The sequence below is a fragment of the Medicago sativa genome, chromosome 5 (assembly GCF_051527215.1).
Source record: "Medicago sativa cultivar Bolivia chromosome 5, Bolivia_mono, whole genome shotgun sequence".
NCBI classification, from domain to species: domain Eukaryota; kingdom Viridiplantae; phylum Streptophyta; class Magnoliopsida; order Fabales; family Fabaceae; genus Medicago; species Medicago sativa.
The window spans coordinates 17216777-17360353 of NC_140753.1; the positions used below are offsets into that span (position 1 = coordinate 17216777).

Here is a 143577-nt window from a genome sequence, read left to right on the forward strand (position 1 = left end):
CCTACATATTTTTGTTTGAGACGCTAGATCCAAACAACATCTTTCTTATTTTGTTTGAGACATTAGATCCAAACAATCATCCTACAAAGTGAAACCTAGATCTCAAGTCTAATGGGTTTAATAGTTTGAGATAGGAAAGATCCAACCTTTCTTGTGTGATCAAGAATTGTAGAAGCCTGCTGAGGTTGATAATACAAGTGTACTAGACTGATCTGGTGTGATCAAGACCTTATAGTGTTGGTTAGAAGTTTCTACCAACTGTATACTATAGTGGATAATCTCATACGAAGTGTGGGGACTGGAAGTAGCCGGCTTTGGTGAACCAGGATAACTCTCCTGTGTTATTCTTCTTTCTCTTTCTCTTTTATTTTTACACCATATACACACACTATCACTTCTAACTAACTTTCCAGAGTTCTCTGGTCCTTCTATTGCTTTATTTATTCCAGTCATATATCCAGAGTTCTCTGGTCACTTTATTGCTTTATTTATTTCAGTCATATATCCAGAGTTCTCTGGTCACTTTATTACTTTATTTATTTCAGTTATATATCCAGAGTTCTCTGGTCACTTTATTGCTTTATTTATTTCAGTTATATATCCAGAGTACTCCGGTCACTTTACTGCTTTATTTATTTCAGTTACTCATTCCAGAATCTTCTGGTCCTTGTATTACTTTATTCATTTCAGTTATATAATCCAGAGTTCTCTGGTCCTGTTCATTTATTACTTAATTATTTATTTAAGTTATATTATTACCTGCTTAACCCTTACCAAGAATTTTCTTGAGTAATTATTTTCTTTCAGAATTAAAATTAAAAAGGGTCACAATTCAAACCCCCCTTTCTTGTGACTATTTCTTCCACTTCAAATATTACTTAATTTAGAAAACTTAAAGAGTGCTCCGGGGGCACTCGTTAACAAGATCCTTTGTATTTATATAAAATGCCGAACAATGTTTCACTAGGGACTACGAGATTGCACAATATGAAGTTGCTCTTAACGTTAGAGTTGTTTTAATGATGTTCGATTAGACTAGATATTAAGTGTTTTGATGGTGTTTATTGTTTACATGTTCATAGTAATTAGAATCTAGTCATCTATCTATGATCTTAGGTTCCATCAAAGTGTCTTGTGTGTTGAGTTTTTGTCAAAACTTTTTCTAAACGTCTTTGAATCGATTCATTGATATCATCTTATAGTTGATAAGATAATAAATATTTTACCATTAATCTTCTAATCTTTTTATTGAAATTCAATTTTTTGTTTGTTCCTAGATTAGCAATTTTTAAGAGGCCCGAATAAGTCAGAAAAAAAGTATATCAAAAACAAATAAATTGTAATATTGCAATTCAAACAATTATACGTTTGATGCTCCTCCTTTTCTTTTTTTATAAAATTTGCTTAAAAAAAGGGTTGATTGATAATATGGATTGATATTATATTGTTGTTGTAACGCCCCCGGATTTTGATCCAAACATTACGTCTAAATCATTTTCTTTTTCTGAAAAACACTACTATTTATTTATTTCATCAATAATTATTCTAGCAAAACCTATACAAAATTCTTAACATAATTTAATTAAAATTCTTAAAATAAATATCCTTCTAATATTTCTTCTAAAGTTACAATTCGATTAAAAAACCCAATTTTTGTCCCCGCATACGCTTTCATCACACATCAAACTTCATATATCATTTTTGGTACCTACAACATTATATTAATGTAAGGGTCAATTTCCTTATCCAAATTGGTTCATACTCAAAGCACAAGAAACAATGTCATAAAATAGATAATATCAAAACTTATCAATCAAAAAGAATTAAGAAAAATACATTCAAGTCATATGCTTCAAAGTAAGGTTCACACATATCTTATTTGAAATAAAATAGTTTCAAGTCTATCATCAATCACATGTATACAACAGACTCAATGCAATTATGCGTAAGATGCATGCTCTTATAACTATATGATCCGGATATAACCCGCCACACAAGCACCACACAGAAATATAATTGCAATTCCCGCCACTAAGGCATCCACACAGAATATAATTGCAATTCCCGCCACTAAGGCACCACACAGATGCATATGCCATGCATGATCATGAAAACGCAGACTAAAACCCGCCACTAAGGCACCACAGAATATAATTATAACCCGCCACACATGCACCACAAAGATATATAATATCAACCTGCCACTGAGGCAATTACAGTCAAATATTAACGCATCACCAAACACACAACCAAAAGTCAATCATTTCACAAACTCACATTTTCATCTTTCTCAGCATCACAAAATCATATAAAACATAATAAAATAAAATAATTATATCATTCCCCATCACACAATTATCATATAAAACATAATTAAATAATCACATTTAGAAAAGATTAAATTTTAACCTTAAAATACATTTTTAATTATTTTTCTTTTTAACAGACAAGAATTGCTACCTCTACTTAATAACACAGCCTAGCACTTAATATGGACGTATGGGGAAAAAGCCCTTACCTTATGGTGCTTTTCCTTTGAAAGACGTCCCTAAGATTAATTCCGAACAAAACGCACGAGCCTGTCCTAAGATTGATTCCGACCAAACGCACGAGCGAGTCTTTGAAGTGCTACATGAATATAGACATACAATTGGAGCGGTTGGTAACAATAAGCCAAATCTTCAAATGAGAAAAGGACTTAATAATAGAATATGAACGAGAATGGAAAAGGGACAACACCATGACTTTACCTTAAGATTTTATACACAGACGAAGTTGTTGAATGAGCAAGGGTTACGCGATGATGAGAAAGTGGCGTGACGGTTTTCTTTTGTGAAGGCTAGAAAATTATTGTCTCTTGACCTTACGTTGAAATAGCTTGAGCAGTAAGAAGGGTTTTATTTTACTCAAATGAATTCGTCAAGAGGCCACTGAATAAGGGAGCAGTAGTATCGCCGTGAAAGATAAAGGGATAGAGAGATCATGCACTTTGGTTTGGGTCAAAAGGAATCAATAACCACTTTCCCATGTAGCCGAGTTATAAGAAAGGAGGGGAAAATCAATTAGGCACGTTTCTCTCAAAGCCAATTGCACGTGGATACTCATGGATAGGTATTAGTGGAATGATTCAAAGAAGCAACTAAGTGAAGGCCAATAGCAATAAAAATGAATGGAGAAATAATAGGAACTGATTTTAGTTTCCTTTAAATCCTATTCAACGTAATCCACGTCTCACTACCAAAAAAATAGGCTTAGTGGAGTTGCATAAGTAATGGCTCTAATTTTTTTTTTCCGTTATAATTATTTCCAGTAAAATAATTAGACTCAAAAATCAATAATTCAAAATAACTTATAAGGCAAGGACGTAAAATGAATAAGTAGAAAATTATCCCATTATAGTGACATCAATTTGATCAATCAAAATAGATAAATTAATTACTAATAGAGTGTTTCAATTTCTTAAATTCTTTGCAATAAAATAAGTTGTTGAATAAATTATAAATCTAGAAAAAATACTATGATCGATAAAAATATCGGGATGTTACAGTTGTGGTATACATATGGCATTATTCTATGATTTAGTTCTCATTTCATAGTGAACAATGACCATAATTGTTGTATGTTTGTTCACATTTTATAATATGGGGGCAATCTGGCTTTGAAGATCGACATCAGGAAAGCTTTTGATGCTCTCAACTGGAACTTCTTAATTCATGTGCTTCAATGCTTTGGTTTTAGCCAGCTCTTCTGTGATTGGATTCTCACAATTCTCCATTCAGCTAAACTCTCCATAAATGTCAATGGGAAGGCTGTTGGCTTCTTTCACTGCACCAGAGGGGTGAGACAGGGTGACCCCCTCTGTAATACCCCGCATGTAAAAATTCAGTATGAGTTATTTATCTTAGGATTTTTTTAAGGGAAAGGCAAAATGGTAATTGCACATAAGACTTTCCGGACCGAATCAAATTATTCCAACGGATCACAGTGAATGTAATATTCCGCTTAAAACTTTCACGGCATTTTATCAGATATTTTAGTTGAGGAAGAGTTAGGGGTGGACAGTGGACGGGTGTGGACGGGTTTCGGGCTCAAAAGCCAAATCCGAACTAATCCGCGGTTGACAAATCCACACCCAAACTCGACCGTCTGTTACAGCGGGTTACACTATTACGGTTTATCGGTTTCGTCGGTTCATTCGGTCGGATTTACGCGGGTTTACAGAGGAAGAAAGAAAAAAACTAAAACCCAGATTCCATTGATAAGAGAAGAGAAGAAGCATGAATTTGTTTAGAAACTTAAAGTTAAGAGATATCTATATTCCATTTGTAGCAATCTTCTCGTGGAGACTCAACAAACTTGTGGATGTTGTGATTTCGGAGTACTTTAAAACTTTGCAACGTTGATAGCTAATGCTCTCTCTGTGTTCATATATACATGAATCTATAATAGAAGAACTTTTATTTATTACTTAGAAATGTTAAGAAACTAGAAGCATCATTGAAGATTTGTTTTTATTTTTTTATGGAAGAATTAAACTGGATAGAAGTTTGATGTGAGTTTCTTTCATTGAAAGATGAAAGTGAAGAAGGTAACACGCTTTCTCACAAAACAAATATACAACTTTATAGAAATATTAAAGAAATGGAGACATCAATTAATTTATTTGAAGTTGGAATCATAACACTGACCGAGTGTACAGCTGTCTTGTGAGAAAAAGCCTGTTTACATACCTGCTAGCTAGGCTGCTACTACACGTGCTACTGCACGTGAATGTTTGGAATAGCAATATGCGGACGGGTTCGGACAAATAGCGGGTGTAGATTTCTAGACCGTATCCGTCCAAGTTAATCCATTCTTAACCGTTTCTTCAACCCCCGACAAACCGTCTAACCCGGTTTGACCCGACCGCTGCCCCTTTTGGCTTGCGGGTCAGTCGGTTTCGGGCGGCCATCTGTCCACCCCTAGGAAGAGTGTAGAAAAGGGCATTTTGGTCATTACTCATCTAAGGACTATAAAAGGTCAAGCATACAAAATATCTTCATTTTTACCCATTCTTTTCTCCCTCATCAAAAAAAAAAATATATATCTCCTCCCCTCTTCTAACTCTCTCTCTCTCGGCCCTTTTTCTTCTCCCACCTAATTCTCATCATTCTTTCCAAATTTAAGCTAAAATCAACATACAAGCAAACAACTTTGATCCTTATCATATTGTGACCTAGTTAGCAAGTTTTGAGTCCTCGTGTTGGTGAACCAGGCCTTGGACAGAAGACATGAAAAGAGAGCTGAAGTTTGAGTACAAGAAATTTGAAAGTTTTAGCTTATGATTTTGGATTTCTACTTGGAGCATTAGAAGGTAATCACAAATAATATGTTATTGCTTTTGGATTCTGTGATGACCCTGTATTTTTGGCTGCTAGTAGTATCAGTTTTAGTGTTGTTGCTGTTGGGATGATATGTTGAACTAAAAGTGTCTAAATTGAGGTATAAGTTGTTTTCAAGGAAATTATCATAAATGATTATTGGATGAAACAAGTTAGACTTTTGATGCAAGTGGTTTATGTGAAGTGTAATCATGTTTGGTTGTATTCTGACAAATTTGAACATAAGTTGAATTGTTTAGAGGGAATAAGTTGTCATATAAGCTGTTTTGATCAAAATGCCTTAAACGACTAAGTTGTGAGTTCAAACTACTGTATAAGTGGTTCATAGGGCTAATAATACATGTTGGAACTTCTGTGTTAAAGGTTGGGTCGAAATTTATGTGATAGAAGTTATAAGTTGCTAGTTAAGCCGTTGAAGAATAGCTTAAGTTGAAAGTCAAGTTGTTTCAAGTATTATTTTCTGAAGAACAGCTTATGAGAGATATGTTTAATTGACATATGAGTAATGGAAAAATGATAAGCTGTTTTAGTAATGTTAAAAGTGCTTAAATCATAATTAAGCTGTTTTAGAAGTGCTTAAATAGCCAAACGGCGAACTTCTGGTGCAGGGACTGAAATGGAATTTTTTCTTGTATGCTGGTTGATTAAGTAAGAATATGTCACAAGTCAGTTGAGTTGTTTCGGAAAGGGAAAGACCTATAAGCTAAGGCATAAGCTATTTTGGGAAAGTGATTATAGAGTTTTGGCGATAGCAGAGCTGCAGATTTTGGGATAAGCTGCTTGTAATTTGCAGGAATGATTCACGGTGAGTTCCTTTAGTTAGAAAACTTCCCTTTGGGTAGTTAAATTATGCCTTTAGAATAATAGAATATGATTTAGTACATTAGTACATAATTTAGTGACAATATGATTAAGATTTATACCCTTGCTAGAGTACTCTAAAATAACTTTTATGTTGATAAATATGATTATGGTAATGTAGAAGTTAGAGGAAAAATATTATGATAAGTTTTACGTGAGAATGAATAAATATGCAATTTCGGCTAACGTTACGTAAAGTGAGAATTGTTTGATTTTATTATTTTATTTCGACTCTTAGCTAATATAAATTACACTTTTAAGGTAATATAATGGTTTGGCTTGGCTAAGACTCCAATTCTCATTATTGCCGAATATGTAGCCGAAATTGTATTATTCATATCCTCTAACCATACACTATCATAGTGTATATTTATTTGTGTAAAGGAATGTTTAGAGTAAATTAGCCATGAAAACAAATCATTCATGGGTAGATTTCCAATCATTGGAAAGTAAAGAATTCTAAGTATGAAAGTTCGGCTTAATTAGTCTGATTTAATTTATCAGGATATGGGGAAATTTTATAACCTTTTAAGAATGGCATATGACAACGATATGCCTAGAACCTGAATAGGTTAGTATCAGAATTAATTTCAGAAGAAAGACGAAATTTACTACGTCTTTATTTTTAGACTCAGAATGTTGTATTATAAGAAAATCAGTTAAGATAAGTTATTCCTCTTTAACTCCCCGTCAGTAATGGAGTTGAAGATTAACTCAGTTATCAGAAAATCAGTTCAAGTTATAATATTAAAACATGTTTAAGTTGTGGTTTTCGTTATCCCGCCAGTTGGATACGAAAGGTTCCCGCCAGTTGGAACGGGCACTATCCGTGAGGATGACCCCACAATAATCAGAGGAGTCCGGTATCCCCGTCAGTTGGGTTCCCACCAGTTGGAAATATTTATATATATACCGGTTATCAGAGGAATAAATTCTGGGGTTACTCCACCTGGGTTTATTCGTAAAATCAACTCAGATAATATTGTTTGTTCAACGCTAACATTTCTAACATAATATGATAGACATTATGACTATAATTATGAGTATGATTTCAACATTAGTATCAGGATTGAATCAGTATTTCAATCACTATTTCAGATAGCGATCCTAGTTATTCCCCGATCGCTCAGTTATGCTTGACAAACTGTATAAATCCAAAAAGGGTTGAGTTTAGAGACAGATGGCGATCCTAGGTTCCCTGAGATTGCCTACAGCCTAGGATAGGTGGAACTCACTGAGACATCCCGTCTCACCCCAATCCCTTTTATTTTTTCAGATCAGCAGGTTGTACGTGGCAAGGAGACAATACAGGAGGCTGAATGATATATTTCACATGCTCGTGTTGTAATAGTTCAGATTATTTATTATGGTTTCAGACGTGTATTTAGAAAGCAAATGTACGATCCTGCAGTGATGTATATATTTATTCAGTCGAAATTTTTATTTATTGTAATTTTAATGTATCCAGTATTAAGTTTAACGCACATGCTAAATATTCTAGATAAATTTAGTATGGGTGTTACACCCTCTCACCTCTTCTTTTTTGTTTAGTTGAGGAGGTAATTATTAGAGGAATTGAAGCTTTAGTGTCTGATGGAAGGCTCACTCAGATGTGTTATTAGACAGATGTACATTCCCAGCCACTGCCTCTATGCAGATGATATCTTAATCTTCTGCGAGGGCACTTTGAGCAATGTTAGACACATTATGAATTTATTTAATTCATATGGTAGATACTCTGGTCAAATGGTGAATGCCCAGAAAAGCAAATTTTACTCTGAATCTCTTCCCATGTCCAGAATGCACACTATCAGCTCTATATCTGGTTTCAGACATGGAAGCATTCCTTTCACATGCTTAGGTATTCCTTTGTTCAAGGGGAAACCTAAGTCTTGCCACCTGAGACCTATTGTAGACAGAATCCAGTCTAAATTCCTTGCTTGGAAAGGAAGATTGTTGACAATTATGGGGAGAGTGCAATTAGTCAATGTTGTCATCTGCAGTATGCTTACTTACACCTTTCATGTTTACAAATGGCCCTCAAGTTTACTCTTTGAAGTGGCCAAAGCAATGAGGAACTTCATATGGAGTGGCAGTTTTAATCAAAGGAAACTTTGCACTATCTCTTGGGCCAAGACTTGTAAACCAAGAGAAAAAGGAGGATTAGTTGTGAAAGATCCCCTCAATATGAACCAAGCTTCTCTACTTCATTTAGCCTGGCAACTTCTGATGAGCAGTGGGCCCATATCTGCAGGAACAGATTTCTTAAGGAAGGAAGACCTAAATCTCACTATATCACTTCTTCAGTTTGGCCTGGCATGAAGCAACATATTAACTTGATTTTGGAGCAATCCATTTGGTCTGTTGGCAATGGGAGCAGCATAAACTTTTGGACAGACAACTGACTTGATAGATCAATTGCTGACTACTGGAACATCCCTCATTCTTTACTGCATCCTCTTAAATTTAAGGTCTCTGATTGCATTGTGAATGGTAATTGGTGCCTCCCTGAGAGTATCTTGACTAGAGATGTTGAACTAGCTGTCAAAATCTCTAAAATTACCTTACCAGTTGAGGACATCTATGATAAACTGCATTGGAAAAATTTTACTGATGGGGAACTCTCCAATAAAATAGCTTATGCTCACCTAAATGGCAATGGACAAAGTGTGGCTTGGTCTAAACTTCTGTGGAACACCTATATCCCTCCTTCTAGAGCCTTCATAACTTGGAGATGGTTGCACAACAAAATTCCCACTGATGAGAATCTCAGGAAGAGGGGATGCAATATTGTTTCCATATGTTGCTTTTGTATGAAGCAATGTGAATCTTCTCAACACATTTTTTTTGGAATGCACAGTTACTTCTCAACTCTGGGAATGGCTAAGTAAAGGGACTGATCAACAGTTGAACTACACCAATTGTACTACTCTCCTGATGGGGAGAGTGGGGGTGGGAAGCAAAGTTGTGCAGCAAGTTATCAACTCTACTATTATCCACATCATCTGGGTCATATGGATGGAGAGAAATCAAAGATATTTCCATAATAAGAAGACTGCATTGACAACCATGTTCAATAGAATGCTTGCAGAAGTGAAGCTTAGCTACAATTTAAGTTTGGTTCATGGTGTCTACTCTATGCAAGACTACAAAATCTCTACTCTGTTTAATATCCCTTTCAAAACCAGAAGGGCCAGGCACTTGCAGGATATTGCTTGGAGTCCACCTGGGGCTGGCACAGTCAAATTTAACTGTGATGGCTCTTCTGCAGGTGTCATTCCTTGTGGTGCCATAGGGGTTGTGATTAGAGATTCCAGCTTGACATTTTTAGGAGCCATCACTAGTAATATTGGTCATGCTTCTGCGATTGAGGCTGAGTTTTGTGCCTGTATGATAGCCATTGAGAAAGCAATGGAAATGTGCTTAACTGATATTTGTGTGGAGACTTATTCTCTAAAGGTGGTGAATGCTTATCATAAACAGATTGGGATCCCTTGGCAGATGAGAATTAGATGGCAAAATTGCTTGCGGTTTTGTAACAGCATCACTGCTCTTGGACGTATATTCACAGAGAAGGCAACTTGGTTGCAGACGCTTTAGCTAAAAATGGACAAGGGCTATCCTTGTTCTCTTCTCAATGGTGGCCTACCCCCCATCCATTTATCCAATCTCTGCTGGATAGAGACAGCTCAGGGCTGCCATATTCTAGAATGAGCATGAGTTGACTGCCCCCTCCATTTGGTTGGTTTGGGTTGGTTTTTGTTGTTTTTTTGTTTTGTTTAGTTGGCTTGTCTCTTTTTGTACTATGATGTAATACGGTTCAGGCCTCTCCTCGTTACTTTTATTGAATTCTAGCTTTATCAAAAATAATGGGATCATTTGATATACGTTAGCCTATCTTTGGTTGGATGTTGAGTTTTAGATTTTTAGTACTAAGTCAAGCAAGTTGGTAGCACCTTAAATGTTTTTTTTTGAGAGAGGTAGCACCTTAAATGTTGGTTTATTGAAACTACTCATTTCCATCATAAACGAAAATGTGATCATCATTATAATTTGTTTCTACATCACAAATTGGCAAATTCATTTTGTTGCTCAGCCAAACTCAAAGGAAAAACGTCATTTTTTTTTTTGGAGAGGATCTTCAATCTTTTTTTTTTTTTGAGAGGATCTTCAATCTTAAAAATATATAAATATAACCACAATATTGAAGCCAAAACCACAATGGAAAAAACATTGATATCCCTATAGTTCCACGTGGTTAAGCTACTGATCAACATGTATAAGAAGACTCACCATCAATTTCAAAACACAACACTTTCATTAGAAGAAATAAAACCACCGAACTTCCCCTTTTTACTACCAAAGACATCATATCAATTTGTTACTCAACAGTAGGTATATAATAGTTGCCACCTTTTCTTCTTTTTATTGAGTTTTGATGAATTACGATATGTCATGGTCATGCAATGCAATGCAATGCAATTCGATGACTAAAGCAAATTTGAAAAGAGTCATTTTCTTATAAAAATATTATCAAAATATTATATTTTATTTTCATTATGAAATTTTATATTTTTCAATAAAAAATATATATTTTTAAAAGCATAAATTTGATAGTTACTATAAATTTTTGTTGTGTGTAAACAATCATATAGCTTGGACAATTTTTTTGGGACCAAAATAGTTAACGTCACATTAAAATTACAGATAAATATGTAGTCACATAATTTTCTATACAAAATAAGTTAGATATGATTTTGACAAATTTAACAATAGTTATAATGTAATTGTAAAAAACAAAACAATAAATATGACGTATAATTTTTTTTTTAGAATAATGATTAATATAGCGAAGAAAAACATCACGAATTTATCACGACACCGCACACTCACGTATTACCACTAGTTTTTTTTTAAAGAACCACTAGTTTTATTGTTCACTCTCGTATGTTCTCCTCATTCAATATGGATTTTGTTATCACTTATCTATGGTCTTTTGTCTTTCATCCACGTGCATTTCAACTTTCATGGCACAATGTGATTCACTCTCCAACTCATCCATCTATAATTACAAACAAGGACCATGAGATAAGTACACTCATTAAAGTGGATTAAACCAAGAAGAGATCTCCATGATATATACTTTCACATACTTATACTTTAGCCGTGATAGTCGTTACTTTACAAACAGGTTGTTTTTAACTGTAGGGACAAATTCGCCAATGCTATATTCTTGATATATAGCACCGCTCTTTTTTTACTTATGTTTTGAATCATCGCATCGTCAATAAAATAAAGAATTAATGTTGTGTAGTTTATTTTTTGGGTGTAAAATGCAGCGTGTTTGTTTTGACTTTTGAGTATATTCTTAGGGCCGATCTAATGTATTTTTAGACCTAAAGTGAAATTTAAATAGACGCCTATTAAGTGCATTTAGAGAGAATAAGACAAAAATAAGAAGAAAAAGTTCAAAAGTTCCCTCAATCGAAAATAATTCTATATGACATGTGTCAGACACTAATTAAATATGAGTATTTTGTCAGCTAGAAATCAAACTTTGGTTTGTCACATTGTGAGAGTGTATCCTCTTTCGCTATAATCAAATTCGTTAGTGCGTGAATAATATATTATATATACACACACACACACACACACACGTGTGTGTGTGTGTGTATGCGCGCACGCGCGCAGGCGTGCGTACGTGTTGAAAATAATATTTAATATAAAATTATTTACCAATTGTTAGAGATCTTAAAATAAAAATAAAAATATTGAAATGATACAAATGTAAATTATTTCTTTATGTTTACAGATTTTGATTATACACTGCTTGTCTTAATATATTTATAACAACAAGAATCCGAAGGCAAAAAATTTAAGGTTCAAATAACCAATAAAATAGTTAGCATTGAAATCGAACTTGCAACATGAACTACGACTCCTCGTTTACATACGACTTGAGCTTCGAGTAAACATGTTTACAAAATTTGACGTATGAAATATTTTCCAAAGACAAAAATACGAAGCGTATATAATATTTGTCCCTTAAAATAAAAGGTATATATTAACATGTTGGGTCTTCTGTACTATTACTTATTTTAGTGTTCATGTATTAAAAGACCCAACATATTAATAATACCTTTTATTTTAAGGGACAAATATTAGGGGGTGTTTGTTTCACCTCTATAAATTAGATTCCCAGGAATTTAAGATGGGAATCATTTATTCCCATGTTTGGTATACATGCACACAAAAATGTTCCAAGGAATAAAACATGCCCAGTAATTTTCTTTCAACTATGTTACTCTCTTTTTATTCCCGGTGTAAATGGATGGGAATGATGTATTCCTGACGGTTGACACAAGTTATTTTTTAAAAGTTCATTTTTACCCTTTAAATAACGGCAATGCAGACCCACTACATGCACGTCTCTGCACACAATTTATGTGCCACATTTTCCATTTATGCGGTTGAACACTTTTTCTTCTTCATAAGCTTAATCAATTTTTTTGCTCAAAAAAAAAAAAGCTTAATCAATTTTTATCACTTGCTTTTATTGATTGAATGTAGGTGGTGCATTTATTTATTTATTAACCGAAGGTTTTAGAACAATAAAACACTCATGTTATTTTGATAGCATTGATAAAAGTGGACATGGATAAATTAATGTATGATTAACTAAAATTGTCTAACAAATTAGTTTATATTGTTGCTACAATGACCAACAATAATTTAGAAAAATGAGCACATGTCTAGTCTAGTCTATTTTACACAGTAAGGGTATTTTAATAATTACATCATTTTCTTAAAAATGATTCCTGGGGTTCCAAATCAACAACCAAACACTTTTTTCAAACTTTCCTAGGAATGAAGTTTCCAATGTTATAATCCTGGGAAAGTTAATCCTGGGAATATATTTTGATTCCATGAAACAAACGCCCCCTTACTATATACGTTCGTATTTTTGTCTTTGAAAATTATTTTATAGTATACATTAAGGCTGGTATCTACGAGAGCTTCGAGGTACATATATTTCATAGTAAAATTTTCGGTCCTTTAATGTTAAATAACTCAGTGAACATCTAAACTTTTTATTTACCATGACTTTATAACATCTCTATTTTACATGTAACCTCATTTTAAACCAATATTTTGTTACTCAATAAAATCATGCAGGATGGGATACTTAAACCAACCATCTTTAGGTTACTCAGCACATCGCTTAATCTTTCTACAAATTTTTATTTCATTAGTTCTTGTATCTCTCTTAGTGGCTAGTGGTGACAAGAAAACAGATCACCGACTTTTTAGGTTGATCGCGGTGGTTATCCAATGCGATTTTCTGCTGCTGATCGTACCTTGATGCCTCAAGGTCTCGCCCAACCCAACGCAACGGTGGCCAACGATGGTAGTGGGCAATTTAAGACAATTCAAGAAGGTATTAACTCGTATCCAAGTAATCATTGAGGAAAATATATTATATACATTAAGGCTGGTATCTACAATGAGTATATTATTGTCGATCAAAACAAAAATAACATTATATTATACGGTGATGGCACTCACAAACAATCATCACCACTCCCGTTACCACAAACGAACACATTCATTTTGGAAAATGTCATTTCATAAGAAAAACATCATTTCATTGTTTATAAAAATCATACTAATTTTTTTTTTTACATTTTATTGTAAAAAATAATCAAAATTCTCTATTATGAGTACTAAAAATTCAAAAAAATTAAATTTTATTTCGTCGACGTTTTTGGTAAATAAGATTTAATTATTATAATTATAGGTGATAGAAAACAATTTTTCTCTTCAAAAAATAACACATTTAACTATTAATTTATTGATTTGGTGTACCAATACACTCAAAATTTTGAGTATACCATAGAATTTGCGTTAATTAATTAATTCAATTTTTTTATATTAATGTAGTTGTTTATTAGATCTCTCATTCTATCCGTTTATTATATTGAATTTAATGTAAAAAAGAATAAATTTTTTTTTTTGAAAACACGGTATCCGATCCAATGACCGACTAAATCGAGGGGATCAATCCCACCGCCCACTTGCGGGGACCCCATTTAAAGCCTGAGCAAGCTCTGTATGGACTTGCCCACCGAAATTGGCACCATAGGAAATCGAACCTGAGACCTTGAGAGGAGCAAACTCCAAGATCCCAAGTCAACCACTAGGCCAACCCCAAATGGGTTAAAAAGAATAAAACATTTATAGGAACTTTGTAAAAAAAAAAACATTAACAGGGATTTTTGTTAAAAAAACTGCACCTAAACATATAATGCAAAGTTTGGGTATTTTTTTCCTTCACGTATAGTGAATGAGAAATATATATATATATATTATTCTAGTTAAAAAAGGGTTAAATATGTTTTTCGTCCCTTTGTCAAAAAAAAAAATGTTTTTCGTCCCTATAAATATATCAATTTTTCGTTTTAGTCCCTCTAAAATTTTCATTCAGCTTTTAGTCCTTATAAAATTTTCAACCAACACTTTTGGTCCCTATTTTTAAGTAAATCTTTGTATTTTTTAATGAAATTGTGCAGAAATGTATATAATATTGTAAAAGTCGCTCCCAAAAAAAATTAGATTTTTTTAACAAAACATAAATTAAATATGATTTTTTTTATCACCAAACATATAAAAATTCATATTTAATTCATGTTTTAGTAAAAAATTCTATTTTTTTTTGGGAGAAATATTTATAATATTATTAATTTTTTGCAAAATTTTATTCAAAAATATGAATTCCGCATAGAGTTTACTTTAAAAAAGGGACCAAAAGTGAAGATGGAAAAAATTTTGAGGACTAAAAGTTGAAGAAATTTTTTGGAGGGACTAAAACGAAAAATTGACATATTTATAAGGACCAAAAACATATTTAACCTAAAAATAATATCTCATTTTTTTCGTTTTGTAATGTATCAACAAAACATTAATGTTTATTTTAATTATATCATTTATCGTTTATAGTTTTCTGTTCTCCCCTAATTATTTTAATTTATCTTAGAGATTTCATTAATAAAAAAAGTAATTTTATAAAGTAAATAATTTCCGTTTAAAAATTTATTACACACGACATCTTTAAATCGGATTTCCTCTTTTTTTTTTTGGTACAAAATCGGATTTCCTCTACAAGCAAGAGATAAAGATTAAACCTTACGTCAAAAAAAAAAAAGATTAAACCTTTAATAACTAAATTAAGAATCAAAATCTCTTACGTCTATCATCATTCATTAGTTGTAATTAAATCACTAGTGTGTATATCCGTGCGGTGCACGAAAAAATTTCTTTAAATTAAATTAAAAATATATATATATTATATTGTTTTAAACTTAACATAAGATTTTGAAAATAAAAAGTGTAAGGAATAGTCTCTAAATTTGATTCACTTCACATAATTTGTATAACTCATAGCTTTCAACTACCACACTTAATTCGCTAAATTACAGACCAAAAAAAATATTTACAGGTCAACTCATTCTTCTAGCTTGTTAAACTGCATTCTCTATTCCAAGGCCTTCACTTGATCATAATTTCACAATCTTCTTTTCTTATAAGACATTAAACTACCATCTTGCTTCAATCTATCGAACATTACCTGAAGAAATTCAATACTAAAACAAAGAGAAAAAAAATCTCAAAAGAGGATTGTGGAAAGTGCATATAAGCAAAATTAACAAGCACAAACACCAAAAAAAACTAAAAAAAGGAACAAAGCACAAACACCATAAGCAAACACGCAAAGAAAAAGAAAATGAAAGCCCAAACCATTTGTCATATATATGATGATGTTGTGTACTTGCTTCAATTTGTAATATTTTCCATTATAAAGCTACTAATTAAAAACACATAATATACGTATGTTATTAGGAGTAACAAAAGACAACAGTTTAAAAGTGAAAATATTAATGTAGCAGGAGCCAAGTTTCTTGTCCGTATCCTTGAGATCTTCTTTCATATCCAAAAAATCTTCAACCATAATATTTGCAAACCAAAGAATTTTCAAACCTGCCACACAAAAAAACAAACATAAAAAATCATAATAACAGTATAATTTAACATATGGTAATTAGGGAATTAAGTTACATAAGAGATATACTTGTGAAATTGCTTGTTTTTAAAACACTTTTTGAACTCGACGTTGGAAACACTTGGTAACAAAAGAAATAAATATTTTTGACTATGTTGTAAAATGAAAGTTTAAACTCTGTCATGTTTGATAAATTGTTAGGTATCTCTTAGCAACAAACATGAAGCATAAATCTAAACTTTTTTTTATGCATGTTTGACATGACCTAATAAGATCAACGCTAACCCACAAATGAAACTAAAAGTAGGCTTAAATACATCTTATATCACTATCATATATATGATAGGATTGACGCAAGTTCATAAATAAAACCTGTATTAAACCAATGAAGCTGAATAACAAAGCATAACATTAAACCAATGAAGCTGTTTGCGTTTTCTGTGATGCTGGCTTGTAGGAGTTTTATTTGTTTAGGGTTGCGGGTTGTAACTTGATAGGTAGCAGCTGTCTTTTGTTGTTCCTGGGCCTGTTTTGGTGGTTTTGTGGTGAGGCAGGGATATGCTTTTGATATCTAACTTGTATATGTCGGCCTCACTTCCGGTTTTTTGTTGAGGGGTGGTTTTTTAAAGGGGTTTTTGTTCGAGCCACTGTATGTATGGCAACCGATTTCCCCTTCTTTGTATTTTTTTTTCCACCCAAGCTTGTTAGTGCGCCTTGCACGGGCTTGTTGGTAATAATATTTTGCCGTTTCAAAAAAAAAATATTTATTACGAAGAAAGAGAACTATGAACATATGAAATATTCTTTCAAAAAAAAAAAAATAACTTATGAAACATAGACATGGATGAAAAAAGGGAAACCCCGACAATAAATAACCCAATATACTATGTAGGGAAAGTTTATAACCTACCTCTTTATCCGTCAAGAAGATTTCATAATTAGCTTACATTCCTTATTTAAAGGCAGAGTTCAATGCCTTTATTATAGTAGTCTGCATATTTTGTTCGAAGAAGAGTGTCAATTCGAGTTTTTTGAATGCGGTGATAAGGAGAGAACATAAATCAATACTTACCTAACAAAGAGAGAAGAAAAGAAACATAAGATCGTCAGAGATTGAGAGGAAAAGGTGGCAGCCAGTGTAGCAGATCGACATAGGAGAAAGAGAAAGAAAGAATAGAGGTGAGTTTGTGTGGGCTTTTGGTAGCAAATCTTTCTGGATACATCTTCTCTCTTACACACAACCCTTATGTGTAGAAAACCGAGTAAATTGAGATAAATGCAAAAGAGAATCTGAAGAGGAAATATTATTATTTTTTTTAAAAAAAAGGAGAGGAGCTACCGTTTGCATTGGAAAGGAAGAAAGGAATAGGTGTGGTGGGATGGCACATTGGTAATGGAAAGCCCATTAATTTCTCATGTGGCTCGGTTATTTTCAAGGCAAAGTTTGAATTGTTTTCATGCGTTTTGCTATTGATCAGAAATATTATAAAAAGTAAAAAAAAATTAATTAAAAAACCAATAAGGAAAGATTACTACTAATAGCAAGTCTAAAATGAGCAAAGCACTCTTATTTTGTTGACAAATGTCACACTTGCCATAATACTAATTAGTTTGCTTTATTATTATCTATATAGATTTGTAATATGGAAAATAGAAGTATCCTTTATATGATTAATTATTATGCACCGATGTTGTAAAACTTTTTTACATATACTTCAAAATACAATATCATGCAGTGATTTTTCATTTTATATAAACAAATGTCAGTTGTTATGTTAGACCATCTATAATGGGGAGTCCTTCCCCTATTTAGCATCATGCTAAATAAGCACCCCAATTGTAACACCAATTAATATGGTGCTTATAGAGATGAGTGCTTTTATAGGCACCCTCTCTCCTATTATTCATGGGTCCCACATGTGCAATTAATTTTATTTTTTTGCTCTATTCAATTGTTGTATTATTTTAATATTAAAAAGTATATTATATATTAGTTGCAAGAGTAATATTTAATCGATCAACATTAAATTTTCAACCAAAACTTTTTTTAAAGTAACAAATAATTTACCTATCTGAATGGGAAAAAAAAAAAACATACAGTAATTGGATTTAAGCAAAACAACAAATAATTTGCTATCATTTTTATATTGTTTTTTTTCAAGTTTTAACTTTTTTTTATAATTTATAATTAAATTATTTAAATATTTTAAAATTATATAATTATGAATGAATATATAAATTATTCTTAAAATTTAATGATATAAAGTTATTGCAGGGACCCAATTTATAAATTATTCTTAAAATTTGAGGTGCTAGGTTGGAGAGATTGTGTGCTTATCAGGTATTAATTATAAAACGAATGACGTGTACAGTTGAGACCCGTTTAAGCACCCAAATGGAGTGCTGCATTGTGGATCGTCTTAGTTTTTGAGATCGAACTTAACACCTTCCCCTTCAAAACTCTTTCAATCTCACTTAGTTCACCAATTAAATTATCTATGTGAGATGTATCACTTAAATTATCTATGCACGTGTAGAGGAGTTGATAGAGGAGTGTAGGGATCTTTTACTCACAGTTACTTTGCAGGATACTTCTTCTGACAGGTGGGTTTGGTTACCGGATCAAAGTGGTGGGTACACGGTTCGTGGTGTGTACGACTTGTTGACATCGCAGGCACAACCCCTTGTACATCAAAGTTTGGAGTTAATCTGGCATAAACAGGTTCCTCTGAAAGTCTCTATCTTCGCGTGGCGTTTGTTGAAGGACCGGTTACCTACAAAGGAAAATTTGGCAAATCGTGGGATTCTCTCTATGGAGGAGCGGTCGTGTTTAGCTGGGTGTGGGCAGGTTGAGGATTTGAATCATTTGTTTTTGGCTTGTCCTTATTCTGGTGCGTTGTGGCCTTTGGTGAGGGTTTGACTTGGAGTATCAGGGGCCGAGAATCAGGTTATTTCAGACCATTTCTTGCAATTTATTCAGTATGCAGGTGTTTTGAAATCGCGGCGTTCGTTTTTTCATCTTATTTGGCTTCTGTGTGTTTGGGTTTTGTGGAATGACCGAAACGACAGATTATTTAGGAATCATCAGAGTTCTCTTCAGCATATGTTAGATAAAATAAAATCATATTCTTTGTGGTGGCTGAAAGCTAGTAATGTTGTATTTAGTTTTGGTACTCATAATTGGTGGTCAAACCCGCTCGTATGTATGGGTATTGACTGATTGTTTTGTATTGTTAACTTGATTGTGTTCTTTTCCGTGTTTGTTTTGGCACACCTTGTGCTAAATCAATTTCGGTGTTTGTGTTAATATAATTCATTTTTGCCTGTTCAAAAAATATATATATATATATATATATATATATATATATATATATATATATATATATATATATATATATGGGTTTTGCTACAAGCCACCCTTTGGTGGTGTCTTTTAGCAAGTCACACCTCAAGGTGTGATTTTCACTTTTTAGTTATAACTTTGCTAAAAGACACCTTCATAAAAGTAAGTTGGTGTCTTTTCGCAAATGCTCATAGAGTAACTTGCTAAAAGACACCTTCACAAAAGGTGTCTTCTAGCAAAACCCTATATATATATATATGCACGTGTAGAAAACTTTACACCGCCGGTGTATCAAAATTAAATCCATTTTGTTGTTAACGAATGAATTCTTACAGCACAACAAACCAAACCCATCATCCTTCACGCAAGTAAACAATTGATTCCTCTTCTCAACTCTCTCTCTCTCTCTCTCTCTCTCTCTCATCTTGCTTCGGGCCAAACTTGACCCGGATCAAAACCCGTTTCATGCAACCACTGATTTCACGTTGTTCAAAACAAAAACTGTCAAATACTAGAATTTAAGTCGACCCTTTGACTAGAAAATCACACCAACGTTAAAAAAATCGTTTCTTTCTTTCTGGGTTTTGGTTTTTGAGCTGAAAAAATGGTGGGTTTGTTTTCTAGATTCTCTGTTGGAAAGAATATCCATCGACGAACACAAAGTGCCCTGGTTAGAAAAAAAATGATTTTGTGTTTTTTGTTTTGTTTTATGTCTTTCTATTTTTAGTTTTATGATCATCACAATTTGTGGAAGAATGTTTTGTAAAATGTTCTGTTTTTGGTTTTGTGTATTCATATGAAAGCCTTGTTCTTTGTTTTTTTTATTGTTGGATCAAATTTGGGTGAAACAATTTGCTTTGACTATTTGACTTTGATTGTATTTGAAGAAAGTCAATTAAGTTAAATGATATTGATTTATGAATGTTATTTTTCCCTTGTGATGATGTGATTTGGTGTTGGATTGGAAAATTTAATGTGAAGTTTATGGAATTGGGTTTAGAAATATAGCTCTATTTGGATAAACAGTTTATTTGAGCGCTTTTATGCATATACTATTTCAATAACAAAGGATAAAATAAAGGAAAGCTGTTTCCGAATCCGCTATAAGTTTCTTTCATAAGTTATCCTGTAGAGCTTATGAAAATAAGCCGAGACCGGTTTATGGGCATATAAGTTGTTTTCATAAGCTATCTTGCAGAGCTTATGGAAATAAGTTGAAAACAGTTAATGTGCATGTCATAAGCTGTTTATATAAGCTTTTCCAAACAGTCTCACGGGTGTTTATGCTAGTAGATAAGCTCAAATAAGTTAATCAAATAGACCCTAATAAAGTTAAGCTGTTTCCATATGAGCTATAAGTTGTTTGGATAAGTTAACATGTAGAGCTTACGGAAATAAGTTGAAAACAGTTTATGGAGATGTCATAATCTGTTTCTATAAGCTCTCCCAGATAGGGTACCAGTGCTTTTGCTAGTAGATAAACTCAAATCTAAACATGTCCTATGTTTATTTGTCTGTTCGGTAAGTTATGTGGACGAGTTTTAATTGGTGACACTGTGTTGACTTCATATTGTGCAGGATGAGAGGGAAGTGGCGCCTGCAAACTCAGAGGTGGAAGCTGCTGTAGCTGCAAGTGCTGCTACTGCAACTTCTCATGGAATTGAAGTGGCTGTTGAGTTTAAGCCAGTTGAACATCCCGTTGAACCCCTTGATAATGATCGACCAATTCAGTGCCCGTTGCCAGAACCATCTATTCTTAATGTAAGACGAATATATGGTTTTCTTATCATGCTACTATATATCAAAATTGTTTGTTTGAATTTTGAACTGATATAAATTTAAGCAGCTTAGACCGTAGAACTCTATTATTGTTGTTAATCGGTATATGGGCGACAAAAAGTGTGTCAAGTCTGGTTGTGTTGTTGGGTTAGTGTAACTAGACTTTGTCTTTCATCTGTGTCCAATATTTGGATTTTATCTTGCCGGTGTTTTCAAATCCATATGATACTTAATTTGCAATATTTGCATGCTATAATGGTCACCTTATTCTGGATTAAATACTTGAGCTCCAAAACAAGAAGCCTTATTGAATTGTGCATTTCAAAAGCTTGCCGGTTTGTTATTTTTTTTTGGATTAATGAATATGCTGCCATGTGAAAATATAAGAAGTATGATATGCTGTTTAATGCCTTGGTAATCAGATAAGTTAGAGTGTCGAGAAGGGTTTTACTTAGCTATTCCATCAAGACTACTTAGAGCAATTATTTAGAAAGCTCGACATAATTGCACAAATTACTAACAACAATATTATGGGATGTTGTGGGTATCTTACTTCAGAGAAATCTTTTGTTCTGCTTCTTAAAATGGTTCTTGTGTTAATGTTCTCGTTGCAGCATGTGCCTTTTTTTATATGTTAGTGGTTTTTTGTTGGGGAGGGGGAAATTGTTAGCAAGAGGGATCAAACCTTTGACCTCCTTCTTGATACCCCTTCAGCGTCCTGAGGGCTACATCTTTGAGGTCGCACATGTGACTTATTAGTGTGACTACAACAAAATAAAACATGACTCGGTTATGGAGTCTATCCTTTGATACAAGTAGGTAGCTCGGTTAGTGATTAAGGGACACCAAAGGAGTTTTAAGCAGAAGGTCCAGGGTTTAAACCCTGAAAACTGAGATAACCACTACTTGTTAGTCATTGACTCGAGTTATTTCTTTCCCTTCTATCTTCAAAAGCTAAAGCAACGGGTAGGGTTGGAAGTGGACTATTATAAATTCAATAATAGTAGATGCCTACCTGGATTAGTATTTTTGCTCCGTTACTTTTGTCTTGTCTTCCCTACTTCTGTTGGCACAGTCACAATTTCTCAATTAAAGCATCTAGCATACATTTAAGAAATTAATTGCTAATGATTCTTTTGGTTGTAAACTGCAACGAAAAGCTTATTATTGCACTTGGTTAAATATAGACCTTGCATATAAATAAGCATGGTGGTTAAACATACCAATTTAAGCACAGTGGTTAAACATACCAATTTAAGCACAGTGAACTATATTAATTGATTGTTACCATTTAGCTTTTGTGGTTCTGAAATCTTATTCGTCAATAATCAGGATGGAAGAATATGGAAAGAACGTGCATCTGCTACCGTGCGTAGAAGAGGCGACCTGCCAGTAATGAAGGAAGGGGGAGGAGCCCTTGAGTCTGAAGGTCCTGCTCCTCGGCCGCGAAGATCTCACTCTAATCGAATGATCCTACCATCTCTTAGTGCTCCTGAGCATAATCTTCTAAAACTTCTTGAAGAGTCAGGCATCTAAACTGGTATTGTTTTTAATGTGGTATTTTGGTGTCATGAATTTCATCAACTTATATGTGGTATACATTTTTTGTCATCCTTTACTTAGCTCAATGTTATATACCCCCGAATATGCGTTATGTATATCCATATGTATAATAATTACAAAGGTACATTTTTACTCGCTGTTTTATATGATGACTCGAGTAATATAATTTGAATTTCTTCTTTCGGTCCATTGTTAAGTTTGAGCTTATTTCTGCCTTCCTTTATGTAGTGTGTACTCTTGATAAATGCTTCAGTTTACTTAGGCCATGCTTGATAGAAGTTAAAACTAGTGAATAGTGTAAATGATCAATGGGTTCAATTACTATGGTTTTGGTGTATAAGGCCTAATCATTGTCAAGCTATTCATATGGTCTGTTTGAATTTTCTTTTTAAAAACCAAAATAAAAAACTGAAAAACTTGTTTGATTAGGCTTTTTCTAATACTGTTTTACAAAATTGTATCTTACATTATTGTTTTTAAAGCTAAAAAGTTAAAACAGATAATATATGGTTTTAAAAATTAAAAAAAGCAAAGCCCAATCAATAATGAGCTCATAGTGTCTCTTATTTAGCATATTTTGATTCTTCTTGTCACATTTCCTTTGCTTTTATGATTCCCAAAATATGATTTTAAAATCTTCTACCTAACTGTTGGAATCATATGTTCAAAACCAAGATCATGAATGGTATTTTTCTGTTGACAACTTTTTTTTTTTTTTGACAACTATGATCATGATTCATGAATGATATTTTGGTCATACCTTATCCAATCTTACATGAAAAATATTTTCCACTTTACATCAAGGGTAGTGGTTCTGTTAAATGTCACTGATCAAAATGTAAATGATTTCCAAAATTCTCAAGCTGTTGCTGTGAGCTGTGTGACATTGATTCATTGTTATAGTAAATTATCTTGTTTACATGAGAGGTGTCATTATATCAATGAATTAGTACATTTTGGTGGAAAGTATGTGAAACAATGTTCATGCTGAGTCATCTAATATAATAACCACTAAGCAACCCCTAGTGCGACTATAGTATTGAAAGCACCCAAAATGGATTTTTCTTGATACATTAATTTAATATGGGCACTGCCTGTGTTGCATATAAAATTGGAGTAAATAGGTTATGGGAGTGTTAATGAAATTAGTTGTTATTGTCAAGAGTGGCATCATCTGCAACAACTTCAACCACATTAGTTGAGAGTATTACGTAGAAATTCCTTGCAAAATTAGTTTTCATCTACAACAAATCACCAAAAGATTGGTACGTTTAACTAAATGTTGATATCACAGTAACACTTTTTTCAATAAAATCGCCAACCACTTGTCTGTTTTGTTTCTAAATTAAGAGTTAAACTTTAATTTATGAGGGGTCTATGTATATTTAATTTATGAGGGGTCTATGTATATTTAATTATGTGAAACTTTGTGACTCTGGAAGCATGGGAGTTGACAGTCGTGGCTCCCACCATAGTTGCAATTGCAGAGTTTTTTTTGTCAAACTCGATTCTTGAAAGAAAAAAAAAAAAAATTAATGAATCAAAAGACATGCATTGTCGATGTAAAATAGTTTTACACCGATATCTAATAAGAATTCATCACTTTTTATTACCATGCGATTTTTGTATGATTATTTCGAAACTGATTGTGTCAAGGTTGATGCACAACAATTAAACTCAATAAATAATATAAGGACGGATGATTAAATTTTGGATTGTATCCACCATAGGCAGTGGCCAAATTAAATTACTCAACAATTTGCGTCATTGATTTGAGATCAGTCAGTTCACATTACACATTTACTAAATCTTTATAAAATCATGGTAACCATCATCAATTTCGGATCGGACGACCAAAATCAGTAACTGCTACGTCTAATGTAAATCCAAACATGGCTTCATTGGCACTCCACTAATTAGATAAACTTATCCAAATGTACAAATCAACAGCTATAGTTTTTTCTTTTTCCTGTGGGAGTCAACAACTATAGTTGTGGGTTCTAGTGTAATGGTTGCAAGTACTTTTCAACCATATTATTCAATTATTGACCTGAAACTCATCTTTCTACCAACTAGGAAGCATGCAAATGCAGATCATATGGATAATCTGATTGATCCTGTCTGTTTCCACCAAATCAGTGGTTTTTTACTTCTGATTTACAAAATTTAAATCTATAACAGCACTCATGGTTAATATAACAAATTAAAAACCAATTATCAAATACCATACTATACAAGACACTAGCACAAGTAATTAAATTTTTGGAACTATTATAGTAACACTAAAAACATGAACTTCACTAATTCATACAGCACCATGTGAAAACAAAAGTACTACACAGGAAACTCACGAGCCAGCTGAAAAACATCCTCTGTTGTTGGATTCACAAGATGTTTCCTAGGACCACGATGGCTTCCATGATTCATCCATGTCTTCTTTTGCCATCTCTTTCGCGGTTCCCGAGCTTGATCCTCTCCTGTTACTGTGATTTTAGGCACTGTGACTGTGTTTCTTGAGTGAACTATTGATATCATGGAAGTAGCTATGACAAGAAGGAAAAGAACAAAACATGTTAGTGAAGCTCTCACTTGTTTCACCATTTTGCTTTGTTGTTGTTGATGCTTTTTCTTGTTTTGTGGCAATGGGGGGGTTAATATATAAGAGTAAAAGAGAAAGGATAATAAGTTTGCTTTGGAATGAAGTCACAAGGTAAATCATTGTTGTGCTAAAAATGTGTTTGATGGTTTGGTGGGACTGTTTTAGATTGGGTTTTGTTGGTGGGTTTAGTAATTGCCACTTATGATGTCGTCACCTAAAGTCAGAATTCACATGTATAATTAAAGATACACTTTATGTGATTTGAGTTAAAATGTAATCTCAATTATATGAAACATGATTGAAAATGAAAAAAAGCATTCCCTCTCTAGAGTGGTGTGCAAGCAAGGAATCATGGAATCACATGCTGGCATATTAACCATTAACTGTTTTTTAATTGGATCGCATCATTTTGATCAAGAATTATTTGATTTGCAAAAATGTTTGCTTATTTTTACTAACTAGTATTAACAAATATTACAATTGCTCACAATGGTTAAACAAAAAACTGAATTGTTAAGTCTCAAGTAGTACAAAATAGCCGAAGACCACTTTGCTCTATAAATAGTTCCCAAAATATTCAGCCCTCTTTTAAAAAAAGACCCACAAAACAAATTAAGAACTTGCCATTTAGGTTAATACCATTTATTGACCACGTATAAAAAAATAATTATTATAATTGTCGTTAAATTAGTTATAAATATAAAATTATATATATACATAATATTAGGGGTGCGCAAAAAAAAAAAAACTTAACCGAATTACTGAACTGAACCGGACTAAACTAAAAAAAAACCGAACCATTACTAACAATTCTAGAACTGAACTGAAAAAGTTTGGTTCAGTTCAAAACAGTTCGGTTCGATTCGAAACAACTCGGTTCGGTTCGAAACAGTTTGATTTAGTTTTAAAAACTTTTAAAATTCAATTTCGTTTGTTTTTTTATATATATTTTTTCAACAAGACCAATAACAACAGTTTGGTTCGACTCGGTTTGGAACAATTCGGTTCAGTTTGAAATGCAAACAATTCGGTTCGGTTTAATTATTTTAAATTTAACAAACAATTCAGTTTGATTCACTTCACTTTTCATCCCGAACCGAACCATACCCACCCATACATAATATCATACCTATGGTCCACGCATTAAAGGTTGTCAAAAACCTCTGGATACATAACATTGTTTGTAGTAGTACAAACTTGACCATCCTCATCCAAAATCAACAACTTCAATCCATTTTTTGTACAGTTAAAACTCTATAAATTAATAATGTAAGGACCGGAGAAATTTATTAATTTAGAGAGTTATTAATTTATCGATAAATTAATAATTATTAATTTAATGAGTTTTTAAGTAATTATACTGTACATACCAAACAAAAAGGCAAATTAGTCTATGCCTCTTAGAATTACGTTGCAGCGAACCTTGAGACTCAACGTAAATTAGTAACTACTGTGTTCATATGCATTAGAAATCAATAATTACTTTTGAAGTACAGTAAATGTAAATAAGAGGAACAAATGTGTTCAATGTATTCTTAATATATTTTTTCAGTTTCTATGAATTATTAATTTATGATTTTCTTGGGACCGAAAATTATAAAGGGATCTCCCGAAAAATTATTATCTTATTATTTTATCAAGTTTTTCAATTTTTTACATTGGCCCAAGTCGGGACCGGACAAATTTATTATTTTAGAGAGTTTATTAATTTACCGAGTATTAATTTAAAGAGTTTCTACTGTAGTTACTTGGATACAACAACATATAATTGGTCATGTGTAAAAATAGATTTTGGTAAGTACAAACCAACCTTTCAAAGTGATTGACTTTAACTTTTGTTGATAGTCACAACAAAGAGTAGTGATATTTTGACAACCATTTTCGTACAACCTTTGAGACAACTTTGTTGTTCTCTCTTCTCATTGGTCAAAAACAGTAGATAGAGAAAAAGGAAGAGAGAGAATAAAAACATAATGTGAGTATGAGAGATAAAGTTGTACAAAAGTTGTACTAAAATGATTGTACAAATTTCATTTCTCCACAACAAAAGAAAGAGAAATAAGAAACCGCCTTCTTTAAAATTTAAATGTCAATCTTTAGTTAGAAGACACCAAATCCATCATTGGAATAAGAATTGTCACCAATATTTTCACCGGTTGTTACAATTGCTCAACATTTTTGTCGAGTATATTGACTTGCAAAAATGTTCCATTGCACAAATCATTTGCTTGGTTAATATTCCTTAACAACATTATTAAATTGGAAAATTATAAGTACATAGAATTATTATAAAATAATAAATAATAAGAAATAAAGTACAAATCAATTTAATACAACTCTAAACAAATATCAAAGAAAAAATGTTCCATTGCACAAATCATTTGCTTGGTTAATATTCCTTAACAACATTATTAAATTGGAAAATTATAAGTACATAGAATTATTATAAAATAATAAACAATAAGAAATAAAGTACAGATCAATTTAATACAACTTTAAACAAATAACAAAGATTGTAACCAAAAAACAAATAACAAAGATGAAGTAAACTTATCGAATTTGATTGAGACATGTAAATGCATTGAATTTAAGAGTATTTCGCCATTACAACTAAGTTATCTGATACGATTTGTCTCATAGTTAGTTGATACAACAATCACTTTTTACTAACACCGCATGTGAAGAAGAAAAGTCTCATGAACAACTTTATGAATGGTCAAAGAATTTAATACTCTTTATATTTTACACATAAATATTTAGAATTATATTTGTTTTGCAATAGTCTACAACTTAAAACCCTTATGCAACTCTCTCTTCCCTCTTTTAAATCGTTCCCTTTTAAATGCCAAGACTTGGATAATAGGTGTACGGCTATTATAAGCAAAAGCAAAAGTCCTAATTATTAGGATTGATTAACATAAATCCCTTAAAGTAGAAATTACAAAAAGATGTGTAGAATACCAAGTAAATTGCAGCAAGCATGCTTACTTATAATTTAAAATTTAAAACCAACATATTAAATTTAAAGATAAAATATGTTTTTAGTCTCATAGATTATAATTTTTAAGGTTTAATCGTTACAGACATTTTATGCAATTTTTGTCTCGATTTTTTTAAATTTCACAAAAAAAATGTTTTTAGTCTTGTATTTAATTTCTATAACAAAAAATTAAGGACCAAAATTAAACAAAATTTTATGAACTTAACTTAAAAATTGCAAGTATTGTAGAGACCTAAAAGAAAATTAATATGTAAATTAACCAATACAAGACAAAAATCACAATAATTTTTACTTATACGAAATGTAAATTAAACCAACAACAAAGGATAAAAATTGACAATAGCTATTAGAAAATTTGGACAAAATGCATTTCAAGAAACCAATTTTATCCATAATTGAGTGTTTACTAAATAGATTAATAATGTATTTTCCAATGTAAACTAATAGGTTATTTGCAATAAACTTATTGTCCATTTAATTTGTTTACGACTATTGTCTTGATAATTTTTATTGTTGAAAAAGTTTTCTCTATAATTGTTAGAGACTAGAAGTATCAAACCACTATAAATAAATATATCAATCATGTAGTGATATTTTTACTTTCTTAATTATCCTAATTTTCGACAATTGAACTTGTTTGAGATAGCTCAATGTTTATTATTTGGGATAACCGGATAAAATTACATACCGACCGATTGAAGAATATTTTTTCTTTCGGGGTAGCGAAGGCTACCCCTCCTACATGAAAGGAACCGCCCCTGCTTGCAGTATATGCCCAACTTTCCTCATTGAGAATGCACTTGATAGTAGCAAGAAGCAAATAACAAGAGTCCTAGGAAGATTATTAGATAACATAATAATTTCTAACTTAAAATAAACATAAGAGGTGGTATACTTTAGTGAAATCTTTGAACCCTTTTAGTGTATTCCTTTGAGTATTCACCAAAAAGTTATCATCAAGAGTAACCGTGGTTCAAAACACAATTAAGTCAACAAGATGGGGAAAAGACATCAGGATTTGTAGACAAACAACATTTTTTTTAAAGAGCAGACAAACTGTAATTTTAAATATCACAACAATGTTAATGGTGAATAATTCATCTATCATTCTAAGTTGGTGATTTATATATGTGTTATTATTATGAAAATTTAATATTTTGTATTTAGTATTAGCCTGCACCAAACTTTTTGTGAGGTCATCAACAAACTTCTTGCCTTTCTCTCTTAATCTACATGCAAGAAGTGACGTTCTAACTTTGACTCCATCTTATAATCGTGAACTCCATTAAAAGTAGACAACTGCCATTCATTATCTTCATTCTATAAATTAGCACGCAACTTAAACAAACACCCATGTTTCCTTAAACTTGTGCCTTTATGCTTCACTTTCCTCTTGGAAGCTTTGTACTCACCACTCCTTTCACAAGCCAACAATAACATTGGTTTCTTAAAAAATATTAATAATTAATTCAATCATTAAATGCAACAAAATGCAACAAAATGAAAAAAAAATTGCAAAAAACAAATAATGGTCAACAACGACAGTAAGTGCCGTTGGGGACAATGACAGATTAAATGCAACAAAATGAAAAAAAATTGCAAAAAACAAATAATGGTCAACAACGACAGTAAGTGCCGTTGGGGACAATAACAGTTAACAACCATAGGCACCTACAATAGTTAACTGTCGTTACGAGTTTATGTCAAGAGTTGTAAAAATGTGGCAGAAAGTTTGAACAATGTAAACGAGATACAAGATGCATTACTTGTTTCTTGACGTCAAATGATTGTAGAATACTACCAACAATCATTTTTCAATGAGAGAGGGAAAAAAAGTTGGTATAAAAATAATGAGGTGGAAGTAGGTTTCTAGATATGTGAAATTTGTCGAGAAAAATGTTGCAAGACAATAACTAAACGGGCCTAAAGTCTACAAACATACCATTGTACAAGATTGCTCTTTAGCCTTCAAAGATTGATATCACACACCTGGAAATGACCTTTAATACCCCCAACAACAGTTGGGAGTGTTGGGGGTAGGGGTGGGCAAAAAAACAACAACCGACCAAACAACTGGACCAAACAAAACCAAACCAAAAAACCCGAACCATTACTAACAATTATGGAACTGAATTGAAACAATTTGGTTTGGTTCAAACCATTTCAGTTCGATCCAAAACAGTTCAGTTCGGTTCGGAACAATTTGGTTTGGTTTTAAAAAAATTTAAAATTCAATTTCTTTTGGTTTTTTTATATTTTTTTTCAATGGTACCAATAATAACAGTTCAATTTGGAATAGTTTGGTTCGGTTCGAAATGCAAATAGTTCGATTCGGTTCAATTATTTTAAATTTAGAACATAGTTCGGTTCCGTTTTCTTACCAAACCGAACCATGCACACCCTTAATTAAGAGTATTTTGGTCATTTTTAAGTGTGTGATAGGAGGTTTCTTTTTAGCCCCCCTCCCCCAATATCTCTTCAGGCCCCCCAAAATTATAAAATTGTCCTTAATAACATTTCTGGTATATAAATATCGGAGGTTCATTTTTAAAAATTTCGATTTGGTGCTTCCGGTAGATAACTCTCGGAAGTACTTCCGGGAGTTATCTACCGGAAACACGAAATCAAAATTTTTAAAATGAACCTCCGGTATTTATTTATTGGAAGTGTTATTAAGGACAATTTTGTAATTCTGGGGGGTCTGAAGAGATATGGGGGGGCCTAAAAAGAAATCTCCAAACAGCAATCTTCAACATTGTAACCCAATGGGCCTTAAGAAATTTATGCATAAAGCCCAAGATAAGGAAACAAACCAAACTCTAGTACTTACCATTATTATTCTTTTCTTTTTGACGAAGCAAAACAAATAACATTTAAATTATTTTATTTTATAAATTATAAATATAAAAGCAGAAAGACCTTAAAACAGAGAATAGAATTTCGCATTTGTTTCTTTCTTTGTTTTCAGATTTTTCTTCTTCTCTCGTTTGAATCGCTGCCATGGCTGCACTGCAATACCTTGAATCGCTTCGAAGTTCTCACCCTGAACTCGGTGAATGGTACAATTCTCTTGCGGATCTGTACCAGAAGAAGTTATGGCATCAGCTCACTCTCAAGCTGGAACAGTTTCTCGCTCATACCGTCTTCCAGGTCCAACTCTTCGATCTTTTCACTCCAAATACCCTCTCTTTTCACTCGAAATTACTCCAATAGTTTAATTTTTGTTATTTAGTTTTAATTTTGCGGTTTATTAAAATTAGGGTTTCTGTTAATTTGGGAGTTTAGTTGAGACGGTGACGATTTTCATGATGTTAGGGTTTTGTATTTTGTTTTGTTTTTTAGGGTTTGATTGGAATTGTGATAAAGATGGGAACTTTTGAGTGAATGGGTTTAGGGTTATTTCTTTTGGATCCAAGGATGTTAGGTAGGGTTTAGGGTTATCTTGTTGATTTAGTTGTTTATGAAATTGAATTTTGGGTGTTGGGGTATTTAGAATTAGGGTTTTGTTGGAAACTGAAATTTTGGGTTTTTTTGTTTTGTTTTGGATTTGTATTTTTGTTTGGGGAGGGATGTGAATGGTTGGTTAAGATTTTAGCGGTCTTTTTTGTTTTGTATATTTTGCTTTTAACGTCATTCAAGTATTGTAGTGTTTGCTTTGAAGTTCTTAACTTATGCAGAAAGCTTCACTTTTTGTTATATTATTATGGTTTGAGATATGGTTACTAAGCCTTCTTGAAAACTTGATTGATAAGTTAAAACAATAAATGACCAAAGATGTAGATATTTTGGCTTAACAAGATCAAGCTACCCTTGCAATCTTTTTATAAATGGTTCGAGTGATCAAATGTATCATAAATTGGTGTAGTTTTTCCCCCATTTGTCGAATGGCTTAGGTAGTTTGGGCATGCAGAGAGAAGACCTGTAGATTCCGTCGTAAGGAAAGTAGATCAGATGGAGGATGGGAAGACCTTTAGATTCTTTAGTAGATTATGCAGTAAGGAGAGTAGATCAGATGGAGGATAGTCAGATCAAAAAAGGTAGAGGAAGACCTATAAAATGTATAAGAGAAACTATTAGGAAAGATTTAGAGATCAATGAGTTGGATCCAAATATGGTTTATGATAGAACATTCTGGCGTAATTTGATCCATGTAGCCGACCTCGCTTAGTTGGATAAGGCTTGGTTGTTGGAGTTGAGTGTCTTTATTTTCAACGAGGATCTTTGTCACAAACCATTGCATCCTTAGCCTGTCTAATATTTTTATCACATTCTTTGCTTCTGAAGGGATTTAAATTTTTTCAACTAGCAAATCTTCTCCATCATTGGAAACCATTGTTCAATCTATGTTTAGAATACATTTGAATGTTTCATAACAATTGAAAATTTAAAATGAAGAGTCCAGTCCAAATTTTCATTTGATTTTAGTTCGGAGATGCAAAATTTATGTTTAGCTTCATTCTTCAATGGTAGTGATTGTTTAACTAATGCTTCCACTCATCTATTGCCTTCTGTGTTTGCCATTGATATCCCTGTTTCTTATTTCTTCTAATATCATGTTTCCATGACTTTTAGTGTGATAATTTACTCTGCAGTGCAAGTTTTTATTGTTGTTTATAATTATTTGTTTGACGGAGTATTCTTACCTAGGATCAGGCTGGTGATGCTCTGATACAATTATATAACAATTTCATCACCGACTTCGAGACCAAAATCAACCTTCTCAAGTTGGCACATTTTGCTGTGATGGTTTCTCGACGGTATTCTGAGAAAGAAGCTGCCATTGGTTATCTTGAAGGGGTCATTGAGAAACTGCAAGCCACTAGAGAGCAGCGCATAGAAGAGCCTATCCTATACATTAAGATGCAAATTGCCTTATTCAAGCTTGAGCAAGGTGACCAAAAGGAATGCAAGAATCTTCTGGAAAATGGGAAGAGTACACTCGACAGCATGACAGATATTGATCCAACTGTGTATGCGAGCTATTACTGGGTATCATCTCAATATCACAAATCCCGTCAGGAATTTGCTGAGTTTTACAAAAGTGCTCTTCTCTATTTGGCATACACATCAGTGGAGTCTCTCTCTGACTCATTCAAGCTGGTATGTTAGCAGAATTGTCTGCAATGTTTTGTTGATTTATTTATTCCTTTTGTGCTGTCTCAAATTATAGCTATTTTCTTGCACCTTACATTAACATAAGAGCATGTGTTTCACAGTAGCCAAACATCCATTTTCTAGGGAGTTTCTCTCCTTATCAATCTGGATTTTATGATTGGGTTCTTTACATCATAGAAACTTAGGAGACGTAGCTAAATTATAATGAAACATTGTGTTAAAAAGTTGTCTTATTCTATATAGTAGTTATGCAACACAGGACAGAGATATGATATGTGGCAGATGTTAGAATGTGATTTTTTTTGAAATTGTAAGATACGCACAACTGTAATTGATTACCGAAAACTACTTTTGAATTAGTTTAACAGCGACATAAATCTTAATTTAGAAGAAGCAGTATTTTAAAATTAGCTTAAGTTATTGTAATTGTAACAAAATGTTAAAATGTTTCTTAGTATTGTGTTGTGGTATTCCTATCTGTATGCCAATATATAAATTCAAAAAAGGGCAAAAAAATTACCATTAGAAAGTACCTTAAAGTTCAGGAATGCCCAACATTAATCTGTGTCCAACACGAATGCAATGCAACACAACATAGTTTTGAGCTGTTCGTGCGTCCTAGGTCTTAATGGTAGTTAAGATAAGTAAAGCTTCAAACTGCTCTTCTTCAACTATCATCAGAGACAAAGGGTAACCTAATTGGTTTTTCATAATTATTTCGATCATTACATTTACACCACAAAGATTTCTATGCTGTCCTTACTTTTTAAATTAATACACAGGACTTATAATAAGGGTTATGTTTTTATTGAAAATTGGTATTTTGATGTTTCTGCTTTAAGTAGTGGTCAGAGGAGAGTTCATAGTAGTCCAACTTGTCTATGATTTTTTTTTCTATTTACCAGCAGATATGATATTAGTTAATGCAGGATTTGGCATTTGACTTGTCCCTTTCTGCTCTGCTGGGGGATAACATCTACAACTTTGGAGAGCTACTTGCCCATCCTATTGTGAGTATTTACATCATAATTTTTTAAATGCTTCTTATCTGGAATTTCTTCACTCTGCTTGTTGGATAACGCAATATATTATACTTCGACAGATTAAGAGCCTTCTAGGGTCAAAGGTGGAATGGCTCTACTATATTCTGCAGGCATTTAATTCTGGTGATTTGGTTCGATATCAAGAATTATGTCAGGTGCATAATGATGCTTTGAGTGCTCAACCAGCACTAGTTCAAAATGAACAGAAGCTGTTGGAAAAGATCAACATTCTGTGTCTGATGGAAATTATATTCAGGTATATATTCATTGAACATATTGTCGAAATCATCACATTCGGAAATGATGTTGAAACTGTTTGTTTTATTTCCAACTCAATTGATGGTGGCTATTTGCAGCCGGCCTTCGGAAGATCGAACTATTCCCTTGAGTGTTATTGCAGAGCGAACAAAACTTTCTATAGAGAATGTGGAGCATCTCCTTATGAAGAGCCTATCTGTAAGTTCGACTTGAAGTTCTCTAATATATTTTTTCTTTATAACCATACAAAGTAGTAAGCTTTCAACTCGTGGGTTGGGCAATAAATGTGAAGTTTTTGCATTACATTGTGTTACTCTTGTTTACCCTGCTTCATTTGTCAATCGGCTTATGTAATTTTTTAAGGTGTTAATCTTTAATAATAATGACATTCAGTAGCGTTGATCTTTAGGATGTGAATGTCATGTTATCACCAGAAGAATTAGGCTGTTTTCTGGTTTTACCTAAATTAAGTTGATTCTTCTGTTTTTCTTACCATGCTAATGCTTGCTAGTTGCTTCCATCTAATGACAAATTTTGCTATTCAAATTTGGAAAAATGCTTTTATTTTTTGTATTTTGGAAATGTTACAACCTGTTTGAAATAGTTTTTGTTTTCAGTTTTTGAAATATACAAGTCTTCTTCTCACAATAGTTATCCTTTTACATGTTTTAGGTTTTTAGTCCCAAAATTAAAAAATTCAAAATAGTTTCCAAAACTGTAATTTTAAAAATAGTTTAGCAAACAAGTTTTTAATTTTCAAGTTTTTAAAAACTAAAAAAGAGTTTTTGGGAAGTGTTTCAAACAGGCTCTTAGTTTTCACTTTTTTGTTCTTTTTCTTGTCCTTTTTTAACCTTCCATTGTTAATGTTGAAATTTTGGTGTTCCAACATACTGTTTCGCTTGTCTTTCGATTCCTATTTCAGGGTTTCCGTTAGAAATTGCTCTGGTTTGGAAAAATGCAGTGTTCTATTTACCTAGATGTTCATAATTAAGGATGTATAAGCAAATTTCATTCTCTTTTTTATGCAAAGCATTGCATACTCCATTTTAAAAAAAGAAGTTTGCCTTTTTGTTTTGTTTGTGAAGTTGGCAAATGTGTTAAATTTTTAAGCCTTATATGAACAAATTTATTCCAGGTTCATCTGATTGAGGGTATAATTGATCAAGTGGAGGGCACAGTACATGTTTCCTGGGTGCAACCAAGAGTTCTGGGTATTGAACAGATAAAATCCTTACGGGATCGATTGGACGGTTGGACCGGAAAAGTACACACGGCGTTGTTGTCCATCGAGGCAGAAACACCTGATTTAATTGGATCGTGAATTTTCTGTTCTTGTTTCTTGTCAATTGTAACAATTTCTTATGTTAAAGCGAACATCCTGAGGCAACAAAAGACGAAGATACTTCCGAGTTACATGGGCATATATAGCCAACTTATGCGCTTCATTTTGTTTTGTCTGCTGCTTTTGAATGATTGCTGGAAATAGCAACCTCTTGTACTTCGCTTAGAAATTATTGGTTCTATATGGTTGCATGCCTAGAGACATGTTGCATCAGTTTGAAACAGGCTGTTTTCATGACAAAACTATGTACCTGGAATTTTTCTTAGATACGGCCATTTTTAATCACTTTAGGAGTTCTTTTAATTCTATTATTAAGCTGAGAGACTATTTTCTTTTGCCAAATCTTTTGCGTATGTCTTTTGTTGCTGCTATTAATATTATTGTGTTATAAATGTTCTGCTGTCTCAACTGATAAAATTACTTAGCAGTTACCACCGGAGTCAACAAATAGTACTGCATCATGTTCAGATTATTTTTGGTTAAGTCGTTCTTCCCAAATTGGCTTTTTTCTGGGCAAGAGTTCTGATAGTAAATTTTCATCTAGGTTTGTTGCACTAGCTCGATAGATAATTTGAACTCAGCTTGCAGCACTGTCTGCTTTGATTTTTCATTTTGTTTTGATGAAGATTCAATTTTATCTTCAATCTATAAGCAATTATTTTATTCTCTAAATTATTATGTTTGGAATTTCTCCTATTATAATTTAGCTCTTGCAAATAATAATAAAAGTCAACGGGTTTTCTAATACAAAGTTAACGGGTTTTCTAATACAAAAAGAAAAGACAATTATCTACATCTAGTTAACGAAATTTCAACATAGGATGCCCTCAAATGTAAAAAAGAAAACATAGGATGCTTTCTAATACAATGTTTATGGTTTTTATCATTTACAAAAAAAAAAAAAAAAAAAAAAATCACGAAAAGGATATAGTTCTACTTTGCAAACATATACAAAATGGTTGAATATAATTCTCTTTTTGAGAATGGATGAATGTATTATTTGTTAAGAACATGCATGCTTGATGTGGAAATGTATTAGTATAATCACTTAATTAATTTTTTACTAACATACATGCTTGATGTCGACATGCATTAGTTAAATGTGGATAATTTTGTCTTTAACTTTATATTAGATTCTATAATTAGTTAAATTTTTACTAGTATTTTTAAAATTTATTCTATAATAAAAGGGAAATTGCTAAAAATCAAATCAAATTAGGGCTCAAGGGCTTAATTTAATAAATTGTAGGCGGAAAGTGCAATTAAACCTGCACATTAGGAGGATGAAATGCATTTTACCCTATTTTAATTTTGGTAGATTGTTTGCTATTGAAGGCTACTTAGTATCCAGTAATATTATATTAGTTTTAAAATATAAGTGGAATATAACTAGGTGTCATATAACTAATATAAAGTGAAAAATATAATTAAAACTAAAATATTATATGTACTACTCTATTTCTTTTCTTTTTTGTAGATAAGGTGTAGAAATTAAAAAACCTAACACTGCATATATGATTTATGTATACATGTTTTAATGCTTTGGTGTCTTTAATGTATCACATGGAACTTCAGCATTTAGCAAAGGCCAGTCTATAATGTTACAGAGAGTACAGAAGTGCATTAACGACAAATACACTGGGGAAAGGCACGTGATACACACATGGCAACTACTAAGTCATAAAATTTGATTTGATTGGATCCTTCAAATGTACTCACTAGAAGTTTGTCCTTATTTACTTATTTATATTTGACGAATTTAATTTTGAGTGAATTGATTTTGTAAAATTAATTTTTGGATAAAAATGAGTTGACTATAAAGTGATTTATGTTGAGAAATATTTATGTAAAAGTGAATTTAACAATAAATTTAAGGCTAAAATCAATTTTAGAAGTTACAAGTTATAAATTCCAGGTTCAAGTTGAAATGATTCTACAAGCAAAATCAAATTTTCTTTTAAATCATCCAAACATGAGATTGTGTATGGTTCTACATTGGACATAATTGATTTGGTTAAAATTGAGTTAAACATAATTGATTTATGTTTGGATGCTATAACACATAATTGATTAAATAAAATGAATGTTGTTTGGATAGTTTTGACTCGGCTCATCTCGTCTCGTTTTTAGCGGGCTTAGACGGGGCGGGCCTAAACGGGGCGGGCCGACCCGCTTTGCCATCCCTACATATTAATAGGGAGATTAGTCACTTTAATCCCTGGATAGAAAAGGAGTCGTCACTTTAGTCTCTGAATGCAGATAAATTGCAAAATAGTCCCTGAATATAGACTCTGTTAGTCAATTTAGTCCCTGAATGCAGACTCCGTTAGTCAATTTAGTCCCTGAATGTAGACTCCGTTAGTCACTTTAGTCCCTAAAATTGACCAACAGAGTCTACATTCAGGGACTGTTTTGCAATTTCTCTGCATTCAGGGACTAAAGTGACTAATTCTCCATATTAATAAGAAAACCATTTTGTACTTTTTTTGAAAAGTCTTTAAAGAATAATATTCATATGAAACCCAGATTTACCAAAATTGTACTATCCACCGACAAAAGACACAGAACCATATTATTCAAATAATTAATAATAACCTTGATGATGTGACGTTTGTATTTATTCAAAATATTTAGAAATTTTACTGTGTTTAAAAAAACGAAAACTACAATGTTTAGTAAATTTGTCCATTTATAGTTGCTTTCAAAAGAATTTAATTCATATATATCTCAATGTACAAGTTTTTTTTACACGAACATCAATTATATATATAATCATCAAAATCATTGAAAATGTCCGGTTTTAATTATAACTATGTTAATAATAGAATTATCTCAAGTAAACAAAACTTATGAAACTAAATAAATAAATAAAAATTATCAGTTTGGTTTTTGTAAAAAAAGAAAAACAAAGTTGATTTTGATGGTAAGAAATTGCCTCGTATGAGTGTGAAATCAATTTTCATTGTCGATAGTGACGCAAGGATCGAACTCCGAATCCTTAACTCAAAGACGCACTCATTTACTGCTAGGCAGCATAGATATCTGACAATATGTACAAAATATATACACCTATTAAAATGATTTTTTTTATCCACATTGTTGAAATTTGAGGCTTAACTCATTATTACCAAATTGGATTGTGAGGTGTTGATTGTCCCCACTTATAAACACATTTACAGACCATATTTTGTCTGATGGAAGATTCTTTAACGCACGGCCTCAAGACCAACACTTTTGGCTTGATTCGTAGACACAAATGGAGGGTGACTCAACAGATCTTTGAGAGACGCTAATACCATGTTAAAAGTTGGAGTCTAACTCATTTTTATAAAACCGACTTGTACGATGAGATTTTCTAACACATATGATTGAAAAAGTAATATAATGTCTAAATGACTTCAAAGGGACTATTAGCTTGTGTATTGTGTACTACTTGTGTGAGTGAGTGTGACCACCATGTCGTATGTTGTGATTTTCATGGCAAAGAATCTTAGCGAAACAAAATATCTCCTTTACTCATTATTCAGCACCAAAAGCAAAATGAAATATCTCTTTCAGTCAAACAATAATAATTGCTCACTTTTTTCATAAACTTCTCATACTTTTGTGGAATTGCTTCTTCAAAAAATAAAAAATTTATGTGATTATTATCGAGAAATAAAAATGAATTTCCTTATTATGGTTTATAAAAAATATAAAAAAATTTCCTAAAAAAATCTTGCAGGAGGAAAAACTTTATAGTACATCTTATGTTTTTAACTGTGGTTTTACTGTCCTCCTTTCCAAATTATTACCATAGTAAAAGTAAATTTTTCCAACAAGTCTTGAAAAAACGTCAGAACCAATGAATAGTGCTTCCACATGCAAAGAGAATGCAAACATGCAGATACACGACAAAGGTTTCATCCTAAAAAGAACTCTACCAAAACAAAACCATCACCAACAACTTTTCACTTTTTAGTACATAAAAACATCATAGAAAATAGCACCTAGCCAGCATGTTACATTTTTTCCAACAACCAATAGCAAAACAGGTGAAAAAAAATTCTTAAAAGACAATATATTTACTCTTGTCTAACATAAAAAGATGAACTCATATCTGTAATTGAATCCTCAGGTGGACCATAGTAATTTTCATCTTTCTCTTCATCCCATTTAAGAACCTCTTTTATGTACTTGAATGCTTCATCAACAGTTATTCTTTCCCTTGCCCTAACTTGTGCAACAAAAAGTTTCTTTCCCGTGATGGATGCATAAAGGTCTTTGAATTTCATCGCGACGTAGAAGTAAGCTTGATGTGCTAGTGATTGGTTGTTATCGTGTGCGCGAACGGGAGAAAAATCGTTGAACCATTCACAAGTGTTGAGGGATACCCTTCTCATTTTTTCCTCGAAGACGTCGTATTTGTTAAGAACTAGTATTAAAGGAGTGTCTTTGAAACAAGGGTGTCTCACCATTGTTTCGAAAAGCTCCTTGCTTTGAATCATCTTGTTTTGGAGAAGTGTTCCGCTGCCATTGCTGTCTGGTGCAAGAGATAACTGATCGTAGTCGCTTAGAGAAACGCAAAAGACCACTGCTCTAACATCTTCAAACATTTCAACCCACTTGCAACCTTCGCTCATGCCCTTGGCATTCACCCTTATGAGTTGGTACCTGAGATATCAAAGAAATGTTGTTAATATGTACTTAATGGGAAAAAATGGTGCGGTTCTGAATATGAACTACTTTTTTCGTCCTAGATATTCAATATGCTTACTTTGTCATTGGTTGCAACTGAGCATCAAGGTTATCTGTATAAGCTTCGAACTTTGGGCTACGTTCATCGAGCGAGAATTCCATGAAAGCCAAACCATTTCCCTGAGTAACCCCTTCTGCATATAGTATGTCCCTTTCAGAAGGTTCATAGTCGTTGCTAGATATCTCAACAGCCTGAAAAAAAGCAAGCACATTATCTAGCTATACAAGTCAATACCTTAATCTCCCCAAGGCTGAAAATGAAAACATTGCTACTATAATAATAACCGTTTCTATTATGATGCATAGCCAATAAACTTAGGTCATGTTTGGATAAACAACTTAATTAAGCGCTTACAATAGAAGTGCTTATCATATAAGAGCTAATGTGTAAGTTATTTTTATAACAAAAGATAAAATAGTGAACTGTTTTCATATAAGCTATAAGCTATACTGGAGCTGGCGAGCTTAGGAAATAAGTTGAAAACAGCATGTCATAAGCTGTTTTCATAAGCTTCATTAAATAGTCCACAATTGATTATGACTGTAGATAAGCTCAAATAAACCAATCTAAACCATCCCTAATTATAGCATCTGTAAATTTTATGTTCAGAATGAATAATGGCTAAAGAATAAGATTTAAAAACACTGTAGTCTGTAATTTTAAGAAGACTCCGGTTTCGAGGATGATTAGATAAGCAATTACCCGGCTTAAGAAGTACTCCGCAACATCTGGAAGGAAGTGAAGCTCATCTTTTCTTTTGAAGGTCTCTTGTATCGCTGGATCTTTCCACACTTCTTCGACTAGTGGTGCATATTCACGTGTCGCTGCAGGGAAGAATGCATCTAAATCCCCAGTGGCTATAATGTCCAGGAGCCAATCGGAAAAATGCTTCAGCCTTGGGTTGAGAGAATAGATGCATTCGCTAGTATTACTAGCTTCACCATTGCTACCTGAATAAAGATTGAAATGAGGTAAAACACCAAAAGGTTTCTGATATCATTACAGGATGATGACTATAAACGTTAGCCGCAGAATTAACATTAACACCGACCGAATCTATATTCATAAACGGAATAATTTGCAGCAGATCAGTCATTTCTTAAATAAAATAGAAACCATGCAAGCATGTATGTACGCATATATTACCAGCTTCCATAATATGAGCAGGAGAACCTTGTCCATTCATTCTAGAAACTGCCTCCTCTTCAAAACGCTCTCTTCCATCAAGTAAAATGCTAAGATATTTGTACATGTTACTCTGTATCATCAGTTTAACGTCCTCCAGCTCTTGATCAGTAAATTTGTTCCCATACAAAAATTTGGCCTGCTCAGCAATTATAAGATCACCACAGAAGAGAATCATGTTATAAGAAAATCAATATTAAACACCAGTCATGTTTATACAAAAATTGTTTAGTTATATATGTGTATGTGTGTTTTAATATTTATATTGAAGTACTTGTACACTCGTATAGTATTCATATTCATGCAACATAGTTCTACACATTTGAAATAAAAGTCATACCTGCTTAAACATAGTGCTAGTTCCAGACCCTTGAATTCCAAGAAGAAGAAGCTTCTGAGTTTTTTTCTGTTCAAGATATTTAGGAACTGTGGTATAATTACTAGCCTCGTCTCGTGATCCATGAGGCTGTCCATGAGGATAGGGTAGAGAGAAGAGGGCAGAAACGAATCTTGTGGATGCCTGTCAAGAAAAAAATAAGTAAACATCTCCTTCATTATTATTCTATACTCTCTAATCCTACAAGTATTTAAGTGAATACCTTCTCCCAAATGTTTCCTCTTATATTCTTTTGACCTTCCTCCTCGTAACGACCATCATCATAAACCCAAAAGTGAGTATCACGTGGACACTGCACATTTGCCAACTGAAAATTCAAAGAAAAAGGTTATTCCATTGAATTCATTGATGCCAAAATGCTATGATAATGATAAGGATCATCCGAATATTAAAATAATGGCAAAAACACTCTATTGGTAAATATAAATTTTGTTCAAATTTAAGCTTACCCTGAGTACCCTCAGTTCGAGTTTTGTAATCTCTCTACCATTGATGTAAACCTCAGTGTTCCCGTTACTAGCATCAGTGCTAAGTTTGCCAGAGAAATTCAAGTTTGAACTAATGATTCTGTCAGGTTTTTCCCCTTCCTATCAAATGAATAACGACAGAAATTAAAGCCTGCTCTCTGATTACAAATAAAAATATAGCAATTTTATCAATGTTGTCTATTGCAGATTGCAGAAAATAGCAGTTTGTTTAAATTTGCTACGCTACAGTTCTGCCAGTCTCTATTTGACAACACTTTGTACTAAATAGCGTGACGCAAAGTTTCTTCAAATTCTGTTACGTTATAGGACTTATTTGACAACACTGAATTTGATAAGTCAAACTTATGATTTTGGAGATAAAATTGAAATAGTCAATTCTATCCCAACTGAAAACATAATATTCCATACATGGGAAAATGAAAGCAGAAATATTCTCGGTAAATAAAGCATAAATCATCACCTTTCCCCATAGACCAGATTCTTTGTCGTACCAATATCTACCAGGCTTCAGTTTGCGTGGAGGTAAGGGACATCCAAGTAAGTCTTCCATCTCATCAGGCTTGAGGAGAAATCCGTTGACACTCAACTGCTCTGGCTGTAGCTGATTAGCCGAACATTCTTTCTCCGCTTTCATAATTTGCTTAACTTCTAGAGGACTCAACAGTCGGGATAACACCCTCGAATATTTCCCCAATTTCAGACGCTTCGATTCGTCAATAGGCTGGCCAATGCATGTTACACATTTGCGCCCTTCAGGCATTGATCCCATTGCCCTGAGCACACAGCTGCTGCAATACTTTGCATTACAAACTATGCAAGACTCTTTAGTTTCCCACTTCCCTTTACCACACCTATAACAAACTCTTATTTTCTTTTTCTTCTTTTCTTTCACAACTCCAACATACTCCGGATACGCCGGCTTCACAACCTCTACCACCTCTTTCCTCTGAGTCCTTTCAACGGTATTAAAAGTTACAACAGGCATCCTCTTCGCCTCATTAATCACCGGCTTAGAAGCAGCAATTGAAGGATTATGAACCGAAGCCGGTGAAGCTGAAGGGGAACCGGAAGAAAGATCCGGGTTTAGTAACACAGAAACCACAGATTCTGAACTTCCAGACACCCTTGGACTATGATTAGGAGACCCCGTCACACCGGAAATACGAGACATCGGCAAAGGGATTCGTTGAATTGCTCTGAACTTCACATCTAGCGGCTCAACTTTCGGTACTTCATAAGAAACCGGTGGACCTAAATATTCCGAAGCTGTTGAATAATCAAGATTAGAAGCGTCGTCAGGAACAGAAGCGCCCGGCGGAAGCATCTTCTTCACCACTTCCCTCCAATTATCTCCCCTATTATGATCCATATCTATGTAATCACCAACACCACTTAAAAACCTCAATGTTTCAAATTGTTAAAAAATTTCAGCATCATCAATAGCTACTACTACACCTTGTTCCCTCTAAAATATCCAAAAAAATTGTAACTAAATAAGATTTCAACACATGAAAGAATAGAGATATACACTAAAAAAAACAATTCGATGTTAAAAATATTCAAGGAAAAAGAGGTGAATTGTGTTACTATATAAAGTGGTTTTAGGTTTTGGCTATTACACCTATGAAGAACATGTCACAGTCATGATTCATGAAGCAGCCGCAATCAAACATTGAAATTTGAAAGCCTTCATAATTGAATAGCATTATATATATTGAAAAATTAAATTAAAAAAAATGAAAAATAAGCAAGACCAAAATCATATAAAAATTGACTAAATAAACAAAATTCAAATCAAGGTATCTAATCTAAACATGAGTTGAGACAAAAAAAACAACATAAGACTGATAAAGATGTGAAGTAGCTACAGTCAAAAACAGACAAAAACAAAGGAAAACAAACAATCTAATCAATGTTTTCAACCCTTTGAATTAGTAGTATTAACAAAACAAGAATAGTCATTATAAGTAATAGTTCTTTTAATTGTTGAAAAACTCAAGAGTCCAACGACTTTGTTTAATTAATACCATCTTAAGAAAATTAATTAAGAAACATACCATAATGTTGGAATTTTCAGCTAAGAATAAGAGACCAAAGAAAAAGATAATATTTTTGAAGAAAAAAGAGTTTCAACTTTGTAGTGAGAGAAAGCGTTTGAGAGTGTACCTTACATAAAAGGATGAATCTGATCTTTAAATCTAAGGTGGTATTGCTTTTGAAGTTGAATAGGTGAAAAAGAAAGCTTTTTCAAAACCCACTACACATTTGATAAAGGAAATGAGAAAGAGAAAAATGGTGGCTAGTAGCTCAGAAAGAAGTTAGTAGCAGAAGTTGAAGAAGAAGTGAAGATGAAGTAGAAGTAGTGTAGTAGTAGTAGTGACATGGGTCCCACTTAGGCCCCCATTGTTAAGATGTTAATAATCTTAATGTTTGAGTTGTTGCCTATGTTGTGCTTCTTCTCTAATATGTTAATAATCTTGTGCTGCTTCTCTGCTGCTCCATCCGGTTCTATATATAAGAAAAAACTTGTTCAACAAAAATTGATGTATTTGATTGAAAATTTAGATCAAATATACATAAATTTTTATCGATTCAACTTTCTTTATGTATAGAATTGGAGAGTATGTGATATTGTTAAGTAAATACAACTCCAAACTATAAAGACATTTGATATGTTGAAGTGAATCGTAATTTTTCACTTCTATGTACTTAATGTGTTAGTGGATTTTTCTGATATGTTATTTTAAGAAAATATATGATATGATATCTATGTTGCTATGATCTATGTGTACTGTTTTTTTCTATGTGTGTATGTATGATGTGATTCCTTGTTAATGTTAGTTATTGTTACTCCAAATAGTTAATTATGTTAAAGCAAAAATTGGTCGTGAAGAGGAAGACAACGGAACTCGTGGGGCTACTGTCACAATCACACTTACAAAGTTACACACCTACACATTACCCCCACGCGCCATTTTCTTCACCCTACACATGAACAGTATCACTTGTATATTTATTGATAAAATAAAGAGAAATAAATATTTGTTTCTTTTTGTTCTCTCTCTAAATCGGAATTGGATTATGTATCGTATGTCATGTTGTTACAGTTTTCAGTTGTTCGAGCTAGATCGATGATTGAGATCGTTCATTGTAAGAAGATAGTTGTGTGATTTGAACTGAACTCTAATCGATTACTAACATTAATTAGTGTGTGAACTTGGACTATAGACGATTGCGATATGATTAAATTATGTAAATGTTGTTCAGAACTAATTTTTTTTTAAATAATCATAAGTATGAAGTAGATGCATTGTACTACCTCATAAACAAATGTATTGATGAGAACAAAATTTAAATGATGCCCTGAAAATAGAGGGGAAGAGAGTAAAAGGAAAAAAAATGGAAGACAAAACAGAGAGGTAGAAGACGAGTAGAAGATCGTATCAAACCTGCTTGTGAAAGTCGAGAATCATGAGACCCAAGGTGTGGATGGATGGCGGTTTTCGAGCTATGTTGACTAAAGTTCCGGAGAGAATGGAAACCGAAGATACTTGGTAATTGGGAAAGTTTTTTTTGTTTCTTTAGAAGAGTAATTAGGAAAGGTTTTAGTGAGAGATAAAATGAAGGCTACATTTTTATATATGTAATAACCATCTCACATTAACACAAGCCAATTTAATTTATTACTATGTGGCGGTGGGTTGCCGTCTATGTGGGATGCCCCGTATGCATTTAACGTCCACCTCATACTATCTAACAATTTTTTTTTTAAACAAGCAAAATATATTAAAGGATCTTGACTAAAATCGAAAATCTGCCTAGACTAGAATGTTTGACGTTTTCTAGTTGACGGATATTTTTGTCTATTCGTAAATTATACTCAACAAAATAATATGATGTAAGAACTAAAATGTTTGTCCTCTTCGAATTGGATGATGATTTTTTCTTATTCAAAAATTTCATGATTAAAATCATTTTGTCAATTACCAATTTAGTAGTTAAATCATTTTCACTAAGGGACAATGACGTTGTGTAATGTGATTTTTCTCAGTCACATCAATTCGTCGAGTAACTTGGAACTCAAATTCATCCTCATACAAATACTAAACACAAGAAAGACAAAAATTAGCAAACAAGGGAAATCAATTAAGATTTATTTCAGCTTGATGCTTCACTAAATGTCTTCACAATCATAAAGTCATAATCTTATTCAGGTGAATTGTCTTTAGAAGCATTTCACCCACAAAGAAAAAGGAACAGTAGCAAACTCTAATTTAAAGACTCCTTAGTTAGAAAACTCATTAAATGTTAATGTTCTAAATTATGCGAGATGCATCATGCATGTGGGTAGCGCTTAAGTGACATAGTTTTTGATGATATTTGTTACACTGTTTCTATTACTCTTTTTTTTTTTTATGGTGGTCGAGGTTTGAACCCCGAATCTTACATATATTATGTATTGTCTCTATCAGCTAAACTCACGAAGACTTCTATTACTCTCATCTAAATAATTTATTTTAAATATTTATCAATAATTCTCTTTCATCTAAAATACACCTATATTAACATGGTCACTCAAAAATTAGGCACTGTTTGGTTCTAAGGAAAGAGTGTGGATGGAAAACAGCAAGGAAAGAAAGATTATAGAAAACCATTCTTTCCATTGTTTGGTTGATATATAAAGAGGAAAGAAACCTTGCTTTTTGGTGGACCCCACTGCAGAAAGCTTTCCCCCCAAAACAGCAAGGAAACATATGGAATGCTATTATTTTTGTGCATTTACAAAATCGCCCTCATCTTTGAAGACTATTTACAAAATCGCCCTTATTTTTTTTTATTCTACTTTTTTGTACTAATTTTTAACATAAGGGCTTTTATGTCATTTAATATAATCATAACTTTCTTTCCTCTCACTTTCTTATCACTTTCATTCATACCAAACAACCTAACAAATCATCTCACTTTCCATTCACTTTCCTCGTACTTTCTTTCCTTTAACAATCTTTCCTCTTACTTTTTTTGGTGATCCAAACACAAATAACTTTTTGGTTACATAAAAAGTTGCACCGGAAATATTATTTGAGAAAATAGGAGTACGTAACTTTTTAAAGAAAAAGTAAAATCACCTTTGTTTCTTTAAAAGTAGTTAAAAAAAGTAAGGAAAAGTAAAAAAAGCTAGATTCTTGAAGCAGAGATCAGTGACACTCACGCTTTAGAAATGGAGAGTGCGATTCTTTTTCCACCTCATTTATTACTATCATTTGAGTTTCAAACTTCAAAACTTCCAACTCGTTGACAATGTAAAGCCAAAGTCACCACGTAATCTTTTTTTTTTGACCGAAAGTCACCACGTAATCTTTTAGATGTGAAAAATCTAAGCAAGGATCTACCGGTGTATAAAAGAGAAATGATATTTATACAATTTTTTGGTAATTTTATTTTTCTCATATTTAGATGATGTTAATATCTTATCACTTTCTAAAAAAATATTTGTTATTAAATTTTTTTTATAATTGTTATATTATTGTTGTCATTAAAAAAGATAATTATGGTTTGTTTAGTTTGTTACTTTTGAAAGTTACATATCAATACTTATAATTTTAATTTATATCAAAAAACTTATATAAAATATTGTTGTAATTTACACGCAATAATTTACACGCAATAAAAAAAGCAGAAAATGAACGTGAGTGCTCCTTTTTCTGTTAATATAATACTATTACATTGTTTAATCAATGTAATCAATTCTATTTAGTGGAATAAAATTTGATTGTCTAGTAATGCAATATAACACAATTTTGTACGAAAATGGAGACCCTTTCAATCTTAATAAAACACCAATCACAGAAAATGGCTAGTCTTACGACCAAATTATAATAATCAAACTTTTTTTTGGGTAAAATAATAAAACTTAATATACATCTACCGTAAATACTTTTTACGTATTCTTCGACTTTGAAAACTAGTTTGTACTGATTCTATTGGATAAATATTGTACCCAAAAAAATAAGGAAAATGCTAACAAGTGCCTTAAGGACATTGTTTAAGCATCTAAAAGTAGCAATTTTTGCATTAGAAATTGTACGGTTATGACTTTAAAAAGTGTTTGACTTGTATTTTCAAGACATAGTTTCTTTTTTGGGTTCCTTAAACAATGCCCTTAGGGCACTTGTTAACAAGACCCAAAAAATAATTAAGTTGGGGGAACTCACGAGAGAAATGGTGCAACTGATCCCCTATGTATATACTAAATAATTCGAGAATTTAATAAAGGATGCATTGTTAAAACCTGATCTCATATGCATGTATTTTTTGTTCCCATAAAAAAGGATGCATTAATATAACTATATTTTTTAAAAAAAATGTTATGATTGTGAGTCGTGTATATTTTTTTAATTATGTTTTTATCAATTGAGTCAAAATAGCTTTTCCCATGGTAAATGCAAATGTGTTACCACTTTAACGTCAAAGCAATGATCATCTAACGCATGATTTACATGAACAATGGAAGGGTGCGTAATTATGTTCATTCATTTCCATTACCTTGTAACAGAATATTTGTGTTCAATAATGAGTTAGACTCCCCATCAATTCTTTAATTTTAATATTACTACAGGATTCACTCTTTTTTTGGCTTTTTAATTTTTCTATAAGAGTTTTTTGGGGCTTTTGTCTAAACATGGGCACTTGGCTTTATTTGATTATTAAAGAGGAACTACGGGATAAAAAGAGGGAGTATGTATAGAGAAAATGAAGGGATGATTACAGATTTAAAAGAAAAAAAATGAGATCATTAGTGTCGTACTCAAATGAAATGAACAGAAGCAAGTGATTGGACTCGAAGTGAATTCCACTTTGAAAAAATTTGAGTTTAATTTTTAGGTGGAACAATTATTGAATATTAACAATATTGTTTAGAGTGTACTGAATTTTTTTTCTTCTTCTTGTTTCCTGACGGGATGACTGAGCCCAATAATATAGCTAGGGTGAAGCCTAAAGTAAAGTTTAAGAGAGACATTTTTACTTTTAAGTGACATAGATTTAAGCCAGTCCTTTTTCTAATATGAAAGGAATTTTTGTCAATATATGCATTTTCTTATAATTGTCAATAATAATGAGAAAAATTCTCAATTACATGAATAATTTTGCAAAGCCATTCCTTTCATTGCAGCACTTCCATGTGACAATATCTTCGATGCAGTGAAAAACATATTCAGTTGCCACCAATTTTCATGCAGAAAATCAACAATTCTAATATGAATTTCATAAAATGTCAACAAAGTTCACCAAATTGCAAAGATAACCATAAGTTTTAGTCCACTGAGTGTACTAGAATGAGATATGAGACCCTATTCCTAAATAGAAACCTTCCTTCATATACACATGCCTATCTAATATAGACTTAAGTAGTATCCTAAAATAACTCTTGATCATATCGTCTATGATGTTGGGATTCGAAAGTTGTTGTCCAAGAGGTCTAGCCTCGAGCCCTCGACTGCAGCTGGTTAACGCCACATGTTCTTAGAGAGTATTGGAAATTCGGTTGAAACTAAAATTGAGGTGAAGGATTACCCCATATCTGCTCTTAATTCAACTCCACATTGTTTCTCACTAGAGTTACTAGTACCACTTCCCTTCACGTTGAGATTTGTGTTTCTATGTATGTTGTTGCTAAAGGTTGGAACAATATGTGGCTTGAATGTGATTCCATGTTAACTATTCAAGCCTTCTATAATCTCCATATTGTTCATTGGAAGTTACATACTTGGTGAAAAAATTGTGTTCAACTTTTAGGAAATTTAAATTTAGAGTCATTCATTTTTATAGGGAGGGGAATGAATGTGTTGATAAGATTGCTAATGCAGGTTATTTTGTTGATGGTCGAGTTTAGTTGGATATTCGTTCCATTTTCTCTGGAGAAGCCTTTCTTGGAGATGGACTCCACTTTTCGAATTACTGGTTCCATTAATTTGCTTTTGGTGGGTTTGGTCTAAATCCTCTGGCTCTATCCTTCAAAATTTCAGTGTAACTTATTAATTACAACTTAACAGGTTTCTTGGTAAATTGATTTAATGCTCCAAAACTGTCAGAAATTATTTTATGCAGAAAGGCATTTGGTATATCACTTCAAGTAACAAATTTGAAAAATAAGAAATAGAAAATTATTGCATGTAATCGACTCCTATAATTAAGTAGAACAAATTTCATAAATGAATTCAACATGTATTGTTTTTGTGCATTGTTACAAGATTAAGTAGTTTCACTTTCTAAACAAGATGGAAGAATTGTTACAAGAGAATAATAACAAAAAATTCGAAATAGAGGAACAGAACCCTATCATAGCAACGGCAATGCAATATGAATAACTGTAAACAAATCTAAGCCCTCTCGCCTCTGATTCTGCCAACAAGTTGTATATCCTTGGGCATAATAGTAACACTCTACTCTAGACATGAATGGCACAAAGGTTAGTATATCATCAAATAAACCAACGATATAAGTTTATGCTGCTTCTTGAATAGCACTGTTAGAGTTTCAGAATCTATGCTGGAGTTAGTTAGAGATGTTGAGATAACCTATGAATGAATGAACTTTGATTTCTAATGATTATCATTTGTTAGTCGCTTAGCTATAACTGTCCTATGACAGTTAGACGCAGTTATATAACTATAAGCTAGGGTGACAGATACAAGCTCTATAGTCATCCCTTTAATATACTCAAATCTTGAAGGAGAGGTAGGGCCTTAGTCATAATACTATTAACAAATTATTAATGGATAGGAACATGAGTGACTAAGAGTTGCTTGTTGAGCACTCTTCCCTGACAAAGAACAAACCCAGTTCCATATGCTTTGTTCTAGCATGTAGGACTTGATTATGTGCTAGTGATATAGTGCTCATGTGTTACAAAGTATTGTCAGAGTTGAGAATTTGATGCCCAACTCAGTGAGAAGATATCGAACCTAGAGAATATTAGATTTGGCCAATGCAAGACTCCTGTATGTATTCAGCTTTGGTGATGGATTTGGAGATGACTGACTGCTTTTCAGCCTACCAAAAAATTAAATTTGATCCCAAATATACACATGAATCAGACGTAGACCTTATGTTATTTGGGTGGTAACCCCAATCAACATAGAAATCGGCTAGGACAGGTACATAAGGGGAATATGATAGGTTTGGGATGTTGACCCCAAGTGATAGTCCCTTTGAAATAACGTAGGATTCTTTTGACTGCAAGGCCGTGAGAGTCCATAGGATTTGCCATGAGATGACATACCTTAACCTTATTGACAGAGAAGCAAATGTCTGGCCTGGTAATGGTGGCATATGTAATCAGGGTCGGTCCTAAGATTTTTGATGTCATGGACGAAACAATAAAATTGTACCCTTTAATTATTCCAATTTTTTCTTCTTGCATTTTTTTTTTGTAAAAGATTCATTTATAATCAAAGTTTTCTAAAAATATATTTTCAATAAAAATAATTAAAGTGAATTAAAAAGAAATATATTTATATAACACTAACTACTAAATAAAAATAATAATTTTGGAGTACCTAAAATAATGGTGCCCCGGGCTGCCGCCCACCCTCATAACCACCCTTGCATGTAATGCACCCATAATGGACCTATAAAAAAATAGGGTCAAAGAAGGATTTTGTGCCAATTTTAGAGAGCTTTGCAATCTACTACCATAGGAGATGGAAGAGTTAGCCTCTAGTCTCTCGAATATTTTACCTAAGTAAGAAGGAGATACCCGTTCAGTATATATTACATTAATACATTAATAACTGTCCGATCTTGATCAAGCAGTTAAAAAAAGTATTTAATTTTAATTTATTATTCTGTTATCAAATCAGAACCATCCGATCATGATTTGTCGGTCGAGGATGCATGACTGCATGAATGCAGCAAATTACCGACTGCACTCAATCACAGTCCATATATATATATATATATATATATATATATATATATATATATATATTTTTAAAAAAGTACTGAAATTTTTAAAAAAAAGTTTATAAAAGGACTGAAATTTAAAAAAAATTGCAGGACAAAAAATATATTAAAACCTAAAAAAAATATCTAAAATACTAAGAGGTTCATTTATTTATTTTGTTTTTGACAAAAAGTTCATCATTTATTTAAAAATATCTAAAAAGTTCATTTATATATTTGTAGCATATGCATATCTAAAACTAAAATCCAAACATACACATGTCGATATATAAGAGGTCTTTAACTTGCAAGAAGACTTTAGTGGGACCAAACATTATCCTATCCTCATATCCTTTGTCCCATTATCCCATAATGTAACATTGTGGTCTCAAATCTTCTTCGAAATTTCATGGATCACATTCAAATTCTCTCTAAAAACAAACACTCTTCTCAAAATTCACATTTTCTTTTCAGAAGAAAAAAAAAAACTACAAAATTACACAGATATTGCTTTTCACACTTGTTCACAATAACCAGCTCATCAACTTTCATTGCAACATGTATCATATGATTCATATCTGGTGAAAAACTTTATCTTTCTTTAGTTCTTTCGTATTACATTAAAATGTTACATTTATACATCACTTGTATCTTATTATTAGAAGTGAATAAATAGGTTACAAAGTGTATTTTTAGTTTTAGCAACATAACATGAAACTGTCACTGAAAGGATGACAGGGACAATTGTCCTTAGCCAAACCCATTTTTCATCACTACCAAATAATCAACCACATAGCATTGAATTGAGCAATAGTTTCAATGAGAAAAGATGGTTATGTTTACTCAAAAGATGCAATAGCATGGAAGAATTTAAGCAAGTCCATGCCCATGTTTTGAAATGTGGTATTTTCTTTGATACATTTTGTATGAGCAATCTTGTTGCAACTTGTGCTCTAACAAAATGGGGTAGCATGGATTATGCTTGCTCAATCTTCAGCCAAATCGACGAACCGGGTAGTTTTGACTATAACACAATGATTAGAGGAAATGTTAATAACATGAAATTAGAAGAAGCTTTGTTGCTTTATGTTGATATGATTGAAAGAGGTGTTGAGCCTGATAAGTTCACTTATCCTTTTGTTTTAAAGGCTTGTTCTTTATTAGGCGCGGTAGATGAAGGAATTCAAGTTCATGGTCATGTTTTTAAGATGGGTCTTGAAGATGATGTCATTGTGCAAAATAGTTTGATCACCATGTATGGTAAGTGTGGGGAGATAAAGAATGCTTGTGATGTGTTTAATGGAATGGGTGAAAAGAGTGTTGCTTCATGGAGTGCTATTATTGGTGCTCATGATTGTGTAGAAATGTGGAATGAATGTGTAATGCTTCTTGGGAAAATGAGTAGTGAAGGAAGGTGTAGGGTTGAAGAAAGCACACTGGTTAATGTGCTCTCTGCTTGCACTCATTTAGGGTCTCCTAATCTTGGAAAGTGTATACATGGGATCTTGTTGAGGAACATTAGTGAACTCAATGTTGTTGTGAAAACTTCTTTAATTGATATGTATGTCAAGTGTGGATGTCTTGAGAAAGGTTTACGCGTATTCGATAATATGTCGGAGAAGAATAGATTTTCTTACACTGTAATGATATCTGGTCTTGCGATTCATGGACGTGGTAAGGAAGCTCTGAAAGTTTTCTCGGAAATGTTGGAAGAAGGTTTGGCACCAGATGATGTTGTCTATGTTGGCGTATTGAGTGCTTGCAGTCACGCTGGTCTTGTCGACGAGGGTCTACAATGTTTCAAAAGCATGCAATTTGAGCATAAGATTGAACCAACGGTTCAGCATTATGGTTGCATGGTGGATCTGTTGGGAAGATTTGGGATGCTAAAGGAAGCCCATGAACTCATAAAGAGCATGTCAATTAAGCCTAATGATGTGATTTGGAGGAGCCTTTTAAGTGCTTGTAAAGTTCATCATAATTTAAAAATCGGTGAGATTGCAGCCGAGAATCTTTTCATGTTGAATCAAAACAACCCAGGCGATTATTTGGTGCTAGCTAATATGTACGCAAAGGCGCAAAAGTGGGACGATGTGGCCAAGATCAGAACAAAATTGGCCGAACGAAACTTGGTACAAACACCCGGGTTTTGTTTGGTTGAAGCAAAGAGGAAAGTGTACAAGTTTGTTTCACAAGGCAAGTCTATACCTCAATGGAACACCATTTATGACATGATTCACCAAATGGAATGGCAGTTGAAATTTGAAGGGTATATACCAGATACATCACAAGTTTTGCTCGATGTAGACGATGAAGAAAAGAAAGAGAGATTGAAATTTCATAGTCAGAAGCTAGCAATTGCTTTTGGATTGATACATACATCTGAGGGTTCTCCTTTAAGAATAACAAGAAATCTTAGGATGTGTAGTGACTGTCATACTTACACTAAATACATTTCCATGATCTATGAAAGGGAAATTACTGTAAGAGATCGTTTCCGTTTCCACCATTTTAAAAATGGAACTTGTTCATGTAAAGATTACTGGTGAATTTCATTATGTTTATGATTATTTTGTTCTTAAGGTTCCTTTAGAAATTAAGGGTGGTATTTTCCTGCCTCAATTCACATTTCTCGTACACATTTGTTATTGTTGTTATATTTTCACGGAAGAAAGAAGAAACAACGGTCTTTCATTGCAAATCTAAAAAGAATTTATCTTCTGCACTTGATAAAAATCTTTATATAAAATGTATTAACCCAGATAAATAATAATTCAGTAGTTGTCTATTGATTTTATCATGGAGAATTTAATGGCCAATGATCATCTTAAAATACATGGAGAATGGTTAGGGAATGCTTAACAACGAGACTGAGATTAGTGGCGAAAGGGGTGCTGCAATGTCCTGGTAGTTGATCTCTTTGTGAACATAGCATGGAGAATGAGTGACAAATCATTTTTTGGTTGTAACAAAGCTATACAAATAATTAAATATGGGAATACGCAAATTTATGGGACCTGATAAAGGCATAGTTACAAGGTTGCACATAATTGATCTTTCAATTGCTAGACATTCTGAGCATACATAAGCTTGATTTTGTAACTATACTTTGGTTCTTGTAGAAAAGAATGAATGAGAAGATTTGGGAGGATGTGGAGCAAAGGCCGGATATGTCTTTCATGCTGGTGCGAGATTTCCTGCATAATCGGCAACAGGTCTGCGAGTCCACAACAGGGAACCGTGGTGAGTCTAGGCAGGAGGAAGTTCCCCGATGAAGCAAACCAAATGTCGGTGAGTTGAAATGCAATGTGGACGCTGCAGTGGTTACCAACCAGAACATATTTGGAATTGGCATGTGCATCTGTAACGATCATGGTCAGTTTGTTGCTGCAAAACAGTTGTGTTTGATGGTGTCCCTTTAGCCCGAGGTTGCAGTGTGGGGGCTTGCTGAGGCGATCAAGTGGATTGGAGAGTTGGACTTTGACAAGGCGTCGATTTAACTAGATTGTAAACCGGTGATTGACGGCATTTTGTCCAAATCCAACTTATCAAACTGAATTTGGTCTTATTTTCAATCATTGTAGAGCATGTCTTAATCGATATTCAAACTTTGGTGTAAGTTTTATTCGGACGCAAGCTAACTATGTCGCTCATAAGTCATAACCTTGCATGGCCGTTACACTTATATGCTACTCCCTATGTTTTTTTTTTATTTTATTCCATTATTCCACCACCATTTTTTTTATAGGTACTTCTGGTAGTATTAGGCTAAATCAACGCAACATTTTATATGGAATGAAATAAGTTAATTTTGTGACCGAAAATAAATGTTTGTTTGTTTGTAAAAAAAAAAATATGTTTGTCTGTTGGTACAATATTAATTATATATTTTATTTATAAGTGCAAATTTAATTTGAAAACCAATTGAAATATTATTTCATACACTTCACCGTAAAATTTTCTTAAATAAGTGTTTTTGAAGGAATATAAATATATTTGTAAATGTAATTTTTAGCCTTGATGTCTTCTCTATCTTGAGTGAGACATCATCATCCCACTCTAAATTTATCTCATAATAGAAATTAAATTAAATAAAAGGAGTTTTGAAATCTCATATCATAAAAAAGTGAATTATAGATATAAATTTATTTTTAAGTATATTATTAGAGTGAAGTTCAACTATAGGGTGAGCCTTGTCCTTAAAATTGTAAGTTTGAAATTCTGCAGTGTGCTCCACTCTAAATCTTAAATTCGAATTATCTAGTTTCCAACATTCTTTATGTAGGATCGATCCATATGGTTTTGCTGCTTTTCCTTCAGGTGGACCTTAGACTAATAGTTGATTGATCTTTTGGATTAGTCGGTCGATATGAGCTTTCAAAAATTATCCTAAATTAATAATTCTGATAAACAATTAATTACTCACATATTTTTTTTTATCAAATGGTTAAAAATCCATCTTAAGCTAAATAAGTGATGAATAATTTACCTACCTTTATATTATTTGCTTTTTTGAGAAAAGACTTTTTTGAATATAACAAAACAGCTCAACCAACGCAAGTGCGAAACAGTGTCGTCTTGTTCTTCCTCCACCAGCATCGTTCTTTCTAGGGTTCGCAACACAATTCCATTCGAGTGAATCACGTGCCTGCAACTGAAAGATGCAGAAATTGGGAGAATTCAAACTACCTCATTTCTTCAATTACCCACCTTACTTCACGTAATTCCCCCCTTTTTTCCTTCTATTTCATTTTTTTACTTTTCAAATTTACCAAAACAAAATATCAACTTTGTTGGTTAATTCCTTTTTTGTGCATATTCAAATCAACCAAGTAACTTTATTTCATATTTAAATTAAAAATTTCATTTTTTTGCATAATGCTTGTGATTATGATTTGTTGATAGTGAGAAAGTGATTGGTTTGGATTGTGACATTGGTTTCTTCTTTTCAGGCTGCAGCCAGTAAGGGAAACTAGAGAAAAGCAGATACAATTATGGAAAGAGCTTATTTTAGATTACTGTAAGACACAGAAAGTTTTTGTGATTGGTCTTGGAGAAGAGTTTCCTCTATTTACAAACACTGTAATTGAAAGTAAGTTTCGATTCAATTTCATGCTTTCTTTATGATTTCTGTTTGTAAATACTTTGCCTGTTTGGATTCACACATTTGAGTTAGACACTGTTTGGATAAATGAATTATTTGCAGATCATGATAAGTGCTTATGTATAAGCTATTAGCAAAAGATAAAATAATGTTAAATTGTTTCCGTATAAGCTTAAAAGTTGTTTTCATAAGCTATCTATCTCGGAGAAAGTATGAAAATTGTTTTCGTATAAGCTAAAAACAGCTTATGAACACATGAGCTGTTTTTATAAGTTCTCACAACTTATACTAGTGGATAAGCTCAAATAAGCCAATTCAAACATACCTCTTATCTACGGGGATAAGCACTTGTGAGACTATTTAGGAAGTTTGTTGAAACAACTTACGATATGTCCATAAACTGTTTCTGATCGTTTTCATAAATTTTGCCAGGATAGCTTACGAGAAATAGCTTATAGCTTATATAAAATTGTTTTGACATTATTTTTTTCTTTTGCTGTAATAATAGCTTATACATAAACACTTATATGGTAAATGCTTATACTATAAGCGCTTAATTAAGCTGTTTATAGAAACAGGCTTTGTTTGATTTTGTGTTTTGTTTATTTTCCACTTTTTTGTTGAATGATTGTTTTTAGATTTTCGATAGTGCAGGATCTCTTACTAATGAAGCTAGAGAAGCGTTCCTTTCAGCCTTAGTTTCTGAGGGTATGCTTCATGATTTTTATTTAGATTTGCAGTACTTGTAATTGGGTTGAGGGAAAATGTCTCAAGTTTGTTATTCTGTTTGACAGGACGAGCAGAATGGATGGATAAAGGTCATAGAAAATGTCTTATTCTCTGGCATCGGATTCAAGATTGGGCCGACATTTTACTACAGTTTGTAAGTTTAAATATCTAGTTTGATAATCACTCATTGAAGATAGTTATTTAGTGCCTTGTGATTGAATTTACTGTAATACCGATAGGCAAAAGATAATGGCCTGGAAGATGGTGTTGTGACGATAGAGGAAATACGCTTTGGGACTGAATCTCAAGGAACAGGTAATGTGCTGAATGATACCCGTACGTTGTATTTAATACTATATTTTGAGATAGGTCAAGTTTGGCAAATATATATTGTTCATGATGGTATTTAGTTCTTGATGTTGATACTTTTTTTGGAATAGGTGAGCTACACTCTATCACAAAACAAACATTTAAAATTTAAAAACTGTAAACAAATTTTACTGCTAATGAAATACTTGAGTTGGTACAATGACATGGCACTTTTCTTGTTTATAGTATTATGTAAATGCTTAACCCTCCAAATGGGTAAAATATAAGCTCAATGCTAAAATATCTAACAAGGCTAATCTCATTTAATACCGAAACACAAGCCAATACCGAAACACAAGCCAGTGAAAATGCTAGGCTTGAACTTTACAATTAACATAACTTTTCTGCCATATATCCTAAATGATTTCATTCTTAAGAGTGAAAGTCATTCAATTTAAAGTAGTTAAAATCATCATTGCACATTTAATAATTGCTTAAACATTTAGTTCAAGCGGTCCTTTGGCATGATGTTAGAGCTCGGTTGTCTTTAACATAATGTGACCTTTGCCACATCAAGTTTGGGTCCTGTACTAAAAAAACTAAAACCTTCTCAAAACAGAAAAAGAAATGGGTAAAAAAAATGATAGAACCTTTGAGCTGCTTGATATTTGAAAGGTCAGAGAGAATGTTGGTCTTATATTCACACCTATAGTGTATATTTTTTTTTTTTTTGAACAAGCCACACCTATAGTATATTATTTCATCAGTTAAGTATTTTTGAATGTATTTATTCACCAGGTGCCATGTAAGGTGAAGATCTCATATACTTTTATTTATAGACTAGTAGTACGTAATCTAAGAACCATACACTACAACAATGAAATTAACCATTATAGGTGGTGGGAATAAGCTTAAGATAAAATGGACCACAACCATGACAATCTCATGTCAGCAAAAGATATGCCATTAGAATTATAGGCCAGTAACCTACTAGCAGTGGCACCCTTGGTGTGCTTATTTCGAGAACATTTTTACTTATGGTGGAGGAGTGATTGTTTTATATTTTAAATTTTAAATATAAAATGAATTGAAATAAAAAAAAGTGTAAATTGTGTAACTTTTAAGTAGTTACTCAAAAGTAAGTTGGTGTATGATCTGATTCTTCACGATTACTTTAAAATAGTACTAATCATTTCCTCATTTTCTAATGGAAAGAGAGGAAGTAGATCAAATAAGGTGTGGCTTCAATTTTTATTTTTTACTAACTTTTAAGTGAAGTTGAGACCGTAGTTCTATACGCTTGCGCGCGCAGGCACACGCAAAATCTAGTACCACATAGACTTAGGGATATGATGTAACAGACTTTGAAAGTTATCAGACACGGCACGACTGTATTAATCACAAAAAAGCTAGTATAGAATTATTAATATGAAAGCAAAGAAAAATTAAATATAGAGTGATTCGATATTTGAAAAGTTAAAACTAGTCATTGTAAACATGATATAATACTGTTGATCTAATTCTGTGTTATTTCAATCTAAATTGATACGAAAATTCAATTACTAAAGTAAGAAATTGTAAAATATAATATGAAGTGTGTCCCCAGTTATATAGATAAAGCGGAATCGATTCCAAAATATTGCACATGTTTTATTGGTGTCTGTCATGTTTCCTTTGTAACTTTAGACTTGCATCATGATGCACTGAATTCAATAGCCATTGTGTTTCTAAGTAGCAGCATAACTTAGGTTGTGTAATTTCATAACATGTTATGAACAGCATATGGTGCCAAGTAAACTGGCTTTTGGACCCCATCCCTCAGCGTGAAACAAGAAGTGGCTTACATTAACTTCACGTTGTCGTTGAGTGTTGTCGCTTATTGTCAGATAGCCTTTGACCTACTTCACATACTTGCATTTGAAAATTTATCAGTTATCCTATTACTTCGGGGCGTTTTTATTATGCTCACATATATTTTTAGTTTCTGCATGCTGGACCATGCAATTGTTTTGACATTGGCTCTCATTGCTTTTCATATACTGCAGAACTTCATGGGATAGACAGAACTATTTTGAATCGTGCATTGAAAATATTAGAACAGAAGGGGAAGCTTGTGGTCTTCAAAGGAACTTCAACAGATGATGAAGGAATTAAGTTTTCTGTATAATTGTTTTTTTATTTTTTATTTTTTATGTTAATCTGTTGAATCTTGACGAATTTCAAATGACATCCTCGGGAGATCTTGTCGTGCCTATTTGACTTGCTGAGTGTCTTGTCGGACAAGATATCCAAAGATCAAGTTGGTGTCACTTGCTATTATCTATTATTTTGGGATCTTGTTTTGCAAGTGTTTGGCTTTGTTGCATAGACTTGGTTAAGCTAGTGAAACTATGTTCCTTGTGACATCATGAAATCCATTAATGGGAGTCTGGGTTCCAAATTTTTTATGTTTCAAAAAATAGATTGTAGACATTGATATTATAAAAAATAATACTCCATCCGTCTCATTTTATACGTTGTTTTAACAAAATATTTTTGTTCTATTTTAATTGCCATTTTGCAATATGAATGAAACATTAAATATTTTTTCTATTGTGCTCTAATAATATTAATTAATATATTTTTTATTCTTTACTGTCTCTTTATCAACTCAATTAACAAGAGAGATAGTTAAAGGTATATTAAAAAACTACACATTATTTTTATAAATTTATGATACTAATCGTATATCTTAATATGTTAAATACTTTAAAGTTTAAACAATATATAAATAAATAAATAAGGCTGAATCAGTTTCAACGTTTATATGCGGGAATCCATTTTGTAAAATTGTTCTTCTCCAATGGTTTAAACAGTCTACAATTGTGGTTCTCAAGAGTGATGCACGTGAAAACCAAATCCAATATTTTGTGTTATTGGGAGATTATACAGTTTCTACATGTAAGTACTGGTCTTCTATTAGAACAGTTTTTAAGGATTAAAAGACTTTTGTTTTCAAAAGGTAAATTGTTTAGTTTTCTAATTGTCTAAATTCTATGGCATCTTTTAGTTCACAAATAGAGTTGGGAACTATGAGGTATCGTAATGTTGTTATTGAGAGCAACTCGGATATTGTGTTTCTCCACTACTCCTTAATTGTCAAGGGTGCTCTCCTGGAGTTGGGACACTCTCCATTTAATAGATACACAACTTGTTCCAATAAATTGCTGGACCATTGACCCTTTATTAATTGTGTACGGTTTTACTAGATTAACATTGTTGGCCATTTGCTTTACAGTAAACACTTTCTTGGTGTGTCACAACATTCAAATGCTTGCTCTGTCTGCAATGTGTATCAACAACCGTTCACTGTTTTTAAAAAGTAGATAGAAGGCTACATTAACTTAAAAAAAAAAGATCAGATAATTTTCAACTTAAAAAGGCAATACATATGAACCAATCTCGAATTGGTTGATTTATTATGATGGACCGAACTTACAATACCATGTTTGTAGGCGCTGATCTCTACTTAAAATGTTCGTAAATATCTCAAAATCCATAACCATCTCGAAGCCTTCGAATGTGCTCTTTATATTTTTTTAGTGAAGAACATCATCTATGGTTGGTACCGATCATAGTGTACGTACATTTTGTACATTTCTGATATTTCCCTTCATGGGGACGAAAAAGAGTGGGTTAGTATTCGACAATTGCCAGTTGTAGTGAGGATCGCCGACATGATAAGATAGAACATTCAAAACAAGGTATATAAAAAATATTACTATATATAGAGAGAAGTTGTAGTGGGTGTATATAACCTTTGCAAAATGAGTGTATTTTATTATTTAAATAAACTTCAATCTCTATTTATGAGAAAATAGAGAGTAATCATAGGAATGTGGACACAGACTGAGTATAAGTTCAACAGATACTCTATACCATAACTATGAAACATATGCTGACAACTTGTAAAAAGAATTTCCCTTTTCTTCACTAGAGCTAATAATTAAATAACCTTGATACTACTCAGCTATCACGCTTTTCAACTGCGTATTCTATAATCATATTGAACTACAATTACATGTAGTAGGCACAAATTGCATGACAAATATGTCCTCAGCAATCTAAAACAAAAATATCATACAAATAAAGTTGAACTGGCATAAGGTACAAAAGCATCCACAAACTCGTAGAATTGGGAGAAAAGAAGTTCCTTCAATCAAAAGATGGCGCAAGGCATTCATCAACCATATCCACGAGGTTTGGATTTTCAAGTGCAGCAGCTACACGCTCTTTATCATTTAGTTGTTTGTTAACTGCAAACATATTTTTGAACAAGATAAATGAATATAACAAGTTCATGTCCAGTTGTGACTTATGATCAATGATTCATAAGTAAGAATTTAAAGAAACGTGTGGCAATTCATTGCTCTGCTCCTTCAGAGCATCTTGTGTAAAACAAATAATCATCCAATAAAACAAAGTATCACATCTAAATCAAAATTTTCACCCTAAAATAATCTAAATCTAAGGCAATTTTTCTGTAAAAGGTACATCAACAGCGTGCTGCATGCATTGCTTCAAGAAAGAAATGACAATCACAAAAAACAGTATGACTTCTTAGATCAGATATTTAAAGTACTACCGAATGCTTAGGTACACAACAAAATCCTCATAAAACACATGGGTGCAGTATACACACACACATAGGGAGAAAAGAGAGAAGGATGAAGAAGAAAAACCTGCAGCTTCAGTTGCATGAGATCCAGGTGCTACTCTGATGTCCACCTAACCAAAATTTAAAAATCATCAAGACAAACATAATCCAAATATTAACAACATAGGGGTTTCAAAGGTCAGTTGAATATTTCATGCAATCTATAATTAATTGGAATTTATTCCGTGTTTAAAAAATATGGAGACAATGATAGATTGACAGTATATGCTATCATCTGTTATTAATTAAGAGAGAATAATTTGTCTAATAAGTTTGTCTGCCTAAATTGCTTTCTAATCCCGGCTAACCCTATTTTAGCCCGCCTAAACCCCATGTGCGACCACTTGACCTTTCCTATTCTTATTCCCTTTTGTTTTCACCATTCGCCATCCACTGGACATCTTCCATAGCCAGCTCCTTCTCAAGACACCATTTTCCCTATATAACAACTCTATCTACTTTGCGCCTGTCCATGCCTCTTCATTTCTTTTTTGCCACTTTCAATATCCTCTTAAATCATTAAATATTCCAATCCCTCCCATCTTATGTTATGCAAACAGCCTTCCTCTCAAGAGCCTTATGTGATGACTTAGACAGGAAATACAGAGAGTTTGTTTGAGGTAACACTCCAAACCAAAATCTTATTCTTTTAGCTTCATGGGAATCCATTTGTACTCCCATTTAGCTTCATAGGAATCCATTTGTACTCCTAAGAAAGCTGGCGGATTGGGTTTGAGATCTGCAAGAAATATGAACCTATCCTTCATAATGAAAGCAAGCCAGAACCTGAGCAACAGAAAACAAGACCTATGGGTTAAAGTGATGACATCTACATACAAAAGTGAGAAAGACATCATCCCTAAAATCCAAGTGGAAAAGCAAGGATCAAACTTTTGGAAAGGAGTTTACAAAGGGTGGGGGAAGGTGAACTCCAGTATCATCTGGGGAGCGAGTAATGGAGAAAGTGTTAATTTCTTGAGTGACCCTTGGATCCTTCCAGTAGGGAAACTAGCTTACTGCTATAAGCCAAATTTCTTCTTTAACTGATTCATATGCAGCTGTTAAGGATTATGTAAATGTGTCTTGTGAATAGGACTTCCTCAAGTTGATTTCTCAGCTATCTCCTCACTGTCATTCAATCACTCATATGATTGAATGTTTCAGAGCTTGCCGTCCTCTTATGTCAGATGACATTGAAGACATCATTGCTCGAAAGGCAGCCTCAGATGGTACCTTTTCAACAGCTAACGCTTTTAATTCTATTTTGCAGGTTCAAAATACATGCAACACAAATGTTTTTTGTTGGGTGTGGAAGTGGAAAAGACCAGAACGAATGAAACTGTGTTTCTGTGGAAGATGGCCAAAGCCCAGAGGTATCCTAGTGACAAGTGTTGTTATGAAAAAGAGGTATGACTAACAATGATCTCTGTCAGCTATGCGGGCTAGGAACAACAGAAACTGTTTTGCCTAGCTTCAGGGACTGTACTAAGGTCAGAGCAGTTTGGCCACCCTTTATAGCAGATAATGATAACTCATTCTTTGGAATTGCTGATGCAATTGCTTCAATATAACATAATTTTATAGCAGATAATGATACCTCATTCTTTGGAATTGCAGAGTGGAAAATTATTTATGTTGCTATTATATAAATATAAATATAAATGACTTCATAGTTACAATCAGTCAGGGTTTCAAATTTTATAGCTCTTTTCCTTCTTAAATATTTTGGGATAGGCTTGGTTTCTCACGTGCTTCGAGGGTTTGGGTTTCAGCTCATGAGTTGCTTGAAGGTCGATCTATCTTTATCTTTATCAAAGACAGATATTCTGTTCTAAGGGGATATTTTGTTGCAGTTTTATTTCTGTTTTAAGAGGATTTCCTACAGCACCTTATTTCTCTCTCTCAGTGAATTGTAAAGATCAAAAACAACAAATTTAAATCAACATGAAAAAAGTTGTGCTGCCTCTCACAAAATATACATCCCATGCGTTTCATATTATTGATTATTCTGTAAGGACTCGGAAAATATTGAGCAAGAATAAGATATCCAGAGCAGTTAAGCACCGTGCAATATTAAAGTTACAATTCATACTCTCTTCCTACCACATTTTATGTTATGCTATAAATCATCATTGCAAATGATCAATTCATCACTCTGCAACTATAAACTAATCTCTCTATAATTACTCTTAGCAATTCACAAGTAAAACAAGTGCAAATACTTCTATCCATTATATATTACCAAGCAACAAAATAGTCCATCTATTAGTAAACTAAATTACATCACAAAACAAAACTCAGAAAAATAATTAAGAAAAATGTTACCTTGTACCGCGGAGGCAAACTTCTCAAGAGCTTGACCCGTAAACAAAGACCTATAATTGTTGCCATACTGCAATGCTCCACTGTCGGAGTAAACGTAACCCTAAATAAAAATAATCCAATAAAACAAACACATTAATCATTCCATAATCCACACCAAGTATAAACCAAATACTTGGAAAGAATAAATAAATCACAAGTACCTGACATAACTTTTTTGATCATCGACTTCAACCGCTTCCTCGGTTATCACCTTGAGTTCTTCCAAAGAGTAAGGATGCTCAGGATCCTTGATATCTCTTATATGATTTAAGAATTGTTAAGGAAATATTAACAGTATTAAGACTCTATCTAGATAAACAACTTAATTTGCAGCTTATAGCAAAAACTTCTATAACTATAAGTGCTTATGTATAAGCTATTTCTATAACAAAAGATAAAATAAATTTGAATTGTTTTCTTATAAGCTATAAGCTATTTTCATAAGCTATCTTGGAGAGCTTATGAAAATAAGCTGAAAACAGCTTTGAACATGTCATAGCTATTGTTATAACTTCTGTCAAACAATCTCACAAGTGTTTATGTTCGTAGATAAACTCAAATAATTCAATCCAAAAAAAGCCCTAAATCAAACAAATTTAATTTATTTTCTTAGCAGCTAAATTCGATAAAAGGATATCAAAAATCTCTTGTTGATCGATTGGTTCGACGGTGTATTCATCAGCAGGAAGGGATTGAGTAGAACGTTGTTGACGTTGTTTCTTTTCGTATATGACAGGGTTTGCGTTGATTAATCCAGAAACCATTTTCGGAACGCTGAAATTAGGTCAAAAGAAATTGAATGAAATATAGTTGTATGAATAGGGATTTCAAAATGTAATGCAAGATTGAAGGGATTGAGAGAGAATGAAAAGAGAGGTGGTTGAGACGGTTACGTTGTTGAGGTTGAGGGAGGGGGACGTGGTGGCGGAGGGGACGAATATGGTGGCGGTGGAAGGAGAAGCGGGATATTCTTCCTTGTAAAACGTAGGTTGCGTGTTTCAAAGATATTTTGGTTTCTTTGTCAAAAAAAAAAGAAGATATTTTGGTTTCAAAGATTAACAATTTAAATGTATTTGTTTAGATTTGTCAAAGAAAGAAAATGTAATTTGTTTAGAGAATAATTTAATAATTTTAATTACCATGATATTATTAAGGCTAAAGTGCACTTTTCCACCTTAACTTTCAAAAACTTGCAATTTTGACCCCCTAACTATGAAAACTACAATTTTAGCCCCCTAAGTTTTAGCCCCATTGCAAATTTGGTCATTTTGGTCAATTTTGACCGGTCAATGCCCATGTAGCATGCCACGTGGGTAATTATTAAATTAAAAAAAATAAAAAAAGTCACTTAATCATTTTTTAATTAAATAAATAAAAAATCTAATTAAAAATATTAAAAAAATTAGAAAAAATATTAAAAAATTCTGGAAAAATGAAAAATAATAAAAAAATTGAAAACAAATTCTGAAAATATTAAAAAATTCTGGAAAAATGAAAAATTAATAAAAAATTGAAAAAAAATATAAAAAAATTCTGGAAAATTGAAAAATTAATAAAAATAAAAAATTGAAAAAATACGGAAAAAATTTAAAAATTCTGGAAAAATTAATAAAAATAAAAAATGATTAAAAAAAATAAAATAATCTAATAAAATGAAAAATTAAAATTCTGGAAAATATTTTAAAAAATTTCAAAATTTTCATTGTAATATGCATATTTCGAAATTTTCATTGTAAAATTCCCGGTTTATAAATACACAAAAATTCCTGGAAAAAATACTAACAAAAATTTAGAAATTTTTTAATATTTTTTTTATTAATTTTTCATTTTTCCAGAATTTTTAAATATTTTCAGAATTTTTAATTTTTTTTATTTTTTTCAGAATTTTTCATTTTATTAGATTATTTTATTTTTTAATCATTTTTTATTTTCATTAATTTTTCCTGAATTTTTAAATTTTTCCAGTATTTTTTTCCAGAATTTTTAAATATTTTCCGTATTTTTTCAATTTTTTAATTTTTATTAATTTTTCAATTTTAAATTAATTTTTTATTTTTTTATTAATTTTTCATTTTTCCAGAATTTTTTAATATTTTCAGAATTTTTTTCAATTTTTTTATTAATTTTTCAATTTTCCTGATTTTTTTAATATTTTTAATTAGATTTTTTATTTATTTAATTAAAAAATGATTAAGCGGCTTTTTTTATTTTTTTAATTTAATAATTACCCGCGTGGCATGCCACATGGGCATTGACCGGTCAAAATTGACCAAAAGGACCAAATTTGCAATGGGGCTAAAACTTAGGGGGCCAAAATTGTAGTTTTCATAGTTATGGGGCCAAAATTGCAAGTTTTTGAAAGTTAAGGGGGGAAAAGTGCACTTTAGCCTATTATTAATAGATCGAACTTGGCATAAAAAAAAAAAGGATAACGTTAACTTGTGCCCTGGGGCACATGTTAAGAAACACAAAAGAAGAGAGATTTTCTAAAATTTTGTGCATTTAATTGATTAAAAAGTTAAAAATTAAATGCAATACATACATTTCGATAACTTGTGCTTGAGGGCACAAGTTAGCATTTTCCAAAATGAATTGATCGAACTTTTCATCCCTGATTAATGTGTAACAGATATAAGGCGTGCTTTTCCCTTTTATTTGAACTTTTCGTAAGTACAATCAGTAATCAAACCATTAATCAAATATTTAAGAGACTCAAATCCTTTATAATTAGCATCAATTTTTTTTCTTCTGGTGAAGATAATTAGCATCAATCTATTATCAGTGAATAATTTAATTTCTTAAATTGAAAAAAAATGTCAACCAATATAAGAAATTAAATTATTAAAAGACATATATATAGACATTTCTATGATAATTAGCATCAATCTATTTACCAAAATCATTAAAAGACTCCCCTAAAAATATCATAGAAATAGTCCGTAAAAAAAAAATCAAAATCATTAAAAGACATATATAGATTGTACTCCATCTGATTATTTAAGCAAAAATAAAATAAAATGTGCACCTAAAATTAATAATCATGTTTTTTTTTTTAAGATTTGTATTGTATCAATGTGTTTTATCAATTTGTTCTTGTCAATAACAATTTTGACTAACAAAATTTACAATCAATGACTATTTTACAATTTAGTTACAATGAGTGGCTATTGTGGCTACTCATTACACATTCAATAACAATTTTATATTTATTAAAAGAATTCAAGGGCAAAAATAACTATTCACAATTATACTATTGGTAATTGTAATTTGCTTAAATTTGAGACCAACAATTTTAAAGTTTTTATTGTTTATATTTGAGAATAAACAGAGTATTTTCTTGTATCAAAACAACACATAATTTTGTAATTATGTTGTGAAATTTGAGAAAATGATGAAATTAATTGACATTTTGCAAATTTTGTTAACAATAGTCTCTTTCATATTAGACTTGGCAAATGATATGTGAGATAACTTGGAGCAACTCCAACACAGTTCGTTAAGACCAAGTTTGAATCTAAAATTGTATCATTCATGAGTTCATTGTTGGAGGAAGTCGATATCTCAGAAAGCTGCTCGGATCAGTGTGTCTTAAAGGAGTTTTTTTTTTTTTTGTTTGTTAAAAAGCTAAAGACAAAAGAAAACAAGACAAAAAAAATAGGAAAGACTAAGCTTTAGGGAACCAAGTTTCAATAAAAGATTGCGGTAAGAAGGTCTAAGATGTCAACTGAAGGGCAGAGTTGAATTATGATATCAATATTAGAAGAAATATCTAACTTAACAAGGAAGGCTACACAACTATTTCTTTCTCGAAGGGTGTAAACGATGCGAACATGTCAATCTTAATGAAGATGGTTTTTGATGTCTTTGAACCAAACTCACATGTTTGTCAAACATTGGTGTTTGAGAAGCATTATCAAGGTGATTCAGTTGTTTAACCAACAAAAGCCTCGGATGTATCATATGAAGGTCAACATGAAGAATATCAAAAGATCTTGAAAGTAGCTCCGAGAAACCATAGATTCATGTCCTGAAAGGATGACGAAGCAAACCACCAAATTCAGCTCTGATTCGGCTGCCAAGCAATTACCCTCAACATATAGAATGATGCAAGATTGATTGGAGGCCAATTTATCCTTATGTCTTGCCTTAAGAGAACCGAAGAAGCAAAAGAACTGCAGTTGCAGCAAGACCACCAAACATCTACTAAACTAAATATAAAAATAATAGTCCGTAGAAATTACACTTTTGCCCTTAATAAGGGCATTTTCGTAAATTAGTAAATGGAGCTGCCTACCTATATATGTGTTTTTTTTTTGTTGATGAAGAAAAGGAAAAAAAAACAAGAAGGAAAACAGAACACGGGACAGAGAAGAAAAGAGAAAAAAAACAGAACGAGAGAAGGGAGGGAGAGGAGAAGAAGGAAAAGAAGCCGATGGAGGAAGAAGGGAAATTGGAGAAGAAGGCAAGCTTCGATTTTAAGGTGAGTTTCCCTTTTCCTTTCCCTCATGCATGTTGAAATTTGATGAATTTAGGGTTAGGTTTTCATTTGGGGGAAAAGGGAATTTTAGGAAGGGCATTTTCGTAAATTAGTAAATGGAGCTGCCTACCTATATATGTGTTTTTTTTTTTGTTGATGAAGAAAAGGAAAAAAAAACAAGAAGGAAAACAGAACACGGGACAGAGAAGAAAAAAGAAAAAAACAGAACGAGAGAAGGGAGGGAGAGGAGAAGAAGGAAAAGAAGCCGATGGAGGAAGAAGGGAAATTGGAGAAGAAGGCAAGCTTCGATTTTAAGGTGAGTTTCCCTTTTCCTTTCCCTCATGCATGTTGAAATTTGATGAATTTAGGGTTAGGTTTTCATTTGGGGGAAAAGGGAATTTTAGGGTTTTTCATGAATCTAATGCCATGCATGTCTCAGATTGAATGAGTTTTGTGTGTTTTCTGTTTTATTTTTGTTTTTGCTTTTGTGGTTTGGTGATTCTGGGTTTTTTTGGTTGTTGATTCTGTTTTTGGTGTGATTATGTTTTTGTTTGTGATGTTTCTATACAAGTAACTTGTGAAAAAATTGATTCTTTTGAGATGAAATCACACTTGGTATAAATTGCACATAAGGTGTTTGTGAAATTGACTAAAATTGGTGATGCATGAATTGTTTACTTGATGACTTAAAAATTGATGGCATATTTGTAGTCTCAGTGATATATGAATCTGTTCAATATGGATCCTCTCATATGTTACTATCTAAAATGCCATAAAAAATAATTATGAACAAGTTTTAATCTGTTGCAGAAAAGGTTAATGAACTTGCTACATGCCATGGTGAAATCAAGGTCGTAAGGGCAATTGAAGCTAAGAAAGATAAGGCCATAGAAGAGGTATTAATGGTAATTACTAAGCCACCATACTTACAAGGCAATTTTCTGAGGTTTTTTGTGTTTGTATGATGTTGAGTGATTGTTTTTGTATTTTGCATGTGTTGTGACATGTTTTTGGGTATGTTTGGTGGTTTTTTTTTTTATGCATGTATGTTGATTTTTTTATTTGGTGTTTGTTTTATAGGAAAATATATGTTTAGTTTGATTATGGTATGGTCTGTTCATTTTGAGTATTATGATTTATAGTTTTTTGGTATGCATGTTTTGGAAATTTTGTTTGGTGTTGAAGGGATTGTAAAAAAAAATTATTGCTGAAAATGTGTGTCTGGATTTTGAAAATACTTTTATGGGTTTTCAATTGGTGAAAATGAAAGTTATAGTCTGTTTGATATGAGTAATTGAAGACTCTTGTGGTTGATATGATTGAATTGTTCTTATTTGGTGAATAATTTACCTGTTAACATCTATTTAGAATATAGTCTGTTTGGTCTCATCATTTTTCTTGAGGATTTGTATATTATGTCTCAATTTCATGTTTAACTTTGAGAGGATTTTGATATAATTTGGTTTGATACATTTAGCTTGGTGTTTTTGATGGTTACAGTTGGTAGCACAAGATTCTAGAGAAAATAGGTTTGCTCTGTCATTTGATGTGCTAAAAAATATTGACTTTTGGCAATAATATTAGATATTTTGAGATTTAGTACTTGATTTTTATCTGGATTGCAGCATTGAACACTATTAAATCTACATATGATGCTTTATTCTCTTATGATGTTCTTGAATTTATGATAGCAGAGATGTATGATAGCAGTAATGTTGGAAAGATAGCAACTGAAGCATGTGCATTTAAATTATGACATTAGAGTCTATTTAGAATATAGTCTGTCTGGTCTCATCATTTTTCTTGGTCTCAATTTCAAAACCTCTAGAACGATCCATCTGAAACAGGTTTAGATTAGTCCCAATGCAAAGAATTTTTTTTACAGAAAAGAGCATTCTGGTAATGTGACAATGATATATCGAATACGCATAAAACAACTTATAACCTTGATATTCCTCCCTGTCTTCCTTATTTTTACGCCAAAGCTCATAAGCAGCACATATAACTTCATGAGTACCAATCATGGAAAGATACATAAATATGAACTTTTATTTGTTGAAGTTGTTTATATATAGGTGTATTGAATCAGCATAAGAGAATAAAGCATCATATTGTATCTTACACTTAAAATATTTTTCTTGCTTCTTTATCACTCCTTAAGAAAAGGAATTTAATATATTAGTAAATTTGAAAGAATTCTCACAAGCTAAATGATCCTTATATGCATCTGTCTGCCATATTGTACTCTTTCATTTGTCAGATTTGATGAAATTAAAATTTTGTAGCTTAAATTTTGAATTGGGTGTTCTTATTGAGGTTCAGTTGTTTGTTAGATTTGATGAAAATAAAAATGGGTTTATGAAATGCACTATTGATAACAGTTCAATGTAAACTGAAAAAGATTTGAGTAGGCAGATTATACAAACTAAATTTTGTTGACAAGTAGTTGTAGATAGTGATCCTATGATAGAGGTGGTTTGGATTTCTGACTATGCTATTGGGTAAGAGTTCATTTTCCAGAGATTTTAAATGCTCAGTTTATCTGTGATTGTAAATTTGTGGTAAGGCCAATTGTTCGTGAGGTCATTCTCAAAGGTTAGGTTTTTCTGTGAAATTGGATATCTGACTTCAGTTACTTTCATCTTGGCAGGGAGAACAAGCTTTATTGGAGCTGATAATCTGTGTTTCAAGGATTTTGTATGTTCTCTTTCTTCACTCTCTTGCTACACTCACATACCTTTGGATCACTTGCAAGGATATGATAGAAGCATATTTATGCACCTCATGGCTTAAATATTACATATAATATTAATATGTATGATTATAATGTAAAATAAGTGGTTCAATGCTTTTAGAAGTTTAGTTTTTGCCTAATCTTTCTAATGGAGAATTGTTTTTAAAGTATTTTTGAAAAACTAGCAATTGGTAGCACAATTCAAGTTCTGAAATTTCTAGAGTTGTGCAACCATGTAACCAGTTGCTTGCCTTAAAACCTTTTCCCCAATATCAATTCCAACACAGCAATCAGGGAAATAATTCTCAATGCAATGGTTATGGCCATCTAGAAGCGATTGCAAGAGCAAAGATCTTGAAATTTATTGTGTGATCTGGTGTTATCACGAAAGTTTTGCAAATTGCAATACACTTTTGCTTCTGCTCATTTTCAACTTTCAGCTTTTTGTCGTGGAATTGAAACTTTAGCATAAAATGTTTTTTGCTACAGGTTCTACATGGTGCATCTGGTATGTACAGAAATTTGAATTCATTGGCCATGCAACTTACAAAAAGAAAATGTGTCGTTGCGTGCTGAACAAAAGGATGGATCAGTGGTGGGGAGTAGAACACAGGTTGGTGAACTTGATGGAGGGAAGGCACGTTCGAAGAAACAAGGGAGGAAGAGGGATGTTGTGGATTTGAGGACCCTTTTGGTTCTGTGTGCACAAGCTGTGTCTGCTAATGACAATAGGACTGCTAATGAATTGTTGAAGCAGAATAGGAAGCATTCTTGTCCTTCAGGTGATGCATCACAGAGAATGGCTCATTACTTTGCGAATGCGATTGAAGCGCGCATGGTTGGTGCTGGTACCAGTACACAAATATTATATATGAGCCAAAAGATGTTTAATGCTGCTGATTTCTTGAAAGCTTACCAAGTTTTTATCTCTGCTTGCCCTTTCAAAAAATTTGCACATTTCTTTGCAAATATTAGCTTTCATTTTTGTGTGTTTAGATTCATTCGAATCAATTTTATTGCTATCAAAGACCAAAATTGCCATGTTTTTTAAAGATGTATGTTTGGATTGGCTGTGAGTGTTTAGATTTGTTTGTAGGAATTCTGACTTTTATAATTGTGTTTGTTCATGAAGGTTGGTGAAGATGATCCTATGATACATCAACTTAGCTTCCATATTTCAATATATTTTTTTTTTATGGCTGAAATATATGTTGTTTTGTAAATAGGAAACTTCTATTTGATTAGGTAGATTTGCTCATTTTTCCCTTAATTTTCTCATCTCTAACTTTTGTTTATTGTGGTACACAGATTCAAGTCAACAGAAGTGACTATGACAATGTAATTGGAGCTTTGCCATATCTGAAAGTAAGCAGAAAAGCTATGTAAATGTTGTGTTTGCAAATCTGAATTATGAATCTTGCATGGTCCTGTCTAAGGATTTGTAAGTCTCCAATATGCTTTTACACCATTTGAAAGTTGTTTTATTTTACAAATGAATTGAGGTGGTTTTTGCCACTTGAAGGTGGTCTCAAGGACAAGGTAAAGCATAGAACACATATAATTGTGTTTGGAATTTTGAACTTCATTGATGGTTGAAGTAGGTATTTATTGAATAAATGGTATGTATATTATCTTGCATATGGACTGTTATAAGTATGTATGTATCTTAGTCACAAATTATTGAGAAATAATGTTGGTTTATGTTATAATAATGAGTGAATAGGATAAAAATTAATTTTTGATTCATTTCATTCTTTTAGTTCCTGATGATTATATTTAGGTTTGTTGTTCCTTAGTGTATGTGAAGACTCACAATTTTTTTCCTTACCCATGGTCAGATTGGTGATAACTTATTTTATGCAGCAGCAATTGCAATGCATTGTTGCAGCCAATGCAAAATATCTTCAATGATTTGTGTATGGAGGAATTTGTTACTTTGTTTCCTACCTGTTCTTCAACTATATGAATTTCAGAATTTGGCTTAATTATATACAAGATAAGTTCATTCCCACCATATTTTTGTTTGTTACATACTAGATGGCATTCACCTTTTAGGTAGTCAGCATGGTTAATATTTGAAACACATGTATAATTTATATAGTTAGTATCACTTTTAGGTCATTGCTTTAGGCATTTAACTTCTAATGCAAATCAGGACAAACTAATGGACTTATTGCTCGCTACCAGCCAACAAGCTTGCAGGACTGGAGCCTATTAATTTTATTACGTCTGCAACGCCGCACCTTGGTTGTAGAGGGCATAAGCAGCTAATTCTTTTGGACATGTAGTATATCATGTTTTCTTTTATTAAATTTTGTGTGAGTTGTCTGATGAAACTTTACTGCAAATAATGTAATTTCTGTCTCCTTTACTTTGGCTGATTACTCTGCTACAAGTGATGGTTATTGAGGGTAATTAAATAGGACTTTGCAACATCATTGTGTAAAAAAATATGCATGTCATACTAATCTGTGTTGGTGAAAGCTTCATGACATGGTTTTGGAATTTCACATACTTTAGGTTCCTTTGTTATGTGGATTTCACTCTTTGGAGAAAACAGCATCTCGTCTTTCGCGGTTTCTTGGTAAAACAGGGAAGCATTTATTTTTATCTGATGGTAAGAATGAAAAACCTCCTCTTCTTCTCCAGATGGTTCGTGACTCCAAAGATATTAAATTCATGTAAGGTTTATTGTTCGTTTAGTTTGATTTTCGCAACTTCCTTATGGTTTAGAAACCAAATCATGAACAAACAACATACAACATATTATATCTCTTTCTCTATAGGTCTGCTTTACGGTCCTTCAAACTCCGCGTTGCCTATGCAAATATTCGTTACGACCGTATTCTTTTGTTTTAGTTCAGATACATTAACCTTTGCATATTCTATTACTATCACAATTAATTTCCACTGTCTGTAAGTTTAAATGAATAACTTGACTCCTAAACATAAGCAAAACTTGAAAATTGTTTTTCGACCACTTTTTATTATTACTTCTTTCACTAACTTTGTCACGTATTTAGCAATGACATATAAAAAATTGTATTTCACTTTTTCCCTTAGTTCCCTTAATTGGTGTTTGATGCAGATGTATAGCGACTATATGAAGAGTTATAGAGAGAATATGGCAAATTTCTTAGAATCTGAGCTACTGATAGACATTGAGGTAGGACTTGGCCCTGCTGGAGAACTTAGATATCTTTCTTTTTCAGAATGCCTAGACTGGGTATTTCTTGGTATTGGAGAATTTAATGTGAGTTTGTGTATTTTTTGTTGTAGAAATTTGTGCACAGTTCCACGTGTATACATATATGTTCATGGTCATTTGTATCCTGCATATTGTTTCAGGGTGCTCATGATGCCGAGATTCTTACATTAAGCTTTACTCATGATGCTGAAAGGTGTAGTTATCAGTCTTATAAGCGTGTACGTGGCAGGTTGACCGAGGTATGATGGAACAATTTCATACGATGACTTGCCATTTTACTAAAATTTGTTATGTAATGTTTAATGTTGGAATATTTATATGAAAATTGGAAATGCAGGGGACAGGCTTCCAGTAGGTGCACCAGCCCTTATGATGTCACCATAAGCGGTGAGTCCAGGATTAGTGAGGCCAGATATCATGCATGAGAGGGACTCCAAATACAAAATTTCCTCAGAGATCCTTAAAAGCTCGAGGATTGAGATTCCAGAGCCAGAATGGCTGACTATTTGAAGCAGGATGGCAAAGGCTTTGTCATTGACTTTGAAGAAACTGATGAAAAAGAGGGCTTCTTTTCCTTGAACATATATATAGATATAGCTATATATATGTAATCTTGAGTGAATAAATCATATTATTATATATGTTTATAGATTAATTAGGGGGACAAGCTTAATAGCAGCCTTACTGGTTCATATTTGACAATTTGTGTATGATAATTTAATCAAAATTGGTGACATTGTATAATCAAAATTGAAGAATCAAACCATAGAAATGAATCAATTAAACAATTACAAATCCATTCTCGACCAGGACTAATATACATTAAATCACTTTTCATGATGTTGAGATATACATGTTTCTCTCATACTCTTTTACTGTTAATGTTGTGTCCTAGATCTAGAAAATTAACTTCTAATAAGTCACTCCTAACTCATTTTTATGTGTTACGATTCACAAATAAGCTGGTGCATGTGCATCACAGTGCATTATAATTGCTCTTCTTTTTCTTCTATTTTTGTTGAGGTATTTTTACCTTCTTTCTCTTTCATTTTTATTCTCCTATTTTTTTGAGATATTTGTTCTACATCTTTGTGACATAACCAAATTTGTCTCTCTGTATTTTGTGATGTAGATTGATTGAATTGAGAAGTGGAAATGACTTTTTCATTTTTAACTCCAATTGTATTAAGACTTGCAAATCTTAACGCCTCACACAACAACAACTTAGACTCATGTTCGTTATGATCCGATAGCACTTTGTATTTTTTCTCTTCATAAGTTACTTCTTTTGGCAATCTGAATGTCTCACTACCTTTATTTGTTTCTCTTCATAGAGTTTGTCCTTTTGGCAGCTTATATTCTTTTGGCAATTGTGGCATAATAATTTGTCATGCCCATGGAAATTATGATTATAAATACATTGCAATTATCGGATTTGATATTGAGTGATATGATTCCTATTTATATGCAACCCCCTCAACTTTGCAGCATATGTGGAAAATAAGGGTTTAATGCTAATTGATTCAAGTTAATTCTATTTTATTATTTTGCATTATGTAGTATATATTTTGTGGATGATAGGTTTATTCTTGAAAGTTTTGATTAGTGAATCCATTAAAAAAAGAGTGCTCACTTGCATAAAAATTTCAATGTCTACTAAATCATCTGGGCATCCTACTATTATGAACATAAGATAAATAACAATTGCGAAGCACGCGACCTTCGTTCTCAAATTTACGAAGAATAGAAATGTTCCGTAATTTGTACATCTCTCCAAGCTGCAGAAATCTTCTTACTCATAATTGCTAAATATGCTTGCTTGATTTTCATATTTATAAACGACAAAAATCTCTAAAAAAAATTGCGGCTATCTCCCTTAATTTACTCATTTTTCCTTTAGAACAATCTCTTTACAAAATACGTTACTGAACCCCATACTTTAGACCATGCATCACAAATATTTGGATTATGCGACCTTCGTTGAAGCTGGAAGACAATATGATATAAATCAGGTAATAGGGTTTTCATTGGTATACGTTAAAGCTTTGGTAATAGGGTTTCATTGGTTTATAGATAGATATCAATTATTAATAGAAAAGTGTTTCTACTGCTGACTAAATATGTTTTCATATGTTTTCGTGATCAAGCCATTTTGGATATTTCATTTTGTAACCCGTAATGCATGAATACTCTAAATATTGTATTATGGTTTATAATTATCTATCATTTCGCGATTTATCATTCCGATATAATATTTTGTCAAAAAAGTAGCTGAACCCCGTGCGAAGCACGGGTTTGTAACTAGTTGTTCCAAAAATATTGAAAATTTTAGTGCAATTATGTGGGTACAACCTTACTTTTCACACATCTTATTTTCTCTCTATATCTCTCCTCTTTTCACATTACAAATCTATCACATATTTCATTTTTTTTTAATTTCTTTCTCCCTCCGGTGCTAGATTAAATATTAAGTGCTTAAATACTACTCCCTCCATTCATTTTCTTTTGATGTTTTAGCTCTTGGCACAAGTTTTAAGAAGTAATTAAAGTATATAAATTTTTATGTGTTTTTGACTAAAATGTCCTTATTTATCATTAAATTCATATGTGATAAACCAAAGGTCACAACTATTTTAATAGTGTATTGTGTTTTCCAACAAGGGTAAACTTGAGAAAACAATAATAAATTCACTAAAACATCAAAAGTTTTGGAATATAACTGAAACTCTAAAACATCAAAAGAAAAGGAATGGAGGGAGTATATAAAAAAGGTTAACAAATGTTTTATAACATTGTTTAAACATTCAAAATTAACAATTTTTACATTAAAAATTGTTAATTTATAATTATGACTTGATTTATATGTTTTTTGATTTGTATTTGACCGTATATCCTTGTTAATGAAATGACTCTAAATCCTTGTCCACGGTGGACCATATAAGATTCTGTCGTCATAAAATTAGTACTCCATTTTGACGCACACGTTTCGATTCGTTCATTACGTTATCCGTGTTCTTCAGAGTCACGACATTTCAGAATTCAAAGAGAAAAAAATCTGTAACAACTTTCTTCTCCTTCTTTTTCCTCTTCTTCTCCTCACTTTCTTTGATTATTATTAATTTAATTTACTTTAATTATAAACAGCTGCAAGAAACTTGCAATAGCAACAATGCAAGTTTCAGGTGCTGCAATCAGCGACGTTATGGTGGTTCTTCCATCTTCATCCTTGCTCCGGTCACCGGAATTCCGCCATTTCCATGTTTCTGACGCTAAGAATGTTCTTTCCACTGGATTTCTTAAGGTAAGCTTTTTATATCATTCAATTTTTACTTTCTCTTATCAATTTATTTGCATAATCAACAATTAAAAATTAGTATGATGAAATATGTAAGCAATTTGAGCTTAGGATTTTATTGCTATATCAGTTAGTTGCAAGTTTAGAAAGAAAGGGAGAAAAAAAGAAGAAGAAAATGTTAGTTGCAAAATCAGTTAAGATTCTCTTAGAAGTTAGTTTAGTTGTGTTACTGCTGAAAGGAATTCGCAGCGATGTATCAAAATCTAGGATAAGTTGAATTAGTAGTAATAGTAAATGATTCCTTAATTATATAAAATTAAAATGTATTCTTGGTATATATGGCTGTTGTGATGTAATGTGATTGTGAGTTGAATAATATCTTGTTAGTTAGTTAGTTAGTGGTGTTTTGTTTTTTTGTCAAATTAAATGGTGCTTACTTTGTTGATTTACTTCATGTATTTTTGTCGTAATGGCATAGCTCAAGATTCATTATGAAAATATTAATTATATTGATTCACAAGGCTTGTAGGCTCAGTGTTGTTAAATAGTGTTTTAGCGGTGGGTGCTATAGTGATGTTGCACAGTGGAAATTTGAACAAATCGCCATTGTTCCACAGTACACTATTTAGTACAAAATATTATGAAATTACAGCTATAGCTCAAGCTGATTTAGTTCAAACTAAATAGCAGTGCTATGGTGGTGTTTGTTAAATAGCGCTGTAGCGGTGCTATAGCAATGTTTTGTTTTTATCAAATTACATGGTAATTACTGTAATCTTATTGATTTAATTCATGTATTTAAGGTTTCATGGCATAGCACAAGCTTGTTATGAAAATGTTAATTATATTTCCTGAGGCTTGGAAGCTCAGTGTTGTTAAATAGTGTTATAGCGATGTTGCATAGTGGAATTTGTACAAATCGCTATTGTGTTTTGCCGTTCTCTATTGTATTAGTACAAAATATTATGAAATAGCGGCTATAGCACTGTTGTGTATCGGAATTTTAACAAACTGCTATTCTTCCGCAATAGGCTATTTAGTACAAAATATTATGAAATAGTGGCTAAAGCCGTTATAGCATTGTCATGTATTGGAACTTGAGCAAACTGCTAGTTTACGCGATCTGCAATTAGTAACACTGTGTAGGCTACAAAGAACCCACATTGACTATCCATTTCTCCAACTATTTTTTCCCTTAACCTTAAATATTGTTTTGTTTGTAAATGCTTAAAAAATTGTTTTTATGTATCTTTCGGATCTCTAATGGTTTTTCACCTATCTATAACTCATAACTACACAATACATTATTACTCCCTCCGTCTCTAAATAATAGTCATTTAAGGTTTGTGCACGATTTTTAAGGAAATGATTAATTGTGTTGATTTCAATGGTAAAGTTAATATCCTTTACTAAAATACCCTTATTAATTGTAATTAGTAGAGTAGTTAAGTTGGATGAAATTCAATAAATAAGGGTATAATAATGGAAAATAATAATAAATGCTGCATTGGTATTCTAAAGTGACAATTATTTTGAGAAAAAGAAAAAATGGTAAAGAGACAATTATTTTGAAACGGAGGGAGTAATAGGTAAGCTGTTTTGATTCCTACCTATTTCTGAAGTTTTGAGCTCGTCTGTTTTGTTCTTGAACCCTTTTTCTCCATTACATACTTCCACAAAATAACTTATCATCAGTGTCTATATCATTGTTAAACTTACTTCTTGGTAGTTGCCTTACAACTTGCACGGTGAAGTTTGTTAAAGTAAACAAGATGTCAGTTAGACTTGTACATGAGCTTCCTTTATGGATTAGCATGGCTTATTGTCTTTTCAAACTGTTTTTTGCTTTTTTTGGTAGGAATTTCAAACTGGTCACATATTACTAAAATGTATGTCATTTTGTGATACAGACATAAAGGATAATATAAAAATTTATCATGTGTTTTTTTATAGCATAATACTAGAATGTATGTCATTTTCTTGGAGGAATTTTCAGAAACTAAACAGCTGTCACGTGTTTTTTTTCTGCAGAGTTGTCCTCCATCTTACAATGCTAAACATTACAATGAACCCTACAGTTTTCGAGGTAGAGGGTTAGTTGTGAGAGCATCTACAGATTCAAGTGATAATTTTGTGCCTTCTCCTCCTCTCCAATTTGAGTCACCAGTTGGTCAGCTGTTGGAACAAATTTTGCGAACCCATCCTCATTTGTTTTTAGCAACCATTGATCAGCAGCTAGAGAAACTTCAGACTGAAAGAGATGCCCACAAAGAAGAATCGTCTACATCATACGAGGATTCCCTTTATAAGTAAGTATAGCAATCCTTTCCTTTCCCATGATTTGACTAGAACTAGCTATGTGGAAAGGAAAACTTAAAAAATCAAAGGGCTTTGGACAACTGTACCCATGAATAAAAAATCGTGGAATCTCTGCTTATGGTTTTGATTTTTTTCTATTGTTCTAGGCACATATTGTGTTATCATACTATCTAAAATCTTTCCAGTACTAAAAGTCTTCATGTGAATTGTTAGTAAGAACGTTTGCCTGCACATTCAATGTTTTAGGGGTTCCTTTGTGATTTTTTTCTTTCTTTTCTTCTTGAGTTTGTAATTTTCTTACTGATATACATAAATGGTTAATGATCGAAGTCTTAGTGGTATGAAAAAGCCTTGCTTTTTTGGATAAACTACTTTTGAAAGTTTGTGTGGGGTGTGTGACTTAAAAAGAAGGCAGTCATGAGTAATATACGAATGGTAAAGCAAAACTTGGATACGAATGGTATCCAAGTGGAACCATGGCAATAGCATGCGTTAGTTAGGTTATGCAGTTTATAGCTTTGAAAAACACATCAGAATTAGAATTGGGCTGTGAGATTGAGGAGTTAGCAGCATATCCAAACACTATATTAGTCCATATTTTCTTTCAAATGTTAGTTTGTCTTATACAATGTTTACTTAGTGCCTACCTAAAAAGATATTTCCCTTTTGCATTATGAGACTGGCCACACACATGCATATTCTTGCCAGTAAGATCTTGTCATGTCAGCTGCATGGAGCTAGCTACTTATATTATTAATTTAAGATCATGTGCAAGTACGCACACACACACTTACTTGTGAGTAAGTAATAGTCCTTACCTCTTTTCATCTCATGTTAATTTAATTAATTAGGAATTGTGTGCTCTTCACCCTTTATCTGCCAAACCACTGAAAGATTGAAACGTTAAAGTAGAATATATTTGCATCAATATTGGTTATTTGTTTATTTAGTTATTGGTAGTGTAAATGTGATCAATCTTTTTAAATCTGAATATTAGGAGGATAGCTGAAATTAAAGAGAAGGAAAAGCGCACAACACTGGAAGAGATAATGTACTGCTTAATCGTGAACAAATTCAAAGAGAACAAAATTTCAATGATCCCAAAAATATCAGCAACCTTAGATCCTAATGAACAAGTGGATTCATGGCCAAATCAAGAGTTTAAGTTAGAAGCTGTTCATTCTTCAGAGGCATTTGAGATGATACAGAGTCACTTATCTCTGGTACTAGGAGAACGGGTTGTGGGTCCTCTCCAGACAATTATTCAGATTAGCAAAATCAAGCTGGGTAAGTTATACGCTGCTTCAATAATGTACGGATATTTTCTCAAACGGGTTGATGAACGGTTTCAACTTGAGAGGTCAGTGGGGACACTTCCACAGGATTTGGGTAAAGAAAATGTTAGTTTTGATGAACCATCGCCACCAAACAAGCTCTGGGATTCAGATTCCTTGATTAGGATCTATCCTGACGACGAAGGTTATTATGAAATGGATGACATGAATACTGGTGAAGGCAAATCATCTGGACTGAGAGATTATGTGACGCAGTTGGATGCAGAGGCACTTCAGAGACTTGCTACCGTACGCTCCAAGGAAGCTATATCATTGATTGAAAAGCAAACTCAGGCCATCTTTGGAAGGCCTGATATCCGCCTCTCTGGCGATGGTTCGATTGAAAGTACCAATGATGAAGTTCTTTCACTTACCTTCTCAGGCTTGACTATGCTTGTTTTGGAATCTGTTGCTTTTGGATCATTCTTATGGGACGAAGAAAACTATGTTGAGTCCAAGTATCCTTTTCTTGCTAAATAGAAGACTGTACTTGTTGATTTTTTTCTATTCATTTTAGTTTGTAAATGTAATGCATGAAACTTTACTCCAATGAATTGATTGCAATTCTAAACAGGAGTAATTTTGCAACATTTCTGAACTTGAGAAAAACCACAAACATGAGAAATGTAGTAAATGTATGTACAGTGCATTAGGTAGAACTACAGGATAATAATCTTCTCATCAATGGAAGAGTTGAACTCTGTAATTCATGTAGACTTTCAATTGTGTAAAAATTTCACCTTTTTTTTTTTAAATTTCAAAATTCAAATAATGGCGTGGAATCTCACGCAGTGTTTATTTTTTTCGGCATGGTTTAGTGAACTGACATTTCTCCAAATAAAAGACTACATAAATTGAAAAATGTATCTTAAATGTGTTCATATGGATGATGAACTAGCAGGCTAATCTTAGACTCATTTACTAGGTCACCGTTTTCATTAGCCAGAGAAAATGTATCCCACATTTTAAACAATGATGTAACCAGATTTTAGAAGCAAGTCAACCAAAGTCAAAATACAAAAATGACTACTTTTTGTTGCTTAAACAATGCATCAAGGGTACTTGTTTAACATTTCCATTATAAGTACTCTAGTGACTAGAAGTTCACTTTTATATTATAAGGTGAATAAGTGGGGTGTCTGAGGTTTGAACCCGACTTCGTAATGTTCATGTCAATTGAGCTAAGCCCACAGGGAGATCAGAAGTTAGAGTTATTGATAGAAACAATATAAATTATGGGAGAAGATCAATTGAGACCAATGTGTCAAACTTAATATATGACACCGAGGATAATTTGTTTATTGTATAACTGAATTATAAAATTGACCGTTGGATTGAAAAATATTATAACATAGACCATATCTGCAAAATTTTACATTAATCGTAAATCATATGATATGTCAATTAGATACCTCAAAATTAACGTCTTATGAACTTTTGAAAAACAGGTTAATTTTGATGTTGTTATAGTATATCAATTAGTGGATGTCCATCCATTAACCTTCCACATACTTATAACTCCCACTAATGAGTGGATTGTAACGTGATTATTCATTTACCTATTTGTGTATTATAAATAAGACCTATTTTGCTTTAGTGCCTCTAAAAATTTTCAACAATGATCCTCCAAATGTTTTGTGTCACAAGTTTTTGTCCATGTTTTTGACTTGACGAATGTTTTCCTTTACATTTTTGAATAAATTTTTTGTCCATGAGGACTGAAAATTAATGAACAATTTTAGAAGACTAAAAGCAAAATTTGAAAATTTTGTACGGACAATAAACTTATTTTTATATCATTTTATATTTATAAGTTAGTTCAACAACTAATTTTACTTAACTCTACAAATTCAAACAGTTATTTATCCGTTATCAACTAATTTATCAATTGCCTTAAAAACTTTATCATCCATTCCGATCTTATCTGACTCAAATATTTTTTTTATCAGTTGTATAGTTTCTTTTTTAGGGAGTCTATGGTATTTTTTTAAGAAACACATAACCTATAATTTGATCACTCCCTCAATCTAAATAATACATGTCGTCTCACTTATCCAAATAATTTGATCACCTTCCAAAGACAACAAAACAAAATACACTCCTCTACCTTTGTAAAAAAAAATACACTCCACTTGCACCATCTATTATTTATACCCACCCGACCCGTTTTATTTTTATCTTTCAATTTCATACCTTCTTCTTCACAACCTTGCACAAAAACCCGATCCTAGTTCTTATAAATAATTCACACTTTCCCCAATTCACAACACAATTTTCAATCCACCATGGGTTACGAAGACAATCCGTAAGTTTCTCTCTCTCTAGAATTTTTTCACTTTAGGGTTTTGATTTTCATCGATTCGATTCAATTCAATTCAATTTCGATTTTTTTAGGTATCGTGATGAAGACGGTGAACCGTTGATGGATTACGACGACGTACAATCCGACGGCGAAGGATCACCGGAGCCACAACAACTCGACGATTTCGAAGAAGAAGATGTCGACAATTTTCATGATCGTGCCCGGTCACAGACACCGGTTTACGACAACGATTCGTCGAAATCAAAGCCGAGGAAACGCTTGATTAAGAAAAGTGATACCGGAAAACAGTCAATGGCGCTGCCACCGGAGCTGGAAGATGAATTGGAGGAGGAAGATGAAGGGAGGAAGCGGAAGAAAAGGAAGGAAGGTGGGTCTGGGAAGAAGGAGAAGAGGCTGAAAGGGGGTAGTAGTAGTGGAAAGGGTGGGTCTAAATTTGGTGGTTCTAAGAGAGGGGTTGGTGGGAAAAGTGGGAATGATCGTGAAGGTGAAGTTAATGAGATGTGGGATGCACTTGCTGGAAATTCTGAGGTACATTTGTGATTTTGGATTATCCTTTTCATCATTCAATTTTAATTTTATTGAATGTGATTAGACTTTAGTTTGTTATCTAATTTCAATTTCAATTGATTTGTTCATCAATTAAGAGTTGTAGAGTAGCTTCAAATTGTGTATTTAAGAGATGGGTCTGTTTGGATTGGCTTATTTGGGCTTATCTACCGGCATAAACACTTCTGAGATAGTTTGGGAGAACTTATAAAAACAGATTAGGACATGTTCATAAGCTGTTTTCAACTTATTTTTATTAGTCTTCTAAGTTAGCTTATGAAAACAGCTTATAGATTATACATAAATAATTTAATTTTATCTTTTGTTATAGAAATAGCTTATATATAAGTGCTTATCACAATAAGCACATAAGCTGCAAATTATGTTGTTTATCCAAACAGGGTCTTATGTATGAGAATAGTGGATACTTTATTTCTCTATAATGTGAACCAAGTTGTTTATATAAGCTCTTGTCAAAATAAGCGCATAAGCTGCAAATTAAGTTGTTTATCCAAACAGGGTCTTATGTATGAGAATAGTGGATGCTTTATTTCTCTATGATGTGTACTTTATGGAAACCCTCTCCTTTCTACCCTGATCTATGAAGCCCCGATACGGATACGGATACGGGTACGATACGATACGGGTACGCGAATACGTCAAAAATTTGAAATTTAGGATACGATACGGCTTGGATACGTTTACAATTTTTTTTAATATATATATATATTAGACATAAACGCACAAAAAATAAATAGGGTGAAATCTTAAAACTAATTACACCAAGTCAAAATACAATGGACCATTCACCAACTAAGATAGCATCCTTTAAACCAAAACATACCATATAAACAACCTGCAATATGATGATACCAAGGTAGTATGAAGATAGTCACCCTTTTCAAGTAATGGCCAATATAATGATCCCAATTTACAAAAATTAATACTTGTGATCAAAATACAAATAAAATTTTTAAATAAAAATTAAATTAAATTAAATTAAATCATTCGGATACTTCTGGGATACGTATCCGGGAGTATCCTTAACGTATCCTTAAGGTATCCAATATATTTTTAAATAAAAATTAAATTAAATCATTCGGATACTTCTGGGATACGTATCCGGGAGTATCCGCGGAGTATCGGTATCCGATACGTATCCGACACGGGTACGGCACCATTTTGGAGTATCCGGGCTTCATAGACCCTGATAGATCATTATTAGTCATGTCTTTTAGTTGGGGCACATTGTTTTTCTTTTTGTGTTGTTTGGAGTAATATTTTGGTTGTGAACAGTATCTGATGTTAGTTTACTTTGTTGTTTCTGTCATCCAGGATGATAATGAAGGTGCCAGGAATATGGATGATGATAACTTTATAGACGACACTGGAGTAGAGCCTGCTTTGTATGGTTACGATGAACCGCGTTCTCCTGGCGATGCTCCAGAGGTTAATAATTTATTCCCTTAATTTTTTAGTAAGATTTTTTGCTTTAGTTTTTACTAAAATTTGTTAGATAACTTCGCCATTTCAAGTTCTTCAAATCAGCTGTAGAGTGCTGGAAAATGAAATATGCAATGGTTGTTTTTTGAGGTCAAACTTTCTCAGTTATAATTTAGTCATAGATTTTTGTTCTTGTATGAAATCATTTATAGGATTTCTTGTAATATCAAAAGCTTTTCTGATACCTTCTCTCTATTATGTCATTTACTAGGCCGAGGAAGGTGAGGAAGATGATGAAATCAAGGATCTTTTCAAGATGGGGAAGAAAAAGAAGAAGAACGAGAGAAGTCCTGCAGAAATTGCTTTATTAGTTGAGAATGTTATGGCTGAGCTTGAGGTTACAGCAGAAGAGGATGCTGAGCTTAATCGGCAGCACAAGCCCGCAGTCAATAAACTCAAGAAGTTGCCTCTTCTTATAGAAGTCCTCTCAAAGTAAGCTGATGATTTCCTGCTACATTAGACTGTTGTTATGGTAAATCTTTTCCTTATTTTAACAATAACTTTTCACATACTATTTCACAGGAAACAGCTTCAGCTAGAGTTTTTAGATCACGGAGTGCTAAATTTATTGAAGAGTTGGCTTGAGCCACTTCCTGATGGAAGTCTGCCAAATATCAACATACGGACAGCAATTTTGAAGATTTTGAATGATGTAACGAGTTCATACCATTATGATGATTTAGATGCAATTATTTTTTACCAAGATTATTTAGCATTGTATCCGTTTTTCTTGTTATGCAGTTACCTATAGATCTAGAGCATTATGATAGAAGAGAACAGCTGAAGAGAAGTGGTCTTGGAAAGGTGGGTTTCTGTTGATGATGTGAACAAAACAACGATAGGGGTGTCTAAATGTGGTTTGTTATTGGAATTTGGAAGTAATATACTGGACTGATATTTTCATTGTTTTGCCAGGTTATTATGTTTTTATCAAGGTCCGATGAAGAAATCAATGTAAATAGGAGATTAGCCAAGGATTTGGTTGATAAATGGGTAAGTATAAGATATTACTAAACTCTTGCGCCGTCATTATCTTGTTTTTCTTATTTTCAAAGCTGTTCAATTCCCTTCACTTTATACAGTGTTTAAATGCTAGAGAAGAAAACTCGGGTGGGGTTTTCTTTGTGTTGTGTTTTGGATTATCTTGTGTGCTTTACAATTACCTAAAATGGCTGACTCTTGAAGACATTATTTTACGTGTGTTATCCTTTCATGAGTTCATTATTAGTAAGATTTTATGTTTATGTCATCTTTTTTGTGATTTCAGAGCCGACCTATATTTAACAAGAGTACTCGGTTTGAAGACATGCGAAATACTGAGGATGATAGGGTTCCTTACAGGAGGCCATCGGTTAAAAAGTACGCTTTTACATTTCTATTTTTGAATTGCTTGGTTTAGATTTACTTATTGCATAGTAACAGGTTGGATTTATATAGTTTTCTTGAACTTTTACAGGCCAGCAACTAAAGCTGCAGGGATGCAATCAAGAGACGGTGATCTTGATTTGGATCTTTCACAGTAAGGATTGAACGATGTTTATGATATTTGTTGTTCAGTTTCACTTAAGGAATCACCGGGATGGTAAATTTATAATTGTAATGCAGGCCTAGGTCCGGAGAGTCGTCTTCCAGGCAACATGCATCAAGGCCAGAAGCCACACCTTTGGATTTTGTGATCCGTCCCCAATCTAAAATTGACCCCGATGAAATCAGAGCACGAGCAAAACAAGCTACACAAGACCAGCATCGTATGAAGGTAGGTGTTTTTTAAGTTTTGGGTTTTCTTCACCCTTTTACATCCTTTTTTTTTTGGGTTCTTTAAGCTTTTAGTGTATACAGTTTCAAATATTGTTTCAACTTTTTTACTTTGCTCCTTTCCAACTTCCAATGACAAGCAAATTCCTTTGAAGTTTAGTTTGTGTGCGGCTTATATCAACGGTGAAGTTTCTAGTGTATGGGGCAGATGGAAACCAGTTTTTATGCCAATAAATAAGCAGGCGTGTGAACAAACACAATAATCACCTAGCGACTTTACATTGTGCTTTGAGAAATTTGCCATATCACATGCCATATGTTTGATTATATAGTTTCATGAATAAAAGTTGGATGATTTAAACATGGGATACTGGATGTCAGTTACCAATAACAATGCTCAATGCCTTTTTTACATGTATGTTTTGGGTGTTTCTGATATTTTGGATAGAATGGGTTCTGGCTTTTGGTTTAAATTTCAGCAAGGATATATGTCACAAGATGTCAAGTAATCTTCCCTTGCATTCCCAACTTGTGGATATCATGTTTTTAGAACAAAATCTCTGTGATCTCCATATGGTGTTTTGCACCCAATCTTTGGCCTAATGCTGTTTCTGGTACCATTGTTCTATAATAATCTGTTGAATCTACGCTAGTCATGAACAGAAAGCCATGCTGTTGTTTTTTTTCTTCCTGTATGCATATTATTTGTTGTGTATGTACATTGTAAGACCAAAATACCGTGAGTGTGAGAATGGGGGCATATGCCAGCAGGGATGCATCAGTATATAACTATATATAGTTAAGTATAGGATGATATGACATGTTCTCTCAAATTGTTTGATAAGCACACTGCAGGGAGAGCACATGTATGAGCTTAACATGAAGATATTATTTTTATAACCTTGAAATTCTAAATCTTTCTGACTGAAATTTGACTGAGTGAAGTTCATTTTGAAACTCTTGAGATACACATAAAGATTGAAAATTATGTCTGCTGCTATAGTTATTAGTAGAATTTGACCAATGTGGATGGTTAACTGCAGATGAATAAGAAATTGCAGCAGTTGAGGGCACCAAAAAAGAAGCAGCTTCAGGCTACAAAACTGAGTGTCGAAGGTCGTGGTATGGCCAAATACTTTTAAGTTTGACTAATACTGGATAGATTGGTTTGTCCAGCAAGCTTGGTATAATGCGCAACCCTGATGTGAATTGTTGTACTGAAGAACGAGCCAGTTAAAATGTGCAGCAGATGAGCCCTGATGCGAATCTCCTCTGGCATCTATGTCATAGTGATTGAAATTTGATGGGGGATGTCATCAAAATACACTCTCCTGTCCCGTATTCATTTTGTATGCATGAATTGCAAAAGTAAAGCCACAGTACATTGGGCCATTATTTGAGTTTTTATGTTTATTATTTCTTCTTCTTCTTTCAAATAATCAAGTTTTGATTTGTCATCAATTTAATGAAAGTTTGGATTCTGGACACAAATTGGTAGAAGTTGAACATGATAGAATCTTGGTGTTAGTATTAAGCCACGAAAATCATGATTACAGGTATTCGTGTTTTTAACTATTTACTGAAGTATTCTTTCAAAGAAGAAATTATTTACTGAAATATAAAATTGTTGAAAACAAACAAACTAATTATTGCTCTCAACTAGTATTTCATGTTTAGCAATAATAAAGTTGAGACTACAAAAGGTATTATGCAAGTAAATTCTCGAGTGAAGGTGTCATCAGTGTTGCGAATTCGATGAAAAACTCACACCAATAACAACTTGATGTGTGGGGCAAGGGATAATTAAGCAACCAAAATCAAAGTGTATGGAACAATTATAATCACAAGCCAAAAGTAGAAAACAACAGCGAGAGAAAAGGAAGACAGAACACAAAGAATTTGTTGACCCAGTTCGGTCCAAATTGACCTAGTCTGGGGGAGAGAGCAGCCCCCCGTTTCACTATATGATGAGTAACGTTACAAAGAGATTTCAATGGGTTACAAGAATAAGTCTCCCGCCTAATTCTACCCAAATCCCAGCCTCTTCCCGTAACCAAGAGACTCAATCCTAATAGTGTTTCCCAAGGTGAATCAACCCTCAAAACCTAGTGTTTGTTCCAAAGAGACAAACTCTACACAAACCCTAGTTTTGTTGTTGCCTTTCTAAACCCTTGTTTCAGCCCCCTCTATCTCTCAAGGTTTACACTGATACAATGCATATATTTATAGTAAAAGGATCCTCAATAAAACTAGAACAAATCTAGGCCCGAAAATACGTTTATGTTTTATTTTCTGCTGTCAAAATCGGCCACCGTGCTTACCAAATCGGCCACCGATTTTTACAGAACCAACAGACAAAAAAACAGAGTCCAAAATCGGCCACCGTGCTCTGAAAATCGGCCACCGATTTTCTGCTACCAGAATTCCAATTTCTTCAATTTTGAGGCACTTTCACAACAATCAGAAACAGATTGGAACTAAATGCCGAGTGAAATTACTTTCATGTAATGTTATAAACTGCTTTTTGTTTTTTCTTTTGTTCGTAAGTTATAAGCTCTTTGAATAAGTTTTTTTTTTTGGTTTTGTTTAAGTAGTCTAAGTGGCCATAAATTCACCTCTTAAGGTAAATAAATGAGGTGTTCGAATTTCAACTTTGATGTCTACATATATTATGTAATGTCCGTATCAACTGAGCTAAACGTTTGAATAAGTTGTTTTAGTTTTACTAAAAACTAAAATTAATTATAGAATATATTTAGTTTGTTATTGTTTTTTTTTTGTTTAGGAAATATAGGAAAAATAAGTAGTCCATGAACTTTTTGTGTGTGGGAAGGGAATAGTCCATGAACATGCGTAATTGTCAATATAGCAAAAATAAATAGGTATAGTTTAATAAAGTTTTTATTAAAAATTAAAATAAATTATAAAATATAAATAGTTGTTTTGTTTTGTTTTTGGAGATTATTCCACAACAAGGTTTCTGCTTAAGGGCTAGAGGTTGCTACAAGATTTCCATGTGTAGCTCATCAAAAAAATAGCAAACATCTGTTTTTCGAATGTGATTTTGCAGGTGAATTTTGGAATTCGATTTGTTCCATGTTTAAAATGTAGGTGACACCAGGGATTGAATTGTAATAAATCTTAGTCACAGTTAAATTTTGTAATAACTCATAGTCCCCGTAAAATGTTCCATGTAGCGGCCTTATTAGGATTTTGTGTCCTCTTGATGTAGGTTAATCATTGGTTTCTCTTGTGTTTTGATAGAGAGTATCTAGTTGAATTTCAGAGTCTAGCCAGTATAGAATTTGATGCTAATTGTAAATTTTGGAGTCATTTGTATTTGTACCCTTTGATTCTCAACTATGTCAGCACCCCTTACCTAGCTCATTCTCATAAAACCAATTATTTTTCACTGCATGTCTTACAATTACTTTCAAAGACAACTTAACTTAAGCCACAATCAAGTGCAATTTGAAAGGCATGGTTGTCTCGGAAACATATACCAACACCAAATTCATCTTCAGAAAGGAGGTGAGCACAATCAACGTTACTTTAACTCATTGATCCTGCGGCTTAATCAATTATGAAACTGTATATGTCTAATGCGCTACGTTCTGATTAAAGTTGCATTGCACCACATATAATCTTGAACCGTATCCGAAGCTAGGCTGCAGGTGGTCATTGCATTGACTAAGTAAGTATTAATGACTACAATAACCATATGCAAAACATGGTCATCCAACTGTAATTGGAATAAATTGAGAACCAACAAGGAAGAAGACACGAACGTTGTTTCTACTTTTAGGTTTCGCCCTCAACGAGAAGAATAAAAACAATGGAAAAGACTAAAAGAAGGAGGCAAGCCAATGATGCTTACATAACTGGATAGTATCCCTAAAAAGTAAATCGAAATATAAAACAAACCCATCAAAATAATAAAATGTAGATTACCTAACATATCTGCATATAAATTAGTTTCACCATAGGCATGAACCCTATCTAGCAGGATGTTGGAGGAGATTGGAGAATAATAACCTCTAGAGATATTTCTCTTTTATTTTATTTTATTGTTCTTAATTGTGAATTGTGAAATAAATTAAACATTCAAAAACCTATTAATAAGTCAAGAGTTTTAGAGATATTAGGATATCAAGATATCTGGATTCGAGTATTTTTAGTTTTTCGAGTATGTTAAGGAAATATAATTTCTTTGACTATAAACCTGCTTCCACACCGTTTGATTTGAGTGTAAATTTTTTCAAAAACACTTGAGAGTGTGTTAGACAAAGTTAGACTCAAGCATGATTGACAACCTTATTTTTTCAAAAACACTTGAGAGTGTGTTAGACAAAGTTAGACTCAAGCATGATTGACAACCTTAGATATGTCATGTTCCTAGACTGTAGACATCTTCTCATTCTTTAATACAATTCAACTCTGAAGTATTTGATCAAGAATTCAATAGTACTATATATGGGTGGGCGATCAATTCATAATATCATGGTCAATGGTCTTATCATCATTGATAAGTCAAGTGGGGTAATACCATGATGGTCTTATCGTCATTGATAAGTCGAGTGGGGGAACATCATGTGGTGGTCTTATCACCATTGATAAGTCGGATGGAGGAATATCATGGTGGTCTTGTCATCATTGATAAGCCGGATGGAGGAACATCATGATGATCTTATCATCATTGATAAGTCGGGTGAATCTTGTCCTCATAAACCCTCTCTTCAACCCGAGACACTTATGTGACTCGTTTAGAGATATTTCCGTTATTCACTTAGGCTTGTTAGACCCTTCCTAAACAATGACAAAATAATCTTCACTTCAAGATTCTTAACATCTAGTTCCTCTCCTCGTTGGCATGAGAAATTGAGATACTCTCTTTCAGAGTACCAACTACAACACAGTTCATAACAACCATTGTCTATGGTGGTATTAATACTCGTTCATGACTCGTATATTAATAAAAAAAAAATTAGGAAAATGGAGGGCGCACGATAGGGTTGGAGGGTGAGAGAAGAAATTCAAATTTTATAATATCTTTTGAAATAAAAAACATAACACAAGACTTAAAAATTAAATATAAAAAATAAATTTTGTCGAGTCTAAGACTTGAACTTGGGTAGAAAGGACACAAATCATTCATTTTTTTTTTTTGTTTTGTTTTGACGGTAACACATTCATCTTGACTATTTGAGTAAGAAAAAATTTATGATTATTTTGTGATATTATATAGGCTTAAATGCATTTGTGATTCCTTAACTTTTAAAAAGTTTTGATTTTGACTCTCTAACAAAAAAATAACAATTAACTTTACAAAACATTGCAAATGTGCTGAGAAGACGCCGCGTGTCCCAAACACAGGGGGCCAAAATCGCAAATTTTTGCAAGGATAAAAGGCTAAAAAATATTATTTCCCTAAAGATAGAGGGTCAAAAGAGCACATTTTCCTAAAGTTAGAGATTCAAAAAAGCATATTCTCTTAAAGATAGAGGACAATTTTTTTTTTTTTTATTAGGGGGTCAAAATCACAACATATTGAAACATAAGATTGAAAAACTACGTTTAAGCCTATTGTATATTTATAGCTAAATTAACTTTTTTATCCATTTTTTTTTCTCTAAATTATGAAGCGGAAAGTCCTAGCTTGGGCTACTCAGCCCTTGAACCAGATCTGATTATCTTCATGGAAGTAAGCTAATATTTGTGAGTAAGCAATGCATGCAAAAAACCAAAAAAGCAGATATTGTTGTTTGTAATTTCTGCATAAATTTTATCAGATTCCACAATTCTTTTGCCAAAATACTTGAATCCTTGTCACATTTTTTTTAGGTTGTCACATGGGCCGATCTAATATTTTTTAAAAATAAGTGGGATCTAAAGTAAGGTTGAATATATGACGCATTTTTTTTATTAGAATATGAGACCTTTTTCTTGTAAAATCTAATGAAAAATAATTTTTTATTGGGGGGCCTAAAGCGAGAGCTTTGATGACCTTACCCTTAGGCCGGCCCTGTTGTCACATTATAAATCACTTTTGTACAAAAGTATTGCAATTTGCATGCGTGCGAACTTGCATGCTATCATATACTTGTAGATGACTTGATGGATGAGTGATCTTAATTAATTAGTAAGTTTCCATTTTATTTTATTTTTAAATTGGGGATGGGGAAATTATTATTAAAGCGGCAATAATTTTACGACTGTTTTCGAGGATTTGAAATCTGTCAATTAAGATTACAAAGTCAAACTCTCACTGCTAAAATGAAAGTTTCAATTTGATAATATTGTAGACTGAAAGATCTCAAGGAAGAGTCGCATTTGTGAAGGTACAAGAACAACAACAGGAACACAAGCAAATGACATAGCTGTAATAATCACACCATGATGTCCCTTTAAGAGCATAGCAAGTGAAGCACAAAAGGCAACTATCATGGATACCACAGAGCAGAAAAGTGCGATGAGGCCGAAAAGAAACCTGAGTGGCAATAACTTGAGGAAATCCTTTTCAGCATAACGCGCTGTAAGAATCCCAATGAAGAGAAGGACTGCAGTTGAAGAAGTGAAAAGAGATATTGCATCTGCTATTATAAACACATTAAATGTGTAGTCATGTAAGAACAAGGGAATTCCGTTATCTTGATTGTTTCCACCAGGGACTGTGAAAGCTGCAGCAAACATGATAGTGGTTATGAGAGTAGCAACAAGTGTAAATGAACCAGCTGTATCTTTTGCCCATTTCTCCCCAGCTTTTACCAGCTCCCTATGGCTTTCTGTAAATATCTCATGAGGCTTCTTATCATCAGCATTTTTGGCTTCCTTAAATTTTGGGTGCACAATTTTCTCCACTGCCTACACCAAAGCTCATAGATTCAATTAATTGTTTTTTATTCCAGAAAAAACTACGAAAACCTATATATTAGCTATATAATACTCCCTCCGGTCCTATTTATAAGAAAAGTTTGACTTTTTAGATTCATTGAGTAATTGATGAATCTTGTCTAAAATATAGACCAAATACATCATTTATACAATGAATCAAAAAAGTCAAATGTTTCTTATAAATGGGACCGGAGGTAAAAGAAAGAGTCTTGCTAACCAGTGCCCTCAGGGTAATGGTTAAGGAATCTACAAATAGAAATTTTGTCTTGGAAATATAAGATGTTACTTTTAATAAACTAATGATTACACAACTTTTTTATAAAAACTTACTCCCCCCGTTTCAAAATGAGTGTCGTTTTAGGTGTTTACACACATATTAAGAAATGCAATGATTAAAAGAAAGAGAATGGTTATTTTACCAAATTATCCTTATTAACTATTAGTTAGTTTTAAAGGTATTATTTTGGAAGTAGTGTGCAGAGTATTAATTGGAGGGTACAATTGAAAAGAAAAAGTTATTATTGCATTGGAAACTGAAAGTGACATTCATTTTGAAACAATTTTTTTTGGCTAAAGCGACACTCATTTTGAAACGGAGGAGTATTTGTTTTAGATGCTTAACTATTGCCCTTAGGGCATTGGTTAGCATTCTCCTAAAAGAAATGGTACTCAATATTTCAGTGTTCACAAAGAAGGACACATTTGAAAGAAAAAAAAAACAGTCTTTTTAAGCATTAATGGGTTTGCAATGTTGTGGGAGCCTAGACGAAAATTTTGCAACTTTTAGTCTGCACAAATGTGTTTTTCTATTTCCATTAATTTCTTATTATTATTTTTTTAATGAAAAACAATTTAGTTGAGTTAGGTCTCACATGATCGAACAAAGCCTCAAGACTCATAGATCCGACATAGATACTTACATACTATCCATTAACGAGATCTTCACGTTGAAATGAGAGTTAAAATTACACCTTTACAAGATGTAAATCAACTCCTTATTAAATGGACCAACTTTCGTTGACCTATTCTCATTAATCAATCTTTCTATAGAACATTTAAATTTGATTTGAATTGATAAAATTTAAATTTGATGAGAAAATATGGGACATATATGAATCACCTTAAACCATAGAATTTCTCTTTGCATCTGCATAGCTGGACCACATCTACGATCAAGATCGGAGGAAGGCCCTAAATATCCTGCCAAGTGCAACATGGAATTGTCAAATGCATCTACTCGACATTTAATTACCTCCTTTCGTCCATTTACACTTGGATCATTCATGAGTTGGAAGACTTCTTTTCTACGGTTCAAAATTGCATGTGAAAATACACCTCTTCTATTTTTATCAATAGCCCATAAGAGGTTAGGGTAAGCCTCCCTCATTGCATTTATGAATTCAATATTTCCATGCTTCGCTGCTTGCAACATTGCATCGTAAGCCAAAGTCTCCCTCACTTCCGGTTCCGTAAATTTACTAATTCTTATGCACAAGCGTTTCAATATTTCAAGAACTACACGGTGGGTCATTTTCTGTTCATATATTTTCTTGATTCCTGTTAGAAACAATTGGAGATTAGTGCTCACAGTCACGTCCAAATATCACTCCTACTAGGAAAAGAAAAAAATTAAGGAGGGAAATTACTGACAGAAAAATACCCTCACAAATTCTTTTGTCGCAAAATTTAGTGACGGAATTAGAGAGGGATTTCACGTTTTCCCTCCCTAAAATTCCCTCACTAATTTTTGTTATTTTAGTAGTATATTGAATAAAAAATTCAAGTAATTAGGGCAATTTCCCTCCAATAAAAAATCACAAGGGGCATAAAAGAGTAAATTATGATTGTGAAGTTCAAAAAGGTTGAGAAATTTAGTCTTTAAATTTACGAAGTGGTAAATTTAATCTCTTAAATTAATCATTGGTAATGTCAAAATTAACAGAAGATTAATCTCTAGTTAAAGGAAGACTCTTATCTCAAATCTCCACGAGTCCGATAATCATGATTATGCTAAGTGTGTTCTAATTTCATATAATACCATGACCTTGGTAATTTAATCTTACATGGTAGTGATGGAAAATGGGGACTAGGCCTATCCATTTATAACCGTGCAACCCTAGGTACCGCCCATCACGGACCCTTAGGGTTCAAGCCTACACTTTGTTTCTACAAAAATCATATTACGTGTCTAAAGTTCCATTATCTATTGATCACATTTATTAGGGCCAAAGTATCATCAAATGGATCACAACATCAACCTGTTTTTATTAAAACCAAAATCTACAATTGATTGTAGTCCACAAAATATGAAAAAGTCCCTTAGGTACCGATTATGTATACCCTCATACGTACTAAATTCTTTATGAGTGACGAACCGCGTACCCGAACCCGTACCACATACTAAAGCGAATTGCGAACCGTGTGACTATGATGTGAGGTCTCTCTTTGGCACCAGTTGTTTGGTGTCACACATTTTTCTGGGGAATTATGAAAATCTTGTGGGTTTTGAACGTGAGGTGGAACGTATCCCCGCAGTTTCTCTTGATTAAATTTCACATGTCTCCTCACAGGACTTCCTGGAAGCATTGGAACGTTACACAGATAAATTGGGTTGGTAATCCATATCTTCCCATCGACATAAATTTAATTGTATTAGAGGTGGGTTTTGGGGGGTTCATATGAATTCTTCAAATTTAATATATGTTGTTATAATATTGTTAAAATTAAAAATATATTAATCATAAGCATTAATTTATCATTCTCTAAAAAAATGCTCTTTCAAAAAATGTGAAAGATTTCTCAATTTTCCCATTTTTGTCCCCCCAAAGTCTTTCATTCCTTTCCCCTCCAAACTCCCAAACAAAGCCTTAAGGTAAATTTCCAGCGTTCTAATTTATCCTACGGCTTCAAGCGACCTTCTAGAAAAAAATTACTTGTCCAAATTTAAGATTATCATTCTCTATTGGTTTCCTCTAGGGTTACATTATCTATTGGTTTCCTCTAGGGTTACGTGACAAAGTATTAGGTTGCGAATTATAGAGATGAAAGGTATTTTTTGTATACAATTTCGTTGAACCTGTGAAGGTCCTGGTAATGTGATAATTATATAACTTTGCACTATAATGTATGTATGACCTTATAGTAACCTCAAGCTCTCTCTCTATTATCAAGGTGAAAAAGTTGTCACCAAAATTGACTTGTTTAGCCTCCAACCCTCTGGCTTATGGGCCCTAATTTCAAACCATAGACCTAAAAATGGCAAAAAACTGTTAAGAGACCTGAAACGTGATGTTATCTATCCCTAAATCAATATGATATTCGATAAAGGATCGATGTGGTCATTACAATAATTGGTTGTTCGAGTTATTCGATTGTAGCATTTCCAACGTCACTAGTAGGAACCACATAAGTTGGCATTTCCAGAGTTTGTGGTGGACATGTAAATTTGAAAGTTAGCTGAGAAATTTGTTGTCGTAGTGTTCCATCGGGCAAGGCATGCCAAATTTGTTGTCTAACTTGAAAGTTCGTTGAGAATTTGGCTAAAAACCCTCAACTGTGATTCTCTATTTTCTTCAAATAATTAAGCGAAGGAAGGAACTTTGTCCCTTGGTTGTGGATTTCTTAACTCCTCTAGAGTGTTAAGTACAAAATTTATGTTTTTAATATGTGAGCTATTAAACCAATGAAAACGTAAGTAAATTGTAAATCAGATTGATAAATGATAAGATGTGAGAAAATGATAAGATGTGAGAAAATGATAAGTTTAATTGACTGTGTGTATTGAAGATATAATGTAAAATGAGAATTTGAAGATAAAGTTACATCCTAGTAGGCTAAACACCTTGACCTACAAAATCTAGCTATGATTCGTTGAATTCGGCTATTCTCATGTGCGTTGCATGTTTTTATGGTTACTTAGTGTATGTGGCGCTTCACATTTGGCGTGGTTTCCCCTATTTTTGTTGCATTATTTTCCTTATCCACAAATGCATAGCCATTTTGAAACGAAAAAAAATGCATAGCCATTTCTCATCTTTGCTCGGAAAAATACCCATTTTAGTTAGTGGAGCTAAAAACACCAAACATGAGTTTTGTAGATGAGTTGTCATATTCCACATACCTTTGATTGATTCTGACATTCCATATTCAACTGTTATTAGTTTGAATAACCTTCATTGAATTACCTAGACATATGCTAAACCTAATCGGCTTAGTTGCCATTTCTGTCTAAGAGCTTAAATTATATTTAGTTTTTTTTTTTTTACAGGTTAAGTTATATTTAATTGTAAATAGTTTTGTAAAAATTTCAATGGATGAGGGAGAAAAGATAAAATAAAGACAAAAAAAATTTCCATACCAGAGAACTTTAATAGTACCGAGTTCTGAAATGACAAGTGAGCAGGTATAAGTAGTCGACCTGAAAAAATATGAAAAATAAATATGACTAATCGACACATAAAATGTGGAAAATAAATATAACTAATCAATACATATATATGATTGTCCTCGTGAGCTCGAATATGCCAAAATCAATTCTGTCGATTCCTTCCAAGTGAAACCAAACATACACATTCACTCCCACTCTTAATTCTATGGTCCATCCTTCAAAATATTAGAGAATTAACACTTACCTAAGAGCTTTACCGACAAAAGATACATCCGTTGTCGAAACGTTCCTAACAAAGAAGCAACAAAAATAACAATCAATCCTTACAAATAGAAAATAAAAGGAGAAACAAAAGTGAAATGTTGCAAACCTGCTTTGTTTTGTTTTTCTTCATTTACATTTGGTTGACTTACAATTATCCCGTATAAGTCATGCTCTTCCGGTAATCTCACAACTAAAAACGGAAGTAGAGCTATTAATCTTGGCTCTTTTCATTAACTCCCAATGCATATTAAATTGATCAAACAAATAAGATCCAGTGAAAGCACTTACTAAAATATTGTTATGAGCTTATAGCGTTTTTTCAATAGTTATACTGTTTTTAGTCGGGTGAGTTGAGATTTCCGATCCTATAGCTCAAGTTGCTCAGCCCCTCTAAAAAAAACCTCTGATTTAGTTTTAAAACTAAATTTTGTTTCATTTTTTTTATTATCTTTAGTCGGGTGAGTTGAGATTTCCGATCCTATAGCTCAAGTTGCTCAGCCCCTCTAAAAAAAACCTCTGATTTAGTTTTAAAACTAAATTTTGTTTCATTTTTTTTATTATCACTAGCGAAAAGACGGACACTCACATGCTTGTCTTTCCATTATTTTTACTGTGCTAACGTTCGAAATTATGAACCGTGTTTTTCTTTTTTTTATGAAATTTTGATTAAAACTAAAATTATAAATGTTTGTTGCTTTTAAGTTATAACAAACCAAACTAATCATAATTATCTATTTCAATAACACAAACAATATAACAAAAAAAATACAATCTAAATTCCCATTTTTAATGACACCAACAACCATCTTTATTATAGAAAAAATTGTTTAAGAGTATAATTGGGACAATGAAAAAGTAAATATAAACATATTTATCTAGTTGTTACACTTTTTAAATTATAAAGGAAAAAAACCATATATATATATATATATATATATATATATATATATATATATATATATATATAACATAATTAATTCTAACATCAACTAGTAGTTTCTAAATATTAGTGAATTCGATAGAAATATGATATATATTAGATCATTATGACATCGATTAATCTATTTAGCTGATTATACTTAATGAGATAAAACTTGATTATCATGTGAGATAGAAAAGTAGAACCTTACTTTTATAAAAGAATTTTCGAATGCGTCCATATCCACTGCCACTTGGGAAGGCAGAGGACATGCGTGCCAATGCGTATAGTGGTTGTGCACCGTCTGATTCGGATTTCGATTTGTGAGCAAGAGGCATTGTGTTGCCGAATCTTCGGAGTAAACTCAAAGCCACATCTACGAACACATCATCAAATGAATCAACAATAGACACAAATATGAAAACGTCACCAATAAAAAAAGGAGCAATGATATTTGTACATCTATTTGATGACAACTTTGGTGACAACCTTGTTTTCTCTCTTCTGATTGGTCAAAAATAATGGAGAGAGAAAAAGGAAGAGAGATGATAAAAACATCATGTGAGTATGAGAGAGAAAATTTTCTAAAAGTTATCACAAAATGGTTGTACAAATATCATTTCTCCGAAAAAAGAGGACACATGAAATCTACCAAATAAGGGACTCATGAAAAGTTGACTTTCTAACATGAAATTAAAAGAAGCAATAATTTACATATGATTGCAAATTAAGTATTTCCTCCCCCTTCACCAACAAGACAATACAAGCATAATTAAATAAGAAAAAATGCTGACAAATACCCTTATGTTATGTCATTGTTTAAACAATGAAAAGTAAGAATTTTTACGTAGAAAATGATACAAGCTCTAATAATGTTTACAACTCTCTCGCGTCGAATTAAACCATACTTTAACTGTCCTAGTGAGCTTAACTCAGTTGGTATGGACAATGCATAATATATGCAAGGTTCGGGGTTCGAACCCGGTCACCACAAAAAAAACATACTTTAACTTAAATTTGAGAACATAAAACATAATTAATTCTAAATTTAATCAAAATTTGCCATCACTTACCAAATATTTCTGCAGTGATACATCGCGTAAGTAGGAGAACGCAAATGCGGAATTTTTCGGCGGTATTGTCATCCAATGGAGTATTTTCATATAGATAACTTGTCATTTTTTTGTGTCCCTTAGCAGCAGCAAGAAGAACAGGAATTTCATCATTATGTGTCTTTATAGATAATAAGTCTTGTTCAATAACTTTGCCTTCCTTATCTTCTAGCATACATTTTGCAATATCCGTATTTCCAGTCAGCTCAGCAACAAGAGCAAGAGCAGTGTAACCACGATCATCTTTCATTGTAAGCAACTGTTTCTCTTCCTTCACTAACTCCTTTACAATGTGTTTCCACCCAGCAATCACTGCAACATGTAGAACGGTCCTCCCTTTAGATGACGTGGAAACCATAGCCTTCTCATTTTTCACAAATCTTTTTGCATCCTTCCACTCTCCAATTTCAACATACATGTGGAAAGATTTATAGTCAAGGAGACTATCGTCTGCCACACCTGCAAATTAACATATATTTTAAGCTAGAAACTTATTCTTGGTACTTTTCATCGTATAAAATAGGCAAAGAAAAATTAAGAAACATAATTAACTTTACTGAGACTCAAGAAACTATGAATGGTGTTTTCACACTATTACTTTTAACTTCTAGTTTGAAAAACATAAAATAAAGAGTAATAGTTGGATGGTAGGGGTTTTTGTTGCTATATTTGGGCTGGCTGGTTTGTGTTGGTGTTATGTAAGAGCAGCTTTGGTTGAGTTTTTGGATGGTAGGGGCGCTGACGCTTGAGTATGCAAGTAGTGTTGTTTCTTGTATATCCCTGCGTCATTACCTTTTTGGGTTGGTCCTTTGTTTTATGGGTGGTTTTTTAAGGGGTTTTTGTTCGAGCCACCGTTTTATGGCAACCGATTTCCCCTTGTATGTATTTTTTTTCCACCCAAGCTTATTAGTGCTTCTCGCGCGGGCTTGTTGGTTAATAAATTATTGCCGATTCAAAAAAAAAAAAAGTAATAGTTGGACTAGTTACTTCGCATTAAACATCATTCAAAGTGGTGGTTGAAGTCGTATAACTCTCATTCTTTCATCGACTTTCATTCGTGGTGGTCCAATCCGTTGCTTTGTATTGGTTATACTAAACTGTAATGTCACGATTTTTCTTCTTTGACTAGTTTTCTAGCGAGACTTATATTTGTTTACTATTTTTGTTCCCTTTTCGACAGTCCTTGTATCACATAGGAAAGTTTAATTTATAATATATTTGCCTTCTTAAAATAAAATAAAAATAAAGCTTGTTTGAATGGGTTTTTTAATTTATTTTTATTTTTTAGTGTATAAAACTTTTACTTTCTCATCCAAATACTCTTGAGTAATTAGTTTTTTTTTTCACGATAAAATTATGCCTAAAAGGATATGATATTTTTTGACAAACAATATTGTTGATGTGTGCGAAAGGGATGTCCGCCCTTATTCATCAGGCTGAAGCCAGAGGCGGGATTTGTGGAGCCAAATTTGCAAAAATGCTCCAATTATTATTGCCCACCTTTTATTTGTCAGTACATGCAGCGTATTCTCACTATGTACGAAACAACATCTGGTTAGGCTATTAGTTTACCCAAGTCTAAAATTTATTGTAGTCGAAATGTAGATAGCAACTTCAAAACTCCATTACAACCATCTTGGGAGTCAAGGCAATTCTAGGCACCATGAAATATCTCGGGCTACCGTCCCATGGTGGGTAGAAGCAAGAAGGCAACTTCTGTTTTGACAATGACAAGGCTAGGCGAGTTTTAAGCACTCCACTTTCTTGACAATGACAAGGCTAGCCGAGTTTTAAATACTCCACTTTTTTAACAGGTTGAAGAGAACATATTGATATGGAAAGGGTGAAAAAAATGTTTATCCTTTGTATATGGAGGAAATAGGAGATAACTCATATTTACATAGACCCAAGTATTGGGCATGAATTTGGAAAATTAAGGTTCCTCCAAAAGTGAAGAATTTGCTTTGAAGGATTCGTAAAGGTTACTTACTGACTCATGCAAGGTCGATGAATCGAGGTCTAACTTGCCAGATGTGCAAAGTTAGTTACGAAGATGCAATGCACATATTATTTGACTTCCGCAGGCCAGACAGTTGCGTAATAAATTTACGAAAGCGGTTCAACAGAGTATCACAACAACTTATGTTGTTTTAGCGTTAGTGCGGGTTTTACCGCAATCAAAGGCGCACAATTGGCAACAATTATTTGGAGTATTTGGATGGGTCGCAACTTGCGTCTACGACAACAAGTTACTAAAAACAGTATTCAAGTCCTGGAATGAGCAAAACACACGTTGACGGATTGGAAATGGGCGAACATCAGTCTGGTGTGTAATGTACAATCAAGGACAACAACTGTCACAACATATAACTCTAGTACATAAGCAAACCGACACAAAAAGGTGCTACAAACAGATATAATATGGAAAAAAAACCGGTTGCGGGTCACTTCAAATGCAATGTAGATGCATTCTTCTCCATGTCCTTGAATTGTGTTAGGTTTGAGATGTGTATCCAAGACGATGAAGGGTGTTTTGTCGTAGCCATAACATTATTGTCTAACCTGATTGTTCCTACATATATTGGTGAAGTAATGGGAAATTTATATGTCATACATTGGGTGCATGAACTACAACTTTCAAATGTTGATTTTGAACTTCATGCCAAGAAAGAAGTGGATTATTACAACAAAAGGTAAGGATGGTGTCTCATAATTTAAAATCATCATTGATGAACGCAAACAATGCTGTCAATTTTATTTGGATAAGAAAATGAGGTAACTCACACCCTTGCATTTATATTTTTTCTTTTGTTTTTCAATCTCCACTAAAAAAACATTTATATTTCAAGTTGACATTTTTATATTTCAAAACAAAAAACAATAAATGATATAGTGGATGCAGTTCTGACGCCTTGAGACCTGCAGATCTCAACATATCCATAATATCAATCAATCGAAGGAAACATAACACCAAATATAAATGGTTTCAATCAGACGCGTAATAACCCAGAGGATGAGTCCATTACGTTAGTAACCACAAATCCTTATGTGTTAAAAAAGCGGATGAAACAGACCCTTTCGGTTTACAAAACCAACCACCGCAAAAAAGGTCCATGTACGAAGCCACCCAATCTCTAAACAACAATATAATATAAACATAAAAAAATATATGACACACAAACAAAAAACAAACAACGATACAACAGTGGAGGAGCTTCAGTCAACAAACACTCAGCTAGGACAAAACACTAAAACACATTGAGTTGAATGGAAAGATACCCAAAACAACTTCGAATCTAAGCATAAACTAAGATCAACTCGTTACTAAAACAAAAACAAAAATGAACAAACCCCGAAATAGATGCGGTGGCGGGTGTGATGTTGGTGCCTCATCACTCACTTCCGAAAAGAACAAATCTTCCCATAGAAACCTCCAAAATTACCAAACCCATATGGACAAGACCTCATCGGAAAGATGTGGTGAAACATCGGCCATGGAAAGGTAGAACTTTGACGAACAAATATACATGACCAATAAAACCCATCGACGCAGTTGCTGCCAGGAGTTTCGCTGACGAGCAGATGGTCGAGAGTCGATCGGTCGCATCACCCAAGTAATGGATACATCTTGGTTGTACGAGGTTGGATTGAGGGAAGAAAATTAGGTCGACACTAAGTTTGGATAGAGAGAACGTAGAGCAAAAAATGAGAGAGAGAGAGAGAGCAGGGACGGATCTAGGAATACATTTCAAGAGTGGTTAAATATGCAGCAACCGAAAAAATGACCGATTTTTAATATTTTATACCTTAGCGATTGAAATTTCGGTGGCTAATTCTGTCGTTTAGTGATTTAAAGACCGATTTTTACTCCAGCGACTGAATATTCAGTCACTGTTCTGTTGCTAAACCTGTTAGCGACCGATTTTCATTGCTTAGCGACTGAAAATTCGATCGCTAGATAAAAAATTTCTAATTTTTTTAAAAATTCCATGTGGGGCTAGCCATAAGGTGGATCCACCCCTGAGAGACAGAGTTGTGGTAGTACCTATGGTAAAAAAGATGGTAGAAACCATTACCTTAAAATTGAACTCACAAACATATTAAATTATTTTCAAATATTTATCGTTGAGATAGAAACATTAAGATGTAAATTAACACGTATGCACAATTTTCACTTAAACCAAAACCTATATTTTACTATTTGATGTTACTATGAAATCAAGGAAAATTCTATAAGTTTTGATCAAAGTGAGCGTAAATTAAGGTGAATATTTTATTAATTGTATGCATGTTCTTCTGCTTTGTTTTTGTTATGAGTCAACCTATGTTTTTTTTTTAATGTTTATAATGAGTTTAATGAAAGTTACAGATCTAACCCTGTAATTACTAGTTTTAAATAAGGGTCATACTAACCGGTGTTTCCGGGACACTTGTTAAGGATACTCAAAAAAAGAAATTATTATTAAAATAATATACTTCCTCCATCCCTAATTATAAGAAAATTTGACTTTTTTGGTTCATTCAGTTATTGATGTATGTGGTTCATATTATGGACCACATACATCATTATTTGAATGAACCAAAAAAGTCAATTTTGCTTATAATTAGGGACGAAGGGAGTATTTCTTTATTCCCAAAAAAGAAGTTATTACTAAAAATAATTTTTTGAATGGATTGATTACACAATTTTCAATATAATAAGTGTTACTCCCTCCGTCCCTATATTCCCTCAAAAAAAAAAGTGTTACTCCCTCCGTCCCTATATCTAAACACCTACTCCCTCTGGTCACTATTATAAGCAAATTTTTACTTTTTGGATTCATTCAATAAATGATGTATGTGGTCTATAATATAGACCACATACATCATTTATTAAATGAACCTAAAAAGTCAAAATTTACTTATAATAGTGACCGGAGGGAGTATATATTTTGTAATGTTGCAACTTGCATACATTTTACTGAGAGACTTGGAAGTTGGAACAATATATTAAGCGAGGTATTGGAATACGAGTTGGATGCTTACAAGAGACTATCTATTGAGAGACTTAAAAAACCAATGATTAATAACATCTATTGTTTTCCTACACAAATTCAACAGATACATTTATTACTCCTTTTCAAATTACTAGATGCATTTATTACTTTTTTCCTAAACATACCCCTAATTAATACTACTAATTTGTCTTGAAATATGAATAGTCAAATTTATTACACATACAAACAAATGACAATTTGGTAATATTAATACACAAAACAGATACATTAATTACACTGACAACTTTTTTTAAGAAATGTGAAAAAAACAAAGGGGGGTTACATTAAAGAACGGAGAGAGTTTATAATTTCATTTTTTAGTATGCTTAACAAGTGTTCTAGGAAGACCGGTTAGCATACTTGCTAATGATGTTAAAAGAGGATAGAGAGAAATTATCCTGATATAAATTTATGACACCGGATGTATTGCTTACGGTAGTTTTAACCTTTAACGTATTTTTAAGGTTAGAAATAAGTTATACCACAACACAAATACGAGTTTGAGCTATTCCGATTAGAGTAATGCTATAACTATAAAAATCTATGAGTTATATAAATCAATATGTTAACGTAATTAAAAATATCAACTTTTTATTAAAAACTAATTATTTATGAAAAAATTATGTATTTAATATAAAATACACAAATTTTAATATAATTTTTTTGTCAAAAAAAGTTTTAATATAAATTTACTATTTTAATCTTGTTAACATATGCAAGTTTGCCTGTCCTCGTGAGCTTAGCTCAGTTGGTATGGACAATGCATAAAAATATGCAAGGTCTGGGGTTCAAACCCCGGCCACCAAAAAAAAAAAAGTGCAAGTTTGCCTATAATATAAAAAGCCTATAATATAAAAAAAAGAAAATGATGTATTAGTTAAGGAGACTAATATAGTAAAAAATTCTTCAAATTTTTATAGTTAAACTAATGTACTAAAGAAAATGATGTATTAGTTAAGGAGACTAATATAGTAAAAAATTCTTCAAATTTTTATAGTTAAACTTTTAAAAGTATAATAAATACTTTTTTCATTAAAATTTTCTACTTTTGTTTTTCATAACTAATGTCCCAGTATGACCCAAAAAAAAAAATCTTCAATCATTTTACATACCTTGCTCAGTATCTGGATCAGCTGTTAGCTTTGAGCTGTAAGCTGCGGCCAATTTATTCCAGGCATCTTTTGCCACTTCAATATTTCTAATACGAGTAAGATTATCTGATCCACATGCAAGTTTAATGATATGCAAAGCCTTCGCATTATTCCGTTTCCAAATCCGATTTGTTTCGTCTGTAGAAAGCGGACCAAGAACAACGTCCCACAGATCATGCCCCTCTAGATAGTGTTTCACTAGACAGCTCCAGTTTTCGTAGTTGTCTTTCGTGAGTTGTTCAAGAACTATTCCACCAACTGCAATATTGCTTCCTGCCATATTTTCTTACAATCTGTACCAAATGAATAAATAAAATTACCAATGATCGACCATTTAGACAATATGCATGAGAGATGTGAATTGTCTTCGGTTACAAGATCTCTGTTAAATCAGTTGTATATGGTTTATGATTGAAAAGATAAAATGAAAACTAAAGAAAGCACCCTTTGTTGGTAATTAATAAGTAAGTTTTGTCACATTACATTGGATGACTCTTAATTATGATGATCAACTTAAAATTTTATGAATGTCATGAAAATTTAAGTGGGTGAGTGCTCAATTACTTTAAATCAGAATACTTAGAAAGAAACAAATTTAAGGGATCGAATTTATCAACAAAAAAAGAAGAGAGCAAGCGATTATTAAAAATTAAAATAAAAGGACGTTAGAGATTAGGGTACTTACAAGTTTATACGCAAATCAAAACCTTTTTTTTGACAAAATACGCAAATCAAAACTTGAGAAACGCGTGGATATCATAATCAAATTTAATGGACATTTATAGAGATTAGAGGGGTTTCTTAGGTGAGAATGAAATAAAATATTCTTAGTTATATTTTTTTAGAGGAAATCTTCATAGTTATTAACATCAAAGTATGAACGATTAAAAAATTTGTTCCTACATGATACATCCGATTAACTTGGAACAATAAACAAATATAAGTTCACATGACTTTTTGAAATAGCAAGGATATACTATAGATCGGAAGTATAGTGGGATATTTTAATCTTAATTGATTTTTTGTTAGACTTTATTAACTGTGTCTTTAACAATATAGTTATTGATCCCCTTAGTATTGTAGAAAAGGTGAAGTTGAATTCTTTTTTATGGCTTTCGTCAAATGTTGTTCCTCTTCAGTTTGGCTTTCACGATTGGTGGAGAGACCCACTACCCTGTATGGGTATCATGTAATTTTTTAGTTTTTTCTTCTTGGGGGCGGGTATCTTTGATAGGTGCCTGTTGTTTGTAACAGACTTTGGGTGTTTCATCACTTTAGCACACCTTGTGCGGGGTGAATCACTTCTATTTTGAGCAATATATTCCATTTTGATTTGTTGACAGCTTATTATAATTGTCATGTGTATGAATAAATAGCATGAGTATATGATGATCTGGAGAAGGCTAACTAGTGCGCTTGTGACATTGGTTAAAGTACTAAAATAAGTAACTTGTAATAAAAAATTGTGTAATTATTACCAAGAAAAAAGTAAAAACATGTATTTCCAAGATAAAACTTCTACTGATGTACTCCCTCCGTTTCAAAATACATGGCCAAGTCAACTACTTCACACATACTAATGCACAATTTTGACCGTTAATATCTTTAATTATCTAAAGTAAAAAATTATAAAAATTTAATATTTTGAAAATATTTGTCGAGACAAATCAAACAACATCTTACATGCTAATATTTGTATCTATACATTAGTTAAAAAGTATGGTCAAAGTAAGTCAAGTAAATAGTGCACATTACAAAAATTGGACATGTATTTTGAAACGGAGGGAGTATTTCTTAACCGTTGCTCTTAACGCAAGGGTTAGCCCAACGCTTATAATTATTCTAACATTTATTCATGAGATACATGTAATTAAATTTAACTAATTATTGACAAACAATAGTTAATTAATGTACTTCCCAACGAAACTGTTTAGTGTAAATCAATTTTATAAAGACTTGTGCATTTAAGTCCTCGATTTTACCTTTAAAAATGTTCGTGATGTCGCTCATAAATTTAATGCAATGAACATGTCACGTTGATCTTCAATCATAAAACTACTATTTAATGATAAACAATTCACTTTTAGTCAACTAATGCATGTTATCGTGCTTTTTCATGTACTCCCTCTGGTCATATTTATAAGCTAAAAACCACTCTTTAGGTTCATTCAACACCTAATATATTTGGTCTATAATATATGCCAAATACATTAAGTATTCAATGAACCTAAAACGTAATTTTTTTGCTTATAAATTTGATAAGATGGAGTATTATTTACTACACTCCTTCTGTCTAAAATTATTTGCCGCTTTCGAAAAAAAATTGTGTAAAATTCTATCTATATCGTTTTACAATACTAATAAAATATTAGTATTATTTTTTCTATTATATCCTTAACTATTTCTTTTTGAGGGAATTATATTCTTAAATATTATTAACCCCATCTTCTTTTAGTTCTTTAATTTATCTTTCTCATATTATTTATTAAGGACAATTTTGAAAAAGAACTTATAATACTACATCCGTCCCTAAATATAGGAGTCTTTTGCCAAAATTACGGAAATTAATAAAGTTGGTTGTAGTATTAAATTTGAATATAATTACTTATTATTTTTACAATTTTATCCTTAAGAGAGAGAGTTAATTTATGTTTCCAACATAATATTTATTGTTGATTGAAGAAAAATATGCAAAATAAATAAGGGTATGTTGGTAAAAAAAACAATTAATGTATTTGGAAATATCAAAAGGGTCTTATAAATAGGGAAGGAGGTAGTATCTTTTTTCTACACAAAATTAATTGGATTTCTTGATACGTGGAAAATGGCCAAAATAACTTATAATTTTGGGCACAGATCGTTTCCAGTTATTGGAGGGTCTAGTGGAATCCTAGCCATTGATTTGGCTGACTTGAGTTCGGTAAAAAGTATAAAAGACCAATTGAATGGTCATGATTGACACTGAACCTCCTCCTGTGTAGTACTCACAGAAGAGAATCCCAGAATAGTTTTAAGAGAAAAGTTAACTTATGCCCTTGAGGTACAAGTTTAAAAAGTAAACATAAAAACTTTTTTTTTTTTCGGAAATTGTCCATTCAATATATTGAAAGTTTAAAATTTTATCTTTTCGATATAAAAGTTACTTTTTAATTCTCTTTTTAGGTTCTTAACTTGTGCCGACACAAGTTAGAATGACCCTAATTTTAAATCCAAATGAAACTTTTCATAGTGATTCCCAAGTTCTTGTTGCTGCAATAAATGGAAGAAATAAAGGGAAATCCGAGTTTAATTTTATTGTGAACAATATTAAATTTCTTCTAAATTTGCATTCTAACTTTAATGTTTCGGTCAAAAAAAAAAAACTTTAATGTAATGTTTATTTAGAGATAAGAGAATATGGTTGCACACAACTTTGCTCGAGTGATCAATTCTTATGCTGGTAACTATGCAAGGCTGACCTTGTGCAAATGCAACAAAACCTTTGCACACAGCTTGAAACTTAAGGGTCCTCAAAATTTGAAAAAGGAAGAAAAAAAACTTGTATCTACGGACAATATCTGTCACTAAATATCATTTTTCGTAGGTAAAAGTCTGGAATACAACAATTTTGTTGTCAATTATACATTGTCTATGATTAAATGTCTATTTCTCTGCACGCAAAACTCATGTTTGAACCACTGGTTCTCCTCTTAACAAAATCTTTTTTATACACAATAGTCAGAAATCGAACCTATGACCACCTGTTTAAAAGGTCTAAGTCTTTTAACCACTCGAACCTCTATTATTGTTGGTAAAAACGAATTTATAATTTAGCCATAAATTACCATAAATGACCTAAAAAAAATTTAGCCATAAATTATAAATGACAAATTAAGGCATTATTGAAAATCTTGTGAAAAAATAAATATATTATATACACCTTCCGGTCATTATTATAATAAAAATCTTACATTTTAGGTTCATTTAATAAACGATTTTTACGTTCTATAATATAGATCATATATATTATTGAGTGAATGAATCTAAAAAATACATTTTTGTTTATAACAGTGATTGAAAGATGTATAAGCAAAAGTTATCTTATTAAACTCTTCCGGATCAGGGGAGTACTACCCTCGTCACTGTTCACAAGCCACCCTCAATTAATCACCAATTCCGACAACGATCATATGTTTGTTAATGATAAAAAGAAAAGTTATGCTCCCTCCGGTCTTTTTTCTAAGAAACAAAATATATAAATCTTTAAGACCAAGGAAATACATTGAAAATAGTTATCTTCGTTTAATACACCTTTGCATTTTATTTTTTTTCCATGAATGTCCCTAAATTAATTACTTTTGATTCCACTAACTTATTTATTTTTTAATATTCTCTCTCATGATAAATAAGGACACAATTGAAATTTAGCTTCAAACACACTTTAAAATTGGTCAATATTTCTTATAAAAGGGACTAAAAAATTGTCACTTTTGTTCCTTATAAAAAGGACCAGACAGAGTATTTATTAAGTATTTGTGGATACACAATTATAATAAATACAAAGAGGATAATAGTTTTAGATTGATGTCATAATATAAATTAAATTGTACGATTAATAAATACTCCTCCGGTTTCATTTACGAAAAACAATTGACTTTTTAGATTCATTGAATAATTAATGTATCCGATCTAAAATATAGACCAAATATCGAGAACTTGCTTACAGTCAAGTTCTATGGACACCGCCATTAATCCTCGATTCCTAAGCCAAATTATCGCCTCTTTTAGACCGCATGCTTCTACTTCTTGTGGTTGTAGAATGCCTTGAAACCAAGCTGTTTTTGCTGCTATATACTCACCATTAGCATCCCTTAGACACATTCCTATACCGTAACACCTTTGATCCTTAAAAATTGCCGCATCCACGTTGCACTTAACCTCACCCAAAGCTGGTTTTCTCCACATGGTCTCATTTTTGTTACTGTTCTGCGATGTGCAAGTTCTAATACATGAACCTGAAACGTTTGTCATATGTTGCTGCTTTGAACGCACCTGTTGCCATTGATGCAAAGATTCACGAGCCAGTCGAACTGATATCGCGGGTCGGGTTTCAACATCATCCCACAGTTTCTCATTTCTTCGCTTCCAAATGCACCACATGGTCATAGCAAACATGTGTAGGTTATCATGGGACAACAAATCGATCAATTGGAAAAAGAGATCAACAAAACCATCAGCTGTTTCCAATTTATCATGGATAAATTCCACAGTCTCGCTTCAGCCCATACCTCTTCCACCTGATTGCATCCAAAGAATACATGCCAATCATTTTCATAAGATCCCTCACAATGAACACATCGATCTGTGCATTGAACTCCTCTAGTGCGAAGTCTTTCCCTTGTGGGGGATGATAGACGTTTGGCAAGTGTACCAATAACTATCGAACTAGTAAAAATATCGATCCCACAAGGACTGTGTTAATCTCAATTTAGCAATAAGGTTAATATTTAGGATGTGTAAAAGTTATTTTTAGTTTGTCACTAGGCAGAAGATTTGGTTTGATTTTATGAAATCAAATAACGGAAAATAAAGATTGATTAAGAAAATATGGAGACAGATGAGATCAGGTCTGTCGAATCCTCTATGGTTCCCCTAATTGGTATACTGCACCTATTATTACTAATGATTCTCTAGTTTCACGATAGTTAACAAATTAGCCCTAATCAATCCCTTGAGTTAGGACCCTTTTCTTAAACTACAACCCCTAATTCCTTAGGTGGTCTAATAATCATCAAAGGTTTAAGCACGTTAACCTAATATCACTAACAAACGATTATCCATTCCTAGACTAACCATGTTTATTAGAACAATTCAATTAGGTCTAAGTCGAAAGCTATGGTCAGTAGTCATTCGTTCTCACTAAATCATGTTTATATTTGATCAGGATATAAAAAGCATTAAGAACAATTGAATTGAATAAAAACTAGAATATCATTAATAAGTAATAGAGTTTCACATCAACATAGATCAATTAGGGTTACATAGATTCTACTCTGACCTAATCTCTGAGAGATTTAGCTACTCATAATCGAGTTTACAAATAGCATAATCAATGAAATAATTAAAACATACATGAACTAAGTAAAGGAGGAGGAAATCGCCCTTCAAGCAGCCTTCACGTCTCAAAATCGCACTTTTGTTCCTCAAAATCGTAACCCTTGTTCCTTAGACTGACTTCTGTTTAAATAGGAAATATTTTCCTGAGTGTCCAATCACGCCACGCCTGTTCCAATCGCGTCACGATGGCTTAAAAACCTCGAGTCATTCTGGATCCTTCTTCTTAATCGCATCACGCTGCTTACACATCGCGCCCCGCTGTGGATAGATCAAAAACATGGCTCTTTGTTTGCCAAAATCGCGTCACGCTGCCTGTAAACGCGCCGCGATTTGGCCAATTCAGCTTTTGATGCTTTCTTGCTCTTTAACACTCCTGGATCCTTATATTTTCTTGAGAACTCTATCAAATTGTCAAAATAAGTCCTAAAAGTTACGTAATGACAACATGTCATCAGGGGAGGCAACCTCGTGCTGCACGCCACAAGAACACTTTGACTTTTTGAGGAATTTTCATGTTCCATATTTTCATCCAGTTACCAGGGACTCTTAGATCATGATTATCTATTAAGCTTTCCATGATATAGTGGTATGCCAACCTTACGCTATACTCTCCATGTGACGTGAATTTCCAAGAACATTTATCTTCGCCCATATCCTTAAAAATTGGCATAGTCAAAATTTGATTTGCCACTTGAGGATTGAAATAGAAATTAACTAGATCATGTTTGCATTTTCCAATGTTACTATCTATTAACTCTTCCACCTTTATGTTTTCCACATTGTTTTACAAAGTACCTGGAATATAATTTCCTTCGTGGTCTCTAATCCATGTATCCTTCCACATTCTAATTTTTCTACCATCACCTATTCTCCATCTGAGGTCTTAACTACTACCTGTGAAGCATGGATACTACGCCAAATGAAACTTGGGTTATGTCCCAATTTTGCGTCAACAAAATTCCCTCTAGGAAAATATCTAGCTTTGAAAACTCTTGAAGCTATAGTATCATGGTCGGTTTCTAATTTCCAACCTTGCTTCCCTAGCATAGCCAAGTTAAAACCATATAGATGTCGAAAACCCATTCCTCTAAATTCTTTCCTCATAGCCACACGTTCCCACCTTATCCAATTTATACCTTTCCCACTTTGTCTATTCGATCCCCACAAAAGGAATTTAGCATCTTCTGAATCTCATCTCCTAGAGAGGTTGGAAGTAGAAAAGAGCTCAAGCAATAAGTTGGAATAGATTGAGCAACAGACTTAATAAGTACCTCTATGCCTGCTTTAGAAAAATGTTTTCCGGTCCAACTCAGAATTCTATTCCATATGCGATCTCTGATGTAGCTGAACACTGCTTTCTTCCTTCTTCCGATCAAAGATGGTAGACCCAAATATTTACCAGATCCAATGCTCTCTGTCACTTGAAAAATGTTCTTTACCACCTCTCTAACGCTGTCATTAGTATTTTTGCTAAAGAAAATTTCTGATTTTTGAAGATTGATTGCTTGGCCAGAAGCCTCCTCATAGGTTTTTAATGCTTCCAATAATTTTCTTGCTTCTCGTTCCTCTACCCTACAAAAAAGAAAGCAATCATCGACAAATAATAAGTGTGTCAGGAGTGGAGCTCCTCGACACACTTTGACATCGTGTATATCGCCACACGCTTCCATTCTTTTTAGAAGGGTCGAGAGTCCTTCTGCACAAATGATGAACAGGTACGGGGACAGAGGGTCTCCTTGTCTCAAACCCCTTCTTGGATTTTGCAAACCTATCACATCACCATTTACAAGCACTTGATATTTTACATTAGTCATACACATTCCCATCCAGTTGACCCACTTCTCATGAAAGCCTAACTTTAGCATCATGGCTTGTACAAAGCTCTAGTTCTCTCTATCGTACGCCTTGATAATGTCTAGCTTCAATGCCATCTCGCCTTTTTTTACCTCTAGCCTTGCATCTCATATGGTGAAGACTTTCTGAAGCAACCAAAACATTATCAAGGATGGATCTATTTTCCACAAACGCTGATTGTTCTTGAGAAATGCATTTTGATAAAACGACTTTCATTCTATTTGCCAAAACCTTTGAAATGATTTTATAAATTACATTGCACAAAGAAATAGGTCTCAAGTCCTTCATAGATTCTGGGTTATCCTTCTTCGGAATAAGGACTATATTGGTTTCGATAAGACTAGATGGAAATTCACCATGGTTAAGCCACAAGACGCTTGTATAAAAAATCTCAGGTCCGCATAGGTGCCAAAAACGTTTATCAGAGTGCATTTGAAACAAAGCTTGTCTAAACTCTTCCATGGTAAACGACTTCATCATTTTCTGATTATCTTCTGCGATGGTTGGTTGGGCTAATTCTATTATTTCTTGCATATTCCCTTCATTTCCGGTGAAAAGCTCGTCAAAATATTGCTTTGCGACCCCACACATATCAATGTGATTGTCCACCACCTCCCCGTCATTTCTTCTCAACTTTATAATATGATTCCTCTTTCTGCGTGCACTAGCCATGGCATGAATTTTTTTTGAATTTGTGTCACCATCCTTCAACCAATTTACTTTTGCTCTCTGTTTCCAAAAGGCATCCTCTTGAGCTAAAAGAGAGCTCGTTCGGTTTCTAACCTCGTTGTACTTCCTCCAAGAATCCTCATCATTTATTTCTCGTAACGATTCCATATCTCGACGACATTCATCTATAGCCTTGCTAAATCTTCTTCTAATGTTCAAACCCCATTTCTCTAGCTCTTTTGAACAATTGTTCAACTTCTCGAGAACACCTCCCTCCTCACTCTCGGCCCAGCCATTAAGAACCACGTCCTGAATGTCTTCCTCCTCAAACCAAGCATTTTCAAATCTAAATTGTTTTCTGACCGTGTTTCTCACTCTATCCGTCAATTGCATTAATATTGGTGAATGATCTGATCTATCTGCAATGAGGTTAGTAAGCGTAGCATGCGGGAATAAATCAAACCATGCTTGTGTGGCCATAGCTCGATCAAAACGTTCTTCCGTTCCTTCATTGACATCTCGCCCTTTTCTCCATGTGAATTGGTAACCCCTCAACGGTAAATCTACTAGGTTACATTCTTGAACAGCTTCTCTAAAGCCTCTGATTCTCCAAGGTGGGTGATCAACATGACCACATTTATCTTCATTTGATAGAATGTCATTGAAATCCCCCATTACGCACCATGGGAGATTGTTGTCTTGTGCTAGGGTTCTCAGTAAATCTCATGAATCTCTTCTCTTTTCTATTTCTGGAAAGCCATAAAAACCAGTAAAACGCCAACGATGTTGTTGTTGTTGATGTTTTCTCAAAGAGGATAATATGGTTGGTCATAATCTTAATATTGTTAAGGTGGTCATATATAGCACCAGCTCTTGGCTTTATTTTGACATTCTCCCTTGCATTAGTTCTTGATTTTTTAATGAAATGTATTAGTTTTATCTCGTTAAATCAAATCTTTATAAGTGTAGCAACCTTTTTGAGTGCTTATTTTTAAGACAAATGTTAATGATTGTTATTAGGACACTCTTTAAATGTTTAAAATTACTACTATAATTTTTTATGAAAAATTGTATATTCAATATATTGGATTTTGAAATACTTCATTTTTAAAATAAGGGTCTTGTTATCGAGTGCCTCCATGACACTTTGAAATACTTAATTGTTAAAATAAGGGTCTTGTTATCGAGTGCCTCCATGACACTCTTTAAACATTCTAAAATAAATAATTATTCTTTAAAAATGTCAAATATTTTGATTTACAATGTATTGATTACACACATTTTCATAAATGCTTACTACTTATGGTCTTTAAAAAGTGTCACAGGAGCACTCGTTAACATTTCCCTTAAAATAAATATATCGGAATAACTTCTTTATTTACAATTTTTAAAAAGTGCCTTAAGTGCACTCGTTAACAAGACTCAATTTTTAAATAAAAAATTGCATTTTTCTTTTGAAAAGAATAAAAAGAATGAGTAAATCACCAATTCAAAATATGAGAAAATATAATAGCATTTGGAGCATATGACCATGCATAAATTCTAACTATATATGTTTAACAAAGTATCCTCATTGACAGAAAAGCACAACCAGCAACATAGATTGCTCATGATAATTTACTCCAACAAAAGAGCAAAATACATGTCACAGTTAAGGAAACTCAGCCAACCTCTACTCATTTCAAGCTTCCAAACACATTCAAAACCAAACCATGATGAGCATAATGATTTCATTCAATTATATTTAAAGTGCTTAGCCGTTTGACTAAAAATATGTTTTCTACTTGTGTTCTTTAATTTCAATTGTATCAAGTAAACTTTAACTTACATTTCTTTAACTAATCAAATTATCTATTCCAAATTTTAGTAACATTTAACGTAACAAAGATATTTATAACAAACTCTTATGATAACTCGATATTTACCTGGTTTTAAACTAAAAATCTAGTGTGAGCAAGTATCTAAAAAGCATCCAGTAAGCAAAACCATTCTTAAAACAAAAAAGAGTCGAAAGACGTTACATGATAAACCAAGACATTTAAACTATATTAGCACCTCTTGGCCGCACCTAGCATTTACATCACTTAAAAATATTATTAAAATAAAACGAAAGATACAAAAGTACTCGGAGGACTAAACCAAAACCCAAGCCAAAATAGCCAAGGGATCTTAGCGCATCTGCCTCGTTAAAAACCTTGTAAGCAAATCATACAAGAATAAAATTTGCCAAGGGAAAAAGAGTGCAGAGCTGACAGCTATAGAAACAACAATAAGAGATCTACCAAAAAAAAAAAAAAAAACAACAAGGAAGAGAACCTTAGAATCAATCCATTTCCTTATAAATCAGTGATGTAGCTACATCTGCACTTCCCGAAGTATAATTCATTTCTTGATTTCACAAGTCCCTTAAATCTTGAGAAGTTTCCTTCACAACTTTATTTTCGATATGAGCAATTTGTAACCAATCATCACCCGTGTTCGGTTGACACCTTGGCGTTAACAAGGGACAGTCCGTAATTTTCAAGGTATGAAGTAACTTAAGGTTCATCATTCCTTTGGGAAGAGAACCTAACTTTGTGCATTCAGAAATAACCAATTTGCCAAGTGAAGAGATATTACCTATGTTTTCTGGTAGAGAAGTTAGTTCAATGCAATCATAAATCCTTAATTCTTTCAAAGATTTCATGTTTCCAAATCCCATTGCTAAAGACTTCAGTTTTGGAATACTCCTTAATGTAAGAAAATTAAGGTTTTTCAGAAACTTCCATTCAGTTTCAGAGTTTTCGAGATCGAGTTCTTGACATCTCTCAATACTGAGAAACTTGAGTGACCCCAAAGACTTAAAACCTTGTTGTAAAGACTTTAAACTTGAACAATCTCGAATGTGAAGCTCCTCAAGTGAAATGAAGTTTGTAAGCCAATTCTCTGGTGGAGATTCCACAATACGCTCGATGACCATGGACTTCAGTTTGGTAAGAGGAAGTAGTGATGCTACTGAAGTAGTTTCAGTTTTAGTTTCCCTCATTGATCTTACGTTGGAATCTACCACAACCAACTCTTCATCAAGATTAGTACACAGTGGCATGCATGCTAATTTAGGACAACATCGGATATTCAGTTTTGAAATGCAAGGGAAAGATGGTCCGTTGTTTTCCAATATCTTAACATTTTCCCACCAACTTTCGAGTTTAGGACAATCCGAAATTGTAAGTTCCTTCAAGGATGGAAAGAATATTGGTTGAGAGGAAGAGGAACCTACTCCAAGGTTATTACTGTTGTTTGAAATGAATTCAAGAAAGTTCAACCTCCGAAGATGAAGAGCCTTGAGATTTGGAAGGTGATCCATTGGCGGTAGAAATTTGCATTTGTGACAGTCACTCAAGGTAAACTTAACAAGGCATTGAATTGAATTATGTAGCCAATTAGAAAAGGTGTGGCCATTGTACCCCACAAGGAATAGTACTTTCAGATTCGGATGTGGCTGGAGACATTCAAGTAACTTTTCGTCGTCTTCGTCGTTGTTTACATCAATGTTGATGCCACTTCCCTCTCTGTCATCATTGTGATCCCATCTTAGAGTCAAATGCTGAAGGTGTTGTTTATTTTTCAAAAATTCCTCTGTAGTCGCTTTGTTGGATGGAGAGAACTTGACTTGGTCCAGGTGCAAAATTTCCAAGTTTCCCTTGAGGTGGCTGAGATCCGTGAGTTCTCTTAGTCCTCCAGTGTCGGCATGTTTCTTGCTGGCCACGAAAAGTGATAATGTTTGTAAGGAAGTGAGTTTATCTATCCCGGTTGGCATGTGAGATAGATCCAAGCAACCCTCAATGTTAAGATGGGTGAGTCGAGTCAAATCCTTCAAGTCTTTTGGCAATTCCTTGAGGACGTGACAGTAGGACAGTTTCAAGGTTTGCAAGTGGATAAGCTTTGTGATGCAGCTAGGAAGCTTCTCTATGTTGTTATGGGATAGATCTAGAAACCTCAAATACTTCATCTCCTCGATAGAAGTTGGAACAATCTTGATCCCCAAGTCATGCAGATCCAATACACGCATGGATAACTTGAAGGCTTTGAAGATCTTATCACAGGTTGACGTCGTCATCTTCACCTCGTGTGGAAGCCGGGGGTTGTTGGTGCTTTTGCATGGCAAAAGAATGGTTCTCAATTTCTTTGCTTTATCAAACACCCAATCTGGAATCTCATACGACAGATCCAAACCAAAATCAAACGAAGCTCGCAGCATTCCTTCTTTAACTCCCACCTTTGAATCCACAATGATGTTTTCGCCACTAGCCACTAGCTTTGCGAGTTTATGCATGAATCGGTTCATTCTATAGCACTCCCTCACAGCACCGCATTCGTCTTCGCTGTTTTCTTTTTCAACTTGTTGGAAAACCGAAGCGACAAATTCGTTGAAACCAAATTCTTCTTGACTGTTGGTGGAAAACGAAAGAAATCCTTCAGCGGTCCAGAGTTGAATTAATCTCTCAGCATCAATCAATTGATCTTCTGGAAACAATGAAGAAAATGCAAAGCACAACTTGTAATGTGTGGGAAGATCCTTGTAATAGATAAACTTGAGCTCTTCTAGAAACTCTCTTTCCACGTCTTCTATTTGTCCTCCTCCTTCTTGATCAAAAAACTGGTTCATCAACTTCGCTTTGATTATTATCGCGAGAGGGACTCCACCACAATCCTTCATCATCTCCCATTCGTCGTCTTGTTTGTTGCTGGTTGAAGTTGATCCACGAATTTGTTGGAACAGTGATTTAGCAGCAGGAATCTTAACTTTGCCATCTTTGTTACGTGATTCTTGTTCATTAAGCCCTTTCAAAACATATCTAGCAGCAGAAATGTCGTTGGCGACGCGGTTGCTACGTGTAGTGATGAGTATCACACAACCTGCCCCACCATACTCTTCCTTTAACTGTTGCTGCACCTTTACGAGATCATTCTTGATGTCATTTCGCAAATCATCCACCACAATTAGACGTCGTTTACAGCCGTCAATGATGGTGGTAGCTGACTTAACGACGGAATCAACATCAAAGGTTTCAAACCAAACTGGTTCGAACCCAAAATTTGCTTTGACTCGTTTATCCTCGCAAACAAGACGTGCAAGTTTTGTCTTTCCTATTCCTGGAACACCAACAATGACAAAAACAGCAACATGAAAATCAGGAGTAGAGTTCAACTTAAGAAGTTGGTCTATAATCTCCTTCTTTTCGTTTTCTCTTCCAACCACAGTAACTTCCTCAAACATTTCATTTGAAAACCTTCTGCTACCTGCTTCTGCTTGTTCTTGTTCTTGTTGTTCTTGTTCTTCTTCAGAGATTAATCTCTTTCCTTCCTCGCTTAAGCTTTTGAGATTCCTTTCGGCTTTCTCTTCTTCCGAGATTAATAACTTTCCTTCCTCGATTAAGCTATTGAGATTCCATTGGGCTTTTGTGACTTGACGCATAACACTGTAACGACTCTTTAAGCTTAACACCCATCTGAAAATAGAAATATTTTTATTAATGCTCTCCTTGAGACTGATATCCTCTACCAAATCGTTAAACTCGATTATCGCTTCTTTAACACTTTTCAACCAAGTAAGAATCTTTTCAGAGCTACGGAAGTGACTTTTTTGTACTTTTTTGACCATTTCATCGATCTCCTTAAGGTTGATACTAAGCTGGTTGGTGTCAACTCCTGATAACCGATTTACTAGAGGTTCTAGGGAGCTCTGTAATTGTTGGATGTTGGAGATTGAATGGAATAGAATTTCTACTTCCATTGATTTGCTATGATCGTGTGTATTTGTGAAAGTATTATTTTCTATCTCCATTGATTTTGCTATGATCGTTTGTATGTGTCAAAATATTATTAGTATTACAAATATGATGGATGAGTGCTATGATAATTTTGATGGAAGAAGAAGATAGCACTCTCTCTCTCTCTCTCTCTCTCTCTCTCTCTCTCTCTCTCTCTCTCTCTCTCTCTCTCGATTTGACTAATTAATAAATAAATACAAAAACAGATTATGATCGAACCTTTCATAATCAAATGTATTATTATAAATAAATAATGAGCAATTGACTTTGCGACATCAAAGCGTAATTGGTGGTTTTAAACTACTTCCTTGCTGGCCAGATACGGCAAATATATATACTAAAATATGAACAGATCATCTAATCTGGCTTGCTTCACGGAAAATAAAATATTAAAGAAACATTCTACTAAAATATGAACAGATATATATATATATTTTGTAATGTTGCAACTTGCATACATTTTATTGAGAGACTTGGAAGTTGGAACAATATATTAAGCGAGGTATTGGAATACGAGTTGGATGCTTACAAGAGACATCTATTGAGAGACTTAAAAAAACAATGATTAATAACATCTATTGTTTTCCTACACAAATTCAACAGCACATTTTTTTTCTCCTCTTATCACATCTTAAAAAATCACATCTATTACATCGCTATCTTTTTTCTCTTTATTTCAAGGTGCATACCCTATTAGGGGATATGTACAGAAAACATTTTTCTTAAACTTATATCTTCTTCATTAAAAAGAGAGTACTTCAAAAACATACGCTGTATAATTAGGCCCGTCTTCTACAATTCAGAGCCATGTTATAATCTTGACAATTTTCATTCAAAAATAATTGGAAAACAAAAGACAACTAAGTTGTAATTAAATATATGAACAATGATTCAAACATGACTTTTACCTAGAGACAAAGAGACATTTACCTATGAACAATCAACAATGCATATTTGATAGCAAAATTGTTGTCTTTCAGACTTTTACCTACAGAAAATGAAATTTAGTGACGGATTTTAACCGTAGGTACAAGTTTTTTTTATATCAAATTTCTAGCCGCCATCTGAGCTTGACGCCCTATGCCAAGGACCTTATTGCACTTGCACAGGGTCGGTCGGCCCTATATATACTGGGGATTATTTAGCGTGCAGATGGTTTTATAAACCCTAAAAATGAATTAAAAAATGATTCAAGAGTTTGTTTTAAAAAAATTGGTTTAATTGAAGGGATTCCAAAACCCCTCAATAGCGCTACTGCATAAAGCTATACCTAGGGTGTAGTTTTAATTTTAATAATACATAAAACTAGTTTCTTCAAAAAAAAAAAAAATAATACATAAAACTAGTGACAACACTACTACAAGACAAGTGAGTGAAGATCGAATAAAGAAGAAGAGGTTAAATAGGAGATAAAAGTGAAAAGGAAAATTTGAGGTAGAGCAATTAAATTTTGCGAAAAAACCTCTTCGAAACTTAGAGAAAGAAAAAGTCTCTTGCGAAATAACACTGATATAAAAAGAAAAACTAAAGAAAAGTGAATATAAAAAAAGGATTTAGAAAGTGGGCACTAGTTTGTTACAGCTTGCTACTATAATCCTTCTATTTGTTTGTAATGATACGATATAGTAGCTTACTATACTTAATTAGGTAGTATGAACACTATGAATCCTTCTATTTGGTTGATTTGTATTCTTAGTTAGGGTCTATTTAGCGAGTCCTATTTTTCAGCCTATAGCGTATAACTTATAAACTCATTTGATTAAAAAAGACTCATTTGGTAACCACCGCTTTCTCATGAGCTTATGGTTTATTTTTACTAGTTTATAGTGTTTTTTGATAAGCTAATTCAAGTAGCTTATATTTTAAAGGTTATATCTTATCATTATTTATTCCAAACACTACAAATTTAATCAATTATCTTATCATCCATCAGTTATAAGCTAGTTTACCAGCTACCCGCTATAAGCTCATCCGCAAAAACAACCTTAGTATCAATGGCCACATACAGGATTGATTAGTAAATTAATTGTATTTTTGACTTCAATTATGATTATGTTTGATTAAGTAATTTTAATTTTATATCAGCTTGCTTGTTAGTATTAACTATTAGTAAAGGAAGCATCTTGAGTGACCATGTAATGTGACAGACTTATTGTATGTGCTAGTACTAATTAATGATCAAATCTTTCATTTTCCACTCTCTCGATTTGGTTAATTAATAAATAAGTACAAAAACAGATTATGATCAAACCTTTCATAATCAATCAATAAAATGTGTTATAAAAAAAAAATGATGAGCAGTTGACTTTGCTCCAGCAAAGCTTAATTGGTTGTTTTCAACTACTTACTTGCTGGCCACGTACGGCAAATATATAGACTAAAATATGAACATATCATCTAATCTGGTTTGCTTCACGGAAAATAAAAGATTTATTTTTCTTGTAATGTTGCAACTTGCAGTATTTTATTGAGAGATGTGGAAGTTGGAACAATATATTAATCAAGTGAGGTATTGAATTAAAATACGAATCAGATGCTGTCATATTACGTGGGATTTAGTTAGCAGAAAGGAAATTCTATATGGTGCGAAACGAAAAATTAACAGTTTTTATGGCAATCACTCTACCCATCTGCATACCACCACCCCTACCTGTATTCAGTGAAACTTAGACTTTGTCACTACCAAAAATGAGACAAATCAGGATTCATTAGTTTTATGCGAAAAAATCTTCGCATATTATAGCACCGCTGAAATGGAAACGATTTTGGAACACCTTTTTCCACATCACTACTGTGTAAAATACGATTAGTCACAATTTTTAAAACTGATAACTATTTGAAAAAAGGAATTTTTTATTTTTTTTTAATATGATTGGTAACAAACAAGCTCAAGGAGTCAAGGACTTTTTTTCTTTCTGACTATGATTCATAACAAACAAGCTCATAGTTTACTACATTTTCGCAGCTTTAATTCTAGTTCATCGACAAATATTACACTCGAATAAAAAGTATCTATCAAGATATCTCTAAAACTCTTAAGTTGATAGGTTTGTGAATGCTTAATTAGTTTTCATAATTTCTTATTAAGAACAGTAGAAAAAAGAGATTGTCTCAAGAAGATAAACTTCAAAATCTGGCAGCAAGACTTGCAACACTGATGTGGAGTATGTGAATGCAAAAGGGATAATAAAATCTAGGAGAATCTTGCTGTGACATCGGTCCATGTATGTTTGAAGAGTGCAGCTAGATAAATGGAGGCAAGCAAAAGTTTCCGGTGTTTTCCAACACAAACGTCAGCAACATGCCTCATCAAACATGGAATAAACACGAAGATATATAAATGTTGTATTGATGCCGATTTTCTTTCCATATAAAATGAGTGGGGGTGAGTATTTATGTTAGAGACGATCATGGTCAATTTTTGCTTGCCAGGGTATAATGGTTTTGTTTCAGACGGGACCTCAGGATTCAACGGTCTGATAAGTTACCTAGCAAAGGTCCAACAACGGTCCACCAATTCTTGACATTATGAGGATGACTTGTTGAAAATTGACTCAATTTGGATGTTGAAGTTCTGGAAAAATCATAGTACGATGGCAGGCATCGTAGTACGACTTTGGATGGTTCAGGTTTTGGTTTGGCACTGGAAAAATCATAGTACGATGGGATATATCGTAGTACGATTTGGTTGGAAAAGGCATAGTACTGTACTGTTACCTGCTCCATCGTAGTACGATGCTGCGAAATTCTGAACACTATTTAAGGCTTCATTCTTCATTTTTGAGAGAGGGCTTGAGAGAGCTTCAAGAGAGGAAAACTTGGGAAATCAAAGGAGGTAACTTTAGGGTTGAGGGTCTTTGATTAGAGTTCTCTTGGGTTGGGAAACATTGTAAACACCTTGGATGAGTGAAAATCATTGAGTGTCTTGTTCATATGTGAGATTGGGAGCTTGTTGAAGCTAATTTCTTGTAACCCATTTGTATCTCTTTGTAAGAACTCATTGATAGTGGATTGGAGAGATCAATCTCTCCCCCAGAGTAGGTCAAGTTGGACCGAACTGGGTGAACATTTCTTGGTGTGTTTTGTTTCTCTTCTCCCTTTATCTTTTTGCTTGTGGTTTTGTGCTTTTCACTTTGATTACTAGATTAGATCTAGGTGCTATTATTGTTGTCATTGCTTGTATTTACTTTGAAATTGGTTACTACTTTCCTTTGCTCCACACATCATAGTTTGTATTGGTGTGATTTTGAGTCCGAATTCACAACATGACTCTTGAAGGTGCATGTATGACACAACTCAGGCTCACCACAACACGGAACGAAGTCATTTGACGATCGCATCTTATCATCCAACGATCGTTAGTGGCCTTCGATGTCTGTAACGCCCTATTTCTATTAAAGCGATAAAACACGCGAATATAACAAATATTCAAGAAATAGACGCTACGTCTCATCTAAACAACAACCAGCATGCATATATAATAATATCTCAACAAGCACAGCGGAATACAAACATATATCTCCATCAATACATATGCCATGGTCAATAACATCGACATAAAATTCTTCAAAACTCAACAATGAGTACATCTCCAAAATAAAATAGCCCAACAAAACTAGGACACCGACTCAACCTAATCAGAGCCCTAAACTACGACGCCAGAATGATAACGGAGGCTAGCTCCCGCTATCCAAACATCCAGCAAGTAACTCACCAAGCAACTAATCCTGCACAACGTCTACCCATCCATACAGACAGGTAGGCGGTCGAAACCACTGGGGGTAAGCATTACATTAATCATAATCAACATATAAAAACATAGCATTCAAGGATTCATACATATCACATATACATAACCATCCCTCCTAGAATACTAGCATCATATGATCAATATCCCCCATTACTTGCACCTCAAGCTATCATAGCATAACAGACATATTCAATCTCTAATCAAGACATCGACACAATCTCATCATTTATCAATAACAATCGATGAAAGGATTACTCACCTTATTCTTCACTTAACATACTTAACTCAACAAGTACAGTTCATCATTTCAAAGTTATAAACAAATAATCATCATCATCAAAGAAATCACCACATCATATGCGTAAATACATATACAAATCTCACATCATCATTATTATCAAAATAATTATCTTCAATTGATTCACCAAGTGTATAAGCACAAACAAGTGATACATGCAGTTAGAGCATAATTCAATTATTCACAACCGTCAACAAATCCACCAATGTACATATACACCAATCCACATAATCACCACATTCGACAATTTCACCAATGCACAAATTCATCAAGTCACATATTCAATTATGTCACAACTCATCAACCATTAAATTCCAAATGTCACAAGTATGTATTCATCAAACACACTTATCATCAACAAACATCATTCACACATCACAACAAGACATCATTTCAATATGTAATGCGCCTATACTCGACACATATATGCATGTGGTACCGCAATAACTGTCATTAGATGCCAACCGCACATCTATGTAAGAGTACACCTCCTCTTACAACAACTATGTAAAAGTACACCTCCTTTTACATTTCAACATATGACTCAATATGATCATGATGCATGGACATACAACAACGACCCGATAATGCACAACTTCAACATAACAACGACAATGTAAAAGTACACCTCCAATTACATTGACCATCTCAACAACAATTGCATTATCAAGTATACATGTCCACACATTCAAGAATCACAATTCATATAAGAGTCATCACCACATCATCAACTTAATCATCATCATATTCATCAACAACCAACAACATCATCATCATCATAATTATCAACATACATCAACATCAACTATATCATATAGTTCAACAACTCCTTACCATTTCTCACAATTCAATTAATGGAGAAAATACAACACATTATGATGAACGTCATATTCAACACTTAACAATCATCCACATATCCTCATTTAATCATATAAAACTATTCACAAAAGATTTGCCAAGTAATTGGACTTCAAGATTATTTTCGACAAGTTCGTCTCTAGTTTCACCATTTTAAAATAATTGAAGCAATTAAACCAAAACCAAGTAAACAAGATTCAATGCCTCCACTAAGTATACCTCTAGGCTACATATAAGTACAGTAGAGAATACAATTACGTTTCACTGGCCAAATGCGACGAAATCATGAAAATCACAAAATTCGTCTCACTTTATCACTTTTCAAGAAATTTCCATTTTCAAATCAAAACAAGTTAGATCCATCACTCCATAGTTTAAATACCATTAAACACCTTAATTGAACTCATAAAACTCAAGTTTGAAGTTAAGAAACATTCCATAAAGTTTGGGTTGACTTAGAAATAGTTATGCGGAACTTTCGTAAAATTTCCCTAAGACCACCTTGGAGTATTTTCCTCATAACTCACAAACCAAATATCATTTTCAAGTCAAACCAAAGCCTCTGGAAATCTAACAAAATTATCTACAACTTTCATGTTTACGTCGAAAGCCAAATCAAAACAAAAATGTGAGAAAAAGACGCAAGAACACAGAACAGGCGTGCTGTATGAACAGTAACCGCTTCTGAACAGTAACTGCTTCTGAACAGTGCTTCTGAAAACGGTAGAGCGTGAACAATGCTTCTGAAACGGTAATGCGTGAACAGTAGCAGATTTTCAACCTTCACGTTTTCGTGCATAAAAAACAAACCGTTAATCCGTTTTCGACGCCGTTTTCGCCTATACGCTCCTAACACTTAGCTCTATCATAATCTACAGAAAAATTCAAGTTTCAACCATCCCAAAATTATTTCTCCCAAACCTCACATAATCATTTTCTTTGGAAAAACGCTTAAACGCCGACATTTCACACGAAAAACCCGTTTTCTCCCAAACAACTCGACTAACACAATCACAATATGAAAACAGAAATTCTACCAATTCCAATTCATCCAAAAACATCAAAAACTCAGTCAACAGCCTCATATATCAAAATTTCATTTGGGTCCTTCACATGAACAACTTAACATAAACTTCACCAATTGAACAACAACAACAAATCTCATCTTAATTCATCATTTCAATGATACCCATTGCATCAATTCATCAACAACACATGTTAAAACAACAACAACAACAACATTTGAACATGAATTCATCAACAATTCAACAACCACAACTTCATTCATCATCAATTTCATACAAAAACATATCATGTTCATATCTACCCATTTTGACATACAAATTCAACAACAACAACACAATTAACATTCAATTCATGTACATAATCATGTCAACAAAATTAAGCACAAAATTCTACAACCAAAATCAAATTAAGCACTTAATCACAATTATGCAAAGAATTAGGGTAGAATTTAAACTAAAGGATTATGATTAAAGCCTAACCCCCTTACCTTAATTCTTCTCAACACCAACTAAGGCTTCACTTTAGCTCCAAAACTAGCTCCAATCCTTGAAGCTTGACCTCCCCATAGCCTTCTCTAGATCTCCTCTCCAAACCCTTGTCTTCTCTCTATCTCTATCTCTTCTCAATTGAAAATGAAAATGTTGGCAAAACCCTATTCCCTCTACCAACTAGAGCTTATATAGGTTCACCTAATTGGGCTTTACTCACCACACCTTAATGGGCCTAACCCATTTCTATTCTAACCCATAAATGTTACTACTCACTTAACGGTAAAATGTAACACTAACGGTCAACTACAGGTAATAAAAAATAAATTACTACAACTCCCTAGCACTTAGTAAAATAACCACTCTTACTAAGTACTAAAAATAATCCTCAGCAAAGTTACAAAATTACCCCTACTCTCAAAATGACCAAAATACCCCTAAGTCCAAAATGACTAAAATACCCTTCTAACACTGAATTCTACAATTCCCGACCAAAAATACACATAGAGACAATTAATCACATAAGAGCACATATAACACACATAAATAAATAATAAAATAACTCTAGCGAAAAACGGGCTGTTACAATGTCTACATAAGCATGGCACCTCTATCATGCCAGATACACAATCATTTTATAAAAATTCATAAACTCAAAGCTAAACTTTAAGCACTATTCCCTCTCTTGAGCAATCAATGACTTGACCGTTGGAGTGTGTGTATGTTTAACGAGTACCTCTGTCTCTCTCCATAACTGTCAATGGAAAACTCATTGGCCACCGTAATTGTCGCCGGAAAACTCATCGGAGCATCTCTTTCATCATGTCTACTCCACTTCGCATCTGTATCATAATCGACTCATCCTTAAGCTCTATTATTGGACATATCAGGTTTTCTCTTAGGCATTTGTGTCATGGATGAGAAATTTAATCCTAGAAAAAAAATGTTTGGTTATTATTTACCATATTCCCAAGATTATTTGTAAACATGGGTATATGGACTGTTGTTAGGTGTTTACTAATTTTATTCACACACCTTCATGAGAATATTTTATTCCCACTCATTTACTTGTGAATAAAAGCATGGAAAATGGGATGTTATTTTATTCTTGGTAATGCTTTATACGTGAAAATTAATTTCCTAATTAACTTTGTAACAAATATAAAAATCATTCTTTGTAATTTCCACATTCCTATAAATAATTTTGAAGTGTCTTGGCTTGTGTATGCGGCGGCCTTTATTTCAAAATAGTCGTTGATCAGCTTCACAATAGACAAGAAAATGCAGGTGAATTCCATGCAATACTTGATAATTGTAGACAGTAATTTTCCTTAAATTTTATTCTCATTGTTGAGTTTGCAAAGAGACAAACAAATGAGATAGTTCATGTTTCATGTTAGGAAACATGGCATCCATCATCCATGGATGAAAGGAGAGAAAAGCTTATGAAAGTGTATTATTGATAGTAAAATGTGATATTACAAATGAGGAAGTTATCCCACTAATGGGGTTATTACAAGTATATATACTACTACAAACTAGTATCTCTAATAGTCCCCCTCAAGTTGGAAGGTGTTCAAAACACTTCCAACTTGAAATGAGAAAATACAAGGAAAGATGCCAGGAATACATCGGCTAAAAAAAACATCAAACAAGTGTTTATCCAACAAGAAGCAACCACAACTCAAGGTTGAACCAATTGAAGGAAGGAGCATCAAAGCAACGCTTAACCACCATCTGGTAGAGGCCAATATCAACAAAGCCAATTAAGACACAACGCTTAACCATCAAGAGTTCTCAATAACTCAAGACAGAAGCACAAGAAGGAGAAGAAAACGACTCTTAACCATTCATGACAGAAGCATATCAACATGTCTTAACCATCATGAACAGAAGCACAAGACAAGAAATACAAGGATATCCAAAATCAATGATGATATCCAAAAAACAAGTGCAAGGAAGGGCCAAAGTCTACAATGGAAGGAGGTCATATGTTGAACAAACTTCACACCAAAGGTACCATGAAGCAACAAGACCAAGGTTCCAAAGATAAAAAAGTGATGTCCTCCAATGCCGAGCCGAGACAAGAAAAACCAAAAGCAAGCCAATAGAGATGCATAGCCATGTGATGTGTCTTCAAACCATAGAAAACAAATCCACGTTGATGGATTCAAACCATAGTCCAAAAACCAGTGCTTCCAATAATGAAGCATAAGAAAATACCAACATAGCCAAAACCAGAACAAAAATGCAGCAGTAAGGCTGCACAAAATAAAACCAAAATGCAGCCAAGAGACATCAAAATGAACCCAAGAAGATGCTTTAAAGGTCTGCCCAAAATTCATCAACGATCCAGGAACAAGAGGAAAGGTAATCAATCAAAGAACTTCCAATAATCCGAAACTGAGCTGGAACCAAAAACCTCACTGAATACAAAATTAAACATAAGCAAAAGAGGCGATGTTGAATGCTTGAACATAAGTGCAGCAGCAGGCCTTGTCCTGTCAACTTTAAAGCAACCTTACCACAAACCAACCTTAAGCATTGTATAGGCTTGAGAAACAAACACCAAATTAATATTGAGTGAAGTGACATAAGATTGAATAAGTCTTCATTTGTCACAACATGACAGAAAACTCAATGTTCTGCAAATGAAAACTAAAAACCCAACTCTATCTTCACAATATCCACAATTGTAGACAAAAAAAAAAATGACAATGCAGCCTTGTCCAAAATAGAGAACCATTTCAGCGTCAACAATGAGTTAAACTCACAATTCAGTAGAGTGAATGAACATAGCAGCAATATAGCTTTGCATAAAACTAGAACCAACTCTAATCCAAAACCAAAGTTAACATTCCTTATTCCAAATCATGCCACTGAAGTGAAATAGAGATGACATCACAACACTATCTGGAGTGTATAACAACCTGATGGAAAAAAAATTCATGTGCAAATTCAAGCACAATCAGCAGCAACATAACCATTTCAGAACTAAACCCCAAATAATCTCTCCAACAGAGTACATGTGTGTTCAATACACCACTATATTCCAACAACTTTGAATGTGTGCAGAAAAGAACAAGCACAAACCTCACAACAAATTTAGGAGCAAGAATTAATTGAACAAGAGTGTAACTCACAGTGATCAGCAACAAAACCAACAATTAAACTTCCTTTGGAATACAAGTAGAACAGTACTCATTCTACAAACAACAAGAATACCATACCAATGCATCAAATCCAAGTAGAAACTCACAAGTGAAATTGCACTAACCAAATTTCTTCAATGAAAACTTTCCACAAACACCTTGAGAGCACAATATTGCCGCAACTAGAATCTGCAACGTGCACTGCACCAACACAGCACACAAGCGAATCTTAAGCGAAAAGCACCAAACTCCTAGCATAATCAGCGATTCTTCAAAACCTTTGGATTGCAGAAGTAACTCAAATTTGTTTAACCAAAATTTGAGAAGTAACTCAGAATCATGAATCAAAAAGGATGATAAATCGCAGAGTGAAACACGACATTAATCAAGATAGGAATAGGATCTCCATCAAATGAAGGAAACATATAGAATCGGTGATTGAAACGTAACTTGTAACTAACTCGAATTGGAAAATAGAACTCGTAACCAACTCGAACAAGAAATCAACACAGAAATTGAACCCTAGAAATTGGGATTAAGAAGATGAAGAGAACCAAATCGCAAGGAAAACGGAAACGCAAATTGGAATTGATCGAAGTAGAAAGAGAAGAATGGAAAATCAAGAACAAATGTCGAAAGAATCGAACAGAATCGGACACAAAAGATTAGATGATTTCACGAGAAATGAATGAAGGAAAATTAAGAAAATGAAGCGAGAAAGGGAAAAACAGAGTGAGGAAGAAAAGGAAAAGAGAACGAGAAAATTGAATTTTCTCGAGAAAATGCAACGGAAAAATTGTTCAAGGTGGATCCCATATTTGCTCTGATACCATGTTAGGAAACATGGCATCCATCATCCATGGATGAAAGGAGAGAAAAGCTTATGAAAGTGTATTATTGATAGTAAAATGTGATATTACAAATGAGGAAGTTATCCCACTAATAGGGTTATTACAAGTATATATACTACTACAAACTAGTATCTCTAATATTTCATCTGAATTAAAGTTATCACATCTCTAGCTATTTCTATATTTTTTTACTAATATCCTGATTTTTTTTTTGTTTGAATAAATTAATATTCTGATTTGCATACAACAAATTATTAACAATAAAATACTATAAGCTTTCCATGGTAAGATAAGAAAAAAATAGAGTGGTCGAGGGTTTATTACAAGACCTTCATTTTTCCATGGATCGATGAGAGCTAATATTTGTGATGATTAAAGCAAACAATACAAGAACAGATGTTACTATTTGTTGTCTGCAACTTTCTGCATAAATTTTATCAGATTCCACAATTCTATTGCACTATTATATATTTGAATGATCAATTTCCACAAGCAATTCACTACAAGAAAATATGTGATTTGCTACGCCCGTTTCTGGAGCTAATACGCAGCTAATTCCTAGCAAACGAGTTTAGCTAGAGATATGCTAGGGAATACCTATTGATTCGGCCGTAGCATGGATTGAGAGACAAATTTGCTAGGGAATTATTTCTTAGTAAATCCGTAGCTAGTAAAACATAAATCATAGCAAATATTTAGTTAATCCGCAGCAGAAAAGCATTCAAAATCAATTTTCCGCAGCAAAATAACCATGACTTATCATAGCAATTTGGCAACAAATCTACAGTAACATAACTAAGACTTGGCGCAGCAATTCCATAGCAAATCTACAGCAGAAATTTAACAATTTTTTTTAATGGATCCTAGCAATTAGGACCTTTTAACCTTTTAAAAAAAACATTTAAATCACTACCAATCAATTAATGGATTGAGCTTATACATGTGAGTTGAGCACATAGTATTATTTAATGAATTGGCTCATTCAAGAGTGGAGCTTATACATGAGATTCTACCTATTATAACAAAAATTAAGCTTATACATGAAAAAAGTATTGTTTATCAAAGCTTCTTGGCATGCTGTAGATGAATTTGGCTCATTCAAACTACTATCCTTGGTACCATATGAAGATATACACTCAGCAAGAAGCTAGAAAGAAGAGATCAACATTATGTTACCAGCTTTGTCCCCAATGATGATAAGTACAAGAAATTAAAAGCATAAGATATCTGAACTGAAAGAAAGAAAAATCTTCTCAACCACTTTTAACGAAGCTTCATATTTGTTAGCTTATTATATATCAGAAGAGGGCGGCTTATACGAAACTGAAACAAGATAAAGGATTCAATTATATGTGTACCTTGGAGGTAAGTTCATCTAATGCAGGATAAGCAGCCATCTACAACTCAGTTGTACATGCAGCAAGAAATCTAACAAATCAAATGGTTAAACAAAAATAAATGTCACCAAATGACAAATGGTTTGGGGCTGGTGTGACCTTGAGGTTAACAGAGGAAGTACCTGCTTATAGAAATTTGCATTACTATATCATGATACACACTTATTTTATAAGCTGCAGATTAAGTTGACTATTCAAATAAAGGCCAATTCAATGATTCTAAATTTGAACTTAATTTCAATGCTTTCCTAATACAACCCAAAATCAGTCCCAAATTGCTTTAAAAACTATGCAACAAGACAGCTCCCCAAAGGTTCACAACCAGCTAGCAAAATCAGAATCATACTTGAAGTGACTCAGCGTCGATAGCCATCAAGTTGGTTATTTTTCCAAATGCAAATTGTTTTTCGCGCTTCATGAGTAAGCGTTAGAAACTTGCGAAATACTGCAGCCACCTACAAGGAAGAAAATTGGAACACCCATGACATTTTGTAAATATTGAGCTTCACATAACACTCCCAAAGACCTACCAAACTAAAGTTCAGATAGCTCTTAGTCAAATCTCCAAAACAAGTAGTAGTATCATCAAACAGAGCAAATAAATAAATTAAGCATCAAAACTGTTGTCTTCGCAATGCATTCAATAAAATTCAAAAATCAGCAAATAACATTTATTCAGATTCATTTATTTCAAATACCAGAAATTTATGTCAAATACCAGAAATTGTTGTTGTAAATAATTTCAATAAAAATTCACATAGTATCTCTTCCATTGCTAACATGGCGGATATAAGTTAATTTCAGTTCAAGATCAAAGCTTCTACTTGAGCCTTAAATGCCAACGAACATGTTATCAAAGCTTCTACTTGAGCCTTAAATGTCAATTAACATGTTATCAAAGCGTTTGGAAAGCAGAAAAATGAAACAAGAAATTAATATGCAGAGTTTCAATCAACTCCAAACTATTATTTTTTCTTGTATGATTAAACTCATTAATTCGCTTATGAGCACCAATCAACCATATCAGAATTCAGATATGTAGATGTGATGCAACAAATTCAACTGTACATACATGAAAGAAATGTAATTCATGTGTCATTAATTGAACAATTCACCCACAAAAAAAGAAAACAAGAGTTCACTTATTGCTGCATGATAAAAGCTCATATTGAGTATAATATAAAGGCATGCTAAGTATCCAAATAACAAACCAATAAACTAGTCATTTTTTAAACGACATGTGGACTTCAATTGCTTGTTGTTAGAACAGGGGATCTTGTTAAAAAGCCTCAACATCGTGTGGGTAAAAAGCCTCTACATCATAGGAAATGATCATGTCAAAGGAACGGTAATGACAGGATTTAAAAACATTGCTAAAGAACAACTATATATTATCCTGAAGAAAAACTGATCTATGAAGCTCATCAACGCCTTAAAAACGTCCTTATTTAATGCAGTGTAAAAGAGGAAGGGCATAACCATACAAACCAAGAGCAGTGAAAGATATAAACCAGAGATACATGCACATAGAAATATAGTTGACCAAAAAATGTCATAAAAAATGAAATTATTTAATGGAGTAAATTGTAAGGATTGTTTAGCAAGAATCTAAATTTTAAAAACTAACATAGGGTTATGATTAAAGATTATTATAAAGACATTTGCAAAGGCACTCCAACATTTAAATTATTGATACTTACACTTGACATTGAGTCTTCAGAGGCAGAAGACGTAGTGTCTGTAAACAGAAACTGGATCCAGTACAACTCGAACTTGTCAGAAATTTCCTTCAGAAGCTCGTTTCATTGCTCAAGTGGTGGCTTCGGAACTGACAACAACTTGACCACCTGCAATTGAAGTCAATTAATCGTGTTTTTAATTGTAACTTCCACTTCATAAAATATCATTCAAAGCGAAAGCTTTTGTTTGACATTGCATCCTTCACCGTCATGTGAGATTAATTTTTATATAAGAAGGACGAGTAAATCTTGTTGTTGAATCTAACCATGAATTAATATGAATAAAGATGTGTAACTAATAAAACCATTTAATCTTGACTGTATATGGTTAATGGCCAAGATTTCTCTCATGCACATATATCCTACTCACAATCTAACTGTGTGTGGGTTTCTTTCGTGTGCATATATCCTACTCACAATCTGAGTGTGACACCACACACGCGCACACACACACTTTCAATGACTAAAAAATCATCCGAAGTTCTGAATATTAAACTTTATACGCAAATGAATAGTTGGAATATTTAACTTTATCTTTTATTAACTGGAAAATAGGTGACCATAAAGCAGAGGTTGCCTAAAGAAGGGAGAAAAGATAAAGGCTCGAAACACTTACAACAAACCTGAGGAGGAGACAAGACTTGCCCACACCAGAATCTCCAGTCAACAAATAGTCACTGAAAATAACATAGAATGCACCAGTCAAAGATATGATACTTTCATGTATGCCTATCTTTTTCCTAAAGAGAATGACCATAGAAAAATGGGTGACTATGACATGGCCCAAATGAGTTATAGTCTATAATGGACTAAGTTTTGATAAGCATTGATATATTATAGAACAATCAAGAAACATAATTATGTTATAATATACAAATGGAGACGAAATTTATTCACGTAGACCAAAACATAATTGGATCATACTATACCAAAACTCAAGCTTGTGTGTGCCACAGTAGACAGAAAAACATGATCGTCTAAAAGGTAATGTGTACGCTGCCACATATATAGAACATCATTTATAATTAATTAATCCTATATTAAAGTTATGCACCGACAACAAATTCTCCTTTACTTTATTTCGAAAAAAAAAACACATTCTCCTTTACTAAATTGTTTTCTGACCTGTACATCATTTATCCAAATGGACTTCACTAGCTCCTGAAATGGTAAAACCATAATCAATATTCACAATGAAGTATGTAGCACCAAAATCAATAGAAAAAGGTACATAAAAAAATGAAATCAACACTATCTTCTCTAAAATCTTACAGAAAGAAGCAAGCTGCTTGAGATACTCTACTCTCTTCCCCTAAAATTTTACAGCAAGAAGAATCAACACGGTCCTGAAAATTATAACAGAAAATTCTATGAAATCAACAATTCAATAAACATACACATTAATATATCACTATCAAACAATATAATAAACTGAAATCAAATAACCTAGATTATCCATTTGAAGTCTAATCATGCTCAACCAGTCCAGTACATGCGTGATCCGTGAATACAATACATGCTCGAAATATCAAAGTTCAGAATCAGTGAGCAAAGTTAAAAATCAAATTGTAATTAGATCAGAAATATCAAATTTAATCTAATCAAGCACAATAACAAATCAAAAAATCAAAACCCTAATATGTGTTCAAAACCAGAAAAATTGACTTCAAATTAAGAAAAATATATACAGAGTAACTACATACCGCAGATTTGTGAGATCAAGAAAAATTGACTTCAGAATGGACGATTGATTTGGATATGCAAATGATTCAGAATCGATTTTGGAACCACAATCGATTTTGAAAAAAATCAATCGATTTCAGTGTGAAGGAAGATTCCATTCGAGCATTTGGTGCAGATGAGAGTGAAGGGAGAATGATGAGTGAGGTCACGGTGGTGGAGAGTGAAGGTTGTGGTGGTGACGGGGAGTTTCAGATCAAAAGGATTGGTGGCCGGAGTGGACGTGACGGTGGCGGAGAATCGCAGAAGAAAAAGAGGTTAGAGAAGGGTTTGCATCGGAGAGAGAGAAAGATAGTGTTTCAGCGTTTTTTTTTTTAAGTAAAAATAAGAAAATAGTAAATTTTCAATATGATTTATCAAAAATAAATAAAAATAAATAAAAAATAAAATAGTAAGAGGCCGCGTATCCAAATGGTAGCCAATTGATTTAATATTAACTACCAATACATTTCATAGCAAGTTTCCATAGCAAATCTAGTTTTTTCTTGTAGTGATTCTCCTGCCACATTACTGATCACTTGTCCAAAAGTATTTCATGCATACAACTAGTTGATACGTGTGAACTTACTATCATATACATATATGATGACTTGATGAATGATCTTAATTAATTAGCAAGTAGTTTCATTTGAATAAAACTGTAGACTTGAAAATCTCAATAAAGAGTCGCAACTGTGAAGGCACAAGAACAATAACCGGAATACTTGCAAATGATATGGCTGTTATTATGACTCCTTGATGTTCCTTCAAGAGCATAGCAAGAGAAGCACAAAAAGCAACCATCATCGACACAACCGAGAAAAAAAGCATAACGAGGCCGAAGAGTAACTTAAGTGGCAACGACTTTAAGAAATCCTTTTCTGCATAACGCGCCGTGAGAATTCCAATGAAGAGAAGGACAGAAGTTGAAGAAGTGAAAAGAGATATTGCATCTGCTATGATGAACACATTAAATGTGTAGTCATGTAAGAATAGGGGAATTCCACTGTCTTGATTGTTTCCACCAGGGACAGTGAAGGCTGCAGCAAACATGATGGTTGTGATGAGAGTGGCAACAAGTGTAAATGAACCTGCTGTATCTTTTGCCCATTTTTCTCCTGCTTTCACTAGCTCCTTGTGGCTTTCTGTAAATATCTCACGAGGCTTCTTATCTTCTATATTTTTGGCTTCCTTACACTTGGGGTGCACAATTTTCTCAACCTCCTGCAATCATCCATTTCATAAAATGAAGGAAATTAAATCCTATGTAGTTAGTTTTATTATGCAGCCAGCTACTGAAATGCATTTTGCTATAATAAAGTACATGTTTGGATAAATAGCTTAATTAAGTGCTTTAACATAAGTGTTTATCATATATGTGCTTGTGTATAAACTATGATCTTGTTTGTATAAATAACTTATTTTGAAACTTATAACATAAACACATTAGATAAGCACTTGTGTAAACTATATTTATAAAAAAAGATAAAAAAATAAAGTTAAATTGATTTCGTTTAAGTTATAAATTATTTTCATAGGTTATCCTAGAGACTTTATGGAGATACGGTGAAAATAACTTAGGATATGTCATCAATTGTTTCCATTAATTTTCTCAAATAGTCTTACAAATGTTTATATTGATGAATACGTTCAAATAAGTCAATCTAAACATATCATATTTCTATAATACGAGATAAAATAAAGTCAAATTGATTTCAAATAAACAATAAACTTTTTTATAAGCCATACACTATCATGAAATAAGGTGAAAACTATTTAGACACATGTCACGAACACAGTTGAAAAAAAAAATGTCATTAACCGTTTCTACAAGCTCTCTTAAACCATCTCACAAAGAATTATATCAACAGATAAATTCGAATAAGTAAATATATGGGTATCACTACGTATACTCTAAGAAACCAAGGGTAGATTTAGTCCATTTGAGTGGGTTCAATTTACCCCGTGAACTTAAAAAAAAAAATATTTTTATTTATTTTGCATTTTGAACCCTATGAATATTTTTGCAGCACTATAGGCAGGAAGTTCAAGAACTCAAAAGTTTGAACCCCTAGAACTCAAAAGATCTTATATATCACCTATTTCGCATGTGTAGAGTGAGAAAATATATACTATGTGACATGATTTACTAACCTTAAACCATAAAATCTCTCTTTGCATTTGGAGAGCAGGACCAGATCTACGGTGAAGATCAAAGGAAGGCCCTAATTTTCCAGCAAGATGTAAGAGGGTATTATCAAATGCATCTACACGACATCTTAGAATTTCCTTTCGTCCATTTACACTTAAGTCATGTATGAGTTGGAAGACTTCTTTTCTACGGTTCAAAATTGCATGTGAAAATATGCCTCTTTTATTTTTATCAATAGCCCATAAGAGGTCAGGGTTTGCCTTCCTCATTGCATCTATGAACTCAATATTTCCATGCTTAGCTGCTTTCAACATTGCATCGTATGCTGAAGCCTCTCTCAGTTCAGATTCCTTAAATTCTTGAATTTTTTTGTACAAGCAATCTAATATTTCAAGCACTAGACTGTGGGTCATTTTCTGATCGTATATTTCTTTTATTACTGGTGATCATAGAATTGAAGAGAGGGAATTAATTAGTGCTCAAGTCAATATATGTTAATTGATACAACAACATTGTAAATATATACTACAACTTTATTCCAGGTAGTGCAACTTAGATGATAAAAGACCGTAAAATACTTGATATGGGGGGAAGATTTAAACCTAGAATCCCTACTACTCTACAACTTATTAGATGGTAGTAGCACTTAATTAATTTCTTTGATCACGATTTGCTGAAGTCAAATTTTTTCGGCAATGACTCGGACTGACAAAGGTAACCATATGATCGTGATTATACACTTGAAAAAACATATTTAATCTTTAGTCTATAATTTTAAAAATACCAAACTTAAATTTGGATCGTCCAATCATGATCAGACAACCACTAACATGTGACCGTAGAGATTTGATAACCGCAACAAATCCGGGTCTTGACAACCACACCCCAACAAACACATTGGCGGCACAAGATGCACTCATATTCCACAATGTGCATAACAAGTTTAGTAAAGACACACACCGTGCGCGGTATGATTTGTAATGCATTGTAGCCATCATTATGAAAACACGTACTCTACTATTCTTATACTCCCTCCGTCCCATAATACGTGACCTATTTGTAAAAAAAATGGTCTTAAAACAATTGACTCATTTCACTTTTCAATGTAATATTAATTACATTTTCCAATTATACACTATAATTATTACTAATTTCATCACTTTCATT

General features: G+C 33.0%; 12 protein-coding genes and 1 long non-coding RNA gene across 62 annotated transcripts in view; 8 read left to right on the forward strand and 5 right to left on the reverse strand.

Moving 5' to 3' along the window:
* The first annotated feature begins 5045 nt into the window (after positions 1–5045).
* LOC146920622 (uncharacterized) lies at positions 5046–10109 on the forward strand. Its single transcript, XR_015011838.1, has 3 exons — positions 5046–5353; positions 5990–6186; positions 7519–10109. It is a non-coding gene; the product is annotated as an uncharacterized LOC146920622 (long non-coding RNA).
* Positions 10110–20004: 9895 nt separating this feature from the next.
* Positions 20005–23173, forward strand: LOC146920623 (cystic fibrosis transmembrane conductance regulator). Its single transcript, XM_085714042.1, has 3 exons — positions 20005–20312; positions 21221–21403; positions 22754–23173. Exons 1-3 carry the CDS (start codon positions 20247–20249, stop codon positions 22955–22957), a joined length of 453 nt encoding a protein of 150 aa, XP_085570168.1. The 5' UTR covers positions 20005–20246; the 3' UTR covers positions 22958–23173.
* An 8343-nt stretch (positions 23174–31516) lies between these two features.
* On the forward strand, positions 31517–36684 carry LOC146920624 (26S proteasome non-ATPase regulatory subunit 13 homolog B). 4 transcript variants are annotated; one of them, XM_085714044.1, is made up of 6 exons: positions 31517–31734; positions 33232–33684; positions 34620–34709; positions 34802–34998; positions 35099–35198; positions 36136–36684. In XM_085714044.1, exons 1-6 carry the CDS (start codon positions 31585–31587, stop codon positions 36319–36321), a joined length of 1176 nt encoding a protein of 391 aa, XP_085570170.1. In that variant the 5' UTR covers positions 31517–31584; the 3' UTR covers positions 36322–36684. The 4 variants fall into 4 exon arrangements, with proteins under 4 accessions (XP_085570170.1, XP_085570172.1, XP_085570171.1 ...); XM_085714046.1 differs by having other exon boundaries at positions 34629–34709; XM_085714045.1 differs by having other exon boundaries at positions 33238–33684.
* Positions 36685–40296: 3612 nt separating this feature from the next.
* On the reverse strand, positions 40297–45634 carry XLG3 (extra-large GTP-binding protein 3). 3 transcript variants are annotated; one of them, XM_085714050.1, is made up of 9 exons: positions 45317–45634; positions 43611–44521; positions 43112–43249; positions 42865–42969; positions 42606–42785; positions 42227–42404; positions 41783–42030; positions 41099–41271; positions 40297–40995 (listed from the first exon to the last, which is right to left on the reverse strand). In XM_085714050.1, the coding sequence occupies exons 2-9, from the start codon at positions 44517–44519 to the stop codon at positions 40407–40409; spliced, it is 2520 nt and encodes an 839-aa protein (XP_085570176.1). In that variant the 5' UTR covers positions 44520–44521; positions 45317–45634; the 3' UTR covers positions 40297–40406. The 3 variants fall into 3 exon arrangements, with proteins under 3 accessions (XP_085570176.1, XP_085570174.1, XP_085570175.1); XM_085714048.1 differs by having other exon boundaries at positions 43611–44615; XM_085714049.1 differs by having other exon boundaries at positions 43611–44615; positions 45208–45319.
* Positions 45635–53482: 7848 nt separating this feature from the next.
* Positions 53483–55662, forward strand: LOC146920626 (Tetratricopeptide repeat (TPR)-like superfamily protein). 2 transcript variants are annotated; one of them, XM_085714052.1, is made up of 2 exons: positions 53483–53673; positions 54241–55662. In XM_085714052.1, exon 2 carries the CDS (start codon positions 54301–54303, stop codon positions 55639–55641), a length of 1341 nt encoding a protein of 446 aa, XP_085570178.1. In that variant the 5' UTR covers positions 53483–53673; positions 54241–54300; the 3' UTR covers positions 55642–55662. The 2 variants fall into 2 exon arrangements, with proteins under 2 accessions (XP_085570178.1, XP_085570177.1); XM_085714051.1 differs by having other exon boundaries at positions 53483–55662.
* A 1847-nt stretch (positions 55663–57509) lies between these two features.
* On the forward strand, positions 57510–61741 carry VPS25 (E2F/DP family winged-helix DNA-binding domain-containing protein). Its single transcript, XM_085714053.1, has 6 exons — positions 57510–57812; positions 58045–58184; positions 58851–58904; positions 58991–59079; positions 59165–59240; positions 61280–61741. Exons 1-6 carry the CDS (start codon positions 57754–57756, stop codon positions 61399–61401), a joined length of 540 nt encoding a protein of 179 aa, XP_085570179.1. The 5' UTR covers positions 57510–57753; the 3' UTR covers positions 61402–61741.
* Positions 61742–63123: 1382 nt separating this feature from the next.
* Positions 63124–67329, reverse strand: AE7 (MIP18 family protein (DUF59)). Of its 2 annotated transcripts, XM_085714055.1 has the most exons (6): positions 67188–67329; positions 66930–67068; positions 66456–66559; positions 66256–66355; positions 63956–64001; positions 63124–63529 (listed from the first exon to the last, which is right to left on the reverse strand). In XM_085714055.1, exons 2-6 carry the CDS (start codon positions 67056–67058, stop codon positions 63429–63431), a joined length of 480 nt encoding a protein of 159 aa, XP_085570181.1. In that variant the 5' UTR covers positions 67059–67068; positions 67188–67329; the 3' UTR covers positions 63124–63428. The 2 variants fall into 2 exon arrangements, with proteins under 2 accessions (XP_085570181.1, XP_085570180.1); XM_085714054.1 differs by having other exon boundaries at positions 66930–67305.
* Positions 67330–70650: 3321 nt separating this feature from the next.
* On the forward strand, positions 70651–77508 carry LOC146920629 (beta-amylase 6-like). 31 transcript variants are annotated; one of them, XR_015011842.1, is made up of 11 exons: positions 70651–70774; positions 70934–71087; positions 71582–71676; positions 73422–73468; positions 73995–74353; positions 74814–74870; positions 76026–76186; positions 76292–76347; positions 76594–76758; positions 76854–76952; positions 77051–77508. XR_015011842.1 is itself a non-coding variant. In XM_085714058.1 (11 exons), exons 8-11 carry the CDS (start codon positions 75958–75960, stop codon positions 77136–77138), a joined length of 735 nt encoding a protein of 244 aa, XP_085570184.1. In that variant the 5' UTR covers positions 70657–70774; positions 70934–71087; positions 71582–71676; positions 73422–73468; positions 73995–74343; positions 74814–74946; positions 75028–75124; positions 75344–75957; the 3' UTR covers positions 77139–77508. The 31 variants fall into 31 exon arrangements, 26 of the variants coding, with proteins under 26 accessions (XP_085570203.1, XP_085570184.1, XP_085570189.1 ...); XR_015011843.1 differs by having other exon boundaries at positions 76594–76671; XM_085714058.1 differs by adding an exon at positions 75028–75124 and having other exon boundaries at positions 70657–70774; positions 73995–74343; positions 74814–74946; positions 75344–76347; positions 77058–77508.
* Positions 77509–79682: 2174 nt separating this feature from the next.
* Positions 79683–84430, forward strand: LOC146920630 (beta-casein (DUF760)). The gene is made up of 4 exons (XM_085714086.1): positions 79683–79770; positions 79858–80014; positions 82040–82317; positions 83325–84430. Exons 2-4 carry the CDS (start codon positions 79883–79885, stop codon positions 84139–84141), a joined length of 1227 nt encoding a protein of 408 aa, XP_085570212.1. The 5' UTR covers positions 79683–79770; positions 79858–79882; the 3' UTR covers positions 84142–84430.
* A 1407-nt stretch (positions 84431–85837) lies between these two features.
* Positions 85838–91279, forward strand: IWS1 (Transcription elongation factor (TFIIS) family protein). The gene is made up of 11 exons (XM_085714085.1): positions 85838–85966; positions 86056–86512; positions 87866–87979; positions 88245–88465; positions 88556–88685; positions 88775–88837; positions 88949–89026; positions 89301–89392; positions 89490–89552; positions 89639–89789; positions 90832–91279. The coding sequence occupies exons 1-11, from the start codon at positions 85947–85949 to the stop codon at positions 90928–90930; spliced, it is 1488 nt and encodes a 495-aa protein (XP_085570211.1). The 5' UTR covers positions 85838–85946; the 3' UTR covers positions 90931–91279.
* A 4729-nt stretch (positions 91280–96008) lies between these two features.
* LOC146920632 (uncharacterized) lies at positions 96009–109835 on the reverse strand. The gene is made up of 8 exons (XM_085714015.1): positions 109510–109835; positions 103323–103820; positions 102461–102625; positions 101437–101520; positions 101311–101355; positions 101037–101096; positions 97800–98236; positions 96009–96649 (listed from the first exon to the last, which is right to left on the reverse strand). Exons 1-8 carry the CDS (start codon positions 109826–109828, stop codon positions 96071–96073), a joined length of 2187 nt encoding a protein of 728 aa, XP_085570141.1. The 5' UTR covers positions 109829–109835; the 3' UTR covers positions 96009–96070.
* A 10352-nt stretch (positions 109836–120187) lies between these two features.
* On the reverse strand, positions 120188–124190 carry LOC146920633 (putative disease resistance protein RGA4). Its single transcript, XM_085714016.1, has one exon. The coding sequence runs from the start codon at positions 123992–123994 to the stop codon at positions 120563–120565; it is 3432 nt and encodes a 1143-aa protein (XP_085570142.1). The 5' UTR covers positions 123995–124190; the 3' UTR covers positions 120188–120562.
* A 12091-nt stretch (positions 124191–136281) lies between these two features.
* The window catches only part of LOC146920634 (uncharacterized), an 18997-nt gene continuing 11701 nt past the window's right edge, over positions 136282–143577 (reverse strand). The window contains exons 7-15 of one of the 13 annotated variants that reach the window (XM_085714023.1): positions 142413–142849; positions 140243–141482; positions 139812–139885; positions 139665–139700; positions 139156–139216; positions 138501–138647; positions 137147–137255; positions 136762–136831; positions 136282–136550 (exon numbers count right to left, since the gene is read on the reverse strand). In XM_085714023.1, the coding sequence (XP_085570149.1) occupies positions 140904–141482; positions 142413–142849 (1016 nt within the window). In that variant the 3' untranslated portion in view covers positions 136282–136550; positions 136762–136831; positions 137147–137255; ... (3 more) ...; positions 139812–139885; positions 140243–140903. Of the gene's footprint in view, positions 137256–138011; positions 138115–138500; positions 138648–139155; positions 139217–139664; positions 139701–139811; positions 139886–140242; positions 141483–142412; positions 142850–143577 lie in introns of all 13 variants that reach the window. The other 12 variants (XM_085714022.1, XM_085714021.1, XM_085714020.1 and 9 more) reach the window with 12 other exon arrangements.

Excerpts from the sequence above, each read along its gene's own strand:
- LOC146920623 (XM_085714042.1), top strand. The coding sequence starts at position 20,247 with ATGGTGGGTTTGTTTTCTAGATTCTCTGTTGGAAAGAATATCCATCGA. Across the intron at positions 20,313-21,220 it reads GACGAACACAAAGTGCCCTG|GATGAGAGGGAAGTGGCGCC; the intron begins GTTAGAAAAAAA and ends CATATTGTGCAG. Across the intron at positions 21,404-22,753 it reads CAGAACCATCTATTCTTAAT|GATGGAAGAATATGGAAAGA; the intron begins GTAAGACGAATA and ends GTCAATAATCAG.
- LOC146920624 (XM_085714044.1), top strand. The coding sequence starts at position 31,585 with ATGGCTGCACTGCAATACCTTGAATCGCTTCGAAGTTCTCACCCTGAA. Across the intron at positions 33,685-34,619 it reads TCTCTGACTCATTCAAGCTG|TTAATGCAGGATTTGGCATT; the intron begins GTATGTTAGCAG and ends ATATGATATTAG. Across the intron at positions 34,710-34,801 it reads AGCTACTTGCCCATCCTATT|ATTAAGAGCCTTCTAGGGTC; the intron begins GTGAGTATTTAC and ends ATACTTCGACAG.
- XLG3 (XM_085714050.1), bottom strand. The coding sequence starts at position 44,519 with ATGGATCATAATAGGGGAGATAATTGGAGGGAAGTGGTGAAGAAGATG. Across the intron at positions 42,970-43,111 it reads TCGAACTGAGGGTACTCAGG|TTGGCAAATGTGCAGTGTCC; the intron begins GTAAGCTTAAAT and ends TTGAATTTTCAG. Across the intron at positions 42,405-42,605 it reads CTAGCACTATGTTTAAGCAG|GCCAAATTTTTGTATGGGAA; the intron begins GTATGACTTTTA and ends ATTGCTGAGCAG.
- LOC146920626 (XM_085714051.1), top strand. The coding sequence starts at position 53,824 with ATGACAGGGACAATTGTCCTTAGCCAAACCCATTTTTCATCACTACCA.
- VPS25 (XM_085714053.1), top strand. The coding sequence starts at position 57,754 with ATGCAGAAATTGGGAGAATTCAAACTACCTCATTTCTTCAATTACCCA. Across the intron at positions 57,813-58,044 it reads AATTACCCACCTTACTTCAC|GCTGCAGCCAGTAAGGGAAA; the intron begins GTAATTCCCCCC and ends TCTTCTTTTCAG. Across the intron at positions 59,241-61,279 it reads GACTGAATCTCAAGGAACAG|AACTTCATGGGATAGACAGA; the intron begins GTAATGTGCTGA and ends CATATACTGCAG.
- AE7 (XM_085714055.1), bottom strand. The coding sequence starts at position 67,058 with ATGGTTTCTGGATTAATCAACGCAAACCCTGTCATATACGAAAAGAAA. Across the intron at positions 66,560-66,929 it reads ATCAACAAGAGATTTTTGAT|CATATAAGAGATATCAAGGA; the intron begins ATCCTTTTATCG and ends CAATTCTTAAAT. Across the intron at positions 63,530-63,955 it reads TCATGCAACTGAAGCTGCAG|TTAACAAACAACTAAATGAT; the intron begins GTTTTTCTTCTT and ends ATATGTTTGCAG.
- LOC146920629 (XM_085714063.1), top strand. The coding sequence starts at position 75,958 with ATGCATGTCATACTAATCTGTGTTGGTGAAAGCTTCATGACATGGTTT. Across the intron at positions 76,759-76,853 it reads TTGGTATTGGAGAATTTAAT|GGTGCTCATGATGCCGAGAT; the intron begins GTGAGTTTGTGT and ends ATATTGTTTCAG. Across the intron at positions 76,953-77,057 it reads TACGTGGCAGGTTGACCGAG|GCTTCCAGTAGGTGCACCAG; the intron begins GTATGATGGAAC and ends TGCAGGGGACAG.
- LOC146920630 (XM_085714086.1), top strand. The coding sequence starts at position 79,883 with ATGCAAGTTTCAGGTGCTGCAATCAGCGACGTTATGGTGGTTCTTCCA. Across the intron at positions 80,015-82,039 it reads TTTCCACTGGATTTCTTAAG|AGTTGTCCTCCATCTTACAA; the intron begins GTAAGCTTTTTA and ends TTTTTTCTGCAG. Across the intron at positions 82,318-83,324 it reads TACGAGGATTCCCTTTATAA|GAGGATAGCTGAAATTAAAG; the intron begins GTAAGTATAGCA and ends TCTGAATATTAG.
- IWS1 (XM_085714085.1), top strand. The coding sequence starts at position 85,947 with ATGGGTTACGAAGACAATCC. Across the intron at positions 89,393-89,489 it reads AGGAGGCCATCGGTTAAAAA|GCCAGCAACTAAAGCTGCAG; the intron begins GTACGCTTTTAC and ends GAACTTTTACAG. Across the intron at positions 89,790-90,831 it reads AAGACCAGCATCGTATGAAG|ATGAATAAGAAATTGCAGCA; the intron begins GTAGGTGTTTTT and ends GGTTAACTGCAG.
- LOC146920632 (XM_085714015.1), bottom strand. The coding sequence starts at position 109,828 with ATGGCAGGAAGCAATATTGCAGTTGGTGGAATAGTTCTTGAACAACTC. Across the intron at positions 102,626-103,322 it reads TATCACTGCAGAAATATTTG|ATGTGGCTTTGAGTTTACTC; the intron begins GTAAGTGATGGC and ends ATGTGTTCGTAG. Across the intron at positions 96,650-97,799 it reads GAGAAATTCTATGGTTTAAG|GCAGTGGAGAAAATTGTGCA; the intron begins GTGATTCATATA and ends GCTTTGGTGTAG.
- LOC146920633 (XM_085714016.1), bottom strand. The coding sequence starts at position 123,994 with ATGGAGATAGAAAATAATACTTTCACAAATACACACGATCATAGCAAA.